Below are 121896 nucleotides of genomic sequence, written 5' to 3'. Positions count from 1 at the left end.
CTGTCCTAGCAGGACTCCCAGGTACGGCTGTGTACTTAGATGATATTGTACAGCTCTGTCAAGACACAATCAGACATTAAACACAGAAAAATGCGTGTTTGCTGTCCCAGCAATAGACTTTGTGGGTCTTCGGGTGTCCAGCTCAGGTATCACACCATTGCAGTCCAACATAGAAGCCATTCTCAACCTTCCAGTGCCAACCTCAGCTGGACAGCTTGCATCCTTCCTTGGCATGACTGCTTACTATCTCAGGTTCTTACCTCAGTATTCTGAAATCACTGCCCCTCTATGACAGCTACTCAAGCATAACACCCCCTGGGCATGGACGGCAGATTGTGAGCAGGCTATTTCGATGACTCAAACACCTTCTCACGTCACCACCAACTTTAGCTCATTTCAATCTCTCCAGTCCCACCCTGGTGACATGTGACACATCAGCAGTAGCAGTCGGAGCAGTTCTGACACAGCTGCATGATGGCATTGAAAGGCCTATTGCTTTTGCTTCACGGGCTCTGAGTACTGCAGAGCAGAAATACTCAGTGGGAGAGAGAGAGGCATTAGCGTGCATTTGGGCATGTGAGCGCTGGCACATGTACTTATATGGACGATCCTTTACTCTCAGAACAGACCACCAGGCTCTCACTACCCTCATGTCCTCTGCTGGAACGGGCCACAAGCCCCTCAGGCTTCACCGATGGGCTGACAGGTTGAGTCAGTACAACTACCAGCTGCTGTTCACTACTGGAAAAGACAACGTGGTTGCAGATTTCTTGTCACGCTCAGCTGCAGAGCCAACTAGCACAGCCAAGTAGCCAGAGTCAGATACAGAGAGCGACCTTATGCAGTTAGTGTATTAGCCCTTACAGGCCGCAGTGTCTCTTGAAGAACTCAAGTGAGAATCTGCTGCAGACCCACTCTTCGTTACCCTCTGCACGAACATTCAGAACTGCTGGCCTGCTCGGGTGAGTGCTGACCTGACACCTTTCTCCCGAGTCAGGCCAGAATTGACATGTTGGGGTGAGTTTTGCAATGTGCGGGGGCACCGAGCATTCATTCCTTTGTCCCTTAGGGGGCAGGTGCTCTCAGTGGCACACGAGGGTCACGTGGGGATAGTTAAACTGAAGCAGAGGTGCCGAGATTTGGTTTGGTGGCCAGGAATTGACAGAGAGCTAGAAGCTCTTGTACGTGACTGTGCACCTTGTCTGCTTAGTGGTAAAACAGGTGCTCCGGCACCGCCACCTTTGCAACCTGTTGACTGGCCCACCAAGCCATGGGAGCATCTACAGATGGACATTTGTGGGGAGATCGCCTCTGTTCCTCACCATCAGCGGTTTCTAGTTGTGGTGTATGACCTCCACTCAAAGTGGCCCGAGGTTGTGGCCATGGGCTCAGTTACAGCCTCCGCAATGGTTGATTTCCTGGAGCGACTCTTTTCCCAATGGGGAATCCCGCGGGCCATTACCACTGACAATGGGCCACAGTTCATTTCCAGTGAGTTTTCATCGTACCTGGCTGCCAGGGGTATAGCGCATATACGCACCGCCTTCTACCATCCTCAAGCTAATGGCGGCGTGGAAAGATTTAATCAAAGTCTGAAAAATGGCATCCGTGCACACCTTGCCCAAGGTTTCCCATTTAAGGCTGCTCTCTCCCAGACCCTCTTGCATTATCGCGCTACCCAACATGCCACCACTGGGGTGTCCCCTGCCTGTCTCATGCTTGGCAGTGAACTAGAATTACCATTGAACAGGCTGCGGCCACCTCACCAGCTCCCAGTGAACACTGCGATTCGGGCACAGGTTCATCAACATCAGCGCAACATGAGAGCCAGATATGACAGCAAGCATCATGCTCGGCCCACAACGATAAGAGTACAGGATTGGGTAAGAGCCCGTAGGACACATCGCAGCAATAAATTGAGCTCTTTCCTCTCTGAGCCCCTCCAGGTCAAATGGCAGCTTGGGCCAATCACTTTTGAGCTAGCTAATGGATCCCGCTGGCATGCCAGTTGTCTTCGTAGACTACCCACCCCCTCTGTTATGAAGGAAAACCAGAATCAGCCTATCGACCCCATTCTGCTACCACTAAATCTGGATGTAGCAACCAGACAGAAAGTGAGAACCGAATGCTGTCAGAGCCCACAATCTGAAGATGCCCCTATGACTACTCGCCCTGTGAGGACGAGGGCACGTCCTGCACACTTTCAGGACTTTGAAGCTGTTTCATACTTAAGCTTGGTGGGAGGGGGGGTAATGTTGTGGTTGCTAACCTGTTATTATCTGTTGTAGTAATACTGTCATGCTGATGCGCAGACTTCACATTTGTACCGTATTCCGTGCTATTGCCGCAGGAGTTCCTTGAGTAAACTAGCATTCACCCGAAGCTCCATTTGTATGCGTTTTTGTTGAACATAACGCCTTCGTCTAGTCTAGAAAAGCAAATGACTCTGTTTGTACTGCAGACTTACTGGTGTTTCTGATGAAAGTATGACCCTACGACGGATTGAATGAAGGACCGTTTGATTCAAAACAGTAATTTGTGTAGTGCATCTTTTTGAATTCAAGATTCAAGATTTTTATTTGTCACATACACAATTATACAGAGTATAACCAGCAGTGAAATGTAGGTCAGGTCCGCTCCAAGGACAGTGCAATTATAAAGTATACAAATATTAAGAAAAAGAAAAGTAGAAAAAATAAAAAGATAAAAAATATAAATGTGCAGGTCAGTATGGCCACGAATGATTCATTAAATGAGCCAACTCATAGAGTCATTTGGAGAATCGGATGACATTTGTCACCATGTGGATTTGTTTGCGGCGTTTCTTATCTGTATTTGTGTGTTTTTTTGTTTTTGTTTTTCATAGGTTTAACTTAGACTGTAACCGAAATGAACCGAAGACGACCCCTTCCGGGCACCGTATGTAACACCTCATATCCAAAAAAAACAATTCGCGAACGGCAGCGCATGTTGTCTGCTACAATGAATGAGTTTCAAAAGAGTTTGCGTGCGTTTCCTCTCGCTCCTTGATAACGCGGATTCTCGAAGTCCACAATCTGGAGTGAAGCTTCACTATGGCAAGACAAAAGAGCACGTGAACTGGGAGGGAAAATCTTTGTTGTTACACTTGACTTGATCCAAGCCGATATGATATCATCGTGGTTGTGATTATCTGGGGCCTCGTGGATTGCAAAGCGTGATTGCAAGTGTTATTGCCCAAATAATCTCAATCTCTAAATGTGCTTCGATAACGAATGAATGCATAATGAGCATCATAAAGCATATCATCATGGTCATTACCATGATTTTACCTTGACACAAGTTCCTGGATTCAAGTGGTGCACATGCATTCTTGAAGGCAGGTGTGATTGGCAGGGCTCTTCATCAGCTCTCTGCTTGCAGATGTAGGCCTATGTTTCCTTATGTGAGAATCTGAGCACTGACACTATAGACCATGACACACTCATAGATCAATTACAAAACTATACTGGTATTCAAGGGCAGGCTTTAAGATGGTTTAGATCCTACTTGTCCGATCGCTACCACTTTGTTCATTTAAATGGGGAGTCATCTCATAAAGTATGGAGTACCACAAGGATCTGTCCTAGGTCCTCTGCTATTTTCAATATACATGTTGCCCCTTGGTAATATTATTAGAAAATACGGGATTAGTTTTCATTGTTATGCTGATGATACTCAACTATATATCATAACAAGACCAGATGAAACTTCTCAACTATCTATGCTAATAGATTGTGTAAAAACTTTTAAAGATTGGATGACCAATAATTTCCTCCTATTAAATTCAGATAAGACAGAGATATTACTTATTGGACCAAAAAACAGTACACAGAATCTCTTGGATTACAATTTACAACTAGACGGATGTATTGTTACGTCCTCTAAAGTCAAAAATCTGGGTGTTGTATTAGACAGCAACTTGTCCTTTGAAAATCATATTTCCCATGTTACAAAAACAGTATTATTCCATCTTAGAAACATTGTCATGCTTCGAAACATGCTACCTGTTTCTGATGCAGAAAAGCTAGTTCATGCATTCATGACCTCTAGACTGGACTATTGTAATGCACTGCTAGGTGGTTGTCCTGCATCTTCAATAAACAAGCTACGAATGTGTCTTATCCACTGCGCCATCACCACCCATATATGATCATATTACCCCAATTTTACAGTCTCTGCACTGGCTACCTATTACGTTCCGTATCATTTACAAAATATTATTACTTGCCTATAAGGCCCTAAATGGTTTAGCTCCTGCGTACCTAACTCGTCTTCTACCACGCTACAATCCAACCTACTCCCTAAGGTCGCAAAACTCTGGACTTTTGGTAGTACCTAGGATAGCAAAGTCCACTAAAGGAGGTAGAGCTTTTTCACATTTGGCTCCCAAACTCTGGAATAGACTTCCTGATAACGTTCGGAGTTCAGACACACTCTCTCTGTTTAAATCTAGATTAAAAACACATCTCTTTAGCCAAGCATTCACATAATGCATCTTATAATCTTGTACTGCAGTTATATCTGATCAAATGTACATTATTATTATTCTTTAGCTTGGGTTGAACAAATCATTTTTGCTTAGATGGAACAGCAGCTACGCTAATTATGTCTCTATTTGTTTCTCTGTTTCTGGGAATTTTTTGGTAACTAGGAATTACAGAAGCTTCAGTCTGGATCCAACCCTTAAATGATCTGAGATGACTGAACACCTGAGAAAAGATAATGCCAACCCCTCAGAGGACCTCAGAGGATGCCAATGCTCAGACAACATACAGAATTAACAAATTTTGCCACAAGTTAAATATATTAAGGTTCTGCAATATATAAATATATTGTGGAAACTTAATTTCCTGTAGAGCTGCTTTGCAACGATTTGTATCGTAAAAAGCGCTATACAAATAAACTTGAACTTGAACTTGAACTATGCAAGTGTGTAAAATTGCATTTCCTTGAAATGGTTTTCTAAGTAGCAGTTCTGTTTTTTTGCCATCTTTGCAGATTTTTCTAATCACCTCACAGGTCAACCTGATAGTCAGCCTTTATGATTCCATGTGTTTGGATTTGTGGAATTGACTCATGAAGTATAAGGAATATGAACTCATGAACTGATGAAGGAAAGCCAATTTCACTTCCTTTTTTGTCTGGAGTTACATAATTATTCTTTTCCGTCTCTCGCTTCCCACAGTGATTCCAAACGCATCTGTTTTTATGTCGTCTGTGCTGAGTTTGCACGGTGGGGACACTCATAGAGTGAGTAAGAGAAGAAGTGGGGGACCTAACAGACTGGCATTGATGATCTGTGTGTGATGGGTAAGTGTATTGCACAATGTCCACATGATTGTGTGTACAGTGAGTCTGACCTTATGATTGCTCAATTTATTATGAAAATTACAAAAAGAGACTTGAAAAGAGAAATTAAAACTCTGAACTGCAACAGACTTGGATTTCAGAATCTGAGTAAGTTATGCATGATTAAGGAAGCATGTGTATTATTTTTTACCTATTTTATATAACCTATTTCATCTTCACTACTTCATTTTTTTTTTGGTTTAAATATTCCATAATTTCTCTCCATTAATATGGTCATAAAAATACATGTGTAACAAGAATTTCCAACTTCCCCTATACAATCTACCTTAAATAGTTTATAAACTGCATTTACATTCCCTTATAGAAAATAACTGTTGTTTTGTTGTTGTTGTTTTTATTGTTTAGCTGTGGTGAATTTTCCGCAGCCACCACTAGTGGTCCTGGGTTTCTTCTTTCCCCCCTCATGCTTTGTATATACAGTGCCTTGTGAAAGTATTCATACCCCTTCATTTTTTGTTTTGTTGCTACTTTATGTGAAACTGCTTTAAATTACTTGTTGTCCACATCAATCTACACTCCATACACCAAAACGTTTTTATCATCTTTGCTCATTTATAAAAAAAATAAAAAACTTAAATGATTCCATTGCATAAGTATTCAAACCCTTATCTGGGACAGTTGAAATTTATCTCAGGGGCATTCATATCACTTGTAGATGTTACTACACTTTGAGTGAAGTTAACCTGTGGCACCACAGCTAATTTGAATAGGTATGATTTGGAAAGGCACACACTTCTCAATAAAAGGTCTAACAGCTGAAAATGCATATCAGAGCAAAAACCAAGCCCTAAGGTTAAAAGAGCTGCCTGTAGAGCTGTAGAGAAACAGGATTGTGTCAAGGCACTGATGAGTAAAAAAACAAATTCTGCTGCATTGAAGGTTCACAGAAGCATGTAGTCTTTGTTACCCTTAATGGAAGAAGTTTGAAACAACCATTTGGTTAGAGTGGTGAACAAGAACTTGATGGTCACTCTAGTTTAGCTCCATGATCATAAATGGAGGTAGGAGAAACCTACAGAAGGACAAACATCACTGTAACACTCCACCAATCAGGGTTTTATGGCAGTGTGGCAAGACTCAATTCTCTCCTCAGTGAAAATACAAGAAAACACACTTGGAATTTGCAAAATTTGCAGACTGTGAGAAACAAGATTCTCTGGTCTGATGAACTTCATTTCCAAGCATCATGTTTGAAGGAAATCAGTCACTGCTCACCACCTGCAGAGTACCATCCCAAAAGTAAAGTGGTGGTAGCAGCCTCATGCTGTGGGGCTGTTTTTCTTTGGCAGGAACTGAAGGACTTGTCAGAGTAGAAGAAAAGCTTGATGCACCAAAATATTGAGATAGCCTTAATGAAAACCCAGTCCAGAGCATTCAGAACTTCAGACTGGGCGGAAAGTTCACCTTCCAAAAGGAAATGATCCAAAGTACACAGCAGTTTATAGATAACTCTGTGAATGTCCTTGAGTGGCCCAGCCACAGCCTGGGATTGAACCCAATCAAACATTTCTGGAGAAACCTGAAAATGTGCATCTGGCTCCATCTAACTTGACAGAGCTTGAGAGTTGAAGAGGTGAGGAGAAGAATTGCCGATAATTGCCAAATGCAGATGCGCAAAGCTTGTCACATCATACCCAAAAAGACTTGAGGCTGTAAAGGTGCTTCAGCTAAGTACTGAGTTAAGGGTATAAATACTTATGCAGTGTACTTATTTCAGGTTTTTTATTTATAATAAATTTATGAAGTTGTATAGAGTTTAGATTGATGTAGAAAAAAATTATTTAAAGCAGTTTGACATAAAGCAGCAACATAACAAAACGTGAAAGAAATTAAGGGGTATGAATACTTTCGCAAGGCACTGTATATACCAGAAAAAAAGTTATCTATTGGAGTCGCACCAACTGTGCCTTTTAATGTGTCAAGGAGGTTAAGACTGGTCAAAGTTTACAATTAGTTATGTTCAAAGATTCCTTTCATTTATTGCCTCTTGGAATTAGTTTCCCTCCAGACACATTATTGAGGTGAGACTTCCAAGTATCTAGTGCTGCTTGCTCAACACCTCTATAGTGTCTGTTGAAATCATGGTTGTGCTTTACAAGGGCCTAAAGTAGAGCATATTTCTGCACCGGTTCTGAGCTTTTTTACTTGTATCTAGTTGATTTAGTGCAACTTAATCCTGTATGACTTAAAGCATTGGCCTTAAACTCAATTCCTGGAGGGCCACAGCTCTGCACAGTTTAACTTGAACCAGCTCTAAATCACGCCTGCTTGGAAGTTTCTAGTGATCCTGAAGAGCTTGATTAGCTGGAGCAGGTGTATTTGATTAGGGTTGGAGCTAAACTGTGCAGAGCTGTGGCCCTCCGGGAATTGAGTTTGAGACCAATGACTTAAAGCATTTTTAACCTTTTAGCACACGATGCATTCATTCTTTCCCAGTACAGACTATTGATGTAATTATAACAGTACTAGAGAACAGTTCACTCAGATCTTATACGGTTAGTGCAGTAAACCTTAATGTCATGGAGTACAGCAGAATTCAAAGTTATGTAAGTCTTAGAGAGGCTTACCATTTTAACAAATTAAACAAATGTTTGCTTTACAGGATTTATTTTACTTTCTGAAATATTAGATATAACCAGCATATAAATTTCAGAAATAAAGGATTATTCTCAGCAGATTGCTCAAAGGAAACAATAAGGACCAATTTTCAACAGCTGTTTTAATGCTATTAGTACGGACTGTAAATGCTTTTTTTATCTGGCCTCAGGAAGTATTAAAAAGCTGACAGGTGAAAAGTTACATTTGAGGTTGTTGGGTCCACTGAACTTTAAAGCACACTGATAAGCATCCCTCATTACAAATGATCTACTGTATATAAGGAATGATCATAGTCTCCTTGACTTGTTCCACTGGCTCCACAAGAGACATTTGGAGGAACAGTAGCTTATTGAGAATCTCTTCATTCACGTTCTCTTCAAAATGAGAGGATTGTTTCTACTGCTGCTTGGTGAGGCCAGATGTTTTCTTTTATATAAATTCCAATAAAGTAGAATAAAATTCAATAAACAGTTGTTAACAAAAAAAAAAATCCAATAAAGTACATTATTTATAGTATGTTCATTTTCCTCTGAACCCGTGAGGGCCCATATAAAGGTCAGGAAGGTCATCAGGACCATCTACGTTGTATAATGATTGTTTTGTATGCATAATGTGTGGTTTTATGAAATTCTTTCCTTAATATTCCTCAAGGTTCCAGTCAAAAAATTTAATATGCCTGTTTGAATTTGTGTTTCATTTGGGAATCTTTTAAAATATCTTAATGCGTAAAAGAAGTAAATCAGACTAGAAACTGAAATAAAGGAAGCAAAGTGTGCAGGATATCCCAAGTAGCATAGGGTTGAGATTAAGAAATGCCAAGAGTGTGCAGTTGAGATATCAAGGCAAAGGTTGCTACATAATTCCCAGTTATTTCATGCTTTTGATGACTTCTCTATTAGAATTTAGTGATAAATAATGAGTATGTGCTAAATGCTTGTTTGTGCATATGATTTTATCTGACAATTAACCGCTCTAAATTTTAATACAATAGAATTCTAAGAATGCAGAATGCAAAATTTACTTTCTTTTTTTCCACTGCTATACATTTTGTATTTTATAAGCAGTTTCGATGGGTTTGGCCTCCTGTCCCGATGAACAGTTCCAATGCATTGATTCTCAAGACTGTGTTTCCATGGAGAATGTGTGTGATTTCCACCCCAACTGTGCAGATGGCTCAGATGAAGAGTTCTGTGGTAGTTACTGTATTATATCTTGCACCCTTATTCTCATTACATCAGATTATATTTTCCCTTGCTGATCACACATACAGTCCTTGTCATGTAGTAATATGAAAACTATAAAACTAGAATCCTATAAAACTGCTTGCAAACAAATGGAAAATTATAGCTTTACAATGTAATACTAAATTCACATTATAAGAAATATCCTTCCTCACAGGCTCTTGTGATTTTGAGGAACATGCATGCGGATGGAATGACTCCAGCTATGATAAGTTTAAATGGCAATGGGAGATGGCAAACATCAGTGCTATCACTGGTGTGGACCATACCACAGGATCACCTTGGGGTAGGCCTTTGGACTAAGTCAATCGTTAGACTTGATTTGATATCATGTGAATTTTTATATTTAGACTTCTTTTTTATTTATAGGTGGAATTATGCATGTAGAAGGTGATAATCAAGATATTTGGACAAAGGCGATTTTGGAGCACACACTTCCCCGGGCCACTGCACTCGGATTCAAGGTGCAGAAGCAGCACAAACAATTAGTTTTAAGTCAAGGCTTCATATACATTGGATTTTTAATGGATTAATTGGATAATAATTTTTTTCTTTAGTCAGATTCTCATTCTTTTGTTCATTTATTTTTTTTCTTAAATGCTTAAGAATGAGAGAACAGCTTTGCAACTTTATATTTCAGCTTTTGGTATCATCTCCATGATGCTGCAAGTACCTCTTCCTACTTTTCCCCGAGTTTGATCCGCAGCACTTCAACTGTAGAGTTATGGTCAATTAAAAAGGGCCAGACTGACGGTTGGGAAAATGCTTCGTTGTTAATTGGTAATCTTCCTCTGGGCTCGAAGGTAATGCACTGCATGCAGAGTCATCTTAATCATGATAATTTTTTGAGGGGGGTTCTAATTTGAAGAGTACATGTTACAGATTTATTTGCATATACTGTTCTTCACTTGTTAATGATTTCTTATTCAATTCCAAAAACACTTGAATTTTCTTTGGATTCTACATTCATTGGAAATCAGGATATCATGCTGGATGACATTACACTGACAGATTGTGCAGAGGGAGACAGCCAGCTGTGACTTCGAGAAAGATGCCTGTTCCTGGTGCCATGACCAGTCAGCTGACCTCAAATGGAAAAGACAACATGGACAGAAGCCATCCTTTGGTTATGAGGGACCTACACATGATCACACCACTGGTTCTGGTAGATATGCATATAATAATTTATATATTTACAGACTTTGAAAGAAGTCTCATATGCTCATCAAAGCTGAAAATGTTGTGAAATGTTTTTACAACTTAAAGCAACTGTTTTCTATTTTAATATATTTTAGAATGTAATATATTCCAGTGAAGGCGAAGCTGAAAATTTAATAGTCATTGCTCCAGTCTTCAGTGTTACATGAACCTTCATAAATCATTCTAATATGCTGATTTGGTCAAGAAACATTTTGCTGAAAACAGTTGTGCTGCCTAATTTTTTTTTACAAATCACAATACATCTTTTCAGGATTCTTTGATGAATAATAAAGTTCAAAATAATAGCATCTATTTTACATATCATTTTTTAATACATTATAAATGTCTTCACTGTCACTTTAAATCAATTAGTGCATTACTGGTGAATACAACTATTCATTTCTTAAAAAAACAATTACTGACCTCAAACATTTGAACAGTAAACTATTTAAAATTATTGTACTGTTTTGCGCTATATGTAATTGCGCGTTAATGTAAAACAAATGTTTTCAGTTACTGATAGATTTCATTGCTTTACAAGCAGGCAGACATGATTCATTTATAATAGGAGTGAAAGTGTGTAACAGTTAGGAAGAGTGTAATATTCGAATGGTCAGGTGATCTCCAATTGTCAGCCTCCATGTGGCGACCAGCTCCTTGTAAAATGAAACATTTTTGTCAGGCTACTGGTTTAACTTTAAACACTTTCTGTAATTTTATCCAAAGCGACTTACATTGCATTCAATTTACAGTTTTTACATTTTATCAGCTCTTGTTGTCACTTTCATTCATGTAATCTAGTCATGTCTCAGCCTCTGGTTTTCTGCTGGGATTACAGGTTGTATTTGAAGCAGTGGTTGGAGATGATCAGAAGCATGATATTGCAATTGATGACCTAACAATCCTAAATGACCCTTGCCCACCTCATGGTAAGTTCTCAAATTTCTTCTGCTTGTGATCTTGAAGCAGTAAAGTAATTGATTAACATCTATTCACCTCACAAAGCACTTGACAACAATGTGACTGTTATACCATCTAAATGAAGCAGTGCACATTATTTTCTTCAGGGTTTTGTGATTTTGAGATGGACATGTGTGGATGGTTGACTACTCGTGTCAGTATCTCCAGTATCGACTGGAGCTGGACCTCTGGAACCAGTGCTGCTTCATTTGCTCCTGAGGTTGACCACATCACCAACACTGCCATGGATAAATATCAACACTTACTTAATGCTGTATGTATCAGGGTAATGCTCCTTTTATTTAATTATTTCACTCAAAGGCACATGTGCAGTATAGGAAAGTAAAAGGTGCCAAAGGGTTGTAATGTTTGGAGTGCCACATTAGTAAACCAGCTGCTCTTATTCAGGTCTAACAGTCCTTTAAGTGGCTGCTACTATGTTCTGACATCCACCGGTTCTCTTCTATCCAGGGCACTACATGGCTTTTGACTCAAGTGCATTATATGATCAGATTTCTTCAGAGTGAGGTGATGGAGCCTGAATCTCAAGGTTGTTTGGAGTTCTGGTACCACATGTATATGTGGAGCATAGGTGAGCATCTTTGTAGAGAGCTTTAAGTGGCTTTTAGACTTTGAAATATTAGGGACTTAAAGCTGCTGATGGAATGACAACAGTGTTCTGCAAAAAAAAAAAAAAAAAAAAAATTATATATATATATATATATATATATATATATATATATATATATATATATATATATATTGGCAAAAAAGCAAACAAACACTTATTTTGCCTTCTTTGGCTACAGCAGTTAACAGTTTACTTGTTTACAGTCGTTGTTGCTGTTCCCAATTATTGGAAGATAGAAATGACGGTTTTTAGAATAATCGAAAACAGTGATTAGAATAATCAACTAAGCACCCGGCCCACTAGGGGGCCTCAGCAAACTCTCAAGGCGGCCACAAGATGACTTATGTTAACATTATTTCAATTAATGTTAACATGTTAACATAATTCAACCTGGAGGCAGGAAGTATCTGGCTCCATGTGGACAGCAGCAGTGGCCATCCAGACCATACATACAGAACTAAACTTGGTGAGTAAACAACTGTTTTTGTTGTGAAAGGTTTTTAGTCATGTAATAACCAATTTGATGTATTTATGTCACATAACAGGCCATTCAATGGCTGTGCTTGGAGCCAAACTTGAGAAACCAGAGGTCTCAAATCTTCTGACACCAGAGTATAGCCCATCTACAGAGTCCTGCGTGCAGTTCTCCAGGGGGCGTATTACAGAAAGTTTCTTATCTTAGGCCTTAAGTTAAGATATGATACGTTAAATTAGGATTTTTCGCAAATTCGTATTACAGAAGCAAATCTTAACTTGATTTGGGATTCTTATCCTATCTTACAAAATAGTATCTTATCTCTAGTTAGGAAATCTTAAATGGCATAATCAAGCTCGCCAATCCACTCTCAGGTCTGTTACCAAGCAACCAACACTGCTGATGAGGTAAACAAAAGCTAACGTTACTTCACTTTCAAAATCGCCCTTTGCAAAGAAACGTAAGACATTAGTCACTTGCACTACAACCAGTAATGCTCCGTGACACTTTTGTTGGTCTCTATAATGCTGGTTGCAGTTCCTGTGCTAACTGTAATATGTTGTGCGGCAGTCTGTAATTACTTATAAGTGTTTTGTCATCAAAATATAACACCTCTTCAGGGTCCTCCAAGAGTCTTTCTACCATTAAACATCCTCGTTCTTCATTTTTAACTATTAATAAATGTAATGCCATTGTCGGACAGCACAGTTGTAAGCGTTTTTTTCCGTTAGCTTTCAGATCATTTTGAAGTTAGGACAGCTGTGGGGTTGTCCTAAAGTTAAGACAGTTTTTAGGGTTTTTGTCAAGTTAGGAGTTTTCTGTAATACCCCTTTCCTATCTGTAGTTAAGATAAGATAACGCACTTAGGAAATGCTGTTCTGTAATAGCGTTTGTCCTAAATGTTATCCTAACTGAAATTACCATGGTTACCAAACAGATAAGATAAGATTTTAAAGTTAGGATCTTTCTGTAATACGCCCCCTGGTAAGCAAATAATCTTGTGTCTGTCCATTATGGTAGCTACAGATTTGTTGTTAAGCTCTGTCTCAGCCTTAACAATCAGTTATCGAATGTTCAGTAAGATGTTTTGCCTGTTTGTAGGTATTGGCTGTCTGCAGGCTCAGGTGCTTCACTCTCAGTACATGTTCTTCTGAATGGGGAGCTGGGTCCAGCTCTCTGGTCTCTTTCTGGAGCATCTTCTGATAGTTGGGAGGTGGCAGAAGTCACTGTGTCATCTCCCTCTGAATTCAGAGTGAGTTTTTTCATTTTATAATATGCATTTGCTTGTAAAATAAAACTTCTGTCATTATATTTACTCATCCTCATATTGCCATCAAGCTTGTTTGACTTTGTTTTCTGAACACACACACACACACACACACACACACACACACACACACACAGAGACATTTTGAAGCTATACAATAGCTTTGAGTGAGAAAGTGTTTAAAGGGATAGTTCCCCCAGAAATTAAAATTTTACTCACTCACATCATTCCAAAACCATATGATTTTTTTTTTAATTCTGTGAAACATAAAAGAAGATATTATGAAGAATGTTGGTGACCAAACAGTTTTGGTTCCTTTGACTTCCATTGTGCAGAAAATAAACAGTGGAAGTCAATGGGAATCAAAAATGTTCCACAGAAGAATGTAAATCATATGGTTTGGAATTACATGAATTTGTGTAAATCATGATAGAACCTCATTTTGGATGGTCCATCAAGTTGCTTTTCACTGATCATTTTGATATCCACCCTAGCAAAGTAGCAATTTGTGAATTAATCACTGAATCGGATTGTTTCAATAAAATAACTGGTCTAAATTATTTGCTTTTCTTCTGTTCTTATTTTTGCTTGAGTTATTTCTGGGTCATAAAGAGTCATACTTCTTTCTTTACCTGATTCAGTCTCTCCTTCCTTTGCTTTTTTCAAAATATTACTTTCAGAGTAACAAACTAAATTGCATAACACATGCAGTTTCTGCATTTTAATATGGAAAGACGTATACAGTATGGTATGTGTTTTTTCTGCATTTATTCATGATTTTGCATTCACACACAGGTGGCATTCAGAGCAGAGCTCAGTGCAAACTCTGAGTCATTTGTTCTTCTGGATAATGTCTCAGTTAAAACTGGAGCATGTTCCCCAAGAGGAAGTTGTGATTTTGAGTCAGGAAAGTGTACATGGGTGAATGTTGCTGTTGCTAATGGCGTCACAGATGGACTTGACTGGATTCATGCAGACAGTCACTACAAAGGTCCTTTGGTCGATTACACTACTCACACTGCAGATGGTGAGAGTTTACTCCTTTATCTATTATGTTTGTTGATATTGCAAACATTTTTCCCAAATCAAATTATATATCAGGACAGCTGATTAGATACAACACATGATGATCATTGTTTTTCCTTTTGCTCTTTCAGGCAAGTTTCTTTTGAGCCCATCTCAGAGAAACACGCAAGGCCAAAAAAGTAGTTCTGTGCTGATCTCAGAAAAGATCCAGCCAACCAGTGACTTTTGTTTTGAGTTCTGGTACCATATGAATGGAAGGTTTGCTCTTGCTTTCCCATCTTTTTGCTTCAGCTAAAGACATCCTCTCTTCTACTGTTGGACTGTCAGGTGTGATTAATGAAGTTTTTATGGTGCACTTTTCTATTGGCAGTGACCCTGGAATCCTTAGAGTGCTATTTGATTCAGGTGCAACAGAGCAAGAACTGTTGTTTGAAACACAGTTCACTGGGAGCAACTGGAAAAATGTCTCTGTCAGTATAGCTGAGACCATACCCTTTCAGGTGTGAAATACCCATTTATTATTTGGAAAGCTTTTACCATTATGTTATATCAATTTGTAGTCATGCCAGGTAACATTTGTAAACCTTGAATATCAGATTCATATAGAGGCTCATCCGGGCAGTGAAGGCTACATTGCTGTGGATGACATTAGACTGACAAATGGGCCATGTAAAGGTAAACAGCTCAGTACTTTCTACTGAATGAAAAAAGAATAGTTTTGTATTATTAAAGTATTATTTGAGGAATAGTTAATGTTTTTACTGATTTACATTTACTGACAGACATCAGTGTGGAAAGTGGAGTGTTTGTTGGCAGTGACTTCGAGACAGGTACCTGTGAATGGAAAGATATCAGTGTTGGGCAGTTTGTTTGGGAAAGGGACCAGAATGGTACAACCACCGCCAGCACTGGACCATCAGTGGACCACACAACTGGCACAGAGTTAGGTCAAATCTTTCAGACGACAACTATCCCAGGATAAATCTATTATCTATCTGTGTCTATAAATCTACTATCTGTTTGTGGTCAGTAACATTTTTTGGAAGAAATTAATAATTTTATTCAGCAAGAGCACATAAAATTGATCTAAAGTGGCAATAAAGACATTTATAATGTTATCAAAGAATCCTGAAAAAAATCACAAAAATTAATCAGCACAACTGTTTCCACATTGATAATAAGAAATGTTTCTTAAGCACCAAAGAAGCATATTAGAATGATTTCTGAAGGATCATGTGACACTGAAGACTGGAGTAATGGCCAAACATATGGTAAACAAGTCACTTATAAAAGTGACAAAAGATACCCATAGAGAATATAAACATTGTAATTTTGTTATTGTTTTATAGCAATATATAAAATGGTTCGTGTACCACTGATATTATTGTCCTCTTGTAATGAAATGGTTATGGCATGTTCCAGGTCATTACATTACTCCAGCATATGATCTGGGTGAGATCCAGACTGCAGAGATCACCTCCAGCACCCTGCTGCCCAGCACTGATTGCACCGTGAGTCACTGTGCAGGCATCAATCAAAGCTTTTCTACCTCGGTTAAGAGCAAGGTAAGAGAATTTTACAGTATATGAGTCGTTTACATCATTTCATGCATTAAATAGGCTACTGTAATCATGCAAAAGAAATATATCTGACTCAACTTTATTTTCAGATTGTTTTCCAGTATGTGGGAATGGGTGAGGCTCATGTGCCACAGACAGCAGTGGACGATCTATCATTCTCTGTGACGTGTGCTCATGATCCTGACAACAGTGAGCTGCCAGTCACACCTGAACCAACGATGACACCAGCTACAACAACAACACCAATGACTGATGCTCCTCCAGCTTCACCAACAATCAACCCTTGTAAGGTTAGGACATTTCAGCTGTAACTCTACTGTATAGTGTATACACTGACTTGTGTACAAAGATGAAGTGTAAATATGTGCCATAGTCTTATTTTTGCTGCTTCTTTAATTCTTGATAAAAGCATTGTGAAATCTGTATGGTTTTGGTAATACACTTGATTTGTCAAATTCAGGAGAATGAGTTTCACTGCTGGCGATCAGACGGTGTAATGTGCATTGCAACTGGTGCTCGGTGTAATTATGCCCTAGACTGCCCTCTAGGGGAAGATGAAGAAACTAAATTAAATATAATTGCCAAAATAAATTTGAAATGTTCTGAAGATCACATAGAACTTGGAAAATAATATAATTTTATATCTAAAATATTTTTATTATATATATATATATATATATATATATATAGGATTATTGTATTATATTATTGTTATATTATATTAATATAATCATTATATATCAATATGAAAAATGGGTGGGTTCAAACAAAAGGTGCTATCTTCTAAATTGTGTATCAGATCCAGATGAAAATACCTGTAAATAAAAGCTGAAATGTTAATCTCTCATCTCATATTCATCTTTTGATGTCAAACCCAAATGTTTACAGTCTACAGCAAAAATAAAGGAATTGGCCTTACTGTTCCAATACTTTTGGAGGGCACTGTATGTATACTATGTATTATTAGTAGTAGTATGATTGTTGTTGTATCTCTGTAGGTCCATGCAATTTTGAGAATGGACAGTGTCAATGGAGTGATATAAGTGTAGGTCCTAACAAATGGCAATGGGTGAAGGCCTCAAACAATACAGACCTGCCCACTGACCACACCACTGGAACAGGTAATTCAATGCTAAATCAATTCATGAACATTGCATAACAAAATAAATACAATTCATCTTCTCTCTTTACCCTTTACTTCTACTCAGGGCACTACATGCAGACATATATCATGGATCCATCTAACAATGAGGCTGTGTTTCAGAGCCCATCCCTGCCTATCAGCTCTGCATACTGTCAGCTTTTGTGAGTTCATTCATAATGATGATGATGATGTGCAAAACTAGTGTCAAGACCGCTTTTATTAAAAAATTCAAGTAAAATATTCTTGTGAAACAAATAAATACTTCTATTACACAACACTGAATCATGTTCCTTGTACCCAATTGTCCTCTCTTGTTTATCTCTTGCACACTAGGTTTCACTTCCACATGGGTGCAGGAAGCGCAGGCAATCTCAGCGTGATCCTGCAGAAGGGAGAGGAGGACAGGAAGCTGCTCTGGTCACGATCCAGCAGCACTTCAACTCAGTGGGTCCCAGAACACTTACCACTGGGCAAACAAGAGAAGCCTTACAGGGTATGCCAATGTCAATGTGTGTGGGAAGCAAAGCACCTTCTGTACACATGCAATCATGAGTCTGATATTTAGAGATTAATCCTTGAGGATCCCTGCCTCATACACTTATTCAGGCAAGTTTTCTGCACGAATATAGACGTATTTTTCCTGTGTACCATTTAAGATCATTTTCAGCAGCCAGACCTCACTCAGACAGGATGATTCTATGTCTACAACTTGGATCATGGCCCTGGATGATATCTCCTTCCACAACTGTGAGAAAGACTTACTGTTTTTACTGTATTTTTGATCAAAGAAATGTAGCTTTGATTCGCTTAAGAGACTTCTTAAAACAACATAAAAAAAATACAGACTCCAAAACATTTGAAAGTTACTGTGCATTTTTAAATTTGAAGTTTTGTTCTGAGCGAATCAAGCCCACATTATGAGATTGTGTCTCAATTTTACTGTTTTCCAGAATTTTCCTTGGCCACATGCTCCTTTGAGAAGGACTTGTGTGGGTGGATCCAAGGAGCTGCAGAGGACCTAGATTGGGAGAGATGGAGTGGACCTACTGAGACTCCAAATGCAGGTCCTCCGGGTGACCACACCAGTGGAAATGGTGATCAAACAACCATTTTCACCATATCACTATCAGCTCAATCATCACACGTCTTAATTATGTGTCTCTTGCTATATTACAGGGTATTATTTGTATATCAAGAGCTCAAGTCACAGCAGAACAGGGGAGACAGCTCATCTGACGTCTCCTCTGTCTCCCCCAACTGGACCTGATGGGTATTGCTTCACGTTCTGGTATCACATGTTTGGAGCAACAATGGAATCACTAAGAATGTCCATATATGGCATTTCATCCAACCACATCACATCAGTAAGACTCACAAAAATAAAATTTTCAGGGCATTTTCATGGGTTTTTCTAATTTCACATGTAAGAAATGCTTTTATAGTAAAATGTAAATGCTTTACTCTTATAGTAAATGTTTTAATATAAAATATGTTTTATACTAACCAGATATTTATACTACTTTTATTGTTTCCCCCCTAAAACTGTAGATGTGGCAAAGGAAGGGTTCTCAGGGGACTGAATGGCCATCTGAGGGCCATCTGGTCACATTGCAATAGATGATTTATCTGTCACTAAAGGTGCCTGTGCTCCCACAGGTAATTAATAACATAGCTTAGCATTTGGTCTGTTGTTTTTCACATTGTCCTGTTGAAATTTCCTCCATGCTTGCTAGAGCACCACAAGAATTTGGCACAGCTGTAACATTATGTTGTATTTATCCATCTAGATGCCATTTTCAGTATCAAACTTTAACTCAGCTTAGTGACAAATTTAGGGCATTTTTTTCATGTCAAAAGCAACTTACCATGCAGAAATGTGCGCCTGGAGAGGGGTAATTTGATCAAGGGAGTCTTGACCATAACATTTTATTGCATTACTATACCTCACCACTTATGAAAATCTTTTATGCTACTAGGTTTGAGAATTAGTGAAATAATATATTTTTGAACATTTACAGTTAATTGGTGAAATAATGTTTATTAAAATACATGACATATTGACACCATATTGGTTATCAGCTTTGCCATCTAATGATTACTTAAAGTTCATCTTTAAAATTTAATAATGTAGTTAATTGTAACCTTTAGCGAATCTCAAATTAAATATAATTGTTTAATATATTTTACGTTATAATGTTGTGATGCCTAAATTCACTTGTTGAATTTAAAATAACTGATTTTAGTTTGTTTGTTTGTTTTGTTTTTATAAATAAATATATCAGATGTAATTTTAATATCAGCTCATCCTTACATTTTTATAAATTAATATTTATTAATATTACCAACCCATAATAGTTTCAGAGGAAATTTGTGACTTTGAAGAGTGGGATTGTGGCTGGACACAACAGACTGATGATGACCTGGACTGGATCCGAGTGTCAGGAAATCTAGACCTGATTTTGATCATACAACCAACACAGCGAGTGGATACTACTTTTATATGGAAAGTGCGCCTACTCATGTGTCAGGACATACTGCTAGAATAACATCTCCTCTGCTTCAGACAGGTGAGAGAGAATTGGGTCTCGTTCTGTCATCTGTGAAATATGTAAACTATTACTTTGAGTGTCAGAAAACTCCCATGAAAAGACTCAATCTTCTCTTCCAGGTGATGCCAAGTATCTCCAGCTGTGGTATTACATGGAGGGACAGGGCACTAGTCTGGGACCCTAAATGTGTATCAACAATTCTCAGACAAAGATCGGCCCCTGCTGGTGACCCAGTCTGGAGAACAGGGTGGACTGTGGAGGTTTGCTCAGACTCCTCTAACCGTCTCAGGGTCAAACTACAGGGTGAGTCCCTGAATCAGCGCTCTGTCTGGTGACTGATCACAATGTCCAGCACATATTTTCAGACTTACAATCACAGATTATTGCAAATGATGGCCTATGTTATATGGAGTTGCTGTCACTGGTTTGTACAGCAGTCACGGATCACAAGCTGCACAAATCTGTTCACTAAACTACAGTCTGTACCCTTGAGTTTAATGATGTGGAACTGCAGGAGTGTCCTCATTAATACAGCTGTCTTTTCAGATTGTGGTGGAGGGGATTACAGGCCAAACTGAACAGGGAGTCATAGCACTTGATGATGTTCAGGTTTCAAACTATCCCTGTATTGCTTCAGGACAGTGTGACTTTGAGGTAAACTCCTGCAGCTGGATGAATCTGTTGTATGTGGATGATACTGACTGGCTCAGAGCCCAGGCAGGCACTGGAAATCACACACGACCCAGTGTGGATCACACCACCAACACTTCCACAGGTGAGCTGAAAGAGTTCACTGAGCTTCCTTAAAATGTCAGAATTGGTTTATGAAGGAAGTATAGATCTATCTGATGTTAGGTTTTCTTTGAATCGGGAAAGAAACTGGCACTGTTTACTCCTGGTATTAAAGGGATAGTTCTCCAAAAAATGAAAATTCCTCATGTCGTTCCAAACCTGTAAGACCTTTGTTCATCTTCTGAACATAAATTAAGATATTTTTGATGAATTCCGAGAGCTGTCTAACCCTCCCGTAGACAGCAAGGATCCTAACACGATCAAGGTCCAGAAACGTAGAATGGGCATCGTTAAAATAATCCATGTGACATCAGTGAAAAGAATACTTTTGTGTGCAAAGAAAACAAAAATAATGATTTTATTCAACAATTCGTCTCCTCCGTGTCACCCTGGCACCATTTTGGAGATTATCCACTGAACGCAAATAGCGTACGGTGTTCTGTGTCAGCAGCAGCGTACACGGATATGTTGTTTACGCTTTGATCTGAATGTGAACAACATATCCACGTACATACGTTGCATGCATTGTTTACATATGTGATACTCTCCAAAATGGTGCTAGGGTGATGTGGAGGAGACGAATTCTTGAATAAAGTCGTTATTTTAGTTTTCTTTGTGTACAAAAAAGTATTCTCGTAGCTTCATAAAATTATGGTATGTCGCATGGATTATTTTAACAATGTCCTTACTATGTTTCTGGACCTTGATCGCGTTAGGATACTTGCTGTCTATGGGAGGGTCAGAGAGCTCTCGGAATTCATCAAAAATATCTTAATTTGTGTTCCAAAGATGAACGAAGGTTTACGGGTTTGGAATGAGGGTGACTAATTAAAGCTGCAGTCCGTAAATTGTGCCTCTTTGTCGCCATCTCTGTTTGAAAACCTGGAAATGCAGCTTTTTGCAGAATTATCTTCCTTGCGTGGGATGTGCTCCGGCACGGCTCCAGCGTGGATGAATCTAATGTTTTGAGGTGAATGTGTGGCAGTCAGTCACGCACGGTTCGGTTAGATCATATCACATTAAACCGTGCAAATTATTATTATTGTTATACTTTATTCTCAAATTATTAATGTTAACAACATCAGCATTGCGTAACTATGAGTATAGTGTGTATTAGCGTGTAGATTTCAATTTCTGTACAGTCTAATCTAATTGTCATGCCATTCGAATTTCATATTTAGAAATTCTTTTAACCCAAAAAGCAAACTATACTCCCTTCAAACTGGTTTTCTTTAAAATACAAATCTTGTGTAATCCCAGGCTATCTGTAATCAGAAGTATATTTAAAACTGGAATATAATTTAATTTCATTCACACATTTCATAAACACAATCCTTTCTGGATCACAATCTGCCATCAAAATTATACATTTAATTATTCTAGCTGCTGTGAGAAAAGGCTAAACGCTCCACCACCTGCAGGATCCTCACATGTGATAGCCTACTAGCCGGGACAGCTTCTTTATGTTTACAGACGTGACGTAATGACGCAGTGCCATGCTCGAATTTCCCGCGAAAACCTACCCGTACCACTCAAATTAGAAAACATTATTATAAGCTAAGCATCGTGAATCGGGCTAAAGTAAGGCGATAGTTTTGAACACTGGCTGGTTATATACTTGCTCAAATATTGATTTCAGATCATTTTTAACATAAAAAGTTACGGACTGCAGCTTTAATGACAGAATTTTCTTTTAAGATCTGTTTTCAAGCGATCCGATCATAGTGTCAAACTAAACTATTTAAATGTTGTTTTAATACAATAGCAAAATGTTATTAATGATAGAGTGCAAAAAATCAAGTCTTCAAGTCTTTATTTTACCAAAATACAGAATGATAAACATATAATGTTTTATATTTTAGAGCTGTAAATGGTCACATGATCCTTCAGAAATCACTCTAATATGCTGCTTAAAAAACATTTCTTTTGTAGTTGTAGGTATTGGTGTTGGAGTGGGAGTGACACTCTTTGTGATATTTACTGTTGGCACTGTCCTTTTTGTGCTGAATAAAAAAAGAAAAAGGTATGTACTACTCATTACGTGGACAGTTTAATGAGATAAAAATTAGAAGCGTCTTTGAAATAGATTCCATTTCTTTACAGGGAATCTATACTTGAAGATGACGTGCTTGATATTAACTTTTCTTATAGCTACTTTGACAGCAACATGAGTGTGAGTATTTTTTTCTAGACTATAAACATACACTAATATGCATATAGTGTTGAAATAATTAGTCTCTGAGGTTTTCCACTGCTATTTTTTGCCAGGGTTTTACATCTACGGGAGAGAATGGAAACTCCAGTGACTTAAGGAATATTTCATTTTCAGCAGATGGAAATAACACATCTTTCTCATAAGATGAAGAATCGTAGACACAGATGGAAACAAATCTTTATAAATATCATGTCATCTACTGTATACCTTTATTATACTGAGAAATAATTGCAGTCCTCCTACCATTTGGATTAACTGTAGCCATATGGCATTTAAATGCCTGACTGACTGAATCATTGCCAAACACAGCACCAACTTGAGAGGACACCATGTGCTGTAAAAACAATAAAACGGCTCATTGACAATATATGTGTGATTCTTGCAATCTCAAATATTATATGATAACTTCTAAATGTATATACTTACAGATAATTTAAGGTATACCTTATTGTCCGTCATGTAAATTCAGACATCAAGTGTCATTTTCATTTATTTTTAACACTTTTTTTTTTTTTGGAATGTACCCTTTCACCTACAACAACGATGCTTCCCTATCGATACTTCACTCGTACTGCGTCGCTAGACGCTATGGGGAAAAACTCCTTTTTCTCTGAGGACTGAAGACTTTTTAATCACGCAGTGTGGCTGCACGGCCATTGGTTCGTGCAGTGATATAAAAAACGAACCAATGGCTCGTCAGCGGTGCTGCAGGGGCGGGGCCATCTGGCTATATAAGTGGGTGCTTCGCCATAGGAAATCAGATCAATTATCCTTCAGCGACGACTTCTTCTCTTCACTGATCTCAGTACTCCAGACACTCGCCGTTGACACCCCTCGCTGCGTATTTGAAGCTGCCTTTGGAATGATATGCCAGATAAGTGAAGTGACATTCAGCCAAGTATGGTGACCCATACTCGGAATTCGTGCTCTGCATTTAACCCATCCAAAGTGCACACACACAGCAGTGAACACACACACACCGTGAACACACACCCGGAGCAGTGGGCAGCCATTTTATGCTGCAGCGCCCGGGGAGCAGTTGGGGGTTCGGTGCCTTGCTCAAGGGCACCTCAGTCGTGGTATTGAGGGTGGAGAGAGCGCTGGACATTCACTCCCACCACCTACAATTCCTGCCGGCCGGAGACTCGAACCCGCAACCTTCGGATTACAAGTCCGACTCTCTAACCATTAGGCCACGACTTCCCCCAATGTAAATGGAATATTTACATTGCGTGAACATGAGTCTCCTCACTCTGCGCACTCAGATCGCTTTCTTTTCAGAGAGCGAAGCCTCTCCTCGCGCCCTCCCGTTTTCTTCCTCCCAGGGACTTGTGGGGAAAAAACGGCAGGGCAAAGGGATTAAGTGCTTAGCGGCGAGTGAGCTCACGCCGGCTCAGACCGCGTGCCTCGCCCCCGACAAGCAGAGAGGATTCTCCCGTCCTCATCTCCCATCTCCCTTCATCGTCTGCCGAGCCCAGCGACTTTTCCGCATCCTCTCTAAGGCAGTCGACGAGCTGGGTTTGGAATGGTCTATGCCGGAGGAGCCCACTCGTAGTCGTCTGGACAAATGGTTCCTGCCGGGGCGCCGTTCGGCCCCTTCGAACTGACGAAGTCGTTGCGCGCTCTGTACTCGGCTCGCCTTCGCTCTAACTCTTCTTCTACTCTCTCCTCAGTGAACGGCACGAGGGGCTACGAGAGGATGTCCGCTCTCGACAAGGCAGTGGCTGCGCACCTTTGCCCGCCCTCCGCTATCGGATGGAAAGCAAAGGTCGCTCACCCCTCCAAGCTCTGCAGGACGACTTCTGCCCTCACTGGACGAGCTTATTCCTCCGCCGGGCAGGCCGCTGTGCTCCAGGTCTTTCACGCCAAACTCCTCCAGACCAGACCTGATCCCGCGGCTTTCAGTGCCACCGACCTGGCTCTGAGGGCCACCAAAGCCACAGCACAGGCCATAGGGAGGTCAATGGCCAACCTAGTGGTATTGGAGCGCCACTTATGGCTAAACCTCACCGAAATCAAGGAAGCTGACAAGGTCCCTTTCCTCGACTCCCTGGTCTCCCCTACGGGACTCTTTGGACCTGCCATCGAGGGATTTGGGGAGCGATTCACCGCAGCTCAGAAGTCATCCCAGGCCATGCGACACTTCCTGCCGAAGCGGTCCAGCTCTGCAACAGCCGCTAGTCGCCCCAAGCCTGCTCCAGCGCAGCAGCCAGCTAAACCCTCGCCGTTGCCCGCTCAGCCTGCTCAGAAGCTTGAGTCTCGACAGCGCTCCCGCTCTGCCAAGCGCTACCCGTTTCCGAAGCGTCAAGGACCCCGGCCCAAGCTGACCTTGGACCCGGCGTCGTCCTGATCCGCTGGAAAGGAAGAGGAGGGGGCAAAGTCTCGCAAATGCCGGACCAACCCCTGAAACGCCCTCTGTTTTGCCTTCAAGCACCCCGTTCGGTTCCAAGTGCCAAGGACGGTTTGTTTGTCACAAGAACTGTTGTGAATCACAGGCCCTTTCCACAAGTGCCCTTACACACAGCCGCTGTTATAGCAAGAAAAATTAAAAACAAACATTTTCAAAAAGAGAGCAAATTTCCTCTTCCAGTTACCAAGTGTGTCAAGTCCCCGCAAGGCGACTCACCACCCGAACTAATCCAACCCCTTGCCACACGGGCCGAGGCCTGGCGGGCCATCCCCGGAGTGTCACATTGGGTTCTGGGGAATATAGAACACTCAAAGACCCCCGCGGTTCAGCGGCATGGTCTCCACCTCAGTGCTGAGCAGCAATGCTCCACGTTCTGTGAGCCGAGGTAAAGAATTTGCTGGCAAAAGGAGCTATAGAGATAGTTCCTCCAGCTCAGATCGAGTCAGGCTTCTACAGCCGTTATTTCCTCGCTCCCAAAAAGGATGGCAGCCTCCGGCCCATCCTTGATCTCAGACGTCTGAACCATGCCCTCATGAAACGGCCGTTCAGAATGACTACACTGAAGCAGATCCTCTCACAAATTTGCCCAGAGGACTGGTTCTTTTCGCTGGATCTGAAAGACGCTTACTTTCACATCCAGATAGACCCCCGTCACGATTCTTGAGATTCGCCTTCAAGGGAGTGGCTTATCAATACACGGTCCTGCCCTTTGGGCTGGCTCTGGCTCCCTGCACTTTTACGAAGTGCATAGACGCGGCTCTCTCCCCTCTGAGACAGATGGGAGTGCCGTGTCCTGAATTACCACGACGAATGGCTCATTCTAGCACAGTCGAAGGCCGAGCTAATAGCCCACAGGTCACTCCTCCTCAGTCACTTGCGCCTGGGACTCAGGATCAATTTGGCCAAGAGCTCCCTGTCCTCCAGCCAACGAGCTTCGTTCCTGGGGACAGCTTTCGACTCAGTCTGCATGAGGGCGCAAGTCGCGCCAGATCGTGCTCTGGCTATACGACAGCTCACGGCTTCCTTCAGAATTGGAGCCTGCTACCCACTCAAAGCGTTTCAAAGGATGCTGGGCTTTATGGCCTCCGCATTGCCAGTTCTTCGGTTGGGCCTTCTCAAAATGAGACCCCTTCAGTACTGGCTGAAACCTCTAATTTTGCCCCATGCGTGGCATCATGGACGCATCCGCATCAGGGTGGACCAGGCCTGCGTGTCAGCCCTGGCCCCCTGGAAGGACCTACAGTGGTTCGAGCAGGGCGTGAAAATGGGTTTGGTTTACAGAAGAAAGGTTGTTACAACAGATGCCTCCAACACGGGTTGGGGGGCTCTGTCCGATGGCAGACCGACCTTCGGCTCCTGGACGAAAGCGGAAGGCCAGCTACACATCAACTGCCTCGAAATGACGGCAGTATGTCGAGCTCTTCAGGTCTTCCTGCCAGTCCTGAAGGGACACCATGTGCTAGTCCGTTCAGACAGCATGACAGTGGTGTCATACATAAATCGCCAGGACGGGCTCACCTCGAAGCGCCTTTTCGAGATGGTAGAGCACCTCTTGGTATGGGCACATCTCAACCTGCGTTCATTGAGAGCAGCTCATGTGCCCAGCATACTGAATCAAGGAGCAGATATCTCGGAACAACGTCCCCTCAGAGGAGTGGATGCTCCATCCACAGACGGTTCAGATAATCTGGCAGATCTTTGGCAGGGCAGAGGTCAACCTCTTCGCCTCCAAAGACAACTCTCACTGCCAAACTTACTTTTCGAAGAGCAAGGACACGTTGGCCCACAAATGGCCCAACCTCCTACTGTATGCTTTTCCCTCGATCGCTCTGATTCCCCAAGTAATCAGGCAAATCAGGGAACACAAGCATGCTTCTGGTGGCCCCACTCTGGAAGAACCATAATTGGATCTCAGAGCTGTCTCAGCTGCTAATAGCGGCTCCGTGGACCATTCCCCTGAGACGAGACCTCCTCTCTCAGGCGAACAAAACGATATGGCACCCCCAGCCCGAGTTGTGGGCCCTGCATCTATGGGCTCTCGATGGGAATCAATAGATCTCCCCAAGAATGTCCTAAATACCATCTCGCAGGCTAGAGCCCCATCTAGGAGATGCCTCTACGCCCTTAAGGGGTCTGTTTTCTCGGCCTGGTGTGAAGCCCACGGCGAGGAACCAACGACATGTGACATATCAGTGATATTGTCCTATTTACAAGAGCTGTTGGATAAGGGCCGCTCCCCTTCCACACTCAGAGTATAAGTGGCAGCTATAGCAGCTTCTCACGCTCCTATAGCCGGACAGTCGGTGGGCCAGAACAACCTGGTTGTCCGTTTCCTGAGGGGTTCTAAGAGGCTTCATCCGCCCGACCCCTCGCAGTCCCTACATGGGACCTGCCCACAGTCCTGAGAGCCCTCAAAGGCGCCCCCTTTGAGCCGCTACAATCTGCAAGCTTAAAAACACTGTCGCTCAAGACCATTCTGCTGCTGGCGCTAGCATCGGTGAAGTGAGTAGGTGACTTGCAGGCTCTCTCTGTAAGCCCCGCCTGTCTTGAGTTTGGACCTAACGACTCTAAGGTCGTCCTAAAGCCAAGACATGGTTATGTCCCTCTACACTCCGTTTAGGGCCTAGGTTATTACACTCTCTGCGCTCCCCCCTTCTGAGGAGGACCAGGAGTTTAACCTTCTCTGCCCGGTCAGGGCATTGAGAACTTACATTGAGCGTTCCGCGCCCTTTAGACAATTGGAACAACTCTTTGTCTGCTTTGGCGGTCGCACCAAGGGGTCTCCGGTCACAAAGCAGAGGATATCTCAATGGTTAGTTGACGCAATTGCACTAGCATACTCCTCCCTGGGCCTCCAGAGCTCCATTGGAGTGAGAGCCCATTCCACTTGAGGTGTGGCCTCTTCCTAGGCGTGGTCAAGTGGTGTGTCCATGGCAGACATTTGTGCGGTGGCCGGCTGGGCCTCGCCGTCCACTTTTTCCAGGTTCTATAACTTGGATGTTCCGGCCTTACAGGCCCGGGTTCTGTCTGCTTAAATGATACACGCCTGTTTTAAGCGATCTTTTCAGGCATTGCCTGATTCTTCAAGAACGCTCTTGGCCCTATTACTAGTGCTGAGGCTGTACTTATGACCGTTGGAACGATGATCTAGGCTGGACTGACCTCTAGGAGTTCAGTCCTCTTGCCTCCTGCAGGATTCTTCCTGCTCATAATTGGTCCCTCTGAGCCTTATTGCTCAAGGCCAGTTTATATTGTTCCTCTTCATGGCATGGTGGGATTGTATTTGTTCCCCACAGCGTCCCTGAGATACGGGAACGAGTACTGCGTACCGTGCCATGCCATTCAGCTGCACAACTCAGGTCGTCGCTTCAGTCGAATTGATCTGATTTCCTATGGCGAAGCGCCCGCTTATATAGCCAGATGGCCCCGCCCCTTCTGGCGGGCTTTGCCACCATAGGCTCGTGCAGCACCGCAAACCAATGGCCGTGCATTTATTTAAAGTGTTGGGAAACCAGCTCTTTTAAATGTACTTTATAAGGATGCAAATATTACCAGTAAACACTAATGCAATATTTAGGGCTCTTTGGTTTTGTATTATAGGACACCATATCATATGACTTCTCTCAAAATTGTATTTAGGCAAATTACAAGAACTTTCTGATGTACTGAAAATGACTTTAGACCTTCAATAGTTTCAATGTGATTTAATATTCACCTTTAGACTTCTTTTATATCCTTTTTCCAAAAATGAAATCTCAGCAAACAGAGACTTGGGTGGAATACATTGGATTTAAACCGCTTTATTAAACCCCTGAATCTTGAGGTGACCTACCATATTTCAGGAGAGGGCTGTCTGACTTTTCCAAACCAAAGGGGCAGAGAATCCTCTCAGCTCTATGAGACATGTCACACTTCCCTAATCCACTCATTTCTCACAGGAACCACTTTCCTAACGGTAAGCCAATGCTCTCTCTTGCTGCCTTTCAAACGAGCACAGACACTCTCACATAGCCACATTCAGCCATACATACGCCTACAAGCAAGGATAAAATATAATTTAAGTGCTCAGATGAATCAAAATGAAAGGTGGAAGTTGATTTTCATGTCTGTAATGTCTCTGATAAACTACTTCAAGGTTTGCTAAACCACTGTTTAATATGGCTCTGTTTATGCTGACATAAAGTCTGCTGTTAATGTTGAGGAAACATGGTTGACCCGGAGTGATATTCTCAGTGTGGTTAAATACCTTATATTTAAAAGTGTTTTTCCAAAAGAAAAAGAAAAACATCGCATTTTAGATTTTGGTGCTTCGTGTTCTTCAAACACATCTTCAAAATTCATATCTGAGGTGTCTGTAATGTTTTCTTCAAGGAGGCTACATTTATGAGTACAAAATATGTTTGTCGTCTAAATGAGGTTTGCAGCACATTTCTATGCATATCCATTAGCCAACAATTTTACCATGGTATTATAGTTTCTTCAAAAATAGTAACCGGAACTCTACTGTTGAGGAAGATTTCACCGTCTTTTTTTCAGTGACAATGGTGGAAAATGTTTTATTGTAAACTCTCGTGAACTCCTCATATGCACGTGATGTCACTGGACAGTCTCGAGTACGTGTTTGGAGCACGCTTTATGCGTCCCGGTCGCGTGCAGTTCAACAACTTTTCTGGCTTCTCTCTTCATTTAAATGTACAAAGGAGACACATTAAAATACAGTTGGTTATGGCACTGCCGACAAGACCACATGTTTTCTTAGGAATTTTTGCAGTTATTCAGATTAAATTCACTTTACAGGAATTGCCATCCAGTGGTAAGTCATTAATTTTATTATTATTATTATTTATTTATTTAGCATTTTTTCATTCAGTGGTCAAAATACGCAGTAAGAGTTACCTATAGTTATTTACTTTCATAATTTATGGATTTAAATTTAATCTCACTACCTGCAAACTGAGGTAAAGTAGCCAATAACTCCTAATACTGTAAAATGCTCATGTTCATTTTTCACCTAAAACTTTATTATTATTATTTTGTGGCTTTTAATATAGTTTAGGTCTTCGATTTTATTGTTACATGTTGATTGTGTATTTTATTTTGTATGGTGGCTTTTATAAAGTACCAAAATGTGTTGTCTTTAAATGTTCTTCAGAAATAAATGGAATTAAATGTGTTCATAGCTCTATTCATATAGACCACCTATATATTTGTAGCAGTTAAAAATATAGTAATTGTAAAGGCATTTTATCATAGAACATATGCGCTCAAGTCATTGACTGTGTGAATTGGATTTTTAATACACTTTTAAGATCAAGACAAAAATAGTGTCACTGACCCATAAATCATCTAATTGGCCCATTGGCAGGCATTATTATTAATTAGAACAGAAATAATATTGTTTGGCTTTGTCATGAAGAAGCAGTGTAATTGTAATGAATATTAATAATCCAAAATCATGTTTTTTTGGTTTTTTTTAACTCAAGCACCTACCCATGCAGAAGATTTTTTTGGCCCACGCATGCTCACCCTGCAGTCTCTGTCAGCATGTTGAAAATAAATGTGATAGACCTGAGAGCATAACACATACTTACAATGCCAGACAGGAAAAGAACAGCACGTTGTGTTTGAGGTACAGGATCTTAAGCTTTTATTGAATGTATTTTATTTCTCACATTAGCATCAGATTACTCTGGAGATATAGGTACAGTATAGAATCAAGGTTGGCAGAATTCAAATGAGAAGGACACAGCAAACAGAAACTCTGTGTTACCCCAGTCAAAACACTGCCCTGCCCTGCCCTCATACTCCCCCATCCAGCGCTATGAGGAATTCTGAGCATGTTTCACTCTCTCATGTGAAAGAAGTACTTTGGACACACGCTTGTCACTGCAGGATGTGAGGAACTGTTTATTTGCATAAAAGGTCATTTTCATCCATAGTTTCACAGCTGCTAAAAATCATTATCAATGTTTCATTCTTCAGTTCTCTAAAGAGCTGAATATGTTTATTGTATTTTATGTGAACTTCTTTGTGATTCAGAGAGCAATTGACATGCATGTAGGTTATCAACGATTCAGTCAGCATATAATATTGTATAATTAATCTTTATTCATCAGGGGTCTCCTGCTGTACCTTTGAAGGGCTCTCTAAGCAACAAAGTGCTGGTGTAAACCTCAAGCTTTGCAATAAAAGATGGAGAAGATGGACACTCTCATCCAAACCAGTGGACGAGATCAGGCAGAACCATGATCTGGAACATTATGAAAAGCACGGCAGATTGGATTCAGAGCACTTTTCAGAAGTTGTGACAAATGAGAGTCACGGTCACTTATCCATTAAGGTGAACAGTAAAGAATGTATTAACCTATATTTATAAAATACCTTCTCGTGTACATATTTTGTAAGTAATGTGTATATTTGTTAATTAGAGAGATATGGATCATATCTACTACACTTCCAAATTCTATGGGCCCACAGATAATCCAGACAAGGATTTGTGGGTAAATATTGAGCAAATGGACATGGGAAGAGTTCATGGAATTCTTTCCAACTCACATCGGCAAACTTTGGTACGATCATACAATCACCAACAAAGTTTCTTAAAAGTATTTTTTGTAAAAGCAGTGTTTCCCTGCCGTTATATTAGGCAGCCTATTCATTTTTTGTTAAACTTTTAATAAATTGATATTAGATTGTTTAAGTTTCATGATTTTAATTAGCTAGACATGCTTTTTGATTAATAAAATTTAATTTTACCATTACAAAGGAGTCCAGAAAAATTAAAACAGAAAAAAACAGAACCCCCCCCCAATAGCTGAAAACCTAGGGGAAACACTGGTAAAAGTATTTTGTAATTGTTACTCATTTTTATGCATATAATGTAGTGTGGTTTTCCTTGACTTAATAGAGAGTGAATCTATCCTTTGATTTCCCTTTCTACGGACATTCATTAAGGGAAATACATGTAGCCACAGGGGGTGAGTGATATATATTTTAACTTAAAGCATTATTTAAAATAGAAAACTTCTTTACTGTCAATTTTAATCAATGTATGCATCCTTGCTGATTAAAAGTATTAATTTCTTATTTTAAAAATCTTGACCCCCACATTTTTTAACAGAATTGTATATTTTAAATATATTCAATTTCCATTCAGGTTTCATCTACACTGGCGATGTTATCCACAAAATGCTGACTGCTACTCAGTACATCGCTCCTCTCATGGCTAATTTTGACCTCAGCATCTCACAGAATTCCACAGTCATGTACTGTGATAATGGTAAAATGCTCAAATTTGAACGTGCCCTGATTTATTTGCATTGTTGTGTTATGTTTGAATGGCTGTATTATGAATCTACTTTCTGTCAGGCACAGCTCTTGTTGTGCAGTGGGACCGTGTGTACATCCACGATGCATCTCATCTCGGCAGTTTTACCTTCCAGGCAGCTTTATACAAGGATGGCAGAATCGCCTTTGCATATAAAGAGGTTGTTTTTTTAGACATGTTTTCTTTTACAGCTGCCATCACTGTTTTGTAGATGAAGCGAGGTTTGATTGTAGAATCTCATCTGTTTTTAGGTTCCCATTGACATTAGCAAAATCAACTCAGTGAATCATCCTGTGAAAGTTGGGCTCTCTGATGCATTTGTGGTTCTTCATATGATTGAACAGCTTCCCAGTAAGTACTGTAACTCTTCTTGAAAGGGAAAATAATACTTCTATTTTTAAATAAATTCTGTCTTCATCAGTGTTATTTTAGTATTTATAGTATATAGCCTACTATTATAGAATTTATTAGTATTTTGAATGAGCTTTTTATTTTTTCAGTTATGATTTCAATTTTACTTTTATTAATTTTGTATGCTCATGTCATTTTTTGATTAAAATGGGGTTTATCAATATTTCTATTTAGCTTTATTTTTGCTTAAGTTTTAGCTTTAGTAATTAGAGTACTTAAAATTTTATTTTATTTCACAAACAATTTGAATCATTTGTTTTAATTATCAATAATGATACCAGTCTTCCGTTCTATTGTTTTTCATGACAGATGTTAGAAGAAAAACAATATATGAATATCATCGGGTAGAGCTCTTAAAATCCAAGATCGCAAACATCACTGCTATTGAGATGCTTCCTCTACCAAGTGAGTCCAAACTAGTGACAGAACTAGATTCATCTCCCATATCTTTCCCTAGTACTAATCACTTATTGTGAGAAGAAGTACCCACGTCTTTCACATGTCTCTATTAAAATGTTGCTCCTCCTGCTATCAGCCTGCCTTCAGTTCTCCAGCTGTGAAACATGTGTTACGGCTCAGATCGGCTTCAACTGTAGCTGGTGCAGTCGCCTACAGAGGTACACACTTCAATAGCCAAATAAATGTAGTGCAGTGTGCTTCAACTTTAAGGCTAGGGACTCAACAGCTGCAAATAATGTTTCTCCTGCAGATGTTCCAGTGGTTTTGACCAGTATCGTCAGGACTGGGTTGACAGTGGGTGCTTAATTGAGGTGAATAGATCCAATATATCCTCCACTTTCATCTTTTTGACTCATTCCTCTTTTCCAATATCTCCCATTTTTACTAACTTAATGTAGTTATATTTTAAGACAAAGAGCCAGAGCTGTGACAGAAAGCAGCCTGTCATTAGAAGCAGCACTCCGGCGGTGCAGACAGGAGTGACGGAAGTGTCTATAACTACAACATCACCCACATCAGCCTCCTCAGTCACCACCAAACTGACCAGCACACCCTTATTCATAAGAAACCTTCCCACCAGCATCCTCGCTGACGGTATGTATCAGTCTTACTATGTCCTGCAGATCATTGAGAGGATTTTTTTTTTTTTTTTCATTATATATCTCACTTCCAAATGAGGTTTCCACATGAGACTAATTATAAGAGCCCTACAAACCAAGATAAAATTGACACCTGCACAGCATTTTTCCTTAGGCCATAACCTTTTACAACATGACACTTAATTCATAATGAAAATCTGACCTTTTCCTCTGCAGAATAAACTTCCAGTTTTTATATACTGTATGTTTAACATCGAGAACTTTTGGTTTCTGTGCTGCATGTTACTTTGAAATGAAAATTCTGTCAAATTTTGTTATCATTTACTACTCTACCCACATTTCGTTGATGATCAGGCTCACTCGCGCGTGAACAGAGCAATCGGTCATGCCACATCAAAGAGTGTCAAAAAGGTATTTATTGTTTGAATTTCCTGAAAGAAATTGACGATTTGAAAGATGAGACTTTGTTTTTATCAAAAGTAACAATAAATAAAACTGGAAGTTTCCAATGAAGTTTCACTTGTGCAGTTTGGTTAAAACAATGCTACACATGCGTACCGAACCGAACGACCCTTACCAAAAATGTTCGGTACAAATACGTGTACCGTTACACTCCTAATAGCATCCATATAGAAAAGCCCAGAACCCCCTGACAGTGTGGCATTTGGGCAAAAGCCATTCACATTTCTTACAGAAAATATAAAAATCTGGTTATAATTATTGTTCTTTACAACAAGTGTAAATATCCTCTTCTGTTCTCTTTCAGACTCTCAGAATCAGATGGATATTATAGAGAAGCAAACAGAGGAGCAGATGCAGACTGGTCTGCTCATTGGCATCCTCATCACTATGGTCCTCATGGTGGTTGCTGTGTTGGCCACTATATACATGTATTATCATCCCACAGCCAGCGCCAGTCTCTTCTTCATAGAGGTGAACTTCATAAGTAAAGCATATACAGCTAATGGAAGTGAAAAATATATTTTTTAGCACATTAATATACACTACCATTCAAAAGTTTGTTTTGACAATGTTGTAATTTTATTCTTGATATATAGAGACGATTAACACACTGGCCTGCCATGAAATTTCAACGGGGTTCAGGACACCCGTCATATGCAGAGGTAGAGGCCATGGGACAGGACAAAGAAGGATTCATCGTGATGGACCCTAGAGACAGTTTTCTTGTGTCAGACAGGAGAGAGAGCTTGATTCTGACGGATCAGAGAGAAGGATTTATTGTGGCTGACCAAAGAGAACGTTTCCTTATCATGGAACACCGCTAAGATTTATGTATAAGCTCCTCTGTTTTTTAGAGGAAGTTGCACTGGATGCTGGGATGAATGTGGTTTTTGTTTGACCTTATAACAGCGAGTACTTCAAATGTGAGTGATCTATTGCACCATCACACCAAAGTACAATGTAAACAATGTGGACACATAAATGTTTTTTCCAACACAGTGACGCCAGTGGAATTGCAGTGCTCAGGGAAAACCTTCACATCTGAGCTTTTATTTAATTTCTCTCCAGAGGCCCCCTTTAAACCAGGGTCTGATCATGTTCCTAAGAGTCCCCTTGTTGGTGTCTCTCTTCTAATCAGATGGGTCATTAAAGCCTATGTATTGCAAACACCTCACAGAACTTCCTGTGTAAAACAGGGAAGCCTGAAGTATATATTTTTGTAATATAAGCAATACCTTTATACTATATTTATACTTAAAATCCAAATTCATGTGGATAATGTTAAGGTACAGTTATAGAAGAATCTTAAAAACTTTGATAGTTCTTTGAAATATTCTTGAATCAAATATTTTGCAGTGTATCAGAGAAACACTGAGATACAATTGATCTAACACACACACACTATAAATATAGCACTACTTAAACACACATCCAAAGTAATCTTATGAATTGCAATAATAACCGCACATGCCTCCGTTAATGTCCTCATAATGTCTGTGCTTTGTATTTGTAATATGTAGTTTGATTTGTACATTCGAAATACTCTCAAACAGAAATATAGATCTCAACAACTGAAATGTTATATTGATGATTTCAGTAAATGAATACCATAAAATGTTCAGGTTATGTAATGAGAACAACTCAATTCAACAACAACAGTAACAACACAAATCTGTGTACAAAAATGTACTATAATTGAAATATAATCAAACAAAAAAAATCCATTAATTTACACAGATCATTTACACTTTACAATAAATCATTGTCTTTACAATAGTTTGTAAACTTCTCTATTATCAAATCTAACATCATAAATTTATATTATCAGCATGAATTAAGTTCTGCATGATTCATATAGCTGACACATGGCTAGTATAATCTACTCTAAATCTGACAGATAAATCAATCAGAAAGATTAATCCACAAAATATTTGGCCCGGAATTCTAATTAATCTGTATCTTTAATCTATATAAGGGATAGTTCACCATCTCTTTCATCTATGGAATAGAATTAAATGATGAGCTTGATTCACAGTAATGGTCAAATATGCCAAAACAAAGCTCCACATCATAGTATAATTTGATATTATTTTAGTTTATTATATATTATAAGGGAAGAGAGGTAATAAAGCAATAAAGTTATTATTTTGTGTAAAATGGCATCACTGCATGCATCAGTATATTTGAATCTGTCAGCCAGAGCTTGAGTCCATAAAATCTTACCTATGAGCCATGAGCTTCAAGGCACATGTGATCAGTGGCTTTTTTAAGTTTGTAGTTATTTAACTTTGTGATGATGCTTGCTGATGTATCCCACCATCCTCTTTATGCTTCATCTGAAATTTACAGATAAAATGGGAGATTCAAATCATTTTCAGCAACAGATATATGTTTTGAACTATTTTAGACCTTTGATTAATGCAACGGAAATAAATGAAAGCCCATATAAAGATGATGGGTACAATTTCTGCAGCATTTGTAAAATAAAACAATTGCACTTTTCACCTATAATTATACAGATAACATTTTTTTTATATATATATATATATATATATATGTCGGTTTTCAGTATTGATTATGAGTAGCTCTTACCTTGTTTTGGAGGTGCTGGCAGTCGCCTCCTCAGTTTCCGAGATGAGCCAATGGTTTGTGTCTGAAAAAAAAGTATTACGACAGTTATAGTCATAATAAGTCACATGAGCATGTAGGAATATGTGTATGAACATTACTTAAAATATGAAGACAACACCTTGGTTTTTGGAGTCTTGACCTTGGTAAATTGGGTCTGTGGAGTTACATTAAGACCAGCACTTTTCAGAGCAGCAATTCTTGAAGAAATGTCTAAAACCTAGGGGATAAAAGCACAGATCAAAGCAAAAAGATATGAAAATGACTGTTTTGATTGTGAACAGTAAGGCTTTGCAGAAAGACTGTTATTTGAAATGTTATTGGCAGTTTTGGGACATTCTATACAGTATGTGAAGTATACAGTATATACGGGTCTATATAGTATGTACTGTAAATAGGAAATCTACATTATTTGAGTGTTATTTTAATATTATTTTTTAGTGCTGTCAAACGATTAATCGCATCCAAAATAAATGTTTTTGTTTACATAATATATGTGTGTATACTGTGCATATTTATTATGTATATATAAATACACACACATACAGCATATATTTTGAAAATATTTCCATGCATTTCCATGTATATATTTATATTCATATAATTGATATTATGTGTAAATATTTTAAATATATAAACATAACATATATGTGACCCTGGACCACAAAATGAGTCATAAGAGTCCATTTTTCGAAATTGAGATGTATACATCATCTGAAAGCTGAATAAATAAGTGCTTGTAGTGTTTATCAATATTTTTTCATTCGTTTTATCCTTATATTTTTAGTTTTTATTTAAATTTTTGTTAAAATTGAGCAATTTTGTTGTGTTTGTCATTTATTTAGTTGTTGTTTTTTCTATTCTATTAAGCTTTAATTTATTTTTATTTCAGTTTCAGTTGATAATTATGGTACTTGTTTTTTATTTCAGTTCTACTGTCCATTTGTGTTTTTCATCTATTATTTATATTTCATACTACTGCTCATTCTACTGCTGAGATTCAGAAAAAGAGAGAGAGCACAGCGTCCAGGCCGAACGCACCTGGAGCTCAGACTGCTGCACCTGGGCTGCTGCAGAGGCCACCTGGTCCTCCAGATGAGAGAGCTGTCTTTCAGTGGTGGATCCACTGATGCAGCGTGCACACTCCTCCAGATCCCCCAGTTCAGCCTCAAGTCCATACACTGTACCTGCTGCCACATACACCTGCACACAGTGAAATGAATCAGAATAAATTGAGAAGCATCTCATAAATGCCCAGTGGCGTGAGAAACGTTCATCTCAGAAAGAATCCGTACATTCTCCTCCAGTCTGCCGAGCTGCTCGTCCAGTCTTCTGGCCTCGTCAGGGGGAATGATCGAGACGTCACTGTGGTCTGACTGGCATCGTCCATCTCCCATAGATCCGTGAATCAGATCCTCTGTAGCGTTCAGTACTTTTAGCACCTCTGTGGTGATGCTGCGCAGTGATGCCGCTGAGTACTTCTATTCACGGTAAATACACAGAGGAAGGTACTGTAACTTTACACATTAACATTCACATTCATATATTGGAATGTGGAAATTAATGGGGTATGGGGCAGGTCTAGTGTGACCATACCTAAATTAGCAAAATTATTAATACTGATTTAACCCTCTGGGGCCGGCTGTATCGCCGGCGTGACCAGCTCAAACATCCCAGAATACTGAGTGTTTACTTCGGTTTTTTAAGATCTGTGCAAAAAGACACTAAAAATGACTGATTTTACTTTAATTACTGATTTTGACCTTCATTATGTATGTTTTGATTATACTGTTGTAAATAAAATACAAATAATTAAAAAGAAAACATTTTTTCAATCTCCTCACACTCTGTCTTACCTGCCTCAGTCACAGTCACACTGATGGGCCATTAGCAGCTTTAGGGGAGGGCCCTTTGTCTCTCAGGTGAAAATCACTTAATATTCAAGGCCATTACCACTCCCTCGCATATTTCGATCACAGAACATGTCTTTAAAAATTTAAATCAATATATTGTTTTCTGTGAATGATTAAGCAGAATGATTTTCACATAATTGTGAAGTAAATATTCTAGCCTACAAGACTGATTACTCAAAAGTCTTATTCAGGACGATTTAGTGTGGCTTTTATGGCCTTATTTCAGCTACATTTTTTCCCCCAAAACTTACTAACCACGCATAATATTTTTTTTCTACAAAAAATGCAAACATGTACATCCATCTTGGTCACATATTATTGTAGCACATTTTGTGCTGAATACAAAAAAACACATGTTGGTCAATAGTATATTATAAGTAGCTGAAATTATCACAAATATCAGGGCATGTCAAAACATCTCAAGTGCCCCAAAATCACCTCAGACCCCAGAGGAAATACGCTATTAAATACGCTGAATACAGTTAACATTTAAATATTTTTTTGGATTGACCAACGACATGCTATATATTCATTATGTGGGCTACTTAACATTAACAACCACATAAGAAGAAAAATAATGCTTTGTGAAATCTTAATCAGTTCATAAAAAGTCACAATTAAAAGATTAAAAAGTCAATTATGAGATTTTAAAAAATGTAAAATCTTATTTTAGACAGATTATGTCATGATTTTAACTTTTATCTCAATTATTACTTATGTCATAATTTAAATTTTTTTTATCTCATAATTATGACAAAAAGCATGAAATGTAGAAATTATGACATACTAAGTCATTTTTATCTCATTATTATGACTTAGTATGTCAGAATTTTTACATTTTATGGAAGCATGATTTTTATTTTATTTTTTGGTTATGTAGCAGAAATTGGCTTCCAAGCTTATTTACACTGTCTACATATTATAGGTTATAATGAGAGGATTTTCAAGTGAGCTTGCATTGAAAACAAATCTGCAGTTTGGAGTGGCATTGAGTGGACATCTCTGACTGGCCATTGCTTGGGCTCAATGTGTTCCACCAACATATCTATGAATGGATACAATGCTCAATGCTGCGAAAAAACCTTTGACCCAACTTGTATGCATCTAAATAGAATATTATAATCCACTTCTTTATGTGGCAGCCATAATCATAATCATGATTATTTATTGATTAATTGTGTCCTAATTGAATGTAAAATATGTCAAATATAATACAGTAAATAACGAGCCCAGAATCAGACAGCAGATGAAAACGCACAGAAGAGAACATGTACAGTAGCCAAATTAATTAGTGCAGAAATAAGAGCATACTGTCCATATCAGCATACAATCATCACCTGCTGTAGTATATTGGAGATTAAATGTAGGTTTTTCTCTATGTCCAGCATGTGTGCATCCTAATAAAGATCAAATAGAGGCAGAAGACAAAGAAAGAAATAAGAAATAAAGAAGAACTTCAGAGAAATAGGTTAAGCAGATTAAATAAAAGCATGTTAGTTGCAAGCAGCCTGTAGTGTTTAGTATAGTATACTGTAGTTATATGTTACCTTGTATATCTCCTCCGGTGACAGATACTCCTCCTGACCAGATGGGGTGCTGTCAATTGTGGAGTCCCTCTGTTTCTCCCTGTTTTCAGTCCAGTCACCTTGACTTTGGCCGTCCTTCTCTTGAACTCTCTCTTCTGATGATTTGCTGCATTGTTTGTCTTCTGTCTCTTCGGTATATTCCGTGTTGCTCTTTAGTGCCACAACTTCATTGATCTTGCCCTCTTCCTTCATTTCTTTTTCCTGCACCTCCTTCGATTTTCCACCAACAAAGCATCCCTCAGATATTGTGCTGTCATCCGTTTCCTGTTCAGTTACATTCTCCTCCTGTTCCATCATCTCGTGTTTCTCTCCCTCACTTCTCTCTCTGTCTGAAAATACCCCCTCACTAGTGTAAGCTTCTATGTGTTCTTCCATATCATCCAAAGCCTTCACTACAGTATTAATGATCCTATCATATTCCATCTTTCCATCTTCACTAATCAATCTACTCAAAGCCAGTTCACAGGATGTATTCTCAGCTCTGCTCTGCTGACCTTCAACTGCATTTCCACAATCTTCTCCCTTGTTCTTTGTCTCTTCAGTTCTCTCTCTAACTATCTCATTTTGTGCATCTGTCTCATTAAGTGTCTGTTTTTGGCTCACATAGCTCATTTCTTCTGACAGTTGGGTCTCACCCATGTCCTTTTGCTCACTAACGCCCTGCTTTGCCACAGTGTCCTTTTGCCTTTTCTCTGATCTCTCTTCTTCTGCTTTTTCAACCATCTCTGCATAGTTTTTGGTTTTCTCATCAAATTGTATCAGCACCTCAGTTCTTCTTGACTGATTTATACCCTTGGTTTCGGTTTGATACTCACACCTGTCCAGTTCATCTTCAGTGGAAGAAAGTAGTGTCTCACTGACCTGACTGGTCAACTCTCTCAGTTTGGAAGACAGATCATCTTCTTTCAACATCTCAGTTGATCTCACTTGATTTGTGGATTCAATTTCATCTGATCTTTCTTTCGAATCAGCCTCAATCGGCAATGCAGCATCTCTCACTTTTTCTTTTGTTTCACCTTCTTCATTCCCCATTTGATACTCCAACCTGTCCAGTTCATCCTCAGTGGAAGAGAGTTGTGTTTCTCTGACTTGACTGGTCAGTTCTTTCAGTCTGGTAGTCAACTCCTGATCTAAAGATCCAACTACACCAAGGGCCCCATGATTGGAATTGCTGGGAGCATTGAGACCAAGTCCAAATGGATCAGGGGTCATGGCTCCAGAGCTCAAGATGTCAGGAGTAGCCGTGTCTGAAGTGTCTGCTTCCAGACTATGATCACATGATCTTTTTCCATGCAAGTCTGAGTCTTGTTTCACATAGCGTCTCTTCACCAGAGCATCTGAGAGGTGGCTACTGGAATCCTGCCAATAAAGAATCGGAGTAATGAAATGTAAAAAATAAATAAATATTTATATCCACACATTATCGTTAAAAAATTTGGCTCAGAAAGTTTTAAATAACTGAATACTTTTCTTCAGCAAGAATGAATTAAACTGATGAAAAGAGATTATTTTAAATAAATGCTTTTAAGCTTTCTATTCATCAAAGAATCCCAAATATTTCAAGGTTTCAGCAAAAATATTAAGCAGTAAAACTGTTTTCAACTGTTATTTTATATTATAATTATTTCTGAAAGATCATGTAATACTTAAGACTGTGGCTGGTAAAATTCAGATTTGGCATCACAGGTATAAATAGCTTTTTCAAATAACTATTTTAAATTGTATTAACATTTCCCAATATTACTGTTTTGACTATATTTTTCGTAAGCATTACAGACTTCTTTCAAAAAAAAAAAAAAAAACTTACCCCAAATTTTTGAACAGTAGTGTGTATAGTCTATATATAATGTATAACATACACAATCTTAATTATTTTTATTTTAAATAATGATATAAATTTTTGGTCTTTTCATTCTGCTTTCTAAAGACTGGTCAGAAATCATTAAATTAACTGCACATTTTTGAATATAATAATAGCAAGAAATTCAAAACAAAAATAGTATAAAATAATAAAATAAAACAAATACTTTGTGAACTTTTATATTTTCAATATTTTATATATTTTCAGATATTTTTTGTTTTGATTGCAGTACCAATTATTTAATTTTGGAAACAACACAGTATAAATGGGTATTTATATATGGAAATATATAGCTGGCTTTATTTTTTAGATATGTAGGGTGCTCACAAGAGGATCATCATATGTGGGTGTAGTTGACATCAAAAGGTTTAAAAAAAAAAAAAACCCTGTTCTAAATCAAAGCCAAGACATGTTGTATAACAAACAGTCATTCTTACCGGGACATCCGCAGACAATACTGACTGTCCTTTCCACTCTGCCTCCTCTCTCTTATTTTTCCTCCTTCGCCGTGACCTTTTGACCCTGCTTTCCTCTAGGCCATCCTCACTGCTTTCAGCCCCTCCTGGATTGAAATTTATCTCCATGATATTTGGATGGCGGGCAGATGAGGGTCGTCTGTGTTCTAGCGACACTTTTCTTTTCAAGAAGGGCAGCAGAGTTTTCTGGGACTGGTGTATCTGCTCATCTTGTCCTGCGGAGTCCTCGGTGTCAGCAGTCAAGGTGTATGCTGTGAGATGTTGTGCTTGTGCATTCAAAGGCAAGGTTGCTTGACGGCTGTAGGACTCTGGGTAAGTCAACTGCTTATTGGCAGACATTTTACGCCGAAGCTCTTCCAGAGCAGCGCCCCAGACCCCATTAGCTTCAGGCTCTGTTTCTGAGCCCATCTCATCGTAAGCTGACACCACGCCAGACTCCCTTTCCAAGACGCTGTAGACCAGACTTTTGCGCTTAGTTAAAAGGCCTGGTCGAGAGAGCAGGTTGCTCTGATAAGCTATCCAGTTACCATCAGGACTCTGTAACACTGAAGACACACACACACAGCATTTAGACATATATATAAATGAAGAGGGTCAACAGTTTAAAAGTTCCAAATAATTTCAAATCTCTGTCATGAACAAGAAGAGTTGATTAACTATAGTTAAGAATCATATGAATTTAAGTCAAGGATCTAACTGGAATTGTCCAGTCGGTCGACACTCCTCCAGCTAGGCATGGCCTGGACAGGCATTGATTCTTCTTTCTTCATTTCAAGAGTATGACTTATAGAGGATGAAAGTCTTGACCCAGTGTTAGAATGCTGGTCTGTTTTCTCATCAGTCAAGAAACAGAAAGCTGAGCGAGACCTCTGAGGGGAGAGGAAACATTTCATTCAAAACATTCATTCAAAAAAGCTAAAGAATCAATCCAAAAGCATTGCCAAATTGCAGGTAATTTAGTCTTTAAAAGAAATAAAAAGTCACTATACCCAAAGAGAAGCATCAAATGCACTCTGGGTTTGATCAGGAGAGATTCCATCATTGTTCTGGTCCAGATTACATCCAGACTTCATCTCAGACAGACCCTTTTTCCGGCGGACAATCTGATATTTAAATATTCCAATATAATAAGTTTTTTCAAACAGTGTCATAATTGATAAATAATGATATGATCATTTAAAATTAACCATTTAAAATGCTATATAGCATATAATAATTTTAAATGTAATGTTATATCAACACATATGTTAAATGCCACAATTTTGCATTGTCTTTTTGATTGTCTGTTTGATGTTTGAGTGTGAATATATACAGATAGGCAGATCTTGATACAGTGGGGGAAAAAATGTACGTTTGCCCACTGATAAAGAAATGATCAGTCTATAATTTTAATGGTAGGTTTATTTGAACAGTGAGAGAAAGAATAAAAATTAAAAAACAACAACAGGACAACTGCACCGCATCAAAGGGGCGATGGACGGGGCTAGTGGTCGACCGATATATCGCCACGGCCGATATCTGGCATTTTTTAAATATTGGCATCGGCCGATACGTTTTTCTGTTTGGCCGATGCGTTCGAGGCGGGACTTTTATTTCGACGGCACAACAGACTTTTATTTTGACTGCGCTGAGAACGGCAGCGCGTGAGCACACAGTGCTCACATTCTCACTCTTGCTGTCGTCATTAACAGTTCTGGATAGAAGCCTTTCTAATAATCTATGGAAGCCCGTTTCCGCCACTGAATAAAAAATAAAAAAGGTTATTGCAACTTTTTTTTACAGAATTGTGAGATATAAACTCGCAATTGCAAGTTTATATCTCAGAATTGCAAGTTTATATCTCAGAATTGCGAGTTATAAAGTAAAAAATAAAAAAAGGTTATTGCGACTTTTTATCTCACAATTCTGACTTTTTTTCACAGAATTGTGAGATATAAACTCGCAATTGCGAGATATAAAGTCAGAATTGCGAGTTATAAAGTCAGAGTTGCGAGATATAAAGTCAGAATTGCGCGATATAAACTCACAATTCAGATTTTTTTTCTCAGAATTGCGAGATATAAAGTCAGAATTGCGCGATATAAACTCACAATTCAGATTTTTTTTCTCAGAATTGCGAGATATAAAGTCAGAATTGCGCGATATAAACTCACAATTCAGATTTTTTTTCTCAGAATTGCGAGATATAAAGTCAGAATTGCGCAATATAAACTCACAATTCAGATTTTTTTTTCTCAGAATTTGCGACATATAAAGTCAGAATTTGCGAGATATAAAATCACAATTCTGACTTTTTTTCTCAGAATTGTGAGATATAAACTCGCAATTGCAAGTTATGAAGTCCAGTTTTGAAGGGGAAAAAAAGACTGTTCTTAGAATTGCGACTTTATATCTCACAATTCTGACTTAACTCGCAATTGTGACTTTACCTCGCAATTCTGAAAAAAATATCCGAATTGCGAGAAAAAAAGTCAGAATTGCGAGTTTATATCTCGCAATTGTGAGAAAGTCGCAATTACCTTTTTTATTTTTTATTCAGTGGCAGAAACTGGCTTCCATAAATAATCAGATAGAACTGTTAAACAAAGGAATATAAAGGTATACAAAAAGTATTATAACGATTGCTTTTATATTATTAGTAATAGAAAGGCAAACATTACTTTATGTTTGCCTTCAGCATTTAGCAAATGCCCATTTATATCATTTAAACAAATCTTTGAATGACTAATGAACATTTAATTTCACAAACCTTGCAGACTAGTCTATGGAAGCCTATTTACCTACATTTCACTGCTGGTTATACTCTGTATAATTGTGTATGTGACAAATAAAAATCTTGAATCTTGAATCTTTAAACCCTTTTCCGCCACTGAATAAAAAATAAAACAAGGTAATTGTGACTTTTTATCTCACAATTCTGACTTTTTTTCTCACAATTCTGAGATATAAACTCGCAATTCTGACTTTTTTCTCAGAATTCTGATATAAACTCGTAATTCTGACTTTTTTTCTCAGAATTCTGAGATATAAACTCGCAATTCTGAGATATAAACTCGCAATTCTGAGATATAAACTTGCAATTCTGAGATATAAACTTACAATTCTGAGATATAAACTTGCAATTCTGAGATATAAACTCGCAATTCTGAGATATAAAATCACAATTCTGAGATATAAACTTGCAATTCTGAGATATAAACTCGCAATTCTGACTTTTTTCTCAGAATTCTGATATAAACTCGTAATTCTGACTTTTTTTCTCAGAATTCTGAGATATAAACTCGCAATTCTGAGATATAAACTCGCAATTCTGAGATATAAACTTGCAATTCTGAGATATAAACTTGCAATTCTGAGATATAAACTTGCAATTCTGAGATATAAACTCGCAATTCTGAGATATAAAATCACAATTCTGAGATATAAACTTGCAATTCTGAGATATAAACTCGCAATTCTGAGATATAAACTCGCAATTCTGAGATATAAACTCACAATTCTGAGATATAAACTCGCAATTCTGAGATATAAACTTGCAATTCTGAGATATAAACTTGCAATTCTGAGATATAAACTTGCAATTCTGAGATATAAACTTGCAATTCTGAGATATAAACTCGCAATTCTGAGATATAAACTCACAATTCTGAGATATAAACTCACAATTCTGAGATATAAACTCGCAATTCTGATGTAAACTCGCAATTGCGACTTTTTATCTCGCAATTCTGACTTTTTTTCTCGCAATTGCGAGTTTATATCTTACAACTCTGACTTTCTCACACCATAGGAAACCACTCTCTGTGTAAGACTTTGCAGTGCTTCGTTCAATTTGATATAGATGAACTATATATTGAACTAGATGAATGTTGCGTCCGAATATGATTTTTCAACAAACATAAAAATGACTCATTATTCTCGATTTCTGTGTTTTGCGCTCGCGGTTGGACAGTACCATTACCGCCGGGCAGGGTGCGGGAGGGGTGACGGCACGCACAGCTTTCAGACACAACATTCTTCATTTCTTTATAGTTCTGAGTTTGAGGCAGCTTTATTAGCCTTTAAAAGTCTAATATAGAAACGTCTGACCTCTGTGATTGCCAGCAAGGGTTTTGCCACCAAGTACTAAGTCATATTTTGCGAAGGGGTCAAATACTTATTTGACTCATTAAAATGCAAATTAATTTATAACTTAACTTTAAATTGTGTTTTTCTGGATTTTTTTTTTGTTTTTCTGTCTCTCACTGTTCAAATACACCTACCATTAAAATTATAGACTGATCATTTCTTTGTCAGTGGGAAATGTACAAAATCAGCAGGGGATCAAATAATTTTTCCCCCCACTGTACATTCAGATTAATGTATAATCTCAAATTATACATTTTAAAAGCATTAAAATAAATAAATAAAATTATGCATTACATAATGTTTTTGTTTTATAAACAGTAATGTGTAAAATATGGGTAAAATAATGGGTAAATATGCTCACCAAGATTGCATATATTTGGTAAAAAAAAAATATAGTTTAAAATATATGATTTCTGTTTTAATATATTTTAAAATGTAATTTATTCCTGTTATGGCAAAGCTGAATTTTCAGCAACCTCAGTCTTCAGTGTCACATGACCCTTCAGATATCATTTTAATATGCTGATTTGGTGCTCAAGAAACATTTCTTATTATACAAGACTTGTGCCGTTTAATATTTTTGTTGAAACCTTGACACTTCTTTTTAGGATTTTTAGATGAACATAAATAGTTTGAAATCTTTTCTAACATTACAAATGTCTTTGCAGTCACTTTTGATCAATTTCATGCATCCTTGCTGAATCCATGGGTCCTTGCTGAATACACTGAATTCTACAAAATTTAAAACTCTGCATTCATGAAAGGTCATTGCTGTCATGTGTTGCTCACTTTCTGTACTATAGTTGTGGTCAATTCCTCAATCAGCTCTCCTCTGTTCTCTCGCAAATAATGAGCTTCGTTCTGCTTCTCCTACAAGAGCAAATGTCAAATAGCAGCCATGTCACACTTGCCAAGTTATTGAATAGTAAGAATGAATGAACGAACAATCTTATACCTATTAAAGGGAAAGTCTTACTTGACTGTCAGCCTGACTCTCAGCCTTAGCAATGGCCTCATCTATGGCCTCTTCTGCCACCCGCAGTGCCACATTAATAGTATCAGCCATGCTGTGCTCTGGAGAGAGACATAATAATTAAAGTATTTTCAAATGTCCACTGTATGAAACTAATGGAACCAAAACTACTGATATACAGTAAAAAACCATACATATCTAAATAATTATTTGATCACAAACCTTCACTTTGCCTGTAGAACGTGGAGTCGCTCTCATAAATACTACTCTCATTACAGCCGCTCTCTTCATAAGTGCTACCCTCTGTTGCTGCAAAAAATGTTACAGCTCATTTCATCAAAGAAACTTTATAACCTTTCATAATCTATCCATTTTCAGTGGCAGAGGATGTATAACTTTAGAAAGTGTATGTATGTTGCATGCCATGCCTCGATTTCGGATGCCAGAATGATTTCTGAGGGCATCAACCATTTTTTATAAAAAAAAAAACACCCACCTAATAACATTTCTAAGTTTCATATCTAATAGTAAAATTAATTTAAAAAAATGGTCAAGAGTGATAAGGTAGGACAAGCGTGGAATAAAGAGCTTCACTCAATATTAAATGAAAAAAAAAAATAAGTACAACCATATGCATTAAATATTTCTGTTGTTGTTGTTAGTGTTATTGACAAACTGTTCCTATGATAAATTGAGCGATTCAACAGCACTTCCAGTTAAGACACATGATTTAATAGCAGTGTCGACAGGTTTCTCTCTCTGACAGACACTGTCTCAGTCTCAGAGAGCTGTTGGATGACAAATCATTTGCTGGGTAAATACTGGCATATCAATATGGCCTCAGCTCTACATAGAGCAATTTAAAGTGCTCCCCTCAAGCCGGTAAAGGTCAAACTGCCTCTGAAGCCACCGGATACCACTCTATGAAAACACCTGCCCTTTTCCTTTAAGCCAGTGTTTACGCCTACATTCTGCTGAGGAGAGCAGATCAAAGTAATATCATGAATCTAGCTTTTTCTATGAGATAAACTGAAGACTGATGTTGCGGCTTAAAAACCTATAATGCTATAAGCTTATCGCTTCATTCTTAGCACTTGTCCGACATTAAACTCAAACAGATTATCTCCTAGCTTTTCTCTTCATCAAATTTCCCAAAGCTTGACCACATAGAGCATTGAGTTTTGTGGCCAAAGCTCTTTATTTTTCATTGCCATTGTAATGGTTTTACTCTCCTCCACAGAGAGCTATTGTTCCTCAGAGGATACAGGGGTCTGCTGAGGTGACAAACATCTACAGTCATGGTCATCCATTGTTAATGTGTCATTGGCCTTGCTCTAAACTGCTTTCCTCTTCATGGAGAAGACATACTCTGCTCACAGACCTCAGCAAAACTGAAATGGAGGCTGGGCACAGATCATAACTCATTTAGGGTTGTGCCCACAAACACAAGCAAAGGAGCTTCAAGCTGGCGTGGAAGAGAAAAAATAATATTTTATTTTACACATCCAAACAAGGGTGCACAGTAAAAATATTGTGAATTTGCAGTATATTTTTGGCTACTTCTGGCTGTACTTTCACAGTATTTTTTTGTAAAAACGACAACTGATTGAACGGGGAGCAGAATAATATTATTCAATATATTAATTAAATATTCAGTCATTGTGAATAAATGATTTGCCTGTTAATGTAATAAGTAATTATTGTATAGAATTATATGTATATGCTTGATTTTGATTCGCTATTTAAATCTTAATAATACAAGAGGGAATGGATCTATCAGGTCATAATCAAAAGTGCACAGCGACCCTTCCTCCATAAACATGAATAATTATCATAAATCCTGCGGCTGTTATATTGGATACAGAGGAAGCAAGTCAGACTAGTGGAGCCCTGTCTGCTCTTTTCTTAACCCTCATGAATTAGTGCTAAATACATGCATGCACATGCAACCATAAGCTGTGAAAAAGACAATCTAAAACTGACATATCCACTGAATGCAGATGGCATTTGAAATGCAACAACTCCTACAAACATGCAACATGCAAACCAGCTCTTTTACCCCCAAAATATATACTAATAAATAATTATAAAATGTCATAGTATGAAAGCATCCTTTATCTTCAAGGAAGGTCATACAACAGTCCAGATGGCAAGTACCTGTAAGCTCTGCTAGCGCTCCACGCTCGGCCGCATGCCTCCTGTAGAGGTTCTTTAACACTTTGGCACTGCCAAACCTTTTAAAACGCTCTCTCACATTATTGTAGAACCATTCCAGTGACTGGGTCTTCAGTAGCCTGGAAATACACAAACAAGGCTGCATTTTAATGCTCATTTAAGAGCATTCCTCAGTTTCTGTTTACACTATACTGATTAAAACCTTGCAGAACATATGATTATGAAGACTGTGACATTTGTCCTATAATCACAGGCACACACACAAACATATTTACAAAGAAAACTCACTAAATATACATCCAAAGGCACTTTTGAGCATGCTCAATATGAAAGACCTGGTTAAGCCTGTGCTACACTAATATTCAGACTCTCACTGCTAAAGAGACAAACAGCTTGATGTTGCCATGCCACTGAGAGCAGAAGTCCAATAGTTTGAATTAAAATGAGTTTGTTTGTTTTTTCAGAGGAATTGCCTGCTGAGAACATATAATATTATTGTTTACTTTGTATACAGTAGGGAATAGTGTCAAAAAGAAAATGAAAGATCAGAAGAATCTATTATTATTATGCTCCAGGGAGCAGGCCAAAATTGCCAGGAATTTTAACATTCAATAATTATCAATTAATAATAATGTTAGCAACATTATATCAACAACCAAGATTTAATAATCTGTTAAAGAAATATGCACAGAAATATGAGATGTTGGTAAAGACTACAATGTTGTTTTTATGCTTAAAATAGCATTATGTGTCCTTTTACCATAATGTACACACTCCCTGAGGGCATATGATATTTTTTCATACAGGAAAGAATTTTACTTTAAGATGGCCTTTAAATGGGAATTACTTGTTTATGCATTTATTTAATTAACTAGACAAGAAGCCACATGTACTGTAAACAGATAGCTTAGATACTACATATACCTGTTCGGTCTAGATTATTAGATTATTGGAATTAGATTATTTTCCAAAATCGTTCAGCCCTAGATCTAACACACTGATCTTTGCAACGAAAACTGGAATGACCATCCGTTTTATTACGAGAGGACAGAGAAAATACGAGTGGATGTGTATAGTATCAAAATTCAACTCCATTGATGGACGTAATCTCTGTTTAAGTGTGTGTGTGTGTATAAAACAGGAAAGAGAAGGAATAATCCTGCTATAAATAAATACAGTGATGTTTTGCACAGAAATGCAGGACTTCTGTAGGACATAGTAACCTTCCATGCACAGTGTGAGAAGCGTAAAGCTCTTGGGTTTCATTAGCACAACAGATTCACATCACATCTGTAGAAACACTGTAATAAGACAGAAGGTTACCCAAAATTGAACTCTGCCTTCATTGGTTAGAAAAATCTAATTGGTTAAACATGAATTGAAGGTTTTATGTTTGCAGGCCAGTATTTATCCATTAGTGTGCATGTAAGAAGTGCAAAAATATTTACTGTCTTGGTTCAGTAGGATTCTGACAGCACTCTGTGACATTTACAAAGGCATTTGTGCGCAATGTCATGTCATGCTCTATTCTTGTATAATACATAATAATTCTGATTCTAATAGTCTTAACAGTGTTATTTGAATTCTCATCAAGAATACTCTACTCTTTCATTAAACCATGAGTGTAAACAAACCCACAGACATACAGACACTCACTAACGCTCAAATGACTACTAAGGTGCTTTGAAATGTACGTGAAACACAACTCATATGAACATAAATACAAACAAATGTTCATGGTACAGAGTCAAGTTACAGAACCAGACCTGAAGTTGTTTTTTTAAAACAAACTTTTCAGTCTATTTATAGGGATGAACAAATATTACATTTTCCAATGATATTCTATATTATTTTGTCTAAATAAATTAACAATAAATTGCTAAAAATAAATGTAATGATAGAAGTGAATTTAGGCATTGCAACATTATAATGTACAGTATGAAAAATGGATATTCATTTTTAGATTTGCTAAAGACTATATTTAACTGTGTTATTAAATTATAAGTGTTTTTAACTGTATGAGAAATGTATGAGAAATGAGCATGCACAATTAAATATCCAATACTGACTGATACTGTCAATTAAAAAAAATATATATCTAACATCAACCAATCACCAATACAGTACTACTATATCATGAATCCCTAGTTTTTAAATCCCAATAACAACCAGAAGCATCATGAGCCTTTAATCTGCAGGTGTTTCCTGCAAAAGCCCCCTGATGGAGCTCAAGCTCACAACAGCTCGGCAGAACTGACCTGGTCTTCTGGCAGGAGGAGCACAGCCAGCCTTTGTCCTTCTTACTGTACGTGCAGCAGCCCTTGCAGACTTTGTAGCAACAGTCCAGACAGGAACGTTTAGGGTTGAGCAGGAAGGTGAAGGGAGAGCAGCAGCGGATGCAGCAGCGCTCATTAAACCTGTGCTGCCGCGACAGTAAAACAGACCGACTGCCCTCCTCAACCAGTGCCTTCTTCATCTCACTGGAGCGAGAGAGAGAGAGAGAGAGAGAGAGAGAGAAAGAGAGTAGAAAAACAACTGTGAAATAAAGTACTTCACTAAAATTATACTTGAGCTGATGCATATTTGTCTGAGTATTAGGATGATGCATTAAAAACATACATAATTAATCTCTATGTAAGGCAGGCTGTAGTGCCCTATAAGTGGATCATGTTCACATGACATCTGCATGTTGACAGATGTGCTGCATTTGCCCTTCAACGTCTTAAATCTGTCTGTATTTCCAGCCGTACTGCAGCCTCCAGAGAGGAGAGAGCAATTCTGAGTGACATTTAGCAGAGAGATGAGAGACCTAACACTATTTAATAGAGGGTTGCAACCAGTACATACACATTTTGTTTGGACTATGCCCATTAGATTTATGCTACTTAATTATACTTATGTGCCCTTAGGATATGAACTAAAAGTCAGAATTGTAGGGTTTATAGGGTTCAGTAAGAAGGCAATTGATTAAATCAAAGTAAATAAGAAATATCTTAATCAGGAAAAATGCATTAGTAGTGTGTTTTTCCAGTAAATCTTCCTTGAGCTTACTTTGATGTGCCAGTAGGTGGCGACAAGTAACTACTCACTGAATCGATCAGTCAACTGAATTGTTTCATTCAAAATGCTGATTTATTTCACAATGAAACAAGTGGCTGCATTCAAAAACAAGTACCTACACAGAGAGCAATTAATTGCTTAGTGACGATTAAAAAAGTATGTTCTATATTCATGAATATGTTCTGGATCTACTACATTCATCATGTTGTCATTGTCAAGTGACCTAGCATCAGTTACCTCACATCCTCTCTGTGGCCTTGTGGGATAAGTGTCTATTGAATGCATACTTCAGAATCAGTTTAGTAGGTCATCCCTACTCACAATGCTGTGAATTCAGACATACTACTCTGTTCACGTAATGTTTTTCAACTATTATGCAATTTATGCAGTTTTGGATGTAGCCACTGTGTTTATGAGTGAATCATTGAGTCCCTGACTCATCTGAATAGATTCATTCAAAAACACTTTTTCATTCAGTAATGCGCTAAAAGTTTATTTTGCTTCGACTTTGGCAGACCAAATTAACATTTCCAATTGTGCTGCTGGTCTTAATATCATCATGGCAGTGGTTTTCTGTGATTTACAGGTGTGAATGCAGAAAATTAAAACAAAGAAAAATGTAATACAAAATATATCGAATGTCACTGTAGAGTGAAGACATAGGTGGACAAAGAGGACATAAGTAAACATCAATCATCATGACACATTTAAAATTATTTAAATTTCAATATTAAATTAAATTTAATATTGAAATTTAAATCATTTTAAATAATGTGTCATGATACATACTGTTATAAAAGCAAACCTGTGACTCGTAGAGAGAGGAGCTGACAAAGAAGAGCGGAGAGAGAGAGAGATGAAAAACTAGAAAGGAAGCTTTGTATTGAAAATCTCTGCTTGAGGTGTGGCGTTTACTTCGTCTCTCCAAACAATGCCAACAGGAAATCATTATGAATGATTAGAGCCACATCTTGAACTGATCACGTGAATACTGAGAGAGGGGAATTGAGGATAATCTGAGCAGATTAAAAACAGACAGACAACACACAAAAAAAATGGTAAAGAAAGAAAACAAAGGCTGTTAAGACATAACACACATACAAGGGTGGATAATACATTACGGTGATGTTGATTTTGTAACTGTGGACTTGGGAAACACAAATTTATAACACTGCATTTTTGCATCTACGTGTGTGCACAGAAATAGTTTGCTGACAAATTTGTGCCAAAACCTCCCTTTTACTTGAACTCAGTGGAAAACAACTCTTGCACTAAATCCAAGATGCATGTAGTTTGTAGATTAATCTCTAATTGTGACATTCAGACCACCAGAGATTACGAACAGACTTCCACCAGTTTGTCTAGACTGAATCAGTGGCAAGATGCATTTAGAGTAACAGCCAAAAAGCACAAAAGAAGATAATAGCTGAACAATTCTTACAGACCTGAGCAGGATCAATTTCATGTCCCTACAGTCACCCACAGTGATGATACCCCATCGGGGGTCTCTCCAATGAACTTATAATTGGATACTCAGCAGGCCATTTCCACAGAGTTCTCAGAAACATGGTCTGTTGTTTACAAAGCAAGCCGTTGGCAGAGAACAGCAGAGGCGTACTGTGCTAGTAGGTGCAGATCCAAGCGAAGGTCTACTAAGTGACTCATGCCAGATAGCCAGACTGGGCACAGGTGTGATGAACAGGGGGTCAACCAATGCCAAAATTTTTTACTAAGTCATCTGACACACCAGTATCTATCATGAATGACAGGTTATATATAATTAGATACAATCTGCAACTGCAGTACACAATTTAGCATATCCTCTTCTTTTCCCATGCCTGTTATGCAGTATGTATCTATAATACATTTTACAGTATCCTTTGTAAAGTTTCTAATGCACTCGAGTTTCTAATGTTTGATATAAATGACACGTTTTACTGGTCAATATTTGATGTGTATCAGGTGATATTATATATTTTTATTAGATGGTGGATTTTTTTCCTCCAATTTTTACACTTAGATGAAGTGAGCATTAGATGATGGCAAAGGTACAGTTATTTTTTAAACTAATAATTGAATAACTGGTAAATGTTTGTTTTTTTGTAAATTTTAACAGTAATATCATCGTTTCATTCTTTACATTACATTTTAGTGTGTCCTTGTTACAGTGTAATTATACCTTTAGATACTGAGTAATATTAATTAACTACATTAGTTAGCTGTTGTTACCAAATTTAAATGTATTTGTAATTAAGTCTAACTTCATACTAACTTCATTCAATTCATACTAAATAGTATGAATTGCATGTAATTAAAGCAGCAATCCTATCATAACTGTTTGTATAAGGCCAATATGGCCCACTGAATAGTGTGCTACAAGCCAAAATGTCTGCCCAGATTCACTATGTTCTGTGCGCAGTTCCATTACATTTCCCCTTCATGTAATGGATTAACAGTGGCCTCACAAAATGGCAGAATCTGCCATCTGTTTTAAATCTTTGATTTAATGAAATGGAAAATCAGGGATGAGTGCATGGATAGATGGCAAACTCTAGGGTGTCTCAAGATTTTTTCCAAAGTCTGATTTAGATCAGTGGTACCCAACCAGGGCTTTGCATACCCCTGGGAGTACTTAAGCATGTCCTAGTGGGCATTTGGAAAGTACATAAAATGGATATAATTTATTTATTATTTTAATAACTGCGAAGAAAAGCTAGATGCATGCAGGCAGAACACACTTGGTAGAAGAAAAAAATGCTGTCTGCATAAAATGAGATGGTTTTGTCAGGATTGTGGACTGTTTTGCGTGTTTTGCTCCCCATGTGTTCTGTAACCCAGTTTCTCCCTCATGTTGATTGTTTAATTTAATTCCAGGTGTGTCTCCTTAGTTCCCTCATTATCCTGTCTTTAATAGCCCCAGTCCTTTCAGTTAGTGTCTGTTGGTCCTAAATGTCTATCCATGTGTTCCTGTGTCTCCTAGCTTCCCTGTGTACCCTGTTGGACATTAAAGACTCTCGTTTTTGTGAATTGCTCGTTCTCCTCGTTCCGTGATTTCCTGACTTCGTGTGAAGTGTGACAGAAGGACCGACCTACAAACAGTTACCTCTGCGTCTACCCTCCGTTTTGTTTTCCGTTTTTCCCCTCAGTGTTTTTTTTTTTCCGTTGTGCCCCATGGATCCCTTTGTCCGGCCCGAATTCCTCCTCCTCCTGCTGGAGCAGGGGGATGATCTCTCGAGGACCATACGTGACTGTTCCTGATGTTAGCTAACGCCACCAGCTACCCGGACGACGCGCTCTGCGCATTCTATGATGCAAGCCTGAACACCGCATGCAGAGCGCTGTCGTCCGAGGATGGTCCTGAAGAGGATTTCGCCGCCTTCGTGGAGTGGACTCTCCACTCCACGAAGGATCCACTCCAGACCCAGAGTCCAGCCCACCATCTCCCCGCAGTGCGGAGCACCAGCCCGAGCCCACTGATGACTGAGAGCCATTTCCCACTGCGATCAGTGAGCCAGTGCAAAGCCGAGCGACTGAGCAGAAGATCGCCCCGAAAGTTGAGCCCAACCCGTCAGCTCAGGTGCGAGAGCCGGCAACAGTGCCCATCACGAAGGAGCAAGCCGTGGACGGTTTGAGCACGGAGTGGAGCTCCGCCCCCTGCACCGCGGCTGAGGATGAGCTGATGATGCATCTGGGACTGCTGGACAGAGAGGGGGCTTCCAATCCTCCAGTGCCCGCTCCTCGAAAGTGTCCTCCAGTACCCGCTCCTCAAATTTCTGCTCCTGCCTCCTCCACCGCTGTCGTCTGGCAGCCCCCCCGCTCACCCTCAGCCCCCTATCTGTATGGTGCGAGCCCCGCGGGTCTGCCATCCTCCAGCGTCGCCAGGGCTGGAGTATCCCTCACCTCCGCCTCCAGCCTCCGAGGCCCAGACTCCACCTCGGCTCCTAGCTCCCTCACCTCCACCGTCACCCGTCGATCCACCAGCTCCGTTGGGCTCCTTCCTCCCTTCAGCTCCACCTGGGTCCTCAGTCGCTCCGGCTCCGCCACGGATCTCCGGACTTCCGCCTCAGTCACCAGAGCCCTCGGCTCCACCCTGGCCCCCCGGATCCTCGGCATCCCCCTGGCTCGTTGGGTCTCCGCCTCGGGCTCCTCCACCACCTGCTCCACCGCCGTTGGTCGGCCCCCTGGAGTCGGCGGCTATCCCTCCTCCAAGGCTCCTCTCTCCATCGGCTCCACTGCGGGCCATAATCATGGCTGTGGCCTGGGTCATGCTGTGCGTTTCCTGCTCCGGGTCCCTCCTGTCTCTTCCCTGGCTCCTCTTTCCTTCATTGGCCTCCTCCTTAGTTCCCACCCGCCCCTCCCCTTTGGATGTTACTACGGTGCAAGGACGCACCTTCCGGGAGGGGGCGAAATGTCAGGATTGTGGACTGTTTTGCTCCCCATGTGTTCTGTGGCCCAGTTTCTCCCTCATGTTGATTGTTTAATTTAATTCCAGGTGTGTCTCCTTAGTTCCCTCGTTATCCTGTCTTTAATAGCCCCAGTCCTTTCAATTAGTGTTTGTCAGTCCTAAACGTCTATCCATGTGTTCCTATGACTTGCTCATCTCCTCGTTCTGTGATTTCCTGACTTTGTGTGAAGTGTGACAGGTTTAAGTTTTTTTTTTTTCATAAAAGTATGAAACAAATACCCGACAATCAGTATAGAGTTGTATAGTACAAAAATAACATAGTATATAGGTTAACCAATCTCAATGCTCTTAACTGGACAAATAAAAATCAGTTTCCTGGAGCTGAGGAAAACTAATGCAATCTGTAATATTATATCGCAATGTCTCTTTGTCTGCCTGATAATAACATCCATCTTAAGTTATTGAATTACTGTACAAGTGGACATCCAAGACAGCTCTTCACACCAGCCATTAACACACATCTAAAGCATGTCTCCTGTAAGAACCTGTGATCAGATTTTGGAAGAGTCTTTTTGTGACTACATAAAATACGATGTCAGTGTGTTTCTGCATTTCTGAGTTACAAACTAGGTGCCGAAAAGCCTAAAAGCATGAAACAAATAGGTATTGTTTGCTTTTGGGTTTTTTTCCAAATACATTTTTGTGCCATTATTCCTACTTCCTGTTCCAGCAAACAAGCATTTTCAACAACAGTGTTAGAGATTAGAGCAGCCAGAGTGCTTCTCTGTCGGTCAGATAAAATCGTGGTGCCAAACAAAGTCATTAACCAAAGTGTTTTTCTCACTCCGAAGTACCGTGATGAGTAGTGTGCTGCTTTGTGCCACACTTTTTTTTTTAAAAGAAAGACAAAACAATGGGGGAAAGGGGGGAAGAAAGAAGGTCAAACAGAGATAAAAGACTAAATATATGCATTACACTCTGTCCTTTGGGAACCAATGTATTTATACATAGTATTACATAAAAAGAGTATAAAGTCAGGTCAGGTAAGACCGTTAGGTAAGTATTCTGCCCGTTTCTTACAAATACTTACTGGGAAGTGCAGCAAATTAGAACACCAAAGAGATATTTGTATATATGTAAACAGAGAGGCCCTTTTAATTTGCAAATACCTGTGAAGGTAGAAATAGTGGACTCTTATGACCAAGATACATACAGCATGACTCTGTCTCTCCTGAATAATAGTGCCTCTATATATCTGTAGGTCAGAATCTGATTTCTTCAAAGCCATATTCATGGTGGGCTCAGGGAAGTATGAGGAAAGGGAGAGCCTTTCCTGTCATTTTGTTTTAAAGTATGACAAAGAATGATGGGAACTTCCTCATACTCTCTAGCAATGATTGGACCGCCATTTGGGTGACATCACCAGGAAGACAATGCTAAAATAGTTTATTTACAAAATCTTCATGACAAAAATGTGGACATATTTAGCATTATCATTTTAAAATGACATATACTACAGTTCAAGTTTGTAGTTGGTAGGATTTTTTTATGTTTCTGAAAAAGTCTCTTACGCTCATCCAAGCTACATTTATCTGATAATAAAAATCTGATTTGGTGCTCAAGTAACATATATTATCAATGTTGAAAATACTCATATTGCTTAATTTATTTGTGGAAACCCTGAAGCATTTTTGCAGGTTTTTCCAGATCTTTGATGAGCAGAAATTTTGATGAAAATATATATTTTTTTTATATAAGAATGTAAATATCTTTACTGTCACTTTTAATTAATTCACTGTATCCTTACTGAATAAAAGCAAAATTCTTACTGACCCCAAACTTTTGAACAGTGGTGTATTTTGAGCAGGAGGAGCCCTAAAAAGGATGCTACAAAGACACAGAAGTGTGCATGAGACTCACTTGAGCCGCGTCTCCTCCGTTTTGCGTAGCTCCATGTCCCGTTGCACCACCTGCATCACATGCTCAGCCTCCACATCCGTCAGACCAGAGAGATCCAGTTTGCGCCCCATCCTTTACCTCTGGAGAGCTAATGATGTACCTGCCCTGACCTGACTGTTAGCTGAGGACAGTAATTAAAGCAGAGCAGAGTCATTAATAATGTCAAACCTTGGCACAAACTGCGCCACTGGCTTCATAACGTGTTTGAAATTACAGATGCTAGATATTGTATATTTCAACTGTATAATGGAAGCTAGAAACTAAATCTGAAGACAAAATAATCTTGTAATTATAGCATTGTTTCATTATGATCTCAACATAATACAGTGTATTATGAGAAAAGTCCAAAGTAAACCCTGTTGCATAAGGCTGTTAAATAAGCCATAGCTGAAATAAGGGCCCTGGGATTTAAGACCCCAACAATGTTAATTTTAATTGCCTTAGACATTTTGACATTAAAAAAACTAAAAAACATGAACTTTTCTATTTTTCTATTTGCTTGCCTTAAACAATGCATTTTATAGAAAATGAAAGCGCATAAAAGTACTAAAAGTATTAAAAACCTAAAATAAAATCAAAACTGAACATTTAGGCTAAAAATAAAAGCTTGTTCAAAATATGAATAAATGTTATAATAATGTATAAATAATAATAAAATAACACTGGTGTCCCAAATTTAAAAAGGCAAACCTAGCCTTTTGTAGGCACACTGTAAAACTCTTCAAATCTTTCTCAGAAACCTCGAAACCATCTGCTGAGCCAACAGTGAAAGCCAACACAAAGCTTTTGCCCATGAGGTATAACTACAATTCATCTGTCAGAAGGTGGCAATGCATTTAAAGGGACAGTTCTACATTTGTCATCATTATTTACTTACCTCAGCCTTAAGTCACCATTCACTTTCGATGCATCTCTTCCCATACAATGAAAGTGAATGGTGACTGAACCTGTCATTCTGCTTCACATCTTCTTTTGCGCTCCACAGAAGAAAATGAAGAACATCAGGATGTGTAATTGATGACAGAACTTTAGTTTTCGAGTAAACTTTCCCTTTAAACCAGACTTTGTGACGACTTAAGTGGACGTCGAGTTTAATAGGTACTGAGTTTGGATAAACCACTTCAATAAAAGAAGAAACCGGTCTATTTCTACATGAGACAGCTCTAAGTCATAATAAATAGCCTATTTTCTTTTCTGATTAAATCATGCAGGCACATTTATATAAATTTGACTATAATAAACAACAAATTAACCATACAAGAGACAAACAATTGATACTTTGGGAAGAATAGTTTAGATGCGGCACTTACCGTCGCGTCTTCACCTCAGGCGCTTACATCAGCTCTTTTCGACCAGCGACTGCCAAGTCATTATGAATGTCCGTTCAAATCAATACGGTCGACTTTCTGTGTCTTTTGGGAATGTTCGAAGATAACCTTTTAACAAGTTTGACAAAAAATAATCAAGAACGTCCGAAGAGAAACGCTCGGAAACGAGCGCGTGTACCTGCTGTGGTCTCATGCCATTTACAACCACGAGACCTAAAATCTGCCAACCTCCGGTACACAGAGCCCAGCAATGCTGCAACAGTGCTGCTGATAATCCACTTTTGGACGTGCTGAACACTGATACCATACTGAGAGTGAAGGGAATGTAAGATTTAAACGTTGCTGTTGTTTTAGCCACAGTTGCATAGCTGTAAAAAATAAATTAATTAAATGCAGTCACGAGATAGCACTGATTTGGATTCATTCAAACACTTTAAACTTTTGGCTTAAATATAGGCCAGGGGCATAGCCATCATTTCAAAAGTGGGGGGGGGGCGGAATGTCTAGTGTTATACCTGTTTTTTTTTTGTTGTTGTTTTTTTCAGTTAACCCTTGTCTAATTGACAGGTTTTATTTTTAATCATACCTTTTTGCTTAATATGCTTTATGATTATATTATTATATGATTATAAAATAGAAGGAAAGAAAGATAGGAAAAAGAAAGAAATACAACAGCTTGTCACTGGGACAGTACCCTTAAAAGGACATCGTTGTACCTTATTTACCCCAAAAAGTGTAATAGTTGTACATTACGGTACATATTGGTACAAGGTACTAATGTGCACCTTTTTGAGTATACGTTACAAAGATGTCCTTATAAGGGTACTATTGTTTACATATTTCTAATTGTATTTTGTGTGTGTTGTATGTACAGTACATGGCACACAGTAATGGATACTTGCACATTCACATACTTCTTTATTCTGTTCTGTTCTATTACATTAGTCTGATTAGCCTATGTTAAAAGAAATATCTTATCATAGACAATGCTGTAAATAATCTTTACCTCTGAAGCCTCACTGAAACCTTCTGCCTCATTCACTCTCACTTCTGCCTCTGTCTATAGCAAAGAAAGTAGTGTTTGAAACATGTACATACAGGGAATAGTGACATACAGAAGAAAATAACACATTAAGTACACTGCTGGACAATAACCAATCATTTGTATCCTAAATTATTTTTTAACACTTTAGAATGATAAACACATATTCACTATTAACTATGACTTTTGCCTCAATAAACTCTTCATTTACTGCTTATTAATAGCTTGTAAGGTAGTCGTTGTAGTTCTTAAGTTTAGGATTATGGGATGCAGAATATGGTCATGAAGAATACATGAGTATAATTATTTATTAGTACTTAAGAATACTTAAGTACTAATAAACAACCAATATGCAAGCTAATAATTACTGTAGTTAAAAATGATAGCTGAGAAGTTGTTCATCATACTAATGTTATTTTTTTTTATTTTGATTGGTCAATATATAATCCTACAAACGCTTGTGTATTAATATATTTTATACAATGTAAAAACAGCCAGGTGTTAAAAGCCACTCTATCAGTTCTTCTCAGCTGTGAAGTTTGTTTTTCTTGCGTGTCGTCCTGATTCTGCTCTAACAAACCTAGGCTGACTGTTTCTTGTTCATTCCTGACAACACATAAAAACGTCAAATTAGTGCAATAATGACAGAGCACCCCTAAATGAAGATCGATCCTATATCAGATCATCAGTGCTTGCATACTTGATTGAAATACATCAGGGGCGTAGATTACGCGAGGGACGCGGGGGACGTGTCCCCCTCAGTTTTTATAAAAAGTAAATTCGTCCCCCGCACTTTTTCATTGGACAGTTGTGTTCTCGACATGTTGTGGTTTTAATGGAGCATTGTATATAAATGCAGAATGATTTAAAATTCAAAGAGACAAGATAATTTATACATGACTTTTACGTTTCCATGGCAATCAGTCACTCAGTTTGTGACGTCACGACATGTCCATGCTCGCGCCCGCGGTCCCGCGCGGTATCCATCATTCATTAGAGGTCGAGATGAGTTGAAAGCGGCAGGAAACTCTTCACTCCTTTTTTACGAAAAAGTCAAGCAGCGTAAGTTGGCATGTAGTATCCGAATAGTGTTGCACAATGTTGAGTGACTCTGCCTATTGCTCTTGTTGAATAATTAGCAAGTTTTGATGTTCATTATATGAAAAAAAAGCTTCCTGGACAAACATGCACTTATTTATTTTCAGTGTATTTCCGTAACTCTTTTGTAACGTCTTTTATTTTAACACGTATGTATGTTATCAGAACCCTTCAAATAAGAATAAAGATCATGTTGAACTGAGCTTTTACAGCGTTTGCAGCATTGTGACATAGGGGAGAGTGGGGACAGTTGCAACACTTTTTGCATTTCCTTTAGTTTTTCAGAGACTGTTTGCATTAGAAAGCCATAATTTTAATTCAATAAAGCAACATCAGTCGGCTACTCACGCACATTGCTTTAACACGTGCACATATGATTATATGCACACAATTTATACTTGAATAGACAAAGTCCAATGTTGCAACTGACCCCACAACAGGGGACGGTTGCAACATTCATTAGAATGTAATTAAAACCATTCTTAAATATAATTTTGCAGGTTCTTTATTTTATTTGTGCATATACATGGTCTTTAATAAGTTAAATTGGCTGTATAAAAACAAAGAATAGTAAATGGAAGAAAAAAAATTCAAGTACCATGTAACAACCTTGTCTTGGCTAATTATGACAATACATTTGAACTGCAAAATATTAATTTAATCAGAATCAAGACACTAAAACTTAATAATAGCCTACTTCTGTTAACATATGTGAAAGGTTACTGAACTAAGTCCAGTTGCATGAACTTAGTCACTGTCTTAAGAACTAGTTTGACCAACTAGCAGTTAACCAAGTGTATCAATGTTGTGGTAAGGGACAGCATGTTGGGACGGTTGCAACTGTCCCCACCCTTGATAGCCGTGATAAAACTTGGTATAATAGCTTGACACAATATCTTTGACACATGCTAGCTATGCCTATTAGAAGCTAAGAAAACACAGATATAAAACATATGTTCTTACAATGCTTCACGCAAACAACTTAGACAGTATGACAAAAAAAAAATATGATTAAAAAAATACTTTTTTACCATGAAAATTATTTTTGGTAAAAGGAAAGGTCACATGTGCCTAATTTCATCCAGGAAGGATGGGGGGCTGATTTAGCATGTGCAGTATGAATATCATTACTGTAGCTCATTCCTGATTGAAGAAATAAGCCATGTTGCAACTGTCCCCCGTTGCAACCGTCCCCACTCTCCCCTATTTAACTCAATTCTATACATGATGTATTTCAATCAAGTGTGCAAGCACTGACGATCTGATATAGGATCGATCTTCATTTAGGGGTGCTCTGTCATTATTGCACTAATTTGACGTTTTTATGTGTTGTCAAGAATGAACAAGAAACAGTCAGCCTAGGTTTGTTAGAGCAGAATCAGGACGACACGCAAGAAAAACAAACTTCACAGCTGAGAAGAACTGATAGAGTGGCTTTTAACACCTGGCTGTTTTTACATTGTATAAAATATATTAATACACAAGCGTTTGTAGGATTATATATGGACCAATCATAAAAAACACATAATTAGTCAAATATAGAAAAATAAACAATAACATTAGTATGATGAACAACTTCTCAGCTATCATTTTTAACTACAGTAGGTAATTATTAGCTTGCATATTGGTTGTTTATTAGTACTTAAGCACATATTAATTCTGTATTCTTCATGACCATATTCTGTCCCCCGCGTAATCTACGCCCCTGATATAGGCTACAGAATAATGATGACACAAAACAAGCATTTATTTGCGTATTGCTTGATAGATATTAGATTTACATTATTTACACGATTTATATTAGCCTATTTAACCCTAATTTTGTGTTCTGATAAAAAAAAAAAAAAAAAAAAAACCTGAGGTGCATAAGCTCTGCACAATATGACCAATCAGTTCCATAAAGGAATACAAAACCTGTGCTAACAGAGAAAACAAGTTGACAAAAAAACAGAAAAAAACTCAATCCAAAAATTCTCTGATAATATAGCATAATGAGAGATTTACAACCAATTTTTAATAGGCTGGTCAAACCAGGGGAAGGATTTTCACAGAACAAGACTTCAATTGTTTTTGTCTGTTACATGCTGCCTTGCCATTTTGCATTCTTTGCTGCCTTTTTAGATCACTTTTTTCTCAGCATCTCAACAATGATGTAGGTAGCAACCAACCACCCAGATAGTAAAACACTGATCAAAATTCATCTTCACAGTTATTCAAAGTGAAAACCAGTTTAAGCAGGATTGTGTTGTCACGACTGGGAGGCCATCTAAACCCAGCAAACCATCTTAGACTGGTTTCAGCAGGGACTTTTTATGATCCTGTTTTGATTGATGCTAATCTCAGTCGCACACACACTTAGACACCATGTGGGCCATCATTTCAATAACTTTATCTGTTATTATTTATTTATTTGTCCTACCAGTGCTGTTCATGTCACTGATCTGCAAATTTACACTTTAAGGCAAGTAAATGTTCTAGCAGTTTTCGATTTAAGCTTAGTCACATGTACATCTAGTCAGCTGGTTTGAAACAATGGCACAGAAAGGCCAAAGTACCCTGAGTTTTCTTCACTCTTGCTCTTTCTCAATCCTCAAAGCGAAAGAGAAAGATGTTCTTTTTTTCAAGATCACTTTTCACTTGTTTTCAGAAAAAAAAAAAAAACGTATTATGCAATAGCTGTCATCTGTTTTAGTGCAAACAAAGTTATAAATCAATAGTAAAAATTAAAACTGAATGGCAAAACACAACAATAAGAGCCTTATGAGAGATTGTACATTGCCCTCTCTTTTTGCCCCTCGGCCATACAAATCACTCATGATTAATCATCATGTGTCTCAGTTCTACAGCAAATTCATTATCTGTTGTTCAAACCTGCAAGTGTGTTTCAAAATGTTTTCGTAAGGGAAAATGTGTTACTGCCCCTTTTTTGGACATCTGGTAGTGATTAAATGTGAGTATAAAGCAAAGATGAAGTGCACTTGGACTGCAGAAAGCAGCAGGATGAAGAGTAGTGTGCAGCTAGGGCTGTTGTGTCTCAGCCTGATCATCTTCAGTCTTCATGGAGAAGAAGTCGAGGCAGATAGAAGCATGCAAATGCCAATTGTTTTTGATGAGCCAGAGCTTCATCAGTTTGAGGTGAGGGATAGACTTTGCTGGTAGTACTTTTACTGAGGTCAGTCACACTGAGGTAAGAATGCCTTTTTAAGAGACATCTTCATTTTGGCATAGATTTTCATAAATATATTTCATACATAGTTTTTGCAAAATGACAAATGACATTATTGGCTTATCTGTAACCTAATTTCATTAGTAATTATTCTTTAAATACTGTTATTAATAAGCAGTTGAATATTTTGTAAAGATAAACAATAGTTGTGGTAAATGGTCCTCTCCCAACTCGACACAAGATCATTTCAATGGTATGTACAGGATGTCCAAGCACCACTGGAACCCTTCTGCAGATATTATGGAAGCCTTGTTAGTGCTTAAACAGAAAAAAAATCTATGTATGATTTTTCATATGTTTATATGTTTGTGTTAGAGGTTTGCTTACTTTGAGTCATTTATCTTTTAACAATCCTTTTGCAAGGTGCACACAGTACGACGACAGACAGTCTCCACAGAGAAGGAAAATACAGCAAAGACTGTAGCTGTTGTGCCACCAAGTGTAAGTACACATCTAATAACATAATTGTGCCTTTGCTTGTCACAAATAACTACACAAAGATTTCATCTGCCAAAAATATAATCTGCAGCTCTGCCTCATAATTGTTCCACAATGCAGAGATAGCCATGTAAAATGTGTCACCAGAAATGTAATGTTTTCACGTCCAGAAACTTTCACTCTTTTACGACCAAAGGTATTCATAGTCCTCTGACGTTCATTAAATAAAATATAGGCTATATGTACTATAAATGGAGAAAAATGTTGAGTTATGGACAATTATCAACACACGCTTCACCAGTTATGTGATTTTTATATTCTAAAAATATATTGACTTGCTTTACACTGAAATGATCATTTGTTATTCTCAGATACACATCAAACACCGCACCAAGAGACAAGAAAAAAACAGGAAAAATAAACAGAAAAAGCATCCCGGAAGTCGCAGCGTTTTAGCAAGCATTGGAGTTTTACCGGTATTACCTATCCTCTGATCAGCCTGTCTACATGCCATTTAAACATATTAGAAATAGACTGACTTTACTGTGAACTCATCATTTGCCTATACCTCAATTAAAACAGACCCAGCAGATTGCCAAAGTCAAGAGGGATGCCAGATGAAAAAGTTAAAGCATTATATGCATTCAAGGCTCCTTCCCAGGTAACATGTTGTAAAATATTTACATAATATGAAAGAAAAAAATGGTACTAAACAGATATTATTGTGGGTTCTCTCCTTACAGGTTCCCTGAATCAGGAAAAAATGAATATTTCACCATGTTTCATAAAGCATGTTTCAGGCTCAGGTTATGCTTGTGATAATCATTTATATTTCTACAGCTTTTCTTTTCCAAGTAAATATTGGTTAAGTAATAATCTCTATGGAAAATAAATGTATTTACTGAATTCTCCCCCGTGTGTAATTCTTATTTGCATCACTAGGGGGGCAATATTTACCCAAGAGATGAGCGCTCAGACCAGCTTGGCTTCTGTTAAAACAAAATGTGTCATATCTGTTTATCTTCATCTCTTAATTACAATAAAGCATTTGTGTTTAAATGTCACTTTTTTATTGTGTGGAAAACACTAGATGAAGAATGGCTTTCTATAAAGTTTTGGCTGTAGTGCGTTTTTTGTGAAGGAATTGACATGTTGATACTGTCAAGCATAAGTATGTGTTGACAGATCCTGTGGGATATAAACTGCATAACTATCATTCCTCTTTTGTATTTGAGTAGTTCTGCCAGTTTAATGTGCCAGAAAAGATGTTAGCCTGAAAAAAGCATACAAAATAGTAGGCCTATGTTTTGTATCAGGAATTTGTCAAAACACATTGGAGGTCCAAAGTAAATAGAAAAGCAACACCCCCTTCTTCCTTATCTGCATAATCCTTGATAATAACATAAAACTATTTCCTGCACGTTTCACTTTGTTGTTATTTAAGAATCTAAAATGTTCTGGGGGGAAAAAAACATTTTGTATGAGATCACACAAGGCCAGTTTAACATCACCTTCACACTGAGCCCCAAAAAGTAACCACAAGCAACCATGCAAAAGCAACAATTTGCACTTACACGGGTATGTACAATAGTGCAGATGTTACATAGTCAACAGCACTTTTTTCGAAAATTTAATAGGCCTACGTGCAGCTCAATTACCCAGACCAAGCCAGAAAATTAAATAAAATGAAATATAAAATAAACCAGTTTTAAATAAAATAAAGTGCGTGCACAAGTAAATAAATAAATACTCAAAGAAACTTTGCATCAAATCAATATGTTGTTGTTGTGCATTACATTTATGCGATGTGCTCTCTGATAATCTTTTAAAAAAGACTTTAACGGCATTTTTGTGGACAGCTGCTGGAACCACATATAAGAACAAATAGGTTCACAGTATGTTTAGGTGTGGGAGCAAAGCTCTACATGCATGAGTCACAGTAAACAGACTCTGTTCTCACAGGAAGAGCAGACAGAAACACTCTACTCTGCCTTCAGGCAAAACCCTGAGTCTTTCAAGGTAAGAAAAGCATGGCATTATCAGTTTTAGAAGATTATTTGATTTTTTGTTAGAATTTTAATATGATCCAGATGTTGCTGAATTTGCGCACTGTTTGGGAGATAAGTCTTGAACAGTACTCATGCAATTACATCTAATGCGAACATTAAGATAAACTGCCATGAACTGTACTAAAATGTGCATATCTGGTGCTTGAAAATAAAGGAACGTTGGTATTTTAACTGATCAGATTAATGCTATATATATAATGTTCCAAATTACTGAAAATAACATGTTTGGGTTCAAGCCTGAATGAAATAACACTCATTTATAGTCTTTAAATAATTTATAGTATGATATCAAAGCTGTTTGATTTGTGAAAACATTTTTGCTGGAATGAGTGTTTTAAGATTTGAATGTACAAAAAACTCATAGAAATGCATTCATGTGACTTTTTATTTATTTGAAAAAAAACATTGCACTTCTCTGGAAGAGGGAGTGTTTAAGAAAAAAAATAAGTTTATGACTTGTTTAAGCAAATGTTGGATTACACAGGAAATCTGGAAAGGATTTACAATGTTTAACTGATATGCATCTCTACTTTCGGTTTATCTGTGATTTTAAGCATGCATAGAAAAGGGCATTTGATAAAAGCGGAGAGGGAATGTTCGGAATGAAGGTGCTGTTACACGCCTGTGGCAATAAAACATCTGGTCTGGTAGCCATCTGCTTTCTCTCTGCTTTTTTGGATGAAAATAGATCAACTCCTTATCTGTAAATCTGAGAATGCTTGATCATTTCCATGTCTCTTTGCATATAAAAATCTAAAAGCTTTCAAACAAACCATTGTTTTCTTTTCAGAGCTTTAGAAGAAGAATGGAGACCTCAGAGGAACACTATTACGACTACCCTGAGTACGAAAACAACAGCTCCAACTTCAGCTACGATGACTATCAAACCATCTGTGAGAAGGGCGACGTGCGCTCCTTCGCGAGGATCTTCCTCCCAGCTGTTTTTGTGTTATCTCTAGTGATTGGTTTAGCAGGCAACGCTCTGGTTGTAGCGGTGTATGCATACTGCAAGCAACTGAAAACTTTGACTGACACATTTATACTTCACCTGGCAGTGGCAGACCTGTTGCTGCTCCTAACATTGCCCTTCTGGGCTGCCGATGCCATCCACGGCTGGGAACTGGGGGTCACCGTCTGTAAACTCGTATCTGCCCTCTACACCATCAACTTCACCTGTAGCATGATGCTGCTGGCCCACATCAGCATGGATCAGTACTTGGCTTTGACGCCAGGAGCCAGAAGCACAGGCCTTACGTGTGCTTTTCAAAAGAAGCATTGTAAAAAACTCTGTTTGGTGGTCTGGACCATTGCGTTTTTTCTTGGCGTCCCTGATTTGGTGTTTTCAACGGTTAGAGAGCTTCCTCATAAAAAAAGCTGCATCGCAATGTATCAATCGGGCATGGCTCTCAAAGCTAAAGCTAGTTTGGAAGTGGTGGAGGTCGTAATAGGCTTCTTGCTACCTTTATTAGTGATGTTGTTCTGCTACACCTATGTAGGCCGAACCCTACTGAAGCTGCCTCAGGAGAGGAGATGGAGGAAGTGGAGGTCCATCCGTGTGCTGCTGGTGATGGTGGGAGTCTTTGTGGTCACACAGCTGCCCTATAACGTGGTCAAGTTCTGCCGGGCCATGGACATCATGTACACGTTTGTGACTCACTGTGGGGTTAGTAAAGAGCTGGACAGGGCTACTCAGGTCACTGAGAGCCTGGCACTAACACACTGCTGTCTAAATCCTGTTCTGTACACTTTCGTCGGTTCCTCCTTCAGACAGCATGTATTGAAGTGTGCCAAAGACTTTGGAGACAGGGGAAGGAGGTTGGCACGTGCAAGAGAGCAACAAGAAGTGGATATCTCCTTGAATTCTCATTCACAGTCCCAAGAGACCAGCACTTTTTCCATTTGAGCAAACTAGAGTAGATGTTTACCAGCATGTGGAGCTTGGCACCATCTGTCCCTTTGCAAAATATGTACATAAAGTGAAAGTGCAGGGGTTTATTTCTTAGTCAAGGCATAAGGTAGGCCTAGTATTTTGACCAGAAGAGTAAAAATTGAAAAAATTTAAATTAAATTTAAGTAAAAGCTGAGATGCAAAATGTTGAAAGTAGCGTTTGTACAAAGTCCCTTTTCTATCGTCTTTGGTCTAGAAGTACGCGGAGTGATACGAGAGATATGTAAATAGCGCCAGACTACTAGCGGATTGATGGTGAGTTCAGGTCCTACTTTACACATTACAGGTGACTTCAGAAAACTTTGGTAAAGCAAGATGGCAATGTCGCATGGCTTTTTTTTTCTTTTCTTTTTTAAGATTTTAACTCTGCATCTACAAAAGGATTAATAAAGAAGAGTTCACACTCTTAGGTTAAATGACTTTTTGTGGTGCGACGCCCGCATCTTTTAAATAAATAAATAAATACTACTTCCACAAAACGATGAGTAAAGAATATGTATGCATGCACTTTTCTTTTTTTAAGTTTTTTTTAAGAAGCAGTAAATTTAATCATATTATCATATTTTTCTGTCGTATTATCTATTATAATATATATCGTATATCTATTATATGTATGTGTATACATATATATATATATATATATATACACACACACACACACACAAACCCAGGTACATCTCAAAAAATTTGAATATCGTGAAAAAGTTTATTTTTTCTTGTTTATTTCAAAAAGTGAAACATATTTTAGATTCATTACATGTAAAGTAAAACATTTTCAAAAAATTGTTTTAATTTTGATGATTAGAGCTTACAGCTCATGAAAGTCAAAAATCAGTATCTCAAAATATTAGAATATTTACATTTGAGTTTCAATTAATGACCATCCCTTCAGTATAAATCAGTAGCGTAGCCAGAAACGGGACTCTGGGTGTGCACCAAAAAAAACTGGGTGTGCCACATTTATTGCCAGATTAATGTGCAAAAAAATAAAACTGCTTAACGTTACAGAACAGACTGGGCTGATATAACTCAGGCTCGCTACGTGTCCCTCCAGATTCTTATTGTGCTCCTCGATCATCCACAGGACAGGATACTTATTTTTTTGTGATTGCACACAATCTAAAAAAATCTAAACATTAAATTAGTTGCATATTACAATGACCAGAGATTATTATTATTATACAAATTATACAGCAAGCAAGAAAAGAACATGTACATGATCAAATAATAATCACTGAGTCTAGGGTGAGTATAAGCAATTTTAAAAAGCTCCAGTTATAATCAGTGATGCTGTATACAGAGTAAAAAACACTTTCTTGTTTTTGAATTCGCCAGAGTGCATAATTCAGTCAGTGAGCGCGCTATGACCAACACTCCAGTGTTCCAGCGATGAGATGACTCATCTGCACGCGGCCTCTGACTTGCCAAAATCAACAGAATGATTGGTTATAATGCGAAACACTGTAAAAAACTCTTGAAAAGAAATGCACCATGCACAGATCTAAATTTAATGCTGCAATAGACTTGACTTTTCATTGAATTTTCACTTTATTTGTGACAAACGCTCCGCAGATTTTTGAAGTCATACGTTTACATTCAACTTGCAGATTCTGTCTGAATAATTTTTGGTTGATTGTAATCCATTATGTACCTTTCTATCAAAGTTATCTGACATTATCAAGCTGAATTTGTTCAGACACAGTTTTACTCTTAGTTCTTGTCATATTTTATTACCATTTTCTAAACTATAACGAATAAACCGTGATAATGTGAGAAATTTTAAAGGTGTTTGAATAAATTTTGGTTTGACTATTTATTTGATAAATGAAGTTAACCAATTAACATTATACATAGTGTTTTGGTTTCTGTACCCAATAGTTTAAAAATGTACAAATGCAATGAAAATATCAGTATTGGCACGCACCAAAAATAAAAGTATCGGTATCGGGCGAGTACTGGAAAAAGTGGTATCAGTGCATCCCTAGTTTTAATGTAAATTATAATGGTGTCTACTGGTATTTGATGCATTCTATTGGTGGGATGTAATCAAAGTCAATTTATATAGTCTTTGATGTAATCTATCAGATGGCAACCAATAGAACAACGGTAATTCCTATTGGAATAATGCCCAAAACAAAAAGGAATTTTGTATTGGTTTTTATGGAAATTATAAGAATTTCTGTGATGTTTCTATTGTTTTTTTTGTTTGGTTTTTTTTCAGCAGGGTAACGATACTCATACTGTCCTGCACATTATTGACAATATTGAGCTGAAGCTTGACTTTGCAAATTTAAAATCGCAAATCAAATCGCAATATCTGTCAAAAAAATAGCAATTAGATATTTTCCCCAAATTGCACAGCCCTACTTGGGAGAGTTTCACAAGGAGTGGACTGAAGCTGGAGTCAGTGTATCAAGCGTCATCACACTCAGACGTCTTCAGGAAAAGGGCTACCAAGCTACTTCTGAAACAGAAACAATGTCAGAAGCGTCTTACCTGGGCTGTGGAGAAAAATGAAAGTACATTTTGCATTTCATTAGAGGCACAGAATCCATGTTGCTTGAAGTCCAGTGTGAAGTTTCCACAGTCAGTGATGATTTGGGCTGCCATGTCATCTGCTGGTGTTGGTCCACTGTGTTTTCTGAAGTCCACAGTCAACGCAGCCATCTACCAGGAAATTTTAGAGCACTTCATGCTTCCTTCTGCTGACAAGCTTTATGGAGATGCTGATTTCATTTTCCAGCAGGACTTGGCACCTGCCCACACTGTCAAAGGTACCAAAAGCTGGTTCAGTGAGCATGGTGTTATTGTGCTTGATTGGCCAGCAAACTCGCCTGACCTGAACCTGTCAAGAGGAAGATGAGAGACACCAGACCCAACAATGCAGATGACCCGAAGGCCGCTATCAAAGCAACCTGGGCTTCCATTACACCTGAGCAGTGCCACAGGCTGATTGCCTCCATGCCACGCCGCATTGATGCAGTAATTCATGCAAAAGGAGGCCCAACCAAGTATTGAGTGCAAGACTGACATTTCTGTTTAAAATATCCTTTTTTTTTATTGATCTTATGTAATATTCTAATTTTCTGAGACACTGAATTTTGGGTTTTCATTATCTGTAAGCCATAATCATCACAATTTCAAGAAATAAAGGCTTGAAATATTTCACTGTGTAATGAATCTATATAATATATGGGTTTCACTTTCTGAAACGAGTGACAAAAAGTATTTACCTTTTTCCCGATATTCTAATTTTTTTGAGATACCTGTATATATATCCTGTATCTATAGTCGTATTTTTTTATGCAATTTCTTAGTAGTGATTTTTCATCATGAAACTTTATAACTAAATGATGAGGCCAATTCTCAATAAACCTAGCATCATCATAAAAGAATGTTCCTCTGTACAGAAGATCATGTTCACTGACGCAATCTTTTACGTCATTTCGGGATGTTCAAATATGTTCTGAAGAATGAGGAGAACCAGAGCAGCAATCTTGGCAAATTGTTATGGGTCACAAGGGTGACATAGCATCTGTATTAACACCAGCTGCAGAATCCAAACAAACATTTCAAATTAAATCCATCAGACCTTCATCATACTCATAGATGCCTATGTTTTGTTTCTCAAAACTCCTTTAGCAAAGAATGCAAATAGAATATGCATTTAAAAGCAAGTATGATTTGACTAGTAGCTTTTAAAATAAGAGTTTTGAAAATACATGTTGCATATACAGTATAACAGATGTAGCCTATTTATACAATATAAATGGCTCACTCTGACCTTGTTTTTGTTATTTTGCTTAACTATATTCTTTGTGAATAATATGTTTGTGGGATAACTGAAAAAAGAGAATTTTTTTGACAATTCTAAAATATGTAAAATATAGTAGGCCTAGTTGTGACTGAACCTTTGACTGAACACATATTGATATAGAGGTAATAAATCTAGATATACTTATAAAGTACAATGGCCTTTAGAGAGAAGACCATTTCTAAATCTAACCCTTTTTTAACCCTGTGCTAAAAAGTATGAACCTTAGAAAGGGCCTTAGAAATTCATATGAAATATGATACAGTAGGATTTCTAGGGATAACAATGAGTAAAACTGTCCTTTTCTCGGCCAGTTTTTTTTTTTTTTAAATGACATTTTTGCTACCCCCATCTGGTTTGTCAAGGTCACAGAATTTGGTATATTTAAAAGCATTTTAAAAATTGTTCCTTAAAATACCAATGCTGTATGTGAAATTACCAGGAAAAGAAAGATGCAGAGCTGCTGTAGACTGAAAAGCCACTTAAAGAAATGGAGAGATTGTGACAACCCAAAATAATGCTTCATGTGTGATATATTGCAGTGTTACAAACAAATAGGTTTCTCCTCCAAGACAAGTCCACACAAAACATAAAATGATCACAATACTTGAGCAATAGCAAGTGTTTTTTATATATAAAACTTTGGTTAAAAAAGTGCAACAGAACAAAAACATTGCCCTTTTGATTAGAAAACCTATACAGAGAAAATAAATTTACTTGCAGTAATAGAAAAAAACATGTGTAAGGCACAATCTTGTGGAATGTATAAACAAAGATTATCCAAGGCAGTTTAACATTTTCTGTCCTTTAAATCAAAAACACTACAGTTCAAATTATATTTGTTCACTTTTTAAATTAGGTAGGATTGCCTCTACACAAACAATAAAAAAACAAATTAGCTTTTCACAACAAGGTGAACAGCATAGTGATATTCAAACATGGCAGTCAGCAACAAAGACAAACAATAACTCATAAATATACACAGATGTGTGTCACAGAGTTTCTATCAGTGGACTTCAAAACAACCAACATACAAATAATTAGTGTTCTGATTAAATAGTTAGACACACAACTGAGCCATTCAAATGAATGTCTGTGTGTGCTGTTAAATTATATGATATATTTTCATGTCAAACTGTAGAGCTCCAGCTTACAATATGTGACAAAAAGAAAGTTAGAACTGTTTATAACATACCATGAAGAATAAGACAGGATGGCACAGAAAGGACAAAAATAATGAACAAAGATGATCATAAGGCACATGTTCCAACAACAACCAAAATTTAGTGTGCCATGTTTGAGTGGTTTTAATTCCTCAGATTACATCCAACTGCCCTCCATTCACCCCTATGAATCACACCATCACTCATTAGGAACAATGAGTAAAGTCACAAAACTGAAAGCAAACTAATCACTGTATCAAACAAAAAGACAATAGACACACAAGCGTCTAAAGTACAGGTGGGAGGGGTTTATCTTTCCTGTCTGTTCCTCTGAAACACTAGTCACAGTTGAAGGCAGACAGGTCAACACTGTTACAGAATTAAGAACCCAAGCGAAGGATGAAATGTAACTGAATGTGAAACTGAGTGCAAGCCAAGGTTCAAGGTGCAGACGCTGAGGCAGGAATGCAGTCGTTGGCAGTGGGGGGGGGCCTCATTACCTCCGCTTTTGTCCTATGAAAGCAAGTGTGGACCGGTGTGGCATGAATCATGCTTTAATAATTAAGAATCTGCACATCAAAAAGGTCACAGACTCCCTCGTTGTCATCAAGGTTGAAATTGTAATCCACACCAGGGTTGGGTGAAAGTCTTAACAGGGGGAAAACTAACACACACACACACACACACACACATACATAAAAGGTTACACAAAGAGTGCAGCTAGCTAAATAGAGATATACAGTACTGTTAAAAAAAAATGTTGGGGTCAAAAAAGATGTTTTTGAAGCTCTTATGCTCACCAAGGCTGTATTTATGTGACCAGTAAATGAAATTCTCAAAAATTTAATTAAATGAAATTCTCATAGCTTGTAAATCAGTGGTTCTCAACCTTTTTTCACTCCAAGGCACCACCCCTCTCTGAATCAATACTGAAATATTAAATTTTTTTAGGGTTCTTTGATGAAAAGAAAAAAGAAAAGGACAGAAAAGAAAAAAGTCTTCACTGTCATTTTTGAAAAACACTGACGCAAAACCTTTGAGCTATAGTGTATTTTGTAATATATATATTAGGGGTAGCACGGTACACAGATGTCACGGTTCGGTACGTACCTCAGTTCGGGGGTCACAGTTCGATACGATTTCGGTACGACAGGAAAAAACTAATCTACTATGCTCGGTTTCTTTTCATTTATTCTGAACAGAGAGTAGTACAGTAGTAATACTAAATATATATATATATATATATATATATATATATATATATATATATATATATATATATATATATATATATATATATATAATTATATGCAGTACATATATACATACAAGGAATAAATTCTTGAAATATATTTGATTTAGTTAACGATAAGTGATCGCATTGCTGAAGTTGGTACTTTATCAAAATAAAACACAAACATCAGCACACCCACCTCTATGTCACCGTTGGAATGAGACTGAAGTACAAAGCCTATAATTTACATAAATAATAGTTTAGCATTCAGATACATTACGTCGAAAATATGGAAATATTCTGGAATATTTGGATTTGTGCCGAATGAGAGAGGTAGGATACACGAGCACAAAGCTCCATTTCGCAAACAGTTGAGTGCACAAGCCTTTAAAGTATACTCCTCTGTAAGTCTATGTGAGAGACGCATTCAGAATCAGCACATGGTCACGGTTTAGTGGGCTTTGTTTTCAAGAGCGCAACTCACGGCATTCACTGTTCTTCTGCTGGCAGTTATCAAACAGTGTTGCATTACTGCGGGCGCCCCTTTCTGGATTGAAAGTGAATTGCTTGTATTCGTTGTAAGGCCTCATGCACCGAACCGAGATGCCTGTACCGTGACGGTTCGGTACGAATACATGTACCGTGCCACCCCTAATATATCATTTATTTAAAATATAATATATATATATATATATATATATATATATATATATATATATATATATATATATATATATATATACACACACACACACACACATGCATAGATTATATGTATTATATAAATATATTAATATATTATATAATACATATAATGTATGCAGTCATGGCCAAAAATATCGGCACCCTTGGTAAATATGATCAAAGGCGGCTGTGAAAATTAATCTGCATTGTTAATCCTTTTCATCTTTTATTTTAAAAAATTTACAAAAATCTAACCTTTCATTGGATAATAAGAATTTAAAATGGGGGGAAATATTATGAAATAAATGTTTTTTCTCAAATACACGTTGGACACAATTATTAGCACCCCTAGAAATTCTTATGAGTAAAATATCTCTGAAGTATATTCCCATTCATATTCACAATTTTGAGCACTCCAGGGTGATTATGAACATGAAATTATCCAGCCATGGCTTCCTGTTTCACAGAAATATAAATAGTATAATCATCCATCGCAATGAGAAAAAACAAAGAATATATTTCTGATGTGCAGCAAAAGATAATTTAGCTTCACATTTTTGTGAAGTGGCTTTAAGAAAAGAGCTAGAGCAGTGAAAATTCCCATTTCCACCATCAGGGCAATAATTAAGAATTTATAATAAACATAAAATGTTACGAAACTGCCTGGAAGAGGACGCGTGTCTATATCGTCCTAATGCACGTTGAGAAGGAGAATTTGAGTGGCTAAAGACTCTCCAAGGACCACAGCTGGAGAATTGCAGAAAATAGTTGAGTCTCAGGGTCAGAAAACCTTAAAATAAAAATTGTCAAACAGCACCTACATAACCACATGTTGTTTGAGAGGGTTTCAAGAAAAATTATCCTCGCTCATCCAAAAACAATCTCCAGCATATTCAGTTATCAGACACGACTGGAAATTCAAATGGGACTGGCTTCTATGGTCAGATGAAACTAAAGAGTGAGTACCCCATGTGTACAATGAAATATACTGCTGTATGTTTAATGTTGTGGGCATATATTTCTGCTGGAGGTCCTGGACATCTTGTTTAGACACATGGCATCATGGATTCTATCAAATACCAACAGATAAAAAAAATCAATAAGTGACTGACTCTGTTAGAAATCTTATAATGGGCCATGTTTGGATCTTCCAACCATACAATAATATTCAAACACAAACCTCAAAAACAACACAAAAATGGGTCACTGAGCACAAAACCAAGCTTCTGCTGGCCATTCCAGTCCTCTGACCTGAACCCTGTAGAAAATGAGTGAGGTGAACTGAAGAGAAGAAGCACCAACATGGAGCTGGGAATCTAAAGGGTCTGGAGAGATTATGGATGAAGGAATGGTCTCTGATCTCTTGTCAGGTGTTCTCGAACCTCATTAGGCATTATAAAAAAGTAATAATAAATTCGTATTATCCAATGAAAGGTTTGATTTGCAAATTTTTAAAATAAAAGATCAAAAAGATTAACATTGTAGATTAATTTTCACAGCCTCCTTCGATCATATTTACAAAGGGTGCCAATATTTTTGGCCATGACTGTATATACATGCATACAGTGAGGGAAAAAAATATTTGATCCCCTGCTGATTTTGTACGTTTGCCCACTGACAAATAAATGATCAGTCTTGGTAGGTTTATTTGAACAGCGAGAAACAGAACAACAACAAAAAATCCAGAAAAATGTTTTTCAAAAAAAGTCATTTATTATATAAATTGATTTGCATTTTAATGAGTGAAATTAGTATTTGACCCCCTATCAATCAGCAAGATTTCTGGCTCTCAGGTGTCCTTTATACAGTTAAGGAGCTGAGATTAGAAGCACTCTCTTAAAGGGGGATGCTCCTAATCTCAGTTTGTTACCTGTATAAAAAGACACCTGTCCACAGAAGCAATCAATCAGATTCCAAACTCTCCACCATGGCCAAGACCAAAGAGCTGTGCAAGGATGTCAGGGACAAGATTGTAGACCTACACAAGGCTGGAACGGGCTACAAGGCCATTGCCACGCAGCTTGGTGAGAAGATGACAACAGTTGGTGCGATTATTAGCAAATGGAAGAAACACAAAATAACTGTCAGTCTCCCTCGGTCTGGGGCTCCATGCAAAATCTCACCTCGTGGAGTTTCAATGATCGTGAGAACGGCGAGGAATCGGCCCAGAACTACACAGGAGGATCTTGTCAATGATCTCAAGGCAGCTGGGACCATAGTCACCAAGAAAACAATTGGTAACACACACAAAGGCTGTTTCTATAAAGTGGGGCAATTCCAACTTTGCAAGGACAGTCTGGCGCTTCTGACTCTCAGCCTGTAAATTTTCTTATTTAAAGAATTTGCCATTGACTATTCAAATGCGAATTTTGAGCTACAGAGTAGCGCTTGTTGTTTGTCGTTTCTTCGATTACAAATGCAGACATGGTAATGTTTATGTTTCATGGACAGTATAAATATATTATAATCAGTAATTATGTCCCCACTATATGCAACAAATGCCTCGTTTATAATGGGTTTTATTGTTTGTGTCGTCGGATAGCTGGCCAATCAGAGCACACCTCGCTTCTCAGAACAATGAGCTTTGTAAAAATTAACGTTTCAGAAAGGCGGAGCATTGAGAAGCAACAATAATGTACAGTATGTGGAAAAAAAATTTACGCATTGCAATACACCAAATCAGTGGTGGAGGTAACAAGTTACAATTACTCACGTTACTGCAATTAAGTAGTTTTTCGGGTACTTGTACTTTGAGTATATTTTTAAAGCTGTACTTTTACTTGTACTTGAGTACAAATTAAGCTAAATAAACTACTTCGCTAAATTTTAAATCATAGTTTGATTAATTTTATCATAGTTACTTTTAAATAAGTACGCCCACAATTTAAATTGATAGTCAAACCTTTGACGGCACTTCAGTAGCCAATAAAGATATCTGATCGTAAACGGACCAATAAAAGCCCTGATATCTGAACCGGGAAAAGCTGCCACTGCAGCAGGTGAAGAGCTGATCGGACAGTGAGGGAGCTCAGCGTAACTATGGAGTCAAAGTTTGGAGAAACAAGCTACATGATAGTGTTATCATAAATATCTATATTTTGATACCGATACTGAAATACTTGACACGGCTCCATTACTCATTTTCCACAGTATAGCCTACACGATACACGCTGCGTCTACGCATCGGTCTCCTGTCAATTACAGAATATCCGCACGGGATTGCAGGTATTCCGCACAATTGTAATCATTCCTGCGCAAATGTGGCGAGGGATTTATTGTGTCATGAGAACAGTCATGTAATAGCAGAAAATTGGATGCCTAGGCCTAATAGGCCTCACTTATAGAAATTAACTGCTGTCCTCTCACTTCGATATTGCTTGTGCGCACTCGGACTGTGCAGTCGCAATCTCTCCGTGCTAGAAATTATTTCTCTTTGCTCAAGGATAAAACTTTGTCAAAAATTTTCAACCATTCATTATAGATGCACGCCTGACCGATGAAAATGCTACTGGAAATTGTATTGGCTGTAAGTGAAATGCACCAGAAAGTCTTTCAAGAATCAAAGATGGAACTTTCATTTCTTTTCAAAGTAAGTTTATCCTAGAAATGTTTCGGAATGGGATATTTGTATGATTTGTAAATATAAATATCCTAGTCTGTGTAACTACATCACTACATAGTACAGGCATTACTGGTCAAAGCCACCTGATGTTCCATTTATCTAAACAACATATATGGCTGTTAAAACACTGCCTATAAAAATTTGTCATTCTTGTCATATTTTGAATACCTCAACTGAATTGAGTACACTGAGAACACTGACTGTGTACTTTGAATTCAAATTTGAAATAATGCTTCTTTGTGCTGTAAGCTTTTGCAACAAAGTTACCCTATTTTTAAAAGACACAAATACACAGAATGAGCAAATGTTTAAGATTGAGATTTTTGTAACGGTAATTGATCAATGTTTCTATGTAGGCTATATAAAAGCTTAAAATCTGTTCATAATTTAAAGTGAACATGTTTTTCTTTTTCTTTAGAAGGCTTGGATTAAACCATTCAAAGCTTGAAATAATGATTGCCTTGGATCAAAATGGATGGACAAAAAAAAAAATAGATATTAAAATATCTATATGGCAGTATACAGTATGTGGTAGTTTTGCCAATGGTGTTGAAAATGATTAAAGTCGTCATGAAATAAAAAATGACCCTAACAGTTAGTTACTTTTTTAGTGCACATTACTAGTCTTATGGTGAACAATTAAACAGTGTAAGTTAATACACAAAAAAAAAAAAAAAAAAAGTCTGCCGTTGTAATCCTTAATCAAAAAATGAAAATTTGATTCCACTCTGGAATGGCGTTCTCGCTATGATGACGTCAGTTTGATGGCTTGGGGAGATTCCTCTTAAGTCATGACAAAAGGATTGCTGTTTCTGGGTCCAAGCCTCTACTCATTTCACTTGAGAATCCCATCTCAGCAGCCATTTATGAGCACCATTTAATAACACATATTTAAGCTAAGCATTTAAAAATTTGCTGTGCACACTACAGTCTCCTTGCTCACATTGTCTCAGACACTAATATTTTAGCTGAATCGCTGTCAGGCCATCTGGGATTTAAGCATGGAGATAAAGGTTAGGGTTATAATTTTTCAGTATTACATGACATTGTAGGTGTAGCACAGTTTGGTGTTTTCTTGGGGCGTCTGGCAGAACGTTAGGACCCAGAAATGGTGAGGCGTGATGCCAGTCGTAACAAGCAGATATTCTTAACCACTCCTATCCAACCGTGAATCTGCTAAGAGCAAGAGGTGGAGAGGAGGTGCACCACAATAAAACCCCGCCCTTTATTCAATATTCCGTTTCACTCGGAAATACATCACAACACTGAAGTCAGTTGCAACTTCCGGTCCAGGGGTACTTTACTATTGATACTTTTCAAGGTATTGAAGTAGAACCACTAATTCATGTACATGGAGATCTTTCATATGAATTAATGTGTTTTGGTAATTCCTTAAATATCGCCGGCTAAAAAGTAACTAGTACTCAGAGTAGTTTTTGAGAGGAGTACTTTGTACTTTTACTTAAGTACTGTTTTGGCACCAGTACTTTTACTTGTAATTGAGTATTATTTCAGCAATGTAACAGTACTTGTACTTAAGTACAAATTTTCAGTACCCTTTCCACCACTGCACCAAATACACAAAATAATGTTCTTTTTAGCAACGTCATATGACCCCTTTAATGACTTCGAGAGGATCTGCAAAGAGGAGTGGGACAAAATCCCTCATGAGATGCGTGTAAACCTGGTGGCCAACTACAAGAAACGTCTGACCTCTGTGATTGCCAACAAGGGTTTTGCCACCAAGTTCTAAATCATGTTTTGTGAAAGGGTCAAATACTTATTTCTCTCATTACAATGCAAATCAATTTATAACTTTTTTGAAATGCGTTTTTCTGTTGTTGTCATTTTGTCTCTCACTGTTCAAATAAACCTACCATTAAAATTATAGACTGATCATTTCTTTGTCAGTGGGCAAATGTACAAAATCAGCAGAGGATCAAATAATTTTAAAAGTTAACACTCTTCATTAAAACTTCTCATTTCAGTGCATACTAATTCTTTTGGTGATTATTTAAAAAAAAAAAAAACTGATTTCAAATTTTATTTTTATACCTTTCACAAAATAAATGAACTCATAACAAAGGTTGCATTACACACATCAATGCCATAAAACATCAAGCCAGAGGCAAAAGTGCTGAGGAAAACTGGCATGCATAGGAGAACAAAACCTTGATAGCAACCATCACTCAGCTGTTGGAACCCATCCTCCTCTGGTCAGGACACATTAAAAAGATTTATCTGCACTGCTAACTATATGATTAATTGATAAGGACAGCAGTGAACTGCTTCAAGTCAGAACAAATATAACCAAAATAAGCTGTTCTACCACAAGGGGGCTGTGCAGAGGGCCAGCACTGACGCAAATAAATGACTGGAAATCATTTAAGAACTTACCATCTGAAGACATCAATTCATCAATGAGGTTAGAAACACCTGGAGGAAGAAGAAAAAGGCAAGTGTAAATTTTCTTCTTGAAAATACAAAAATAACTTTTTTTAATTTTTAAATAAAAAAAAATTGTATTGTTATAATGGAATGTGTGTCACCTTCTCTCTCATCCCTCATTTCTTCCAGCATGGACTGCAGATCCTGACCCCCCATCTCCCTCTGCTGTTCTTCAGGACCACCTGGAGATCCCTGCATCAACAAACACTGACTAACAGGGGACTCAGAGTTGCATTCTTAAAAAAAAAAAGGATAGAAGAGGAAACATATATTAATAAAATCAGTCATATTCAAATGCTGTATGAAATTTCTAATATACACTACAGTTGAAAAGTTTGGGATCGGTAAGACTTTTTTGAACCCAAACTTTTGAACAGTGATGTATACGGATGTATAATCATAAATAGCATGGTTAGACAAAATAATGTGAACACCCATTATTATAGGGGTTAATATAAACACAATCTTTGTCTTTCACTGTAGCCTGCACAAATGCTCTTTTATTTAGATTTTCATCTATATTCTCTAGTTTGTAAATCAGAGTAGTATAAGACGTGTTCTGCAGTGTTCAGTACAAGTGCTCTGTGAAATGGGCGATTTGTCAGACTTCCAAAAACAACAAATCATGGAAGCCTGTGTACCAGAAGCATCTGGAAACTTAATGGGCCAGTTATTTTTGTATTTTAAGAACATCAATCTTTACCATTTTGACTGTGTACACAAAACATTGCAAGACTTCATCAGTGAAGAATAGTGGTGGAAAACTAAAAGTGAATGATAGGGACCATCAAACACTAAATGCACTGTGTCCAAAACACAGAACTACTGCTACAAAGTGACAGCAAAACACAATGTTTACCTCAAACACCATGTCTCCACAAAAACCGACCACAGAGAGTTTCACAAAGTCAGCATCCACCAAAGAGCGTTGTATGAATCAATTCTAAGAAGGTTGGAAGCTGTATTAAAGACAATGGTGGTAAACACCTTTAAAAAGAAGTATTGCCTATTTTTTCCCTAGGTGTTCACATTATTTTGTTCAACTCCTGTATATAAATGTCATATATATTTAAGGATGATGCATGTCATTTTTTCATTGTTGAAAAATTTTCTCCTATCCTATTTTAATATGCAGAGAGAATAATGACTGGTGGTACAAATATCAATCACACCGTAAGGAATGGGGTCAGTATGGATAAAAGCGGTACCCATGTGCATGTCGGAGGACGTGGAGCAGGGTGTGAGATGGTGCTCTGCAGCAGGGCTTTTGAGCGGCCCACGCTTTAGGTCACAGAGCTCTGCTGAAGAGATGGGGAACCTCTGCAGCCCTGCTGGAGTACTAGGAGGAGTCGGCATGGCAGAAATGTCATCTACAGGTGGGACGGAGATAGCAACAGGCTTGGAGCAGCTTGTCTCTCTGTTTATCAGCATCACCTGGATGGGAGCCGAGTGACTTCGCAAGTTCACTTGGTACTTTTTCTGACCATTGTGGACCTGAATCAACAAAAAAAAGGCATGGAGATTATAAACCACCAAAAAATACTAACAAAAGCAAAGGAACACTTAAAAATATATACATAAATGTAAAATTCACTCAAATTATTCTCAAGGATAAATGGTGAATAAGCTCAAGGTTGGTGTAACGTACCATCTCAGGCACTGGGACCTCCAGTTGTGTTCCTGATGGTGCCATGACAGCTAAAAGAGTATCCCCACTGAACGCATCACATATGTCCTCATGTGTCACGTAGCTGTATGTATACAATGCTAAGGAACATGTACCAAGTGATAATGCAATCTATCTTTAATCCTTTTGTAAATGTTTTCACATAGAAATGTACCCATGATACAGAGACATTACATGAGGTTGGAGAAAAAAAAAAACAACAACAACTATATTTCAGTGTTTTTTCAAGCAAACCCAACATTTTTCAGGGGAATGCAAAAAAATTTGAGAGCAAGCAAAATCATTAAAATATGAGATGGAAAATATATAATTCAGTTATTTTGCATTATCCTGAGAAACATGCATTCATTTGCAAAAATACAAAATTGACAAAATGAGGTGAGAGGAAAAAATATTTCAATGGTTTGCAAGTTTCTCGGGTGAATGCTTTCTTGTTTTGAGAGAGAGAGGGAGAATGCAAAAGCATAAAAATATGAGATGAAGAAAAATTGTAATTCATTGCTTTTGTGTTTTCCCAAGAATCTTTGCAACTGAAAGCAAAATTTGAGGAGACTTTTTTTTAATTATTATTTCTATGCTGTTGTGTTCTATCAAACAGACACTATTTTCTCAAGGGAAGGCAATATTTTTCCAGAGAAGGCAAAAAGGATTTATATATAAATTTTCCCTCAAATCTCTTTTCTTTTTTAATCGCCATGTTCCCTTAAGAGGATCTGTTCCATGACATTATAAGTTTTTAGATAAAAGGCTGAACTTTGCATAAACCACTTTAATCCAAAGAGGAATAACTGGTGGAGTAAGGCTTAGGAAACTCTAGCATGAACCCGCAATAGGCTAGAGACTGGAAAAACTGGACTGGGGCCACTCAAACACCCAACAATAATACCTCACAGTCAAAGAAAGACAGGTTTATAGCACTCAACATGTAATTAGGTGCACTCCTTTGACAACTGCGTTTTTCTGGGACTGTTCATTACCAGGGGAACCAACCAAAAATGGAAAAATATCACACAACAATAAAGAAAAAAAATTAAGAGTTTTCTGGCTCATACACTGCGAGTAAGGATATCTGCAGCTGGAGGGGTCTTCATTCAGGTGTTTGATGCTTTGTTGCAGACACGCTTTCTGCATGTCCAGTTCTCTCTCTTGAATCTCCAGATCCGCAATATTTGCCTTGAGAAGTTCTACCTGCTCAAGAACTTCCTGAGGCTGGCAGCCTGAACTCTCCCCTCTGATTAAGACAAGCAACTGCTTTAGAGAACGATGCAACTGTATAGTATGCACACCAAGCATGCGAAGAATGCACATAACATTACAATACTTATAAAATTTTAAACAGAAACATTTGGTATCACATTGATAACTTTCTTAATCTTTGTACTCACTTCCACTGAATGGTGTTTTTGGTCTTCTTTTCAATGAGCCCAATGCCTTCCAGAACATTGGTGATATCGTAGATTCTCCTCTTCTGTTTGACTGCCAAACTGTCTGCAGCCTATGAAAATAATCACAACATTATTTACAGAGGCCATCCAATCAGATAAGAAGAACTGGCTATTTAGGGGACCAAACAATAGCTTGGGTTGATATATACTTAGAAACTGGGCTGGCATAACTCAGTAGCCCTTGACTGTTATCAGGAGAGTTTACCACAAGTAAGTGTGCCATCATGATAAGCATGGGCAGGTGTGCTAGCACTGGTCACACTGACCTAGTGTGTACCGAAATTCACAGCTGATGGGAATATAATGGAAAGTAACAAAATTCCAATTTGGTGTCCCATGATCTTTTAAAGCAGAGGCACACAATCTCAAATATATATATATTTTTTTTTTTTTTTTTTTTTAAATAACTGAATAAAAAAAAATAAAAAATAGTGATAAAAACTAAATAAAATTCTTCATTATTAACTTACTGAATTACTAAATGATGATGCTGCAACACTGTTACCTTACAAATCTACTGCATTAGAAATAAAGCCATTTTTACATAAAATGTATTTTGCATTCAATAGTATGCATGAAAAAAGATCTAATATTGGAAAGAATAATTGTAAAGAAGTATATCAATAACTAAAACAATACACACATTTGCAAAAAAAATAAAAATAAATAATAATTATTAACTCATATAATTATTTAATAATAATAATAATAATAATAATAATAATAATAATACCGCACAAATCTACCACATTACAAAAGAAATGGAAAATTACTTAAATTAGGACAGCCCTGAATAGCATTTCTGCAAGCAAATAAATAACATAATTTTTACATAAAATGTACCATGCATTCAATGGTAGTAATATGTTACTGCATGAACAAAATTATCAAATTTTAATTCTTGTGTGGAAAATAAGTCTATCAATAACTACACACTAACAATAAATAGACAGGGTTAATAAATAAATAAATAAATATATAAATATATATATATATATATATATATATATATATATATATATATATATATATATATACACACACACACACATACACACATACATACACATATACACACATATACACACATATATACACATACATACATACATACATACACACACATATATATATACACACATATATATACATATACACACATATACAGTGAGGTCAATAAGTATTTGATCACCCTGTGATTTTGCAAGTTCTCTTACTTAGAAATCATGGAGGGGTCTACAATTTTCAGCATAGGTGCATTTCCATTGTGAGAGACAGAATCTAAAAATAAAAATCCGGAAATCACATTGTATGATTTTTTAACAATTTATTTGTGAATTACTGTGTCAAATAAGTATTTGATCACTTGAGTCAAAAATTGTTAATATTTGGTACAGAAGCCTTTGTTAACAATTACAGAGGTCAAACGGTTCCTGTAGTTCTTCACCAGGTTTGCACACACTACAGGAGGGATTTTGGCCCACTCCTCCATACAGATCTTCTCTAGATCTGTCAGGTTTCGGGGCTGTCGCTGAGCAACACGGAGTTTCAGCTCCCTCCAAAGATTTTCTATTGGATTTAGGTCTGGAGACTGGCTAGGCCACTCCAGAACCTTGATATGCTTCTTATGGAGCCACTCCTTGGTTTTCCTGGCTGTGTGCTTTGGGTCATTGTCATGTTGGAAGACCCAGCCATGACCCATCTTTAATGCTCTGACTGAGGGAAGGAGGTTTTTGCCCAATATGTCACAATACATGGCCCCGTTCATCCTCTCCTTAATACAGTGCAGTCGTCCTGTCCCCTGTGCAGAAAAACACCCCCAGAGCATGATGCTTCCAGCCCCATGCTTCACTGTCGGTATGGTATTATTGGGATGATACTCATCATTCTTCTTCCTCCAAACACGGCGAATGGAGTTAAGACCAAAAAGTTCTACTTTGGTCTCATCTGACCACAGGACTTTCTCCCATGACTCCTCTGGATCATCCAGATGGTCCCTGGCAAACTTCAGACGGGCCTGGACATGGGCTGACTTAAGCAGGGGAACCTTCCGTGCGATGCAAGATTTTAAAACATGACGTCTTAGTGTATTACTGATAGTAGCCTTGGAAACGATGGTCTCAGCTCTCTTCACGGCATTGACCAGCTCCTCCCGTGTAGTTCTGGGCTGATTCTTCATCATTCTAAGCATCATTGATACCCCACAAGGAGAGATCTTCCGTGGGGCCCCAGTCCGAGGGACATTGACAGTCATCATTAGCCTCTTCCATTTTCTGACAATTGCTCCAACAGTTGTTCTTTTTTCACCAAGCTGCTTGGCAATTGCCCCGTAGCCCTTTCCAGCTTTGTGAAGGTCTACAATTTTGTCTCTTGTGTCTTTTGACAGCTCTTTGGTTTTGCCCATGTTGCTACTTAGACTTTGGCTGATTTTTGGGGTGCACAGGTGTCTTTATGACAGCTAGCGACCTCAAACAGTTGCTACTAATTTAGAATCATGAGCAGAGTGTAGCTGGACTATTTAAAAGCAAAATAACAGGTCTTTGAGGGTCAGAAATCTGGCGGATAAGCAAGTGATCAAATACTTATTTGACACAGTAATTCACAAATAAATTGTTAAAAAAATCATACAATGTGATTTCTGGATTTTTATTTTTAGATTCTGTCTCTAACAGTGGAAATGCACCTATGCTGAAAATTGTAGACCCATTTTTTAGCTGGTGAAAATACTAGTGTTCTAATAATTTTGGCCACCACTGCATGTGTGTGTGTGTCTCATTTAAAACATTTTCTGGATGTTAAGCACCATTTGCCAAAAGAAAAAAAGAAAAGACTTTAAGGCCCTATTTTGCTCCAAATGAGCGGAAAATAGCTGGTGATTAGACTGAATAATGTCTCCAATAGTGCGTCTCTGCCGCCTCAAGCGTCAGGTAAAGTTAATAAACACCTGCCGTGAGAGAATCCCACGGGTTTCTGTTCAAAATCCCCTCTGTCACAATAACACGCCATTTCTATTCGCCCATTAACACTTTTATTTAACTACGAGCCAGACTCGTATTTCTGTAACGTAATATATCTAATCTGATAGTAAAAGCCTCACAGGACAGCGAAAGTCCACTCAGGTACGTACAGTTTCTTTGTGTAACTCTTGACAGACGTCCTCACAGAACAACCTGTCGAGTTTCATTCATTCCGCCACTTGTAACTTAAATGTATATTAACCCACCACTTTAAGATCGAGCACTCCATCTTTGGCCTCTTGAAGCAGAGTAACGAACTTGACTGTGAGGAGACCCAAACTCTTCTCATGCCGACTGGACCCGTTCGGTGTCGAGTGAGGAAAACTCGCGCTGTTCGACTCAGCCATACCATCCAAACGTCCGGTGTTTTTAGGGATGGATTTCAAAAACTCCCTCTTTGTCTTGTTCAGAGGTATGGAGGTCGACTTCAGTTTTGTTAGTGACGGTGAGGAGGAGCAACAATCATCTCTTGCACTTATTTACCTCAGGCTACACTTCTACTACTGATGGCTCGAGGGTTTTTAAATTAGAGGAAATGACGTTGGATTACCGTTACTATGACAACGTCTCTGCTTGAGCGTTCGACTTCGAACAGAGGTACAAGCAACTGAAATGCTTTGAGAATTCGACAAACTTTTAAATTTTTATTTAATCCTCCAAAATTACATAACAAACAGCGTAACAAGGAGATTATAATTGAATTATACAATTCAAACAAAAAGCCTGTGGTATATATAAAAAAGAGCAGTATATAATGCTGTAAGCTCAAGGTATTTGAAGGTTTTAGAAAAAAAGATATAAATGTATATATTTATACATTATAAATTGTGTGTGTGTGTGTATATATATATATATATATATATATATATATATATATATATATATATATATATATATATATATGTATATTTCACAGTTTTGACGATTTTCTATATAATTTGAAGCATAAAGCCAAACACCCCCCAAAAAAAACAGTAGGCAATACAGTAGGCTAGACACTCAGAAGTGCAATAATTTCAGGATATGTTCTCAGCCAGACTGAGAGACAGTGACTTTAATCTTGAAAAAGGCATCTTCCAAGTTTTAGTCTGGTTTGTAACGGACAGGAGGTTAGAAGTCTTTCAGCACTTGTGTGAGGCGTCTCATTTTCTCCTCCATTACCCTTTTATTACTCTCAGTTTCCTCAAGCAGCTGGCGCATTTCCTCCTCCACTTGGAGCACCTGTGGTTACAAATAAATAAACAAATAAATATGTTCTTGAGAAAGCAGTCTCCCAGTCAATCATCCAATTTATCAAGACATTAAATTAAAAACAACTCATTCTAACGTTAGTCTGCTCACTATAGTCTAGCAGTTTGCCTGCATGTGCCAACACTAGCAATATGAATAACAATACAGTGAATCAATACATATAAACCAATACTTTAGTGGCAGTACTACCTTCTGATTGGCCTTTTCTATTTGTTTCTGTTTGTCATTCACAAGACAAAGTATTTCAGTCTGATGAGAAGCTTGCAGAGACTCCAGTTGTCTACGGAAGGCATCATCCACACTGTGAAGCTTCTCCACTGCCGCTCTAATTTAAAAAAAGAAAGTTTTAAATGTATACTACTGTATATATTTCATTGGCCAAATTAGGGCCTGCTGCCCATCTCATACCGGTGTGCTTGTGAAGCCTTGTCTTTTTCCTCTATCAGTGCTCTCTCTTTAGAATCAAAACCCTCCTTCATTCGCTTCACCTGGCTTTCAAGCCTGTTCAACAGTTCTGCCTTTTCCTGCCATTTTTTACTTGAGGCCCTGTAAAATTTTAAATATTTAACATATTACTAAGCAACTGTGTGATGGTGTGAGATATCAGCATACACCCTTTCAAACAATGGCATACTGTCCATAATCAATAAGTTAGGGTGAAATCTTGGAATCATGAGATGTTTGCAGTTTAACCAGTTATTCCATACCTGTATGTCTCTTTAACTTCATCAAGCTCCGCCTCCTTATCAAGGAGCTGTTGTTTCAGCTCCTCCTTCCTGATACTGAGCTGCTCCACTGTGTCTCTGAGCTCCACTGCAGAGGCCATTTTCTCCTCCAGCTGCTGCTTTAGCTTTCGCTGGTCCTGCACATTCTCGTCACGAAGTTTACGGATCTGGTCATCTCGCTCCAGCAATGCCTATAGAAGCAGAAAAAAAGTGAGCAAGGGGATGAAAAGTCTTCTCTTAGACTATTTTATTTTGTACTTAATGCATTAAATTAGCAGATGTAATTACATATTTGATAGATCTGAACCACAATAAATATCCAATTTATTTCTATCTAATTTCTATCTTAGTTTATAGTTTTTTTGAGGGAGTAGGACTTTACCTCTTTTAGTTTACGAATAGTCTCTGTCTGGTCATCAACAATCTTAGCTTTAATCCTGAGTGCATCATTGTCTCTCTCGTTCTGCTTCTTCTGTGATTCCAGTTCGCCTAACAAAACCTCAATTCTGGCCTCCAGTCGACCACGGTCATGTGCTAAGGATGAACCTAAATAAATGGACAAATACAAAAATTAGCTATGTCTGGGTTATATTTTCTTAAAGTTTTCTTGAAGTTACTGAAGTACCTTGCTGTGCAAGTTCTTGGCCCCAGATCTTCCTCTCTGCCCGTAGTCCATCTATGACAGACTCTTGAGCAGTAAGCTGGGAGTGCAGCTTGGACTTGTCCTTTTTCAATAGCTCCACCTGTAGGTTAAATCGTTTATCGTCCTCTAACCTGGATTCCAATGACTGTACACGGGTCTAGCATACCAAAACAGAGCATAATGTTATTTATAAAGCATTACTTAAGAAGTGATCGAAATTTGATATGTGATGATTTGACAAAAATTCGCAGAGGACACAACAAAATCAAGAACATTTTTGTAAGTAAAATCTTTTGGTCATACCTTGAACTCAGCGGTGGCTTCTCGCTTGGCTTTGAGGAGCTCAGCAATGCGTGTTTTCTGTTCTTTCACCATAGCTGTGAGCTCCTGCACCAAAGACGCTGACTGCTTCTCTTTCTGCTGAGACTGGTTGAGACTTGACTTGACGTCTAGGAGTTCAGCAGATACCTGATCAAACCCCTCCTTTACCTAAAAAATTGCAAACACACACACATAGTAAGGGTAACTAGTAGTGCTGTCAAACAATCGCATCCAAAATAAAACTTTTTGTTTACATAATTTTTGTGCGTGTGCTGTGTATATTATGTATATATAAATATACACATGTATATACAGGTCCTTTTCAAAAAATTAGCATATTGTGATAAAGTTCATTATTTTCTGTAATGTACTGATAAACATTAGACTTTCATATATTTTAGATTCATTACAACACAACTGAAGTAGTTCAAGCCTTTTATTGTTTTAATATTGATGATTTTGGCATACAGCTCATGAAAACCCAAAATTCCTATCTCAAAAAATTAGCATATTTCATCCGACCAATAAAAGAAAAGTGTTTTTAATACAAAAAAAAAAAAAAAAAAAGTCAACCTTCAAATAATTATGTTCAGTTATGCACTCAATACTTGGTCGGGAATCCTTTTGCAGAAATGACTGCTTCAATGCGGCGTGGCATGGAGGCAATCAGCCTGTGGCACTGCTGAGGTGTTATGGAGGCCCAGGATGCTTCGATAGCGGCCTTAAGCTCATCCAGAGTGTTGGGTCTTGCGTCTCTCAACTTTCTCTTCACAATATCCCACAGATTCTCTATGGGGTTCAGGTCAGGAGAGTTGGCAGGCCAATTGAGCACAGTAATACCATGGTCAGTAAACCATTTACCAGTGGTTTTGGCACTGTGAGCAGGTGCCAGGTCGTGCTGAAAAATGAAATCATCTCCATAAAGCTTTTCAGCAGATGGAAGCATGAAGTGCTCCAAAATCTCCTGATAGCTAGCTGCATTGACCCTGCCCTTGATAAAACACAGTGGACCAACACCAGCATCACTGACTGTGGGTACTTGACACTGGACTTCAGGCATTTTGGCATTTCCCTCTCCCCAGTCTTCCTCCAGACTCTGGCACCTTGATTTCCGAATGACATGCAAAATTTGCTTTCATCCGAAAAAAGTACTTTGGACCACTGAGCAACAGTCCAGTGCTGCTTCTCTGTAGCCCAGGTCAGGCGCTTCTGCCGCTGTTTCTGGTTCAAAAGTGGCTTGACCTGGGGAATGCGGCGCCTGTAGCCCATTTCCTGCACACGCCTGTACACGGTGACTCTGGATGTTTCTACTCCAGACTCAGTCCACTGCTTCCGCAGGTCCCCCAAGGTCTGGAATCGGTCCTTCTCCACAATCTTCCTCAGAGTCCGGTCACCTCTTCTCGTTGTGCTGCGTTTTCTGCCACACTTTTTCCTTCCCACAGACTTCCCACTGAGGTGCCTTGATACAGCACTCTGGGAACAGCCTATTCGTTCAGAAATTTCTTTCTGTGTCTTACCCTCTTGCTTGAGGGTGTCAATGATGGCCTTCTGGACAGCAGTCAGGTCGGCAGTCTTACCCATGATTGCGGTTTTGAGTAATGAACCAGGCTGGGAGTTTTTAAAAGCCTCAGGAATCTTTTGCAGGTGTTTAGAGTTAATTAGTTGATTCAGATGATTAGGTTAATAGCTCGTTTAGAGAACCTTTTCATGATATGCTAATTTTTTGAGATAGGAATTTTGGGTTTTCATGAGCTGTATGCCAAAATCATCAATATTAAAACAATAAAAGGCTTGAACTACTTCAGTTGTGTTGTAATGAATCTAAAATATATGAAAGTCTAATGTTTATCAGTACATTACAGAAAATAATGAACTTTATCACAATATGCTAATTTTTTGAAAAGGACCTGTACTTCAGAAAAATATGTTATGTTTATATATTAAATATATTTATTTATAATATAAATTATAAGAATATATATATATATATATATATATATATATATATATATATATATATATATATATATATATATATATATATATATATAAATATCGACATGTAAATACATGTAAATATTTTCCAAATATATTCTGTATGTGTGTGTATTTATATATACATAATAAATTACACAGAACACAAACATATATTATGCAAACAAAAACTTTTATTTTGTATGCGATCAATCGTTTAACAGCACTAGTAACCAGTCAGAAAAATCTGGGTCTTGTCTCATTAACATTTCTGATATTTTAGGCAGCATTCTTAACTAAAACTATTGAATTTTTTTTAAAAAGGTGAAAAAATATAAATATTAGATTAAAAATCCTCTAACATAAGTTTAAATTGAAGTACTAAACTTACTAAGAGAAATAAACAGAAATAAAAATCAATTAAAACTATTCCGAAATATAAAAAAAAATGACAAAAGAACATACAAAATAAAATGGAAAAATATAAAACAATGTAAATATATAAAAATGAAAGCTTATTCAAAATATTACTAAAAGCTATAATGGTACATACATAATACTAAAACAGTACTGATTTTAAATACTGCGCTGACATTCACATCAGTACTGTGTTTTTCTGTCTGTTTCCTCAGAACTGACATATTTCACTAAAAAAAGTTATCCTCCCCAGTGGGTTCAAATTTAACATCGATCCAATCTTTGCATTCTTTATAAATTATTCTTTATTTTTTTATCGACTAAAAATGATACCTCAATTTAGATTTACCTCTGAGAAACGCCTTGCCTCAATGGTGAGAGCCATGCGAAATTCATCCTCTAGGGCAGCATACTGTCTTCTAGCATCAGAGATCTTCTGTTCCAAATCAGTCTGTTTCTGAGTAAATCTCTGCTCAATCGCCACCACCTCTTTGGCTATAGCCTCCTTAAACTCAGTCCCACCAGGAAGCAGCCGCGTTGCAAGCTCTTTCCTGTCCCACAAAGTCAAACAGGTGCAAGATGAAACAGTTGAAATATCCTGTTTGTAAACTGAACAATTTTCAGGCAGTCACTCTTTGTATAAAAAGATCATGGACATGATTCCATATGGTGCTTGTGTACCTGTGCATCTCCTCCCTAGAAGCCAACAGTTCATGCAACTGCTGCATCTTCTCCTTGTGCTGTCGAGCTGATGCGCGGAGGATTTCAACTTCCCTTTTTAAGGCAGATGCTTTATTCTCTAACTCCCGAGTCCTCTTCATCTGAAATAAAATAGCAGGTCATTCACTTTAAATGTTATATGAGGAGTGTTTTTCACTTTATAAGCAGATAACTTCTCAAGTAGCAGCTTTCTCATGGCAGCCGTTCAAACCCATGCAAAAGGTCAGGTGTAAATATTCCTCTAACTCAATTCAAAGGATTCAAATGTCAAAAAGAAATTGAAACATGTTTGCAATTCAGCCATATGCCTGTATATTTATCTGGGAACTGCTTCTGGAACCATCCCACAGAAAAAGGAACCAATGCCAATCTATACAGCAAACTGGAGCACTCAGTTCATGCTATGGATCCGTCACTACTGAAGATATGGACTGCAACTCTTCTACCTCTTCTGCACGCTGCTGGACCCTGAGGGCCTCTGCTTTGGTCATGCTGTCCTCCAGACTGTGCAGCGCCCTCTTGTGTTGGTCTTCCCGTTTATGCACTTGCTGCAGCTGCTCTAACATAGACCTGTATCTCTCCTCCAACTCCTGCAAACGAGTCTGCAATGCTGCCCGATCAGAGCGCTCTTTTAGCAACAACTCCTTCAACCTAAAGGAATAAGACAGATTAGAGCTGCTTTTTCACATTATCTTGAAATATTCATCCTCTTTCACCATGCATTCATGTACACTATCATGCAAAAGTTTGGAGTTTTGGAGAATTAGAATTTTTAAATGTAATTTATTCCTGTGATGGCAAAGCTGAATTTTGAGCAGCCATTATTCTAGCCTTCAGAATCATGCAATCCTTCAGAAATCATTCTAATATGTTAGTTTGGTGCTCAAGTAACATTTTTTATTATTGTCAATGTTGAAAACAGCTGTGCAGCTTTTTGAAAACTATGATACATTTTTTTTTCAGGATTCTCTGATAAAATAAGGAAATTAGTTAAAAATCTGAACCCTTTCAAACCAAATACAATACAGAATATCTGAACGACACCAAGGCGCAACATGTTGCCGCTACACACTAGGGTACTTCTCCGATACATTGCAAAATAACAATAAATGAATAACACAGTAAAACTTCTGTTTAATGACAATTAATATATGACACTATTACATTAATCTACATTCACACATACTCAGCAGATGAAGAGTTAACAAAACAGATACTGGACTGTGTGAGGCTAGAGTCATTAGCAGCAAAGTGCTGCAGGGTTGGCAATTAGGATTGATTGATGATCTGCAGCAGACATGTGCCTGTCACCATGACTTTTATCTCCATTATAATTATGATTTATCACCAGGGGGAGCGTGTGGTCTATAATATTAGAGCACAATATCATCACGCCATAGAAACTGCCATGCAGGTGGGAAAGCAGAGTTTCATACATCAGGGCCCTGCAGTAGGGTCTCTGGAAACTTCTAATAAAATTTAATTATACTCAAGTGTATTCAGATCCAACATTTCAGCTGGAGCTGACACCAATTAAGTGCAATACGTCAAGCCAAACATTCTCTCCAAACACTTGGATGGCTGGAGACTGTTAAGGTGTCATTGATGGAAGAGAGTGTTTGAATGAGTGAGATAACAGATGTTGCAGCCAATGGTGTTCGTTGGTAATATATAAATATATATTACTTTGACTCTCAGCAGTAGGACTCTTAATTAGGCTGCTTAATTTGCATTCCTTTCATTCACATTGGTTTCAATGTAAAAGTAAAACAGAACAAAGAGACAAAGTGAAACTATATTTCTTAATATTAACAGAGGATTCTACATGCCCTCACCTGTCAGTGGTGTGTAAGGCCAAACTTTGCAAGTCCTTTTCCTCACTGGCTTGAGTCTGCAGGTTCTTGACCTGTTCAGAAAGTCTCTTTGCAGCCTGCTCTGCCTTCCAGCGCCGCTCCCGCTCCTGGTCTCGCTCTTCCACAATTGTCTGCATGTAAACACACATGCTTTACTCTTTGCACATTTACATTTAGCTTAATAAAGAGAAATGTTGGACCTGCGCAATGCAGTTTGCATACCCTGTAGGTTTCCTCTTGAGATTGACCTGAGCTTTTGTTAGGACTGGCTTTGATGCTTTTAGGGCCCTTTTTTACAGACTCTGTAGATTCAACAGACCCAGAGCTCTGGACTGATGTCCTCCTACGGGGGCCAACAGCCTGCTTTGTGGACCTCTGCTTTTGTGTATTTTTCACACTGCAATGAAAGCAAAAGCCATTTCAGACTAGTAAGATTGTGAGGTGCTTTAATATTTAATATGCAATCTATATATTTTATATTACAGGCAACCAACTGGACCTTATTTACACACGACTGCTCCACTGATCATGTGCTGGTTACTCCACTGCACACCTCAGATCACTTCCTCCTTACTCTTACCATCAACATGATTCCTGACACATCACATACCCCTCCACATGTCACTTTTCGACGTAACTTGCGTTCACTCACACCCACCCGGCTATCTGCTATGGTTTCATCTTCGATTCCTCCCCCTAAACAGTTATTCTCTCTTGACGCTAACAGTGCTACTGATACTTTCTGTTCCACTCTGAACTCTTGTTTAGATACTTTCTGCCCCTTATATTCCAAGCCAGTCCGTACCACCCCTTGGTAGCCCCTTGGCTATCTGATGTTGTCCAAAAACATCGTTCTAAACTCAGGGCTGCGGAAAGGGTATGGCGCAAATCACAAAATCCTACTGACCTTAATTTATATCGATCACTCCTCTCTGACTTCTCTGCTAATGGTTCCACTGCTAAAAGGACATACTATCATGACAAAATTAACAATTCGCCTAACTCTCGCATGCTCTTTAAAAACATTTTCCTCCCTCCTTTGTCCTCCCCCTCCTTCATCATCTCTAACAGTTGACGACTTTGCCACATTCTTCATTAATAAAATGACAAACCTCACTGCACAATTTTCTACACCACAATCTATCAAACACATCTTACCAGCAAACATACACTCGTTCACATCCTTCTCTCCACTCTCTGAGGCAGAAGTCTCTAAACTCATACTTTACAGTCATCCTACTACCTGTCCGCTTGATCCTATTCCGTCTCATCTCCTTCAAACCATTTCTCCTGCAGTTGTACCTGCACTCACTCACATATTTAACACATCCCTTCACACTGGAATTTTTCCCTCAGCATTTAAACAGGCTTGTATAACTCCACTTCTTAAAAAAAAACACTCTTTTAGGGAACTATAGACCGGTTTCCCTTCTTCCTTTCATTGCAAAAACACTTGAACGAGTTGTGTTCAACCAAGTCTATGTCTTTCTCACACAGAACAACCTCCTGGACAGTAACCAATCTGGCTTCAGAAGTGGACATTCGACCGAAACTGCCCTGCTTTCTGTTGTTGAAGCCCTAAGACTTGCAAGAGCGGCTTCCAAGTCTTCAGTACTTATCTTGCTGGATCTGTCTGCTGTTTTTGATACAGTCAACCATCAGATCCTCTTGTCAACCCTATTGAGAAAGGGCATCTCAGGAACCGCACTCCAGTGGTTTGAGTCTTACCTCTCTGATAGGTCCTTCAAAGTATCTTGGAGAGGTGAGGTATCCAAGTCACAACATCTAGCTACTGGGGTGCCTCAGAGCTCAGTTCTTGGACCACTTCTCTTTTCTGTCTACATGGCATCACTAGGTTCTGTCATTCAGAAACATGGCTTTTCATATCACTGCTATGCTGATAACACTCAACTCTACCTCTTATTCCATCCTGATGATCCGACGATAGCTGCTCGCATCTCAGCGTGTCTAAAAGACATTTCTTGCTGGATGATGGACCATCACCTTCAACTCAACCTAGCTAAGACAGAACTGCTTGTAGTTTCAGCTAACCCATCGCTTCATCACAATCTCACCTTCCAATTAGGCTTATCTACCATAACTCCTTCAAAAACAGCCAGAAACCTTGGAGTTTTGATTGATGAGAAGCTGAATTTCTCATACCACATTGCTAAAACTGCCCAGTCCTGCAGATTTGCATTATACAATATTAAGAAGATCAGGCCCTTTCTCTCGGAACATGCAACACAAATCCTTGTTCAGGCTCTTGCTCTGTCCAGACTTGACTATTGCAATGCTCTCTTGGCAGGCCTTCCAGCCAATTCTATTAAACCTCTACAATTAATTCAAAATGCCACTGCAAGATTAATCTTTAATGAGCTGAAAAGAACGCACGTCATGCCTCTGTTCATCAATTTGCACTGGCTACCAATAGCTGCTCGCATTAAAGTCAAGGCATTAATGTTTGCCTACAGAACCACCGCTGGCTCTGCAACCCTTTACCTAAATTCATTACTTCAGACTTATGTCCCTCTAGAAGCTTGCGTTCTTCAAGTGAACGACGCATTATTGTGCCATCCCAAAGATGCACAAAAACACTTTCACAGACTTTTTCATTAACTGTTCCCATCTGGTGGAATGACCTGCCCAACTCAATCCGAACACCTGAATCCTTACCCATCTTCAAGAAACGGCTAAAAACTCATCTGTTCCATCTTTACTTGACCCTCTAAATCTAGCACTCTCTATTCTAATTTTATTTGATCTATATGTCTTTTTATAAAAAAATAAAATAAATAAATAATAATAATAATTATCTGTACTGCGTTAGGCTAACCAAGACTTGTAATAGCACTTGCACGTTGTTGCTCTTTTGTTGGTTTTGATTGCTTCTTACGTCTTGTAAGTCGCTTTGGATAAAAGCGTCTGCTAAAGGACTAAATAAATAAATAAAAATAAATAAATATTCAAATAAATTAAAACGGTAATAGTGTGAAATATGATTACAATTTAAAATAACTGCTTTCTATTTTTATGTATTTTAAAATGCAATTTATTCCTGTGATGGCAAAGCTGAATCATCAGCAGTCATTTCTTCAGTCCTCAGCATCCTATGATCCTTCATAAATCAATCTCATATGCTGATTTAGTGCTCAATTATTATGAATTATTGGTGCTCAGTTATGAACAGTTAATAATATTATTAATGTTGAAAACCGTTTTTGCTGCTTAAATTTTTTTTATTTTACATTTTTAAGATTCTTTGATGAAAAAAGCCTTTGAAGAAAGTTCAAAGGAAAAGCATTTATTTGAGATAGAAATCTATTATAACACTGTAAATGTCTTTACTGCCACTTTTGATAAATAATCGATAAAAACAAGAAATGTTTCTAGAGCACCATATCAGCATATTAGAATGATTACTGAAAGACTGGAATAATAGATGCTGAAAATTCAGCTTTGGCATCACAGAAATAAATTATATTTAAGAGTATGTAAAAAAAACGGTTCTTTTAAATTTGAATAATATTTCAAAATAGTACTGTTTTTACTGTATTTTGATCAAATAAATGCAACCTTGGTAAGCGCACAATAAGAACATTACAAATTCTTAATCATTCCAAACTTACATAAATGTTTGTGAACCCTTTAGAATTTTCTATATTTCTGCATAATTATGACCCAAAACATAATCAGATTTTCGCACAAGTCCTGAAAGTACAACAACAACAAAAAAATTTATTTATAGAGCACATTTAAACACAACCGAGGTTGACCAAAGTGCTTTACAAATAATAAAACACAAAAAAACAAGGACATCAACAGACAAATAAAAACAACAGAGTACAGTTAAAAAAAAAAAACCAGGAAACGTACTAAGGAATGTTGAAAAAATATGTCTTTAAATATGATTTAAAAATACTAATAGATGGGGCACGTCTGATAAAGGGAGGAAGGCTATTCCAAAGCTTCGGTCCCACAGTAGCGAAGGCGCGATCACCACGATTTTTAAGTTTAACTCTAGGGACTATGAGTAGGCCAAGGTAACACGATCTCAAGGTTCTAGACAGGGTATACGGAAGCAAAAAATCAGTTAAGTATTGAGGAGACAGATTATTGAGGGCTTTGTAAACAAATAATAAGATTTTAAAATCAATCCTATACTTGACAGGAAGCCAGTGTAGGGACATTAAAATAGGCGTAATGGGTTCATATTTTCGCTTCCTTCCAAGCAGTCTAGCGGCTGCATTTTGAACTAACTGAAGACGAGAAATTGAAGACTGAGAAATACCAGAATACAATGAGTTATAATAAAGTAGAGAAAGAGAACCCAATCAAACAAATGAGACAAAAATATTTTCTGTGTCATTTATTTATTCAGGAAAATTATCCAATATAGCATATCTGTGAGTGCCAATAGTATGTGAATCTCTTGGATTAGCAGTTAATTTAAAGGTGAAATTAGAGTCCATCTATGCAGAGGGATCTATCAAAGTCTGATCATGTGTGGAAGTGAATCATGTCACGAACAAAGGAGATTACTGAGGACCTCTGAAAAAGAGTTGATGTTGCTCATCAGGCTAGAAAAGGTTACAAAACCATCTCTAAAGAGTTTGGACTCCACAAATCCAGCCAAACAGATTGTGTAAAAATGGAGGAAATTCAAGACCACTATTACCTTCCCGAGAAGTGGTCGACCAACAAAGATCACTCCAAAGCAGAACGTGTAATAGTCTTTGAGGTTGCAAAAGCTCCCAGCATTACTTCTAAGCAACTAAACGCCTTTCTCACGTTGGCTAATGTTACTGTTCATGAGCCCACCATCAGGAGAACACTGAGAAACCATGGTGTGCATGGCAGAGTTGCAAGAAGAAAGCCACTGTTCTCCAAAAAGAAAATGTCTTGCTAAAGATCATGTGGACAAGCCAGAGGACTATTGGAGTAAGGTTTAATGGATGGATGAAACCAAAATAGAACTTATTGGTTTAAATGAGAAACTATTATGTTCGGAGAAAAGAACACAGCATTCCAGCTTAAGAATCTTATCCCATCTGTGAAACATGGTGGTGGTAGTATCATGGCTTGGGCCTGTTTTGCTGCATCTTGGCCAGGACAGCCTACCATCATTGATGGAATAATGAATTCTGGAATAATCTCAGCAAATTCTAAAGGAAACCGTCAGGACATCTGTTTAAGAACAGTCTCAAGAGAGCATGGGTCATGCAGTAAGACAACAACCACAAGCACACGAGTCATTCTACCAAAGAATGTATCTGCGCCATCTTTAGGGTTCAGACATTTAAATATACTTAAGTACTAGCAAAACCATACATTTAAAGCACTGATGTCTATGGAAGCAACAATAATGATCCTTACAAATATAATCTGATGACAAGTTTTATTGATATCATATACAGATTGTGTAGATAACTTTAAAGTTTACTCTGCTCTTCTCCCAGTTTAACCGGAGACTTACTTTAACATGTTTCGGGAGGAGAGGATGAATTCACGTGTTGTTAATCCCACAGTTCGGATTCAGCGCAAACTAATATGGTGGCGCCCATCACCCGGTACAGATCAACTAACACGGTCATTATAAAAGTGTTTAAACTACCAAATACATTTACTTGCACATATTTCAGAATCGGAATATCAGATATTTCATAATATAGTGAGCATGTTTGTGAATATTTTGAATAAAAAAGGAAAAACGAAATAAAAGCAATCCATGTGTCATACAGGCTATTGTGACTGCAGTGTGTCACATGACAAGCATGACGCATCGCCATGGAAACAATAAGGCTAAACATTCTAAAATAACGGTCGCCTGAAAAACTCACCCTGGGGGCTCAGCTAGAATATTTTAAACTCACGTGTGAAAGGGTTAAAGTATTCCACAATCTTTTTATGCACTTTTTCACAGATTGGAGAACCTCTGCCCATCTTTACTTCTGAGAGACTCTGCCTCTCTAAGACATCCCTTTTATAGCTCATGTTACTGACCTGATGTCAATTAACTTAATTAGTTGCTAGATGTTCTCCCAACTGAATCTTTTCAAAATTTCTTGCTTTTTCAGCCCTTTGTTGCCCCCGTGCCAACTTTTTTGAGACCTATAGCAGGCATCAAATTTGAAATGAGCTCATTTTGTGGATAAAATTGTAAAATATCTCAGTTTAAACATTTTATGTTATCTATGTTCTATTGTGAATAAAATATTGGCTCAAAGTCTTTTAGTTTTCATTTAATAAAATTAAAAAAAACGTCCCAACATTTCAGGAATTCGGGTTGTGTGTGTGTGTGTGTGTGTGTGTGTGTGTGTGTGTGTATATATATATATACACAGTATATATTAACTTACTGGTACATTAGTGTATGTACTGAATGATTATTGCTGTAACTTCTCAATAGTAACTCTCTCTACAGCTCCATGTAATTGCAGCTTAAGTTTTAATCAAGTTAAATGAACTGAACTTAGTGGCAGTGTAATCATTCATGTGTACAAGCAATTTTAAGGAGGAGGAGCAAGGACAATTTATAAACAGCCCTGATTACTGGACTACTGCAAAGCCTTTGTCTAAAGTGCTGCGCTTTTCTATGATTCTGAACCTTATTAAGTTACATTTACAAAAAATAGTAGTAGTACTGAGGAAGAATGTAAATATTTTGCAACCTCTCAAAACACAATTCAAGCACTGTGCTGGAGCAAACTACATTATTAATCAAATCCAGTAAACTGTAATGAGATGTGTTTGTGCAACTCACGTCCAAATTCTCAATAAGCACTTGAAATTCAGTTTGATACAAAATGCATTTATAAATATGAATGTGTACAAGTTACTTCACCAGTCAGATTGTTTGGGTTTGGTGTCCATTGTCAGTTTTTTCCCAGCAGAACCTCTGGGATGAGGCAGGATTCTGGAATGCCGTTGGTTCTCTTTTCCACTGTCACATTCGCTCTCTGATGTCTGATCGGTGTCTCTTTTTGCTTTATGTATCACAGAAGGTAAAGCGTTGTTTGTTTGAAAGCCATCCCCTGTAGGGACCTAAATTCAAATGTACTATTTAGAATAATGCTATTTCATACATTTTTGATTGTGCTATTTTTATGAATTAGTGATCATTTATGATGAAATTAATGATAACTGAAATGTAGTAAACAATTTTCCCTTTCTTTACCTTCTGAATGAGATGGGAAACCTGCTGCTCTAGTTTTTTAATTCGCTGCTCATTTTCTTGATTTTCTGCAGTTGGTTTTCCACCTCGTTGTCGAAACTGGGTCAGGACTTCATCAATCCGCGGAGTAGTGAGAGGAGCATCTGACTTTGCCTTCATAACAAAAAAACACATTGAACATAAACATATGTCTCATAACCACTTCAAGAAGATTCAAATGTCATTCTCAGTCTAAAAGCAGATAAATATCTGAGGATCTTGATAAAATAAACAGTATCATAAAAATATTTTACCAGTTCTCCATTAACACTTGCGTCTGATGAAATTAAAAACTCAAGAAAGTCCTCAAGACCAGGAACATCCATAGGACTGTCCTCTGCTAAAGAAGATGGATTTCCTATGCGATCTACTCCATCTAGTGTAGTGACTTGATGCAGAGACTGAAGAACCATCTCTCTATAGCCTACAAACAAAGGAAGAACATACTAGTGAAAAAAGTGTCCAACTTTTTCTCTCTTATATATTCTTTTTGGCCCTTTTAGACCATTTCAGATTTTCCATGCCAATTCCATTGGATGATATACAGTTTGCTTGTCTGAAAAAATAAATTCTTGATTTCCCTTCAGGGTTTTTTCCTACAAACCTGGCAGTGAGCAGACTGGATTCTGTGCACCATCCTTGCTAAGAGTAACATCTTTCAGATTCTGCAGTCCCACCATGCACTGCAGCAGGTGGTTCATGCCATCCAAACGGTTGCTGTGGAGCTGCAGGTACTTTAGTTTGTACTCTGCTCCATGAAGATACAAGAGACCTGAAAGCATAGAGCAAGGAGTGAATACACAGTTGTCCAACTGTGATCTACACTATCGTTCAAAATTTTGGGGTTCAATAATAATAAATTAAATTAAATTTTAATACTTTTATTCAGCAGGGATGCACTGGTAAAATGTGACAAGAATTTTACATGGTTCGATTTCAATTAATCACTGTTCTTTTGAACTCTCTCATCAACAAATCCTACAAAAATGTATCATGGTTTTCATAAAAATTAAGCCGCATAACTGTTTTCAACATTGATAGTAAGAAATGTTTCTTGAGCACCAAATCAGCACATTAGAGTGATTTCTGAAGGATCGTGTGACACTGAAGACTGGAGTAATGGCTGGCAAAAAAAAAAATCTACTTTTGCTTTGAATTACATTTGAAAATAGAAATAGTTCTATTATAGTCAATAATTATATATATATATATATATATATATATATATATATATATATATATATATATATATATCAAAATAAAAATTGTTATTTTAAATTTTAATAATATTCGGAAAAATTCAGATTTTTTATTTTTTTTTTTAAATGTGGGAAATGTTATTGTATGTTTCACTGAAGAAGGCTTGTTGACGAAACGTTTAATTGTTGATTGCTCTGTTGCAAAATAAAAATAAATTACAAGTCATTAAGAAAATACAGCGAGTGTGGATCCTTTATCTGAAAGTGATGTTTTTCTGATCAAATAAATGAAGCTTTGGTAAACATAAGAGGCTTCTTTTTATATTAAAAAAAATTACCAACCCCAGACTTTTTAATGTTAGTGGCATTTCTTATCTTGAATGTCAAATAATTCAGAGAGCAAAAACAAACTACTCAAGAATTAACACTGATGGGAATGCAATCTAACCTACCAGTTAGGTCATTTATTTGATTGTAGGCCAAATTTAGTCTTGTGAGATTTGTTAGTCCATTAAATCCTGAAAGAAATCCATGTATTGACAGATTACAAACCAAAGACACCTAATTAGAAGTAATAACAGGAAGGAACTGTTTAAGATCAAATTGAAAACAGAAACGCTTTCATTTTATCATTAAAATTATACTAAAGGGCATTACAAACACCACATTTTCTGCCCTAAAAACGTGTGAGCTTTACCTTCTACTTTGGTGATTAAGTTGCAGGACAGGTTTAAGGTGCGCAGCGAGGACAGGGAAGCTAATCCCTCTATACAACAGATGTGATTGGATGACAGGTCCAGATGTCTTATGTGCCATGCTGTTGTCAAGCCCTCAATCTTAGTGAGGTGATTACAGTGAAGATTCAAAGATGAAATACTGGGATTCAGGGGGACCTCTAGTAGACTAAAAATCAATTTCTTTAGTGAAGTCACAATCACACACACACTGTACTTAAAATACAGTCCAGCCTGTTAACAGGCACTAAAACTGGACTATGGGTTAAACTGACCTTGAAATATCCTTATCAATTAGACAGAGCTCTCCAACAGCCATGACCTGCTAGACACACTGAGAACAAGTTTCTGTTATCAACCTTTCAAATATATAAGCAATAACCCGCAGACCTCTGGGTGTTACATGACTGAATAAGTAACAACAGCAATCGATAATAGGGATATGTAAACAACAACATAACGTGTTACTGTTTCACACAGCTACATTGCTGCTAAAGTGACTTTTAAATTGGGTCTTTTAATTCAGAGAATAAGAACTAAGGCGACGAACTGACAGAAGTTACGTTTTAGACACAGTTCAACACTTGACAACACAACACACGATGTAAACAAAGCCCAGACTGATTATGTAACGTTACACAATTTCTATCGCATAATTTACGTTAATAACAGGCCAGCTCTTCGATTTAAAGGTATGCAGAGCTGCCAGGGCTGTATAAAACGTTTGCTAAGTAAAGCTTTAATATAACTTTAATTTCAAATGCAAAGTGATGTGACATTAGTCAGTTCTTCTGATTATTATACGATAACTTCCTCTTTCATGATACTATAAATAATATGTATAAAATGATGTGTGTTATAATTACCTACCTGACTTGAAGTAAACTCTAACAGCCTGCGAAGGATTCAAAGATTGCCATTATTATTTTTTTTACCGCTGCAGAAATTAAAGGTCCCGCTTACTAATTCCTACTTCCGGGCGGGTGCGAGGTCACTTCCGGTAGACGGCTTTTGTTTCCGAAATTTTCATAAAATACCCTGCGACCCAATGTGCATACTGTCCACCCTATCTGCCCTGAATAGTATTACTAATATCACATAGAGTTTAGGATGGATAGTATGCAGATTGGGACGCAGGCTCTTAAAACTTTCCGTCGGCTTACATTAATGTACAGCTACAATCAACGCTAAATACCTAAAAGTCAAAAACTTGCTACAATTGATGTCTGGTCGATTTTATTTCACAAATGCGTCACACAATATTAACAACACAAAAATAATTTTACCACACTTTTCAGATAAGTTATAATAAACTACAATAAAAATAAAAAAGAAATAGATATGTAAATGGCTTTTATGTTCCTAATAATGGGCGAGACCTAAATCATTTTATTATTGTTTACATATATATAAATGTGCATTCAATAAACATGATTTAATTCTGTATATAATTATGATGTCCAAAAAAAAGTTAAATGCACATACAATTTCATTTTTGCATTTATTTGTAAAACTTTATGACAATGACACTGAAACTGATCACATTTGCTAGATAAAATACATTAATTATTTTACATATTAAGTTACGGTTTTCATCCTTTCATTTTGTCTGACTATACATACTGAAGTAGCCTATATGTACATTTATGACCAGTTGAATGAATGAAAAATACATATAAATAAATAAATAAATAAATAGACATGAAAGGGTGAACAATTCCATGGATATCTTCCAAAAATAGTAAACTTGATAGGTGTGCTGGTCCCAGTCCTACAGACAGAAAAAAGTGAAAATAAAATATTTCAATTTTTTTTAATATAGAAATATCACAGAATTTCTGTTTATGCTATACGTAATGCATTCTTAAGTATTTTACAAGAAACAGTTGGTTATACACTGAATGAAGCAAAAGAGGACTTTCTATTTGCCGGATACTGAAGGTCAAATGTTGAGATATTTCAGAGAGATCAGTAGATATGAATGGCTAAAATGACTTTTAGTTTATAGGGCATTGCTTATGAATGCTCAAGTCTGATTGAAAATAAAGAGTGCAATAAATTGCACAATATTCTGTTCTTCTTACATGGACAGCAGAGAGCCTCGAATCACCGATAGTGACATCAGTACACCTCACAAAAGTCTTGAAAGACAGAGGCAATATACTTTTTTGATGACGTCAAATAAAAAGAGAGAATAATGTTAAATATAAAGGGACATGAATTTGTGGTACAAACCTTGCTCAGTTGTCTACATCAGATATGTGGTATTCTGTCTGGGATTTAACACACACACACACACACACACAGACAATTATATCCTATGCAAATGGGTCTTGCTGATATCAAATAAAAGCAAATGACATTTCAGATAAGTTCAATGACAGCTCACCAGTTCACTGTAAGCCCTGTCATTATATCCGTCATCACCTTCATCAGTCACTTCCCAAGATCCCGCTTCCTGATGTTCCTGATCCACATCCTCTTCTGTCTCACTATAGAGAGATTGATAGGCCTTCTCGTGCTTCCTGTGGGCGTCTACACAATATTGAGATCACGGACAGAAAGGTGAATGAGATAATGAGATTAAAGTGCGGCCAACAGCTGAATATTTAAAGAAAATGTAAACTGTAGAAATTACTGTAAGTTTAATGGTAATAGACTGTAAATATGCTATAGTGAAAACCTGTTAGTTTATGGTAAATTCCCTTACTCTATATAGTAAAAAATAATTAATTAATCAATCAATCAATCTAACGGGCCATTTAGTGTCATTTTATAATAAATACTGTTACATTTACAGTTTTTAGATATGAAAAAGAACAAGTCATTTTATAATTTACAGAGAAAAAAAAATGACATTTTGACAATTGCCAGATTTACCTGTGAGATACTGCATATTTGATGTTTTTTATTTAAATAATAAAAAATAAAAAAAACGTTTTTTTAGTATGTTCGTTTTTTAGTACTTAGTTTTTAGTACTAACGTTTTTTGTATGTTTCTTGTACATTAGGGTTTTGTTACGTCTTATGTTGTTAAATTAAAGTTTATTCCATTAGTTTAATGTCATGTTTGTTACCATAGTAGTGTTTTGTATTTGGATGTAAGACGCTGTGCACCTTATATGTTTACCTCAGTTTGTGGAAAAGCTACTTGTGATGAGTTTTGATTCATTATGCGGCTTTCCCATGACCACCTGTGTTTTTTTGGTGGTCATCATATTATAAAGGTACAAAATACCTTACAGGTACAAAAGGTACATTTCAGTACATTTTAGTACTTCAGGAGGCTGGTATAATAAATTGTACTATTTATTACATTCTGGCAATCACAGCTGCAAACTAACACAGGTATGTGGATGTTTCCTCTCCTAGTCCAAGTTTTTTGGTGTGTGTGTGTGTGTGTGTGTGTGTGTGTGTGAAGACACGAGTGGTGCTGTTTTCGATTTCCTGCACTGACATTGAAAGTGATGAAGACAAGTGTTTTTAATCTACCTCCTGCCAACATGGCCTCTACCCTGACAGCAATGTTTATTTCATCCTCTTACCTGCTTCTGCTAACTGCTTCTGTTCAATCTTCTCTAGCCTTCCCAGTAAGGAGTCGATCTTAATCTTTATCTGGGACAATTCTTGTTTGATTGTCAGAAGCTGATCGGATTTCACTTGGATTAAAAACAGACAAACAATGATGAGGATGAATATACAGTATATCACTCTGATTTTATCAACTCATTGCTGTAATATAATATTTTTAGTTTTAAAATGGTTATGGTTGGAAATAGATTATAAACTGTATGGACATGTTATGTCAAATTCCAGGTTATTAAAGGTGCATGATTACACACTCTTAGAAAAAAAACGGTTCCAAAAGGAGGGTTCCACAGCGATGCCATATAAGAGCCAGGTTTAGTTCCCCAAAGAACCTTTCAATGAACAGTTCTTAAAAGAACCATTTAAAAAAAATAATCTTAAGAACCGTCTTCCACTGTAAAGAACCTTTTGTGGAATAAAAAGGTTCCATGGATGGTAAAGGTTCTTTGTGGAACCATTGATGCCAATAAAGAACCTTTATTTTTAAGAGTGTTCTAGGTGCTAAAAATATGATAATGGAAATTGAAATGATATGACACAAATTGACTTGACAAATTGAATGATGGACAAACCCATAGAGCATAAGGAACCTGAAGACAGCGTTCTTCGATAAGAAGAGCAGGTGGACATCTTTGGCTGGAAAGAGTTTTTTGTCCTGCGTGTTGACAGTGCAACCAAACGGGAATGCTTGATAGGTATCATAGCCCGATGGGATGGTGCTAATCTCCCATGAATGTCAAAAATTCTGAAAAGAAAAATAGACAAATATTTTATATATTATAATTATTATTATTCATCATTAAAAAGTGTCTCACGGTTTTATTTTATTAAACATATTAGGCACCGCAATTTTCAATATTGATAATAATAAGAAATGTTTCTTGAGCATCAAATCATCATATTAGAATGATTTCTGAAGGATCATGTGACACCGAAGACTGATAAAATAGAAACAGAAAGCAACAGAAAGCAATTATTTTAAATTGTAATAATATTTCAAAATATTACTGTATATTACTGCATTTCGATCAAATAAGTTCAGCCTTTTGAGCATAAGAAACTAAAATAAAATAAAAATAAAAAACTCCAAACTTTTGTATACTATATACACATTAAGAATTTCTTGTTGATTTTGTTTTTGTTAAATGTCACTCAATTATTATTTTTATTATTATTGTTATTGTTATTAAAATGTAAAATAGTATCATTTACACTTTAAGCTAGATATAATATAAAGAGAATATCTTAGTCTACATGCAAAAGAGCAAGATAATTTTTTAGTCCCTCTCCTCTGAGATAACACTTGATGAGCATAAATAGCTTTTACCTGCATATTTTGAAATAACCTCACTGAAGGAATTTTGCTCATTAGCACACATATTTTCCATGGAGATGTATAAAACTCAGCTCTGCCAAATGAGGAGTGAAAGCAAACACATGAAAATGTCAGAGGCAAGATGACCGGCGTGTCTGCGCTGCTCAGTTAACGACCCAGCAGCTTTCTGACATTCAGCTAATGTCTCACGGGAGAGGACTGCTCATCATTAGCCTGAGCAAAGGATCGAAGTCAAACCAATAAAATGACATTAATTATGGTTATTAGGGGAAGCTCTTCCTCTGCTTTTTAGCTTTTATTTTACTTACCTCAGTTTTTCATGACAGAGAAAAGGTCATACAAGACAAGGTGGATCTTAACTAAAAAATTAATTAACAAAACTTATTACAAAGCTCCTGTAAGAAAAGATCTAAAACACCAATGTAACTGTATAAAATGATTAGCTTTGAATTCATGCATTTGCATAAGTGAATGCATATACATACCTGGTATAGAAATCATCCCTGTAGAAATCATAATCAAATTCATAGCCACTTATAAATAAATAGACAAATAAAAAAGATGAGAAAAATGTTATTTCAATCTTTTCATATCTACTGATCACAATGGAAAAAAATACAGATTGTTTTTTTCTTTTTTTCAATTTATGTGGTTCACCTGTGTAAGGAGAAAGGTCGCGTGGATCCCACTTTTGGCCTGTAAGGACGTGGTTCTCCAGCCATGTTAATGTCTGTGGGAAGAGCAAAGGACATTGTACAAAAACAGTATACGCTTTCCCTTTAAATCATAGTCTCCTTCAAATGAATGACTAACAATGGCCGGTGAATGCACTGTTAAAAAAAATTCTGCAGTTTTTACTAAATAATTTTGGCAGCTGTGGTTACCAGAATCATTTTGTAAAAAATACAGAAAAACTGTAAACACATTTACAGAACAAAACTTGTTCAGTAAAAATTTTTAATTTACAAACAAGGAAATTTGAATGTATACCACTAAATTCAACAACACTAAAATCTGTTTTGATACCTTTAACATACTGACAACCACCATAATAATGCAGGTGCTAAAAGAGAAAGCCACATGACCAGCTTTGCCACAAGCAGAAGTATATACTAATATATAGAAGGTGCACTCATTCATGCAAACACAAAACACCATCATGGTAACACACACGATACTTAAATAATGCAATAACCTTTCATTAAACAACAGAAGATGTAACAGAAAGCCCAAATGTACATAACGGATAACAAAATCTATTTAAAAAACATGATTATTTAAACAAAATACTTTCAAATGTGGAGTGTCATGCAGGTAATTCTGGGAATATGAGTTTACAGTTTTTGACTGTAAATTATACATTGATTTCTTATTTTTACTTCTAAAAACTGTACAATTAACAGCATTTTACTGTAAAATTACATGAAATGTCTGGTTAGATCTTTTACAGTTTTTCCCTGTATATAGTATGGGAATTTACTGTTAACCTATTAACAGTAGCGTTTTTACAAAATTGTACAGTTAGAATTACACTTATTTTTTTACAGTGTGGACTTAGAAAAGCCTCTGCGCCCTGAGAAAGTGCATAGGCATTATGCCACAGAATAAATGACTGATGGATCTCATCTCTCTCATCAGAAAAAGAGATGCTATCAGAGCAACAGCCTCAACACACACACACACACACACACACAATGCACAATCACTCCTGAGTGCCTTTCAAGGTCACCCGGCACGTTATCCAGAAGGACGGGGCTGCTTGAGTGCCTGACTAAATCACAATTCGGGGCTTTAAGACATTTACAAGCAATTTCAGCCTTCACTCTGATGAAACACAAAACAAAGCACTAAATCTGTGAAGAAAAGTAGTGCACTTTCAGAGTTTAGAATAGTCTGTGCCTGACTGAGCCAAATTCATTATGGAAGCATATACAGACCTTTCAAATGGAGACAGTCACGCTTGGAATATATTTATGAGATTGAAGTTTCAAAACATTTGAATGAATATATTGAATAATACATTCAAACATAGCAATTGAGAAGCAAGTGGGAAAACAGTTGATTGGGAAGATCAGGTTTGTTTCATCCTCTTTAATTAGCAGTTTCTAATTACAGCTAACCTTCTGCGATGAGAGCAGACATTTTCCATGAAAACATAATCATTAGTTTGACATTAACACAAAAGCTTTTTTTAAAAAAGAAGTTCTCTTCAAATTAATGTAATTACGTTGACTCAAAGTGTTTGAGGTTCAAAGGATATCTTCATGTATTTGATGTTGTTGTCTAAAATGTTAGAGAAACGTAAAGGGGTAATTGATACAAAAATGAAAATTCTGTCATCATTTACTCAAGCAAAAAACATTTGGTTAAAAAAAATTATTTAAAAATTATTATATATTATTATATTTAAAGTGTCATTTAGCAGACGCCTTTATCCAAATATATTATATTATGCAATATTATTATAAATATTATAAATTTATAAATATGTTTATTATGTTTTTTAAAAGATTTTTATTACTTTTGACACAATACATTTTTTTGTAGTCAAGCAAATATCAGAAGGTTTAATATTCTGCTCGAGTATTTCTAGGTTCTCGTATACTTCTGAGGTAAAGTAATCTGCATCAAAAAGTTCATGAACTGAATAGGGTCAAAAATTGTTTTGTGTTTGATGTTCAAAAGGAAGTCATCATTCGTTTGATCACAATGAACTTTCAGATGATGAACGATGACACAATGGTTAATCTGTACTGATTTACATTAATACATTTGGCACACACTTTTATCAAGATCCATTTATGTTGCATTCAAGCCATACATTTTTTTAGTTCATGCATTTCCTGGCAAATGAAACAGTTGACGCTATAGTTTAATTCTCCACTGTTTGAGTTACAGGAACGATTGAGTCTCTTTGAAGACATTAATGAGGAAGCAAGTAATTTAAATTCTCAATAATGGTTTTGTGAGATCTTTATAATGGTTTCTTGGGAGACAATATGATCCAAAACAGGCTGAATCATCCAATAATCAGTGGATGGTCCCACGACACGCCAGACATTTCACTCGATATGTGCCGAACATCTAAAATACCACCATATTTCAGACATGGAGCCATATCAATAATTTAATCTGAGTTTACCGATGGGCCTCCCCCTCTACTCAGTATACTGTTCTCTCAAAGGTCTGTCAGGCTTAGCGTAGAGAGAAGATTGGCATTTCTCTTAGTGTTGACCTCTGCTTAATGTCAATGTGTCTGGCTGTCAGCTTAAAAGAGTTTTCTGAGTGATTCTTATGATGAGACATAACTGAAGTCTTGTGCCTAAACTTGTGCCTGAATGCCAAACTCTAAATGAAATATCTGTTGTTCTGATAAACCTCAGTAAACAAAGTGACTCAAGATACCTGACTAAGCAAGAAAGAACTTCAATGACTTTATTTGTTTTCAAAGAAAATCACTTTGTAGACACATACTTCATATAGTTCTGTTTTAGTTAGTAGCCTATGAATATTATTCAGACACCTCTGATATTTGATGTATCTCTTTCACTAATGAGTGTTTTCCATACATGACCTACTTATCAAACATCTCTTTCACTTCCTTTATTCATTCCTTTGTGGCATGATGTAATTCGGTGACTGATATTTGCAATTGTCTGGAATGGTTTGTACACTTGAGGACATCATATTCATTTTCAGTGCCGCTTATTATCCCTGGAGTCTTGTGTGTGCACAGCTACAAAACTTTGCGTTGTAACTTTGATGTGCCGTCTTTGATTAGACACACACAAAACATGGAGGCTCATCATGAACAGATGCAACTCGCATTCAAATGTAACAGCTTTTGGGGTTTAGGAAATTGTGTTTCTGAAACTGTCTAATTAGTAATTTATTTTTTGACTACTTGGCCTGTTCAAATCTGCATTTCAAATCTTCTGGAGTAAGTCAAAGAGTATGAAAATGTGGGGTGATTATGAGTATGAAAGTATGATGTGAGTATGAAAATTCTGTAGTCAAGGAGAAAAAAAGGTGATGTCCTGTACTCTAATGTGGAGAACATATACTGAACCCTCTGACAAAAATTAAAGGCAGGTTATCATTTCAGACAGGTCACAATTTGTTAACTAGTACAAGAATATTTTCCTGTTTGAAAGCTTTCAGCAAGGTTGACCAAAACGTTGTAGAAAGAAAGAAAGAAAGAAAGAAAGAAAGAAAGAAAGAAAGAAAGAAAGAAAGAAAGAAAGAAAGAAAGAAAGGATTTATAATCTTAAAAATATATTTCATATTGAAAATATATATTGTTTTTTTATTGTAAATAATGTTATTTTATGATATTCATTATTGCATATGATTATATTAAAAAATATAATAGTATTTTAATATTGTATATGTAATAATCATATTAGGTTGCACCAAATATTTTTTTCATTTGAGATCAAGTAGAACTAACTCCTTAAGGAAACAGCTGCATATTTTCTCATTTTTTACAACATATAAGTACATTTGTTTACTTGTCATTTAGAAGATGCTTTCCACAGGAGTTCCCCTGCGATTAATTACAAACAAATATTTCATGTTTTAATTGCATTTATTGAATGTATTTATTAATACTTAAACAGATTTTATATATCAAACAAGAAAAACAGAACAATAATATTATGTAAGTACTAACATTTACTAAATATGTTCATTTTAATTTACAAAACTGCAAAAGTATTATTATAAATATTTATATTTTATTGATTCTGTTATAAATCAAGTATTAAAAGCACTTGAAATATGGAACTTATTTGTCTGTAAAATACTTACATCTCTGATTCCGCTTCCCTTTATGCATTGTTCTTCTGTACATGTCCATTAGGTTGTGTGTGCTATATCTTGATGAATAAATGATTCCTTTCCCTTGAACTCACTTCACCGTAGTGACACAGTGAGAGACTGACTAAATAGAGTTCAGCATACAGGCATGCACCGTTCCAGACTGTACCACTGACACATAGCGGGGGTGTTGACAAATATGCAATAAAAATATGAAAAAAATCGAATCAGAACCCAATAAATACTGTTTTGCATCAATACAAACAGATTAAATAAATAAATAAATCATTATTTACGAAAAAAAATTTGTGTTTATCTACCATATATACTGTATAAGAACATACATATCTTTTCTAAACATACAATATGGATAAATGTATGGTATAAATACAAACAGTTTACAGATTACAGATAGTCTCAGATTGTCTCTGACCTTAGATCATGTTGTACATCAAAAGAACAGCATCCCACAGCTGCTGTCATTCATTTGAAAATTCTTGGTAGTTATTGACATTATAAGACCAGAGGCTATTCATGCAGGAATATGCTTTTTCCTTTGAATTAAGGACAGGCTCTGAAACTGAAGACATTGTGATGCCTTCATATCTGTCAGACGGTTTCAGATATAGAACAACTAATTGAAGTGACATGAATACACATGACACTGATATTCTTATAAAAGCTTTTTAAGACAAGCTAAAGAAAATAATAATTGCAAAGTCTTATACTGAGCTCTGGGAGATTCTAAATTGTGAAATGTAAGGTTCTATATCTGACTCATTCTCTTCTGAAGCTTACACAAATCTTAAATTTGACACAATATGGTTTATTCATATGTGCATGTTCTTCAAATAATCAGACAAATATCAAATGGTGTTTTTTATTAGATTTTAGTACTTTTTCTGGAGTACTTTTAGATTCTTCCATACTTTAGAGTAAAAGCAATCTGCATGAATTGAATGGGGTCAATAATTATGAATAAATCTTCCACAATTAGCGTTTGTTATGATTTGTCTTTGCCACTGCAGTGCCATGGATGTCTATGGTATATTTATATTGCCATCTAGTGGTTGACTGGTCTATTTTCATTCAGTAAAATTACATTTAGATCTTTTGAAAAAACACTGCAAAAATTGCACACTGCATCACATTCTGTCATTAAACATATAGCATTGTAAACAATTAAATTAATGAAACTCCATAATCAAATGCACTTATTAAGAACAGACTTCCTTCTCCATGCACTATTTGTGTACATATGTGACCATGGACCACAAAACCAGTCATAAGGGTCACTTTTTTTTTGTTGAGATTTTTACATAATCTGTAAACTGAATAAATAAGCTTTCCATTGATGTATAGTTTGATAGGGTAGGATATATTTGGGATACAACTATTTGAAAATCTGGAATCTGAGGGTACAAAAAAATCTAAATATTGAGAAAATTGTTGCCTTTAAAATTGTCCAAATTAAATTCTTAGCAATGCAGATTACAAATAATAAAAACAAAGTTTTGATATATTTATGGTAGGAAATTTACAAAATATCTTCATGGAACATGATCTTTACTTAATATCCTAATGATTTTTGACATAAAAAAATGCAATAATTTTGACCCATACAATGTATTGTTGGCTATTGCTACAAATATACAAATATTGACTCTTTTCAATTTTGTATTTTTGATCCAAAACGAAATTTTAAAATATGAAATACAAGACAATTTTCATTTTTCGTTTCTGATTCAAAATCAAATAACAAAAAAACCAATCAGATTTTCATTTTTTGATTTTCATTTATCAATTGAAAATGGAAAGGACGAATGATACATGGATTTCACGCGTTTGTTTTCCAAATTGCTCTGCTGAAAGAGCTTCTTGGCACTTTGTAAGGCTAATGATGCTAAAGCTACCAATGGGGCTGCCTTCATGAATGATCGTGAATAGGAATGTGGTGGTTAAAAGTTGCATATGAAAGCAATGTGAGTCGATTGCTTGAGTTTGTTGAGCTCATAATCACGAGTGGGACTTTGTGATAGCATGCCGTGCATGAGACCAGCTATGTTGTTATTTTTATCCCGCCATGCTCCTCGTCTGTGTAATTCACAAAGGCGAATTATTATGCACAGTACAATCAGATGACTGACTAATGCCGGAGCTTGAGCTCTTGAAGCTCCGCCTTCTTCTCCGGGAGCACCAGCTCATTTGCATTAAAGCAACATACTCAAATACAGAGTGTTTTGGCTCACACCCTAAAAGTGGCAATTTTAACAAGCTATAAAAATGTATCTTTGGAGTATTTTGAGCTAAAACTTCACATACACACTCGGGGGATGTCAGAGACTTATTTTACATATTGTAAAAAGAAGCATAATAGGTCCCCTTTAAGAAAAATCAGTCCAGCACAAAAGACCCATCGGAGTTCAACTCAAACCACTGCTGCAACATTGACAGCAGGAGTTTCATTTTTAATAGAGGATGATGAATATTTACAAGGTAGCCATGGGAACGGCTATGACCTAAGATCAACTGTCTCTGTAGATCTCACGTCTTTCTGTCCTTTTCTCATTTTCTCCTGCTGTGCTTTTTCTACCTTCCTCCTCATTTTAATTGAAATCACCTGTTTGACTCATTTACATAAATAGTCAGTCATTTCCATAAATAGAAAGATAAATAAATTTCACTTACCTAAGGTCTGTCCAGCCAGCACCCTGGTGTTCTCACCAGCCACAGCCGATCGAGCGTTCCTCTCGCAGGCATACTGGACGAAAGCAAAGCCCTTGTGCACAGAGCAGCCGGTAATCTTCCCATACTTGGCAAAAATGAGCTCAATGTCAGTTTTCTTGACCACAGCAGTGTTGAGGTTACCAATGAACACTCTGGAATTCAATGAGCGAGGATCTGTCTTGTTTGTTATATTGCTGGTTTGAGTTTTCCCAGTCATCCTTCTCAGGATGTCCTGAAACACACATAAAAATATATATATTAAAGAAAAATCCTTAACATTTACTTTTTTTCCATACAACACAAAGCACTAGAACTCTTTTTTAAATGTAATTAAAGTATCTCTGTCCTGACAACTCTCTGAGAGTTTAGCATGGTAAGATTCATGGCAATGTTAATGTTTTTGGTCTCGGTATAGATCTGCACTCTAAAAAAAATCTGTAAAAATAGGGCACTATGTCATGATTTGAAGGATTTTTTCCAGTTTTACCAGTATTTTGAATTTTATACTGCATTGTATTGTGTTTTAGAGTTAAAAGAAATGTCCGTAAAATTAATGAATAATGTTGTGTGTAATGAGCTGCCAGTACTTTTTCTATTTATTTTTTACAGTGTGCTACACTGCTGCTGCAGCGGCAGAGCAAGTACCAAGACTTCCCACTTCCAAGACATCCACAGACATGCTGCTGTGAGCATGTAGGAAATACTGCTGCTGCACATATAACATATATGAAGTAACCCCCATGTATAACATGCATGAAATCACCCCACAGCAGATCTATACAGGTGGAGCTGGGGAAGGTGGAGGGTTACAACAAGCACTAGTCGAGTATTTGAATGTTGAGCAGCATGCACATTGGCTGCTGATGTTTGGAGCCCCTACAGTTGAGTGGAATTTACTGTTATATATAGCACTGTCATAATTACAGTGAATAGCTGTACAAAAAATAAATAAGCCATTTTGCTTATTAGAAGTCAGTGTACCTTCAGAATGATTTTGAAACTGATATGTCAAGCAAGGGAAAAAAGGGAAAAATGACATAGAGTTAATTAGTTTAACTGGGAATTTTTTCCCAGTCATCTTAATTGCAAATACAGTTGCTTTAACACTAAGATTTTTGAACGTTCTATTCCATTCTGTCTATAGACTATGTATAGAATATTGCTTTGCATACACAGTGTATATCATAATTTCATTGAAAAGATGTGAAAAGATACACAAAACAATCTAATAACTATTATTTATATTTACATTATAAAAAGGGAGCTGACTTAGTTTCAAAGTACATGTGTAGTACATGTATTGAGTTATACAATGGAGTTTCTGCAGACTCATTCATTACATGTACCTGTTCAATTCCTATCCCATCTCCATAGCAATAGACATAAAAGTTTATGATCAAGAAAGAAAGTTATTTTCAGATACTGTACCTACTCCACCCATTCACACCCTCCTCCCAAAACAAACTATTGCTTTTTTTTTGCGCTATTTATATAAGGTGATCCCGTGATCCAGTCAGAATATTTTTTAAACACACTTTTCATGTATGCAGAGCCTATACATCTGGCTGATGTGGCATCACTAGGCTTGACACCAGAGAAGACACCAGTCAGGATGAGCTGTGAGGAGCACTAGAGTGCAAGAATGCTGAGACGTGTGAAGTTCACACTCAAAAAAAGCTTCTGATATAAGGCTTCTCTTGTCTGTCACTGCAAGTGATAACAAAGTGTTTCTTCAGGAATCTCTTGCATGTATTAAATGTAAATATAACCAATAGAGCAAAATCATTGTTTTCAAGGGTTTAGTTAACATATGCTTTATGACAAACACATCTGAACAAGCTAATGAATGTGTTCATGGTTGCTTGAAAATTACAGGCAGGTGTAGTGGAGCAGGGTTGGATCTGAGTCTTCAGGATCGCTTTGGAGAGATCCCTTCACTGTAAAAAAAAAAAAAAAAGTTGAGCCAACTTACAATTTAAAGGCAACCAGCTTCAGCAGATTTTTGAGTTCTCTCAACTTATTTTTGTAGGAGATTCTCAACTTTTTGTTGTATAAACTTAAAACAACAAGTTGAAAAAACTAAAAAATCTGCTGAAGCTGGTTGCCTTAAAATTTTAAGTTGGCTCAACTTTTTTTTTTTTTACAGTGTTGGAGAGCCTTGTTCTATATAAGATTTACAAATTTACTCAAAATAAAACACACATAGTGAGACT

At 37.3% G+C, this 121896-nt stretch overlaps 8 protein-coding genes and 1 long non-coding RNA gene across 12 annotated transcripts; 5 read left to right on the top strand and 4 right to left on the bottom strand.

The window, feature by feature from the left end:
- The first annotated feature begins 9393 nt into the window (after positions 1 to 9393).
- LOC306880782 lies at positions 9394 to 10020 on the top strand. The gene is made up of 3 exons (XR_013785104.1): positions 9394 to 9516; positions 9600 to 9694; positions 9871 to 10020. It is a non-coding gene; the product is annotated as an uncharacterized lncRNA (long non-coding RNA).
- A 2295-nt stretch (positions 10021 to 12315) lies between these two features.
- Positions 12316 to 23432, top strand: LOC306880831 (MAM domain-containing protein 2-like). Of its 2 annotated transcripts, XM_079434608.1 has the most exons (22): positions 12316 to 12487; positions 13598 to 13748; positions 14559 to 14790; positions 14921 to 15047; positions 15160 to 15289; positions 15386 to 15464; positions 15572 to 15731; positions 16212 to 16354; positions 16459 to 16654; positions 17368 to 17490; positions 17578 to 17674; positions 17847 to 18006; positions 18170 to 18260; positions 18464 to 18607; positions 18690 to 18877; positions 19062 to 19169; positions 19869 to 20080; positions 20182 to 20365; positions 20609 to 20837; positions 22787 to 22877; positions 22958 to 23027; positions 23123 to 23432. In XM_079434608.1, coding segments are annotated over exons 6-14 (987 nt in total). In that variant the 5' UTR covers positions 12316 to 12487; positions 13598 to 13748; positions 14559 to 14790; positions 14921 to 15047; positions 15160 to 15289; positions 15386 to 15449; the 3' UTR covers positions 18466 to 18607; positions 18690 to 18877; positions 19062 to 19169; positions 19869 to 20080; positions 20182 to 20365; positions 20609 to 20837; positions 22787 to 22877; positions 22958 to 23027; positions 23123 to 23432. The 2 variants fall into 2 exon arrangements, with proteins under 2 accessions (XP_079290734.1, XP_079290735.1); XM_079434609.1 differs by lacking the exons at positions 12316 to 12487; positions 13598 to 13748; positions 14559 to 14790; ... (2 more) ...; positions 15386 to 15464; positions 15572 to 15731 and having other exon boundaries at positions 16144 to 16354; positions 19875 to 20080.
- Positions 23433 to 30204: 6772 nt separating this feature from the next.
- LOC306881140 (plexin domain-containing protein 2-like) lies at positions 30205 to 35561 on the top strand (the record flags this gene model as incomplete). Its single annotated transcript, XM_079435061.1, has 13 exons — positions 30205 to 30292; positions 31596 to 31819; positions 31908 to 32048; positions 32387 to 32456; positions 32636 to 32758; positions 32848 to 32966; positions 33058 to 33157; positions 33527 to 33622; positions 33753 to 33834; positions 33927 to 33987; positions 34087 to 34270; positions 35042 to 35208; positions 35334 to 35561. 13 exons carry the CDS (start codon positions 30205 to 30207, stop codon positions 35559 to 35561), a joined length of 1683 nt encoding a protein of 560 aa, XP_079291187.1.
- Positions 35562 to 36349: 788 nt separating this feature from the next.
- On the bottom strand, positions 36350 to 61466 carry LOC306880869 (rab effector MyRIP-like). The gene is made up of 16 exons (XM_079434669.1): positions 61212 to 61466; positions 59863 to 60022; positions 52736 to 52957; positions 50460 to 50596; positions 48525 to 48611; positions 48306 to 48403; positions 48119 to 48199; positions 44191 to 44304; positions 43899 to 44070; positions 43163 to 43746; positions 40826 to 42223; positions 38661 to 38846; positions 38407 to 38568; positions 37487 to 37585; positions 37330 to 37390; positions 36350 to 37073 (listed from the first exon to the last, which is right to left on the bottom strand). The coding sequence occupies exons 2-16, from the start codon at positions 59970 to 59972 to the stop codon at positions 37063 to 37065; spliced, it is 3522 nt and encodes a 1173-aa protein (XP_079290795.1). The 5' UTR covers positions 59973 to 60022; positions 61212 to 61466; the 3' UTR covers positions 36350 to 37062.
- Positions 61467 to 66189: 4723 nt separating this feature from the next.
- On the top strand, positions 66190 to 68498 carry LOC306880738 (uncharacterized protein). The gene is made up of 5 exons (XM_079434475.1): positions 66190 to 66504; positions 66959 to 67036; positions 67405 to 67509; positions 67616 to 67694; positions 67777 to 68498. The coding sequence occupies exons 1-4, from the start codon at positions 66277 to 66279 to the stop codon at positions 67652 to 67654; spliced, it is 450 nt and encodes a 149-aa protein (XP_079290601.1). The 5' UTR covers positions 66190 to 66276; the 3' UTR covers positions 67655 to 67694; positions 67777 to 68498.
- A 464-nt stretch (positions 68499 to 68962) lies between these two features.
- LOC306880906 (atypical chemokine receptor 4-like) lies at positions 68963 to 71525 on the top strand (the record flags this gene model as incomplete). The annotated part of the gene is made up of 2 exons (XM_079434712.1): positions 68963 to 69052; positions 69893 to 71525. The coding sequence occupies 2 exons, from the start codon at positions 68963 to 68965 to the stop codon at positions 71003 to 71005; spliced, it is 1203 nt and encodes a 400-aa protein (XP_079290838.1). The 3' UTR covers positions 71006 to 71525.
- A 3855-nt stretch (positions 71526 to 75380) lies between these two features.
- LOC306881145 (transcription factor E2F5-like) lies at positions 75381 to 90701 on the bottom strand. 3 transcript variants are annotated; one of them, XM_079435067.1, is made up of 8 exons: positions 90371 to 90701; positions 87088 to 87197; positions 86772 to 86933; positions 85664 to 85772; positions 85224 to 85509; positions 84117 to 84251; positions 83965 to 84003; positions 75381 to 76691 (listed from the first exon to the last, which is right to left on the bottom strand). In XM_079435067.1, the coding sequence occupies exons 1-8, from the start codon at positions 90509 to 90511 to the stop codon at positions 76582 to 76584; spliced, it is 1092 nt and encodes a 363-aa protein (XP_079291193.1). In that variant the 5' UTR covers positions 90512 to 90701; the 3' UTR covers positions 75381 to 76581. The 3 variants fall into 3 exon arrangements, with proteins under 3 accessions (XP_079291193.1, XP_079291192.1, XP_079291194.1); XM_079435066.1 differs by having other exon boundaries at positions 75474 to 76691; positions 85188 to 85509; positions 90371 to 90700; XM_079435068.1 differs by having other exon boundaries at positions 75474 to 76540; positions 90371 to 90696.
- A 470-nt stretch (positions 90702 to 91171) lies between these two features.
- Positions 91172 to 108201, bottom strand: LOC306881289 (leucine-rich repeat and coiled-coil domain-containing protein 1-like). The gene is made up of 20 exons (XM_079435305.1): positions 108085 to 108201; positions 107490 to 107548; positions 107178 to 107383; positions 106933 to 106998; positions 105886 to 106053; positions 105536 to 105705; positions 105246 to 105395; positions 104913 to 105112; positions 98291 to 98465; positions 98051 to 98199; positions 96662 to 96866; positions 96177 to 96316; positions 95845 to 96046; positions 93087 to 93272; positions 92766 to 92940; positions 92523 to 92686; positions 92123 to 92331; positions 91824 to 91961; positions 91605 to 91740; positions 91172 to 91385 (listed from the first exon to the last, which is right to left on the bottom strand). Exons 2-20 carry the CDS (start codon positions 107531 to 107533, stop codon positions 91275 to 91277), a joined length of 2994 nt encoding a protein of 997 aa, XP_079291431.1. The 5' UTR covers positions 107534 to 107548; positions 108085 to 108201; the 3' UTR covers positions 91172 to 91274.
- Positions 108202 to 109588: 1387 nt separating this feature from the next.
- LOC306880982 (RNA-binding Raly-like protein) lies at positions 109589 to 119903 on the bottom strand (the record flags this gene model as incomplete). The annotated part of the gene is made up of 6 exons (XM_079434776.1): positions 119645 to 119903; positions 112796 to 112868; positions 112624 to 112671; positions 111393 to 111547; positions 110760 to 110873; positions 109589 to 109749 (listed from the first exon to the last, which is right to left on the bottom strand). Exons 1-6 carry the CDS (start codon positions 119898 to 119900, stop codon positions 109589 to 109591), a joined length of 807 nt encoding a protein of 268 aa, XP_079290902.1. The 5' UTR covers positions 119901 to 119903.
- Positions 119904 to 121896: the final 1993 nt, after the last annotated feature.

Source organism: Barbus barbus, assembly GCF_936440315.1.
Source record: "Barbus barbus genome assembly, chromosome: 15".
NCBI lineage: Eukaryota > Metazoa > Chordata > Actinopteri > Cypriniformes > Cyprinidae > Barbus > Barbus barbus.
The sequence above is the reverse complement of the archived record's forward strand: the minus strand, read 5'-3'. Positions and strand labels throughout refer to the sequence as shown.

Excerpts from the sequence above, each read along its gene's own strand:
- LOC306881145 (XM_079435066.1), bottom strand. The coding sequence starts at position 90,511 with ATGGCTGAGTCGAACAGCGCGAGTTTTCCTCACTCGACACCGAACGGG. Across the intron at positions 87,198-90,370 it reads GAGTGCTCGATCTTAAAGTG|GCTGCAGACAGTTTGGCAGT; the intron begins GTGGGTTAATAT and ends TTATTTTCATAG. Across the intron at positions 76,692-83,964 it reads TGAATTGATGTCTTCAGATG|TTTTCCCCCTGTTAAGACTT; the intron begins GTAAGTTCTTAA and ends TGTGTGTGTTAG.
- LOC306880869 (XM_079434669.1), bottom strand. The coding sequence starts at position 59,972 with ATGGGGCGCAAACTGGATCTCTCTGGTCTGACGGATGTGGAGGCTGAG. Across the intron at positions 44,071-44,190 it reads CATTTGATGCTTCTCTTTGG|AGGTCTCGCTCAGCTTTCTG; the intron begins GTATAGTGACTT and ends CTCTCCCCTCAG. Across the intron at positions 43,747-43,898 it reads CGACCGACTGGACAATTCCA|TGTTACAGAGTCCTGATGGT; the intron begins GTTAGATCCTTG and ends GTGTGTCTTCAG.
- LOC306880738 (XM_079434475.1), top strand. The coding sequence starts at position 66,277 with ATGTGTTACTGCCCCTTTTTTGGACATCTGGTAGTGATTAAATGTGAG. Across the intron at positions 66,505-66,958 it reads CAGAGCTTCATCAGTTTGAG|GTGCACACAGTACGACGACA; the intron begins GTGAGGGATAGA and ends TCCTTTTGCAAG. Across the intron at positions 67,037-67,404 it reads TAGCTGTTGTGCCACCAAGT|ATACACATCAAACACCGCAC; the intron begins GTAAGTACACAT and ends TGTTATTCTCAG.
- LOC306881289 (XM_079435305.1), bottom strand. The coding sequence starts at position 107,533 with ATGGCTGTTGGAGAGCTCTGTCTAATTGATAAGGATATTTCAAG. Across the intron at positions 106,999-107,177 it reads CTTAATCACCAAAGTAGAAG|GATTTAATGGACTAACAAAT; the intron begins GTAAAGCTCACA and ends GATTTCTTTCAG. Across the intron at positions 96,867-98,050 it reads GCCTTACACACCACTGACAG|GTTGAAGGAGTTGTTGCTAA; the intron begins GTGAGGGCATGT and ends TTATTCCTTTAG.
- LOC306880831 (XM_079434608.1), top strand. Across the intron at positions 15,732-16,211 it reads GACCACACAACTGGCACAGA|GTCATTACATTACTCCAGCA; the intron begins GTTAGGTCAAAT and ends GGCATGTTCCAG. Across the intron at positions 17,675-17,846 it reads TCTGCATACTGTCAGCTTTT|GTTTCACTTCCACATGGGTG; the intron begins GTGAGTTCATTC and ends CTTGCACACTAG.